The 144,179-nt window shown below is 44.7% G+C and overlaps 3 protein-coding genes across 8 annotated transcripts; 1 reads left to right on the top strand and 2 right to left on the bottom strand.

Moving 5' to 3' along the window:
* Window positions 1–5,873: 5,873 nt before the first annotated feature.
* LOC138742766 (PHD finger protein 13-like) lies at window positions 5,874–23,443 on the bottom strand. Of its 5 annotated transcripts, none has more exons than XM_069897636.1 (6): window positions 23,419–23,443; window positions 22,361–22,392; window positions 15,389–15,481; window positions 11,373–12,057; window positions 9,957–9,998; window positions 5,874–8,268 (listed from the first exon to the last, which is right to left on the bottom strand). In XM_069897636.1, exons 2-6 carry the CDS (start codon window positions 22,367–22,369, stop codon window positions 8,042–8,044), a joined length of 1,056 nt encoding a protein of 351 aa, XP_069753737.1. In that variant the 5' UTR covers window positions 22,370–22,392; window positions 23,419–23,443; the 3' UTR covers window positions 5,874–8,041. The 5 variants fall into 5 exon arrangements, with proteins under 5 accessions (XP_069753737.1, XP_069753736.1, XP_069753734.1 ...); XM_069897635.1 differs by lacking the exon at window positions 23,419–23,443 and adding an exon at window positions 23,206–23,251; XM_069897633.1 differs by lacking the exon at window positions 23,419–23,443 and adding an exon at window positions 23,015–23,189 and having other exon boundaries at window positions 5,874–8,265.
* A 4,361-nt stretch (window positions 23,444–27,804) lies between these two features.
* Window positions 27,805–100,001, bottom strand: abcf3 (ATP-binding cassette, sub-family F (GCN20), member 3). Its single transcript, XM_069897631.1, has 21 exons — window positions 99,401–100,001; window positions 87,763–87,907; window positions 84,429–84,505; window positions 74,976–75,031; window positions 70,577–70,674; window positions 66,017–66,139; window positions 60,486–60,752; window positions 56,617–56,697; window positions 55,324–55,383; window positions 54,589–54,645; window positions 47,396–47,418; window positions 46,134–46,189; window positions 45,409–45,609; window positions 44,092–44,168; window positions 41,263–41,307; window positions 36,653–36,785; window positions 33,511–33,599; window positions 32,135–32,226; window positions 30,746–30,878; window positions 29,901–29,988; window positions 27,805–28,617 (listed from the first exon to the last, which is right to left on the bottom strand). Exons 1-21 carry the CDS (start codon window positions 99,471–99,473, stop codon window positions 28,459–28,461), a joined length of 2,133 nt encoding a protein of 710 aa, XP_069753732.1. The 5' UTR covers window positions 99,474–100,001; the 3' UTR covers window positions 27,805–28,458.
* A 30,551-nt stretch (window positions 100,002–130,552) lies between these two features.
* LOC138742767 (uncharacterized) lies at window positions 130,553–137,673 on the top strand. 2 transcript variants are annotated; one of them, XR_011344389.1, is made up of 6 exons: window positions 130,553–130,817; window positions 131,341–131,427; window positions 131,906–132,111; window positions 134,038–134,148; window positions 134,794–134,943; window positions 137,492–137,673. XR_011344389.1 is itself a non-coding variant. In XM_069897637.1 (5 exons), exons 1-4 carry the CDS (start codon window positions 130,557–130,559, stop codon window positions 134,120–134,122), a joined length of 639 nt encoding a protein of 212 aa, XP_069753738.1. In that variant the 5' UTR covers window positions 130,553–130,556; the 3' UTR covers window positions 134,123–134,148; window positions 137,492–137,673. The 2 variants fall into 2 exon arrangements, 1 of the variants encoding a protein (XP_069753738.1); XM_069897637.1 differs by lacking the exon at window positions 134,794–134,943.
* The last annotated feature ends 6,506 nt before the right edge of the window (window positions 137,674–144,179 follow it).

The raw sequence follows: 144,179 nt of genomic DNA on the forward strand, positions 1-144,179 counted from the left end.
TACCAGAGGTGGGGAGACAGTCACCTCACTAGTACTGATTGAACCTTGTTCAAAGAACACAGTCACAGGGTACAATTTTTAAGGCATTTTCTGCATAACTAGATATTCTTTTGCTAATATTCCACAGGTTTCAACTTCCAGAGACTGCAGAGTTGTGACTCTCCAGGGAAGCTGTGGAGTCTATGGAGAGGGTACAGAAGAGGTTCACCAGGATGTTGCCTGAATTCGAGAGTTTTGGTGAAGTTGGATTGTTTTCTTTGATTGCAGCATCAAATCCCAGGGACATGTCTGTTTGGCAATTGCCAAGACTGAATATAGAATCAGAATTTATTGCCATGTATCACCAGATTGGTATCCATGAAGGTATTTCCCCATCAACCATTTTGATATTTTGTGGCAGCAAATTGCTATAGATTACATTTCCTACAATAGATCAGTGTAGCGGTTAGTGAAACGCCTTTATAGGGACAGTGATCTGGACTGGGGTTCCAATCCGCCCAGTCTGCAAGAAGTTTGTTCGTTCTCATGATGTCTGTGTGGGTTTCCTTGGGGAAATCCAGTTTCCTCCCACCCTTCAAAACATACCGGGGGTTGTAGGTTAATGGGGTGTAAATTGGGCGGCACGGACTCGTTGGGCTGAAGTGGCCTGTTACCGTGCTGTATGTGTACATTTAAGACTATTTAAAAAATAATTAGTGCAGAAATAGAGCAAAACAAAAGTGAGGCTGCGTCTGTGGTTCATTGTTCATTCGGGAATCTGATGGGGGAAGGGAAGAAGCCATCCTTGCGCCGCTGAGTGTTCATTTTCAGGCTCTTCCTCTCCTTCCCGCTGCTAGCAGTGAGAAGAGGGCACGGCCTGGGTGGTGGGGGGCCTTGATGATAGAGGCTGCTTCTTTGAGACACCTCCTCTTGTAGTAGGAGTGAAGACAGATGCCCGTGATGGCGCTGGCTGAGTTCACAACCCTCTGTGGCCTTTTCCCGTCCCGTGAATTGGCACCTCCACGCCAGGCAGTGATGCGAGCAGTCACAATGCTCCACACAGTTTGCAAGTCTAGCTGCTGGTGAGCCTTCTTCATGATTGCATGGACACGAAGGCCCAGGATAGATCTTCAGAGGTGTTGACATCCAGGAATTTGAATGCAAGGTGTTTTTCCTCCAATTTATGCGTGGCCTCAACCTGGCAATGCAAGGCCATGGACAGACATGTTAGTGGCGCAGTGAGGTTTAGAATTAAAGCAGCTGATAGAAGCTGATAAAATTATCAGGGGATAGACAAAGTCCTGTCATCCAAGATAGGAAGCAATTACTGCTTTTACGTTTAGGAGTTTAAACCTTCTGTCCGTTAACCCCTCTCCTGCCATATGGAGAAGAGCTTGAAGGTTAGCGGGGTAAGTTTAAAGGAGATTTGAAAGGCAGGGGTGATAGGTGCCTGGAACCAGGCTCCCGGTGATAGTGTAGAAGCAGAAATGCCAGCAACATTGAAGAGGCACCTGATCAGGCAGGGAATGGAGGGAGAGCCACCACAGAGGACAAGTTTAATTTGGCATAGTGGTTAGCAGAGACCTGATGGGAAGAAGAGCCTTCTACTGTGCTGTCTTTTATCAGGGGTTGCCAAAGGGGAGACCAAAGGGGGATCCTGTGCATGGAGCCAGAATTTCCTTTCATATTCAGAGAGTATTATAGCTGGAGAACTCAAGGTGATCATAACATTCTAGGTTATTTTTCCCCACACCCTCCAGCAGCACATTCCAAAAACCAGCCACACTAAAAACAACTTACCGGTCAGATCCCCTTTAACTTCTGCCACAAACCAGTACCCCCTTGTTTCAACACCCTACAATAGGAAAACATCCTGGGGAATCTCTCCAGCACAATTATATTCCCATTGCAGAGTGGTGACCAGAACGACACACAATACTTCTCCAGGCTCAGTCTCACCTCCCATCTCTTACATCCTATGTAACTCGGATGGAGTCCCCAAGCACGAGTTGTTCCAGAGATGTGCAGAGACATTATCTAACCACCAATCTCACCCTTGAAGAATCTCCATTAGGGCCTCACCAACCTTGTTCCTTGCTGCCTAATCCCAGAGGAGGATTTGCTCAAGCCCTTCAGGTAGATCCACCTGATTGTGTAGCACCCACCCTAGCACTGGTCCTGACCTTACACACATGTTCCAGACACATCAGCAAACCGCTCACCAACTCTCTCTCCATCCTTCGCCCTAAAAACCCATCCCTCCAGGACACCACATAACCCGGAGACCAAAAAAAATCTTCCCTTGTGGTCCCTGAGGGACCACAGTCTCCCTCGATTCCCTCTTCTTCTAATATATTTACAAAAGGTTTTGTAATTCCCCTTATTCTGTTAACAAGGACCACTTTTTTTGCCCTTTTAACTCCTTTCAGATCCCTCCTGTATCAACCTTAAGGCCTCACTTCCACAGTTCTTATACATGACGTACATTTCCTTAGTTTTCTCTGATCAGATCTGCTCTAAATTCCTCATTAACCAGTGTTCCCTAAACATGCAACATTACAGTACAAGCCCTTTGGCCCACGATAATGTGCTGACTTGTATCTCCCCAACCTCACCTACCTCATAACCCTCTATTTTTCTTCCATCCATGTGTCAGTCTCAGAGTCTCTTAAATCCCCCTAATGTTCCAACCTTCCACCACCACCCCGTCAATGCATCCACCCACAGTTCTGTGTAAAAAAAATGTGCTCCTGATGTCTCCCCTAAACTTTCCTCCCTTCACTTTCACGTGTCTTCTTGTGTTTGCTACTCCTGCCCCGGGAAAAGGTGTTGATTATCTACACCTCTCACCCAACCACCTTTGCTTCTTCCCGTGACAGAACCCTACTGATTCTGAACGCCCACATCTCCTGTTGAAACCTCTTCCTTATATCAGATGTTCTCTTCAGCTCCTAATCCACTGCACCAGTTTCTTTCTTCATGCTCTTGATGTCAGCTGCCCAACATCTAAAGAATACCTCAACTCTGTAACCACCCTATCCTCTTTCATGAGGACCTTAAAGCTTACTAAATTGTTGTCATTGAGCACAAAGGATTCCTCCAGAGGATGTTGCCAGGACTTGGCGGCCTGAGCTGCAGGGAAAGGTTGAGCAGGCTCGAGTTTTATTCCTTGGAGCACAGGAGGATGAGGGGTGACCTCACAGAGGTGGACAACATCAGGAGAGGATTAGATCAGGTGAATGCAGAGTCTTTTACCCAGAGTAGGGGAATTGGTAACCAGAGGTTTAAGGTGCGGCGGGAGATTTAACAGGAACCTGAGGAGTAAATTTTCTTTTACAGAGGGTGGTGAGTGTGTGGAACAGGCTGCTGCAGGAGATGTTGAGTCAGGGACTACTGCAATGTTTCAGAAACAATTGGACAGATATATGGCTAGGATGGGTTAGAGGGATATGGGCCAAACACAGGCAGGAGGGATATTCTGGACTGCATACACAAGTTGGGCCGATTTATATGTGGCTTCATCCTGGCGGTGTGAGGACATATTAGTGGGGCGATAGGGTGTGGAATTAAAGCAGCTGTTCCTTCCAGCCCATGAGCCCAGTTAACCTACAAGCCCTTTACGTCTCCACACTGTATGGCTCAATATACTCCTCCAATAGGAGTAGTTTTCAACTGCTTTCAAACCCCTCACTGGATGTGTGAACATCAACTTCATCTTAGCCCTTTACTCTCAGTCAATTTTAATTGTCAACATTTGTTCTTTCAAATGACCCCAACTGTTGGAGGCTTATATAATATCAAAGTACCAGCTTATTTCAAAGTTCTATCTCTAAGCCAGTAGTATATTTATACTATTTTTAATTTTTTTTAAAATTTAGACATACAGCACGGTAACAGGCCCACAAGCATGTGTCGCCCAATTCACCTTCAACCCCTGTGCGTTCTGAAGGGTGGGAGGAAACCCATGCAGACGTGGGGAGAACAGACAAACTTCTTACAGCTGGTGCTGTAACAGCCTTGTGCCAACCGCTAGGTTAACTGTGCCATCCAGTATTGCAGGGATCTATCTCATGTACCTGTGTGGCTGCAGCAGTTAAGAATCTCCATGCATGTGTACAATGTACTTGTGTATGTGATGTGCTCTTGTACTCTTTTCTCAGGCTGTGGTGGACATATCCTTTCTCTTCATGGCCTTGAAAGATCAAACTGACAGTGGGGAGTTGGAGGAGTGTCCCCTTCTGATTCCAGGCCTGCACAGCAGGCTTCCAAACTTCCCTTCCCAGCAGTGAACGGCAGTCAGAAGCTTCTCTCTTCTGAGCTTCAACGTGGAGCACCAGGGTTCCAGCGTTCACAGTCCCTCTGTCTCCATCTCAGTTTCCGAACTTTACTGTGGACTTTGGAGAGGTTGAGGACCACATTCCTGTCTTCATTGACACCACAGTGACAGAGAGGGTTTGTACCTTCAAGTTCCTATGTGTCCACGTACTGGAGTCAGCATAGACAACAATGAAGAACCAACACCTCTACTCTCCAAGACAAAAGATTCTGCATTTCATCACATACTCTCAATGGTGCACCGACCGACCGGCTTGTCACAGTATTGTATGCAAACTCAAGTGGTCAGAAATGAAGGTGGCCAACTTGGCCAAGTGCATGACTTCCCTTCCACAGCAGACATCTGGGTGACACTCTGCCAACCTCCTCTCACTTCAGCCTTTAGGCCGCAAGACCAGCAAACTCTAGGATTGAGAACAGTTTCTTACCAACAGCTGTCAGGGTCTTCAACTTCCCCATTCCTACCCCGAACTACTCTGGAACCACAGGGCCTCCTGCACCTACTAAAACATCACCGTTTTCTGCACTAACCGCTATTGTGAATATTTATACATCTTTTATTTGGATCTATTTTACAATATGACATGCTGTGGTAATTTAGAACAGCACAGTACAGGCCCTTTAGCCCATGATGTGCCAACCTATTTAATCCTATCCCCTATCATTCAAACCCTTAATTCTTTAGTATTTTTACATCTGTGTGCCTGTCCAAGTCTCTGTACCAGCCTCCATCACTGCCCCCAGCAGTGCATTCCTGGCACCTACCACTCGGTTTAAAAAAAACAGCCCTGACATTACCCCTACACTTTACTCCCCTTACCTTAAACAGCTGTGCCGGATGTTGGCTAATGTCTCCCTGGGAAAAAGGTACTGGCTGTCCACCCTATCAATGCCCCTCAAGCTTATATACCTCTATTAAGTTGCCTCTCATCCTCCATTGCTCCAAAGAGAAAACCCCTAGTTTAATTGATACTTTTGAAGCTGGTGCATCTTACATACTTGTGTGGCTGCAGCAGGTACGAATTTCAGTCCATCTTCTGGAATGACAATGGACTTGTCTTTTCGCTGAGCAGAAAGATAGCAGACCTTGGCTCAGAGCTGCCTTCATGTGGTGGAATGGGGTCATTACATGCAAGGTGGCTGGAGCAAAATGAAACAGCTCTCCCTCCTCCCATAACCTTCCCTCTCCAAGGTAGGGAGGGTCAGACTGGAGACAGTGAGGCAGGAAATTTAAGACTGGCAAATCCAGAGGGCTAGACATCTATTGTTGATGCATCTTAAGTGTGATTGCAGCAACCATTTTGGTGCATCTTTACATTACTCTTCTGTATCCTCCCTGCCCAACGAGATGTGTGTCAGGCTGAGGCGGGGAGATCCAAAGCCTGCCCCACCAGTGAGTTGACCTTGTCAAGTGGGTGCTGAAAATGACAGAGAATGCCCCTGAATTCCACATCCCCACAACACACTGCACTTACATTCAATGACACCCAGTACCACCACAAGGGAATGCCCTGACTCCAACCTGTAAACACATCCTGTACACTGACAAACACCAGCAGTTAGATTCCATGTAGATTTATTTTGCCTCCCAAGAGTAGAAAAAAAAACAGTAACCAATGTGATCAAGGGAAGCGGGTAAGAGAATGGAGGATAGGGAGCAAGTCAGAGACCTTTGAATTTTTTTTTCTTCTTTTCATCTCCTTCATCCAAACCTTACAACAATACAAATCATTTCCACAGAAACAGGCCTTGCAGAATGAAACAGGAACATCTGAAGCAGCCTACACTTTACACCTGGAGGCTTCACCGATGTTACATCTGTACAACATAACCCAGTCTGAACAAAGTCCCGTCCGCGGATATCATGGTTAAAGATTTAGTGCAATTTAAGCCATGATCCCAAAACTTCACTGTCCACCCCGTAACTGCTTCTGGTCCTTTTCAGAACATTATTTACAAAAGAATTTCAAGGCTATTTACAAATGGACCGTAACACTGAACTAGACAAGACCCAGGTGCATCTTTATTGAGCAGGTACCTGAGGGAGAATTCCATCCCACTCCACTCTCTAGATTCATCATCACATCTTCCATCCCCCCACCCCCGCCACCCCCAGTCTCCTCTTGGGTGATCCTGGTCCCCATCGAGCCACTAGAGGAACCCTTGTACTCTTCTCCCAGGGATCATTGGTTGGCTGTTCATCCGCAGAGTGGAGGACTGATGTAGATTTATGGAGTTACCGGGAGCGCTCGGTGACGAGGAAACAGCCAATCTCAGAACAATTAACCCCCTGGAATGAATCACAACCTCTACACAATACCAATTTGCTCTGTGTTCGGGGTCAGTTCTTCAAACAACAGCTCTGCTCCAAACACAAGCTCCTCAAAACAGGAACTTTAAATAACAAAAATATCTACCCTCCTTTTTAAAAACCCTGTCAGTGCAGAATTCCTCATCTGATCTTCCCAAAAGTATCAGGAGTTCCCGTAACACTGCTGTGGAAAGTCCACGAGGATAAAGCTGGGTAGGTATAACCTTGATTGGGTGAACTTCCAGTTGTGCACTTGTGCTATGGAACTCACTACGAATTAAGCTGATACTCCAGAACAAAGCTTCAACTAAACAAAGTATCGCAAGTTAGAAGGCCCTGTGGAACAGTCCCAGTGGGTTAACATGCTTGAACTCACTGCTCAGTGACAGTTCAAACCCCTTGACAACTCTAGCAGGTGAAAGGGTGTGGCTGGAGCATTGGGTCAGACCTGCCCCCTCTGGGTTGCACTGGTTTCTCCCGGGCCAGTCCCCATTGTTAGCAACACCCCCAGAAAGGGCACAACTCACAAACAGGCAACATTTCCCCCCACCCTCCTCCCGTTACCCAGGAACAGAGCGAGTCAGTAGAGTGCCTTCAGCCAAGGGGCAGGGAGGAAGTCGTGGAGGGGTAGAGGAGCAACTTGGTGCGCAGGTTATTGACTGGTTGAAGGATTGATTAAGCACGCACCTGAAGGCCCCGACCACATGGTCACCATTTAACAATGGGCAACAGATCTCAAGCTTTAATTGCACTTTTCTTGCCAATATATTGACAGGCTAAGAACCAAAGTTTGGCTTGTGGACCAGTTTAGCTAAGCTCCAGTGTTGAATGTGGTGTAGGAAACCATGGCCTTGCTAAACTCAGGGTCTAGGGTGGGTCATATGACTGTGTGTGTTGGGTGGGCAGTGGGCCGTTACCGTGGCCCAGGAGAGGTTTCACGTTAGGCTCTGAACGAAATGTTCCAATGTCTCCCTCTCTCCCCCAACCCCACCAGTACAAAGCTCCCAAGCCCCTCCTCCTCAACCCCTCCCCAACACCCTATCATTTCGAAAATGTTCCACTGACAGAAGGCAGGGTCCACACATACAGTAACAAACAATCCATGGCATCGCTTAACACAGAAGTCCTGCTTCGTCAGTGAAACCACAGAACTGAGTTAAATAGGGCAGAGCGGAAGAGATCGCCAGCATGGACCAGTCTTCACGTCCTTGATTTAATGGGAACTCCATTACTGAGACAAGGTGTTATGGAACAGTGGATCTGACTGCAGCACCGAGTCCCTGGCCTGTGATTATATACACATTCAACTCATGGTGAATCCTGCACCATTGTGTCCTGTCAGAAAGGCATGTCTTCTGGGAGTGTTCTTCTGCTTCCAGAGTTGCTGATTGTCTGTACCACCAGGCCTGTGCCTGCCTACTCGCTGAATCGTTTCTTGGGTCCAGTCCGGGCCCGGTTTGACCTCCTGATGTCATGCTTGGAGTCTTTACACTTCTGGCAGATGAAGACCTCGGGAACGTTCGACTTCCTGATTTTGGCACAGGAGAGGTGGATCCACGTCCCACACTCATTGCACTCGATCATCGGTCTCCCTGCAAATGGCTTCATGCAGAAACACGTGATCAGATCCCAGGAATCATCTTCTGAAAGGAAAGAGACAGTGAATACCCTCGTGTCCAAGTTCAACCTCTCTCCCCCCCTCCCACTAACCCAGAACATCGCCAAGGACAAGAAGAGGTGAACTCCACTGATTGAACCACCCATGCCTCACAGATGGGACTGATGAAGGGCTCATGCCCTAGACATTAGTTCTGTATCTTTATCTTTGCTAATATATAGGACATTGTTTGACCTGCTTTGCTTCTTCAGCATTTTGTGTTTTTACTTCAACCACGGAGTCTGCAAACTTTCGTGTTTTACTTTTGGCCTTGAGGGAAGGTCATTTGTGATCCTTTCCCAGTCTGCCACCCCAATCCCACACCAACTCACTAACTACTCCCTGGTGGTTCACAGGTGGTTCAAAAGGAAGGTCAACAACAAGTTCTCAGGGAAACAAGTGCCAACAAAAGTGAAGATTACAGCAGGAACAGGCGGGACAGAAAAAAGCCTTTGGCTCACAGGCCAATCACTGGCCCAATATCCCACAGCATCTGATGCCAGCAGAGCAGTAAAGCTCACGTTCAAGGCCGCTGGACAACACGGAGGAAATGGGCAGAAAGAGAACAGGTGCTATCTTACAACTGGGACGCTGAGTGCAAGGGCCTGGGGATAACCCAGGACAGAGTGTTGACCACCGGCCTCCAGATGAACAGTAGGATAGATCGGAGTTCCTTCAGGAGCTTGGCTGTTCCTCAATGGACTAGGGGCAAGACAGCACCCGTCCTGATGGTCACTACTTGTATCAATGATGAAAACTTCTGGTTTCCAGCAACTCCATGAAAACCAATCCCATTAGAGGATGTGCTTCCACCCAGAGGGAACAAGGGGGAGAGGAGTTCCCCTTTTGGGTAGGGGGGGGGGGGGAGAGAGAAGAATGGAGGAACATCCCACTGGGGGGGAATGGAGGGGGGAACAGAGGGGAGGAGCGCCCCACTTTGGTGGGCAGGGGAGTCCAGATGGAGAGTGATCATGAGCTGATTTGAACACAGGGACAAGCAGTTTTAAGTGGTAGCTTTGCTCCAAGGATCCGTGTAGTCAGTGAACACCAGGGAGAACAGTGGATGAGTCAAAGGTCAGATATGGGGCAGGGGAATATCGAACAAGAATCTGTTAAAGGTGAAAGCTGCGACTCACCACTGGGATTATGTAGGGAACACAGAATGAGACAGATGTTGGACCAGTGACTTCCCCCAGGAAACACCAGCCACAATGAACTGGATGTGGAGGAGATGGCTATCAGTCTGACAAACAGGCTTCCCTGCACCTTAACCTGGCCTGGGGTGCAATCCTTACACTCTTGGCCATGCACACCCAGTTATCAATCACTGTGTCAGTGGGTTGCAGAATGCATGAGCTGTTCCCTCCTCCTTGTTGAATTAGCCAGGAGATCAAAGGAAACAAAGATGACAAACTGCAACCTTGAGGAAGGCCTCAGACTGGAAACATCAGTAATACATCTTTCCCTCCTATGGACGCTGCGAGACCGGCTGAGCTCCTCCAGCATTTCCATGTTTTTATTATGATGGACTGTCAAGCTCAGCTCCCAAAAGCAAAGGTCTGAGGGCAGTGTTGACCGGAGGCGGCAGGCAGGAACGTACTGACAGTGCTCTCACAGCTCAGACAGAATGGGAGGAATGGACAACAGGAACGAGGCAGTTCACCAGAAACTTGCCTTCAATCTTGAGGTTTTCTGTTGGAGCAGCATCAGGGGAGTCTGCAAGATAACGAGCACATGTTAGCCATCCCTCTCCCCTGAAAAGAGAATGGTGTTTAAAGGAGGCCATTCACCACCCCAAGCATTTTCATACAAATTGACCTCTCTTTAGAGAAAGGACCTTGTCTTCAAACTGCTTGAAATGAACCTGGTGTAACACCAGGCTCCGAATTTTTAGTTTGTTCTGTAGTCATTGCCCTGATTAACCTGAATAGCACAGACATTCGTCATTGCATCTGGAATCTTGCCCAATCTGGCCTTCAATCCTCAACACTTCTCTGTGTCACCTTCAGACTAGCATCAGGTCCACAATGTAAACAGGCAGAGTCTGGTCTGAAGATCGTGCTTTCCTGCTTCAGGCAGACACCAAACTCAGTTATCCCTCTACTTCCTCTGTCAATTTACATCCAATACACAGCAGTTTTCCCCTTTACCCAATCCTATTCTGAAAACGACCATTGAAATTTCTTCACCTGCTTTTCAGCTACAGATCACAGAACAATCCCATGAACAAATGCTCAACTTTCCACATCATTCCCCATTCTCCTGCCAGAATCCCTACTCCCTTGTCGACATGTCTGTCCATGGTCTCATGGACTGTCAGACTGAGACCACCCATATATTGGAGGAACAACAGCTCATCTTCCATCTGGGAACCCTCTGGCCAGATGGAGTTATCCACGACCTCCAATTCCCATTAACCCCTTCAATTAATCCCTATGTCTCCTTGTCTCAAGCTCTGTCCCTCCCTTTCCTTTTCTGTTTCCTTTCCCCCAGCTCTGCATTAACAGAGCCAAACCTCCTCTCCACCAATCAATTCTCTCTGTCCTCCCATCCTTATCCAATTAACACCTCTTGCCTGGTGGTCTGGGCTCCTCCCCCTGGCCTTTCTTTTCATCTCCCCAGCCTTTTAATTCAGACACCTGATTTTTAACTCATTACTTGAAGAAGGGGTCAGGCCCGAAACGCAAGTAATATCTTTCCCTCCTACGATTGCTGCGAGACTGGCCGAGTTCCTCCAGCATCTCTGTTTTTACTACAATCACAGTGTCTGCAGACTTTGGTGTTTCACAGAATAAAAATTTCTAATCCAACATTACAATGTGTAATCTCATCCCTGAGTGACTCTTTTGCCCAGAAACCCAGTTTCAAGTTTACGAAGGGTATTGAGATCCTTCCTCCCTGTTGCTCAGAATACCTCAAACACATCATCCTTGAAGTTGCATCAATAATTCACGGTACTACTTCAGATGTCTAAACTCAATAGACTAATGTGCCCTCGTATGACTGGTGATGCCAGGTCCCACTGTTGTACACCGCAGCCCATCAGTGCTCGGTATTCAGCAGATATTTTGGTTTGGACAAGGTCCTCACCTGAATTGACTGTAGTCCCATCCACCACTCCAGCCTCCAGATCTCTGTATTTTTCCTTCTCCTCCATTTCCTTCTGATCCTCCACCTCCTTCTCGGCTTCCAGTTCGCTCGGTTTCTCCTCATCTCCATGGACCTCGTTCACTTGCACGCTCCCCGAGCTTCTCCCAGGGTCTGCCACCTCCTCCAGCATTGGGATAGGCTTGAAGATTTCCTCAGACTCCTGCGCGATCTTCAGCGTCTCCTCCTCAGACTCCGTTTCGCACTGGGCTGCCTTCTCGACAGCCTGGAGGATCTCCGCTGGGCTGGGGAGATCAGCCGGAGGTTGGGACACTTCCATCACCTTCCTGACATTTTCCAGGGTGATCCTCTTCCCGCCTTCGGGAGCCTTCCTCCTCCTGGCTCCATCCAGGCTCACCTTCTTCAAGGAGACCTTCTTCTTCTTCACCTTCTCAGACTTCAGTTTCTCAGAGCCGTCGAAGAGAGAACTTGCAAAACTTGGCCGCTCCAGCAACAAGCCATCCGACCTGCCTCGCTTCACCCCCTCTTTAGCTCCAGCACTCTTTAACCTTTTGCCACAGTGCAGAATGTGGGAGTCAGAGGATCTTGAGGACTCCCAGCTATCACTGTCCAGCGTGCTGCCTGTGCTGTTTCGAGGACTCAGGCTGGCATGAGCCCAAGGGTCGTGCTGGGAATGGAGAAAGAAAGGAAGTCAAGATTCAGAAGGGAAAGAAAGCTAAACAGAAAACTTTTCAATTCAATGCATTTCCAGCTCTCTACCAGTGTGATCAGAGCACCTAATTACAGGAGGTCAAAAGACATTAATCAATCTTTGTATCGAGATACACCAGGATGTTGCCTGGACTGGGGCACTTCTCTAATGGGAGAGGTTGGAAAGGATGAACTTGTTTACCCTGGCCAAGGGGTGACTGGATATTGTCCAAGAGGCTACAGATATGGCAAATGTCCAGAATCTCTTTCCCCCATGTAAGAAGTCTCAAAAAGAAGAGTGCAGAGGGTTAAGGTAAGAGGAAGGAAGGAATTCGAACAAGGATCTGAGGGAAAGATTCTTTTAAAAAAGACACGGTTGGTATCTGGGACAGACTGTCAAGGAGATGGTGGAGCCAGATAAAAAGGTTTTTCTAAAGATATTTCCCGGGATCTTGTAACAGGAAGGATGTAGCTGCTTTAGAGAGGGTCTAAAGGAGATTTGCCAGGATGTTACCCAGATCGGGAAACATGTTTGATGAAGCAAGGTTGAGCAAACTAGTTAAACAGGAAGGGGTAAAACACAGGGTTCTATTGACACCAGTGGTTAAGTGAAAAAACACAAACGCTGGAGAAACTCAGCAGGTCAAACAGTGCCTTTATGTAGCAAATGTGAAGATACATCACCAACGTTTTGGGCTTGAGCCCTTCATCAAGGTGTGGGGGAACACAGATGTCCGAACAAAAAGGGGAGAAGGGTGGTGAAGGTGGGAGATGATAAGTGGAGGGGGGGGGGGGGGGGGGGCAGGTGGAAAACTGCAGGAAGGGGGAGGAGTCTAGGCTTGGTGGAGAGAGAAAGGAAGCAAGAACTGGAATTAATTAAGTGAGTGGGGGGGAGGGAAAGGGAAGCTGATTAGTGAAATTCAGTGAACTCAATGTTCATGCCCTGGGGTTGGAGGGTACCCAGACAAAAAATGAGGTGTTGTTCCTCCAATCTGTGGGTGGTCAGAGTGGGGTCGTGTGAAAGGCCAAGGAGACGTACGAGCCGGAGAGTGTGACTCAGAATTGAAATGGTTGGCTACGAGGAGGTCGCTTTTGTTGTGGACGGAGAGGAGGTGCTGGGCGAAGCAATCTCCTAAACTGCAACTGGTCTCTCCGATGTAGAGAAGACCACAGAGGGTGCACCGGATGCAGTAAATGAGTTCTTTGGAGGTACAGGTGAAGGGTAACTTCACCTGAATAGTCTGTTTGGGACCTCAGACTGTGGTGAGGGAGGAGGTGCGGGTGCAGGTATTACAACTCCTATGACCACAGTGGAAGGTGCCGGGGGGGGCAATGGGTGGGGAGGGAAGAGTGCACAAGGGAGTCACGGAAGGAGTGGTCCCTATGGAAGGCTGAGAGGGGAGGAGAAGGAAAAATGTGTCTGGTGGTAGAGTCCTGTAGTAAGTGCCGGAAATTCTGTCGGATGATGTGTTGGATGTAGAGGCTGCGGGGTGGTAGGTGAGGACGAGGAGGATTCTGTGTTTATTGTTTCTGGGGGCTGGGGGGTGGCTAGGGCAGATGAGCGGTGAATGGAGGAGATGCGGGTGAGGACCGAGTTAATAGTGGTGGAGGGGAAGCCACGTTTGTGGAAGAAGGCAGACATTTCAGAGGCGCATCTTGGGAGCAGATCCGGCGGAGATGTTGAAATTGAGAGAAGGGGATGGAGTCCTTGCAGGGGACGGGGTGTGAGGACATGTAGTCAAAGTAGCTGTGGGAGTTAGAAGGTTTGTAATGAATGTCAGTGGAGAGTCCGTCTCCTGAGATGTAGACAGAGAGATCCAGTAAAGGGAGAGTGGTATCAGAGATGGACTAGGAAAGTCTGCAGACATTGTGATTGCTCCTCTTGCACCCACCTCCTCCTTCACCATTATTTGGGGCTCCAAACAGTCCACCCAAGTGAATCCGCAGGGGTTATCTACTGCATCCGATGCTTCCCGCTCTGGTCTCCTCATCATTGGAGCTTGGTTGAGTACCTGTGCACTGTCTGCTGCCACATCAGGGACCTCCCAGTGGCCAACTGTTTCAATTCCACACTGACATACCTGTCCGTGCCCTCAGGCACTGCCACAAATTAGAGGAACTACACCTAATTTTCCGCCTGGGCACTCTCCAACCAGATGGTATTAACATTGACGATCACTCTCTCTCTCTTTCCCCATCTCTTTTCCACCAGCTCCCCTGCCTCATCCCTCTCCATTCAGAGAGCTCTCCCCCATCACCTCAGCTTCTCTCTCTTCTGCCCTCCCATCCATATCCACACAGGTGGTGGGAATCTGGCTCATGGGAACCAGGATTCGAGAGGGTGCTGAGAGCCAGAAGGGCTCCAGGTGCTAAAGATTTCCTGATCGTGTCAGAGGTTTGGATCTAGAGCTCGGGTTGCCGATGGATCGAACAGGAATCTGAATCCACACTCTGAAGGGACTCTTGTTTGCTTACTGAAAGGGGTGCCGGGCATTACTAATGACAACTGTTAGTCAGAAGGCAATTTCATGTAATATTACATTTTCTGTTTTATTACACGACGATAAAAGAACCTTAAATCTTCAATCAGCACCATCCCCATTCAAACGTTTAAGTATTTATTTCGCTCCTGGTCTATGTGGAAACACCCCCTAATTGGAGAAAGGTGATGCCCTGCAGTATACCTCTGGAACACAACACCTGCCCTCTGTGACTTACAGTGACATTGTATCCTGAACTACAGACTACACTGAAGTAAGTTCATTGCCCTTTCACTGTATCTTGGTAGGAGGCTAAACAACAAGTTCAACTTTTGGAAGCAGCTCAACAATTCACTGCGTAAAACGATTCTTCATCAGCCTCTGCTTCTCCTTGGATGCTTCCTTCAATCTGTATCTATTGGCTCTGATCGTCCTGCTACTGAGACACTTCCCCTATTGAAGCTCCTCAGTTCTGAACCATCTGAAACCCTAAACTCCTCTGCTCTAGTGAGAGCCATCCTCCTTCTCTAGTCTCCAACTGTGAGATCTTTCATTCCCAGGACACTCGGCTAAATCTCCTCTGCATCCTCAATGTTTTAAGAACCTTCCAAACATGGAGCCTAATCCTTCAGCTGGGGTCTAACCAGTGATATATAAAAGTTTAGCATGTTGGGTTTCCCTTGGATAGACTGTCCCATCGAACCCCCTGTTGCTATTCACCTTATTGAGGAACCACCAGTGTGCTATTTGAGACCATGCAGAAACAGACTGGCTACAAACAGGAGAACCGAGAGTTAAGCCGAGCTGAAACAGAGGGAACAATCTTACCTCCTTGGGATAGGGGATGTATCCAGCGTAAGCCAACACAAATGTACAGAACTGGTTGAAGTCCTCCACGGTTCTTTGCCTCTTCTTTGGTGGCTAAAAATAAGAGTGATGTTTCAGAGGCGAGACAAACCCATTTGGTCAACTGACCCAACTGTAAAGGTCGATCTCAATGATCGCAGAGTCCTGCTTATGCCCCCATCTCTATGTTAGTGTGCCCACATGTTCAACAAGCTCCTGTCACCCTCCATTTTCTAACTTCCCCATTTTCTCCAGCCCTGTCTGTTAAGTTCCTAAGACATAAGAGCAGAAATGGGCCATTCAGCCCATCAAGTCTGACCCACCATTTAATCATGAGCCGATCCATTTCCCCACTTAGCCCCAATGCCCAGCCTTCCCTTAACCTTTGATGCCCTGGTTAATCAAGAACCATCAATCTTTGCCTTAAACACCCCCAATGACCCGGCCTCCACAAGCACCTATGGCAACAAATTCCACAGATTCACCCCCCTCTGGCTGAAGAAGTTCCTCCACATCTCTGTTCTAATTGGTGCCCTTCAATCCTGAAGTTGTGTCCTCTTGTCCTAGATTCTCCCACCAAGGGAAACAACCTTTTTACATCTACTCCACCCACGTCTTTTAACATTCAAAATGTTTCAACGAGATCCCCCCATATTCTCATAAATTCCAGGACAAGAGCTCTCAAAAACTCCTCATATGATAATCCTTTCATTCCCAGTATCATCCAAATGAACCTCCTCTGAAACCTCTCCAATGTCAGCTCATCACTTCTTAAATAAAGAGCCCAAAACTGCTCACAACTCTCCAAGGTTTCACCAGTGTATAAAGCTTCAACATCACATCTGACCGTGCACAGGGATCCTGGTTTAGATGCCATCTATGCACAGAAAGTAAAGATTATCGAGGGGAATACATGGGGTGAGAGAAGAGAGAATCCAAAGCCAGATGCTCAACATGGAGATGGTCGCTGTGAATCTTCGGAATGCTCTATCAAGAAAACCATAGCTGGGTGTGTTCAAGATGGCGATCAACAGATCAGTGGGTGTGAGGGCTGCAGTAATAGAATAGGGAGAGGAGTGATGGACCATCACATCCACTGACGATTGAAGACCCCAGGACACTCACAGCCAACTTCTGCTATCCTCAGCCACCCTGCATTTCAACAACCAGCTACAAGGGGAATGGGGAGGGACCAAAGACCAATGACATTTGTAGAACAGGTCTGGGGAGTCCATTCAGCCACTCAAAACCATAATAGAGGCCCTGCACAATTCAGCTTTACCTTTAATAGCACAGTAACAGGCCCTTCTAGCCTACGAGCTCGTGCCACCCAAATACACCCATGGAACCAATTAACCTACTGACCGCCTTACATCTTTGAAATGTGGAAGGAAACCCATGCAGACATGGGGAAGAACGTACTGAATATCAGCCTTACAGACAGTAGCAGCTAACTGCTACACTAACCATGCCATCCCAAATATCTTTAACCTCTCACTGCCAGGGCTAAGGAACGCAGCCCTGGCACCTCCTTGTCACCGTTTTTGGTGAGGTCCTGCACGTGAAAAATTAGCTTAGTACCCCTGCTCGCTTCAACGGATTGCAGTGTCCACTGGGGCTGTACAAACATTAGAGTGGATGAGCCCTCTCACTGCACCAAGAATAACATGACACAGAACTTGAAATCCCACAACTGAACTGTACTTCAACTTAATTTTCCCCCTGCTCAAGGTAAGAAGAGGGATATAGTAACAGAAAGCAATGTTGGATGGGCAGGTTTCCTCAGACACTGCACACTTTATTCAGTTAACTTCCCCAATTCCAGGAAGTGGCACCTTGTTTTGGGCAATCACACCTAAGGTCAACATACCGATGTGGCAAATCTGCCCAAAGCCATCTCCAAATGCCAATGCCATGAGATCCCACATCAACCCACAATACATCAGATGTGGACTGACTAGACCTTATGGAGTCTTATTCAGGGAAACATCAGCCATGATGAGGGGACTCCATCTAAAATGCCCACCACCACCTCTTCCCTTCCACAGACTGAGTTCCTCCAATCCCAGATTCCAGCATCTGCAGTCTCATGCTTCTCCAATCCTATGATAACAATTTGCTGACATGAAGCAGAACTGAGATCACATAACATCCACAAGCAGGAACTCATCCAAGATCAATGCACGTGGGATAAAACTGAGGGTAGAGTAGGGTGGTAGATATCATAGCCATCTGGTCCCATTGAAAGCGGTGCCAAGGAGTCAAATAGCCTTGTGATCCCATGTCACAACCTTGCCTGTACCCCCCAAACATCATCTCTGGATGTTTGCTTAACATTTAGCTAAGTCAGTTATACAACACAAGAACAGGTCCTTCAGCCCATCTACATATTAATCCCATATACTGTCTGCCTCCATCACCACCCGCTACACCCATGTGACAAGATTATCCCTCAAAAATTATGCCTTCTGGTTTTGAGATCGCTACCCCTCGAATCACACCACCATCTTTCAGCCCTCTTTGATCCTCCTAAAAACTCAAGCCTCCATTCCAAACATTGTGGTCAGTGAACCATGCACAATACTCCCAGGGTTGAGGACAACTGCAGTGGATTGTTACAGGCCTCTAAGAAACCCATGGAGTCTCAGTGACAAAACGTTGAGATGGTCTTCCTGGAAGATGATGGAGACTGGCCAGTATAGTTCCTTTGTTTCAGAAGACAAAGCACTCAATCTGATGTGAGCTGAAGGGAAATTATGGAAGAACATTTTTCGGGGCATGGGATGATAAGCAGGTTTGCAGACAAGGCAAACATCGGTGGAGTTGTGGACAGCAGGGAAGGTTATCAAAGAAAACAAGAAATGTCTATCGTTGGAAATTTGGGGGAAGAATCAGGAGAAGGAGCTCAACCTGGATAAGTTTGAGGTTTTTCCTTTTTTGAAGGTCATATACATAGGTGCTCTGTGATTAGCAATGGATTACTTAAGGTGGTATGTGAATGGGAGAGCGGGGGAAGGTTGAGAACTACTGCAGTAGATGGGAGGATCTATAGGAGTATTCAGGTACAGAGAGAACTTGGCAATCAAGTACATAGTTCCCTAAAAGTAGACAGATTGATGAAGATGATGGATAGCATGTCTGCGATCAAGGCATCAGGTAATCACATTGCAGCTGTGTTAGGGCCACATTTGGAATATTGTGTTCAGCTCTGGTTGCCTCACAGACAAAATGTGGATGCTTAGGAGAGGGAGAAGAATGTGGCCTGGATTGGAGGGAATCAGGATGAAGGATAGGATGGACAAATATAGGCTGTTTTCTTTGGAAAATCAGAGGTGAGGAACTGAAACAAGTTTATAAAGTTATGAGAGGTATCACAAGGTGGAAATGATAAACTTTAAGTGCATAGGTTTAGAAGAGGTGAGGTAGGTTTAAAGAAGATCTGGTTTGTTGACACAAAATGTGGTATGTACTTGGTACAGGAGAACAGGTAGAAGCAGACACAACAGCTCAAGTGTTGCAGATATGGCTCAACAAATTGCCCCTGTCCAATGTGGAATTATTGATTTGAGGACTTTAGAAACAAACCCATCATCCAGTCACTGCAACAAATCACTAGCCATCAATATACAATTAAACCCTCCATTCTGAGAATGGTCAGAGCATCTGCTGGAAGTTAATTATTGGTGTTATACAGGCATTGTACAATCTTAATTAACCATGAGAGAATTGAAATGTCAGGCATTCAGACAAATAGAAATACTGGGCCAAGTACAGAAGACTTTGGTGGGATGTTGGATAAACAGACAAGATGCCAGTTCGCTATTCCACTCAACCTGATGTTCACAACCTTTCTCTTTACATTCAGTAAGGATCCCTCATTAATCACAGGGCATCTCTGGCATCGATGCTCTGTGGTTCATCAGAGATTAGTTAAGGTAGTATGAGAGTGAAAAAAAGGTTGAGAACCACCATTCAAAACCCACCAATGAATCTACTGCAATATTATCCTGAAGCCATTGGGTAGGGAACGCACAAGGTGCAGAGGAAAATAAAGATCTTTGATCACATTTCTACAGCCTGAAAGGAGAAAACTGACGAGCAGTGGTGTAGGCAGATGGAGGGCACATGTCCTTGTGGGATGACAGCACAGTTTTGGTCACCACATGAATTCGAAGTGCAGTAACTCTTGGTTAGGAATTTACTGGCATGATGGCAGAGCGGGAGACCTCAGTTCTGAGAAGAGGATCACGAGTAAAACAGAAAACTACAAACAGGAGAATAAGACACCCAGTCATGGCTGCCGTGGGCACATGGGACTGAAGCCATTGTTTTACAGATGTCTGAACGTCCGATGCCAATCACACTGCTCCTTCCATAATATCTCAGGCCAAAACAATCCTCAGTTTAATTTGTTCTTCACAAAGTAGGAACACGCCCTTAATTTATCCACCTGAATTAACACAGATCCAATTCCATCACTGTACCTCAGCATAATAGTGACAGACCCGTCCCCACCAGTACTGTACCCCAGCATTATACAGTGACAGACCCATCCCCACCAGTACTGTACCCCGGCATTATACAGTGACAGACGTGTCCCCACCAGTACTGTACCCCAGTGTTACACAGTGACAGACCCATTTCCACCAGTAATGTACCCCAGTGTTACACAGTGACAGACCCGTTTCCACCAGTAATGTACCCCAGTGTTACACAGTGACAGACCCGTTTCCACCAATAATGTACCCCAGTGTTACACAGTGACAGACCCGTCCCCACCAGCAGTGTACCCCGGTATTACACAGTACCGGACATGTCCCCACCAGTACTGTACCCCAGTGTTACACAGTGACAAGACACATCCCCACCAATAGAGTGACAGACCCGTCCCCACCAGTTCTCTACCTCAGTGTTATACAGCGATAGACCCGTCCCCACCAGCATTTGGACATTGAGAAGATGTTTCTTCAATAGCTGAGTCTTTAGGAATAAATTACTAATTTTATTTAATCTTCCATATATGTAGTTTGATCATCTGTGGATTTCAAGTTTGCACTGGGTTCAACTCTGAGACTCATCACTGGTTTTTATGGATTTGGGGAATGCTTGAGGTGAATTAAGTATCTTCCCAGTTTCTGGTGAACGAGGGAATGCCACGATGCTGGAAGGACTGAGTGGACTTAGAACAGGTCTGTGACACATTGATTAATATGATCTTATCACTGTGGAATCTGGCTGGCAATGTCTGCATTTTTTAAACAGATGATGATGAAACCCAGATAGGCCAAGATTATGAATGAACCAAGCTTTTCAATTCTGTTCTGAACTAGCCACTGTGTGGAAAAGCACAAACTGCAAATGCTGGAACCCTGAGTGACAAAGGGTCATGGATAAAGAAGGGTCCCAACCCGAAACCTTGACGGACCCTCCCTCTCCGTGGATGCTGTCTGACAAATGTGCATCCACCCCACACTGTCCCCAACAATATTGGAAACAATGACAACTTGTTCCTAGGTGGTACTTTCTACAGTAGGACGCCCCAAAGTATTTCCCGACCCCACTGTGGCCCCCAGGAGACATGGTGACAGTTGGAAGCCATATGGGCTCAGCAGCAGATGAAGCCAAGGGTGCAGACCCGGGCTGGGCCAGCGAGCGATCGCAACCCAACACATTGCAGCCAAACGCTGGAACCACCGACCAATGCGGGGCATGGAAAATGCAGAACGTCCGTCCCAAATCACTGGCAGTGCCCGCCTCACCCACCGCCTCAGGGGGACCCTCCGCACCCAGCAGCCGCTGGACCACCCCCGCAAGACCATGGCGAGCCTGTCCCAATTGCAACACGGTCGTTGCTGTACCTACAGCCCTGCAACCGGCGGGGGGGGGGGCGAATTCTTCGCAACAAGCGAGGCGGCGGCGGGGAGGGAGGCTGAGGAAACCGGGAGTCCCAGGCACAGGGAGGCGGGGAAACAAAAGAGGGAGACGGCAGCGAGCAATGGCGAAGCGAGCCCGCTCTCGCTATCCGCCGACAGGGGAGGGGAGGGGAAAGCGACGTCCGCGGGCGCCGACGGCTTGGAGCCAGCGCCCGCTCCCCAGCGACCCGCTGCAGACTGGCAGCAGCGACGCAGCTCCCCGGGCGCCGGGCCGGCCACATGAACCCGTCTCCCCCGGCGGTGCACCCTCTGCATTGGCCGCCTTCCGGGAGTTTCCGCACCCCCGATTTACTGAGAGATCAGCCCCAAAACACCGTTCCAACTTCGGACTTTAGCCCGAGCTGTGAGAGCGAACGCTCAAGGGGAGGATTTGCAGCATCAGGGCCGGAATGACAGAGTGGCCGCCCAGCCCGGGACAGACAAGCACACGGACCCTGCCGTAGGTCGGGGGAAGGTTCCATCCCAGGCCTGGGGCAGGGCAATCCGGAGACACAATGGGATCATGCGGGCGAGCGATGCCGGAATGCAGGGCAGAGGGGTCCTGCTTCCTCCGGGGAGGTGGGTACGGGACACCCAACGGGCCCTCCCCCCTCCACCCCGCTCAGGGCAAGGGCGGGCTGACCAAGCCTCGCCGCCGGACTTCGGCCACTCTTTTGTCTGAATTCCCACTCACTTTTTTTTTCTTGACACCCACCAGCAAGATGGCGACGCCAGAGCTTGTACTCGCCCCCCCCCCCTCACCCACCCCACCCAGTCCTTCAGCAGCCCGCTCCCGCAACAGGACAAGACGAGGGGCTCTGCTGAAGAGCAGGGCGTAGGACCACGGACCAGCCCCCACCCGACCTGTCACCCATTTGCCCACCTGCACTCACCCCCCCCCCCTTCTCCAGGAAACATCCCTAGTCTGGAGAACCCGTGCGGCCACCCCACCGGGCTGCTTCTCTCGAACTCAAGGGCTACCGCAAGACAGCAGTATCACAGCAAGGGAGAGGTGAACGATCCTGCAGTTCCAGCAACTCACCTCCGACATCACCGCTGCTCCCGAGGCTGGCTCTGTAAGAGAGGAATTGGAGCAGATGAATTCAATCGAAGGGCACACACCGTCTCCCCCCATGCGAGTTGCGGAAGGACAGCGTCGAAGAGTAGTAAAAACAACACAACGTTGGAGAAAGTCGGGTCAAACAGTGACCGAGATAAAGAGACACGAGCAACGTTTTGGGGAGACCTTTTTCCATCCCTTGAAGCCCGAAACGTTGGTTCGGTGTCTTTGATCTATCAAGTGCCCGAGTTTCTGCAGCATTTTGTTTGGACTTCAGCCACGGTGTCTGCAGACTTGGTCCGAGAGGTGCAGACTGGGCTTTACCACCTCGAAGTAGAAACACAATACTGGGGAAACTCAGCAAGTCCAACAGCCTCTTTGTCGGAGCAAAGATACTTTAACCCACAATCCAGAACTTGAGAGCCTCAAAAGTCCTGCTGGAGTCTCAAAGTCAGCCTGGCCCCGCTCACCACGCGTTCCTGCCATGAAACGGTGCCAGCAGCGGGGCGGGGGGGGAGAGAGGGGAGGGGGGAAGAGAGGAGGGGGGGGGGGGGAGAGAGAGGGGGGCGGCCGGGACGCGCCCAGTCCCGCACTCGCTCCATTCCCCTGCGACCAAGAGTCAGCGCCGCCGCTCACCTGCACTGACGCGGCGGCCGATCGGAGATGTCATGCCTGCGCGGCCGGGCCGAGAGTGACGGTGACCAAGGGCGGGCGAGGGGTGGGGGGTGGGGAGAGGGTGGGAGGGGGGGTGGGGGTGGGGAGGGGGAACAGCCCTGCACGCTCCGGACCAGCAGCAACACCCGGATCCGAGCCTCCGCCAAACTCACCAGCCAGTTCCGCCCCTCAACGACGTCACCCGCCCCATGACGTCATCCGGCCCCGCCACCGCCCACGAAGGAGGGTGGTCAATGACCAATAGAGGGGGAAACAGCCCTAGAAATAGCTCCAAACCACAACATTTCACTAAAAAGTAATTGTCAACAATTAATATTTAGGTTTGGAGGGAAAGAGAATGTTAGAACTGATTTAAAATGAAATACATTTTCTGAGTCTTCGAGGCTCCCCCTGTCGGTGGTGGATGGGTCAGTGGGAGTTGGTACAATCCATGCTGACGTACGCAGCCTCGTTTCCAGCTGCCACCTATAAGTAGTCGGTGCCACAGCGCACCCCTCAGTCCGAACCGGGCCCTCGGCAGCTGAGCGACGTCGCTGGCTGTGTTCCATTGGATCTCTGCGGAGTCGGAAGAGCGGGGGCTTCTGCGACGAGTCGGGAGGAGGCGCGAGCCCGGCCTCGGTCTGACGGAGTGAGGGACGTGCGATGGCGGGAAATGGGCGCGGGCGGCCCCGGCAGAAGCGGCGGCGTAGTTCTGGCCTCCGCACCGTGATTGGGCAGTGGGATCCTCCTGTGCCCCGGGCCCGCGCCGAAGGGCGTTGATGGCTCTGTTGCCACCTTCCGGGAAGGCCGTTCTGCCCTTCCACCCTGTGCTCGCTCCTCGCAAAGCGCCGAGCGGGCCGTTCTGCCCTTCCACCCTGTGCTCGCTCCTCGCAAAGCTCCAAGTAGGCCGTTCTGCCCTTCCACCCTGTGCTCGCTCCTCGCAAAGCGCCGAGCGGGCCGTTCTGCCCTTCCACCCCGTGCTCGCTCCTCGCAAAGCGCCGAGCGGGCCGTTCTGCCCTTCCGCCCTGTGCTTGCTCTTTGCAACGCCACCCAAATGTCCATTGGCCAGCGCTATCCAGATGTTCCAAGAATATGTGAAGTTGAAAGGACAGTCCCCGGTTTTAATCAAGAACAAAATAACCATTGTAGGAACTCAGCGTTTCGAGAAGCATATGAGGATGGACAGCATTTCTGCTCGAGACCGGATTTAAATGGTTCTCCTATTGACCTTTTTCAGTCTTTTAATTGAATTCATCAGCATGCTTTTAGTTGCTTCTGGTGTGAGCTGTATTATTTAGCAGCTGTAGCCACTTCCTTGTTCCCCTGCAAAGCTGCTTCTGGAACTCATTGTGTTTTTGCTGCTCCCAGGTGATCCTTGCTGGAAATGACCTTCTCTCCCAATGGAACACTTGAATTTTTGTACTATATGCTGCTTTTATCCATTTTTTTAAGCTATAGGGTGTAGCCATAACAAAATGGGACCTGAAGTCTGCTATCCAGCCTGCTCTGCCATACTTCCATGAGATAGATGGTGGCTGATCTGGCCTCTACTCTGCTCCACTTCCCCTTCCATTAACTTGCAAGAAGTTAACTTGTACAAAACTCGTGCTGTCGATTCATTCAAGACCTAGCACACAGGGTTTCTTTTAGTGAGATAAATAAGAGCAGGTGTCGGCCAGTCTCCGTCCTGCTCTGCCATTTGTTTATCCAAAGACGTGCATTCCCTCGGTCCAGAAATCCTTGGATATAGAATTCCAAAGTGTGTGCTTTACCAGATGCAAGTACTATCCCTTAAGAATCCCCTCCAATAGGTTCCCTGCTACTGATACAAGTCACTGGCATGTAATTTGCTGGGTTACCCCTTGTGCTCTTTTTAAATGGAGCAACAATAACTTTTCTGGGTTTTTTGTCACCTCTGGTTAGAGAGGATACAAAGATCCTGTGATCTTAATGAACTACCTGCCTTAGCCTCATCTTGAAATGCTTGTTGGAAACCGAGAATGGCATGTTCAACCCATTACAAATGTCTCCTCTGACCCACTCCCCCTTTGTTCTTGTGGATTGGTTCTGTGTCCCTAGGGAGCAGAATTTGTGTGACCAGTGTATCAGTAAGGGTTGCAACGACCCATTAATACAATTGGAGTTAGTTTTTCTGTGGACTTGTTTGAAGGATAAATTGCCAGGCCACACAGACTGGACTGTCTGTTTTAATCACTAGATTTTATTTTGCCTGCTCCCGTTTCCTTTGGCAGTGGCTTTACAAATGGTAACATGATGACTTTCCAACGCAAAATGAAGTACTGGTGGTTTACATTTATCATGATGGGTCACAGTTTCTAGCTTGCCTTTTAAATGAACACAGATTTATAATACTAGGAGGGTGCACAAATGGCTATGGATCTGTTTGAGTCATGAGAACAGAATGGTGTGGATTGAAATGCTATTTGCCATTTACAAAGGTTTCTTATGAGCTGTGGTGAAACACTATTAAATATCAAAGGACTTCAATGTATTTAAGTCCTAAACACGACGTAATTTGGGGTATAGAATCACAACACAGTACACCACTTGAATGATTGTCTGCTGATCATTTAAAAATGATTTCCCAGCTCAATTACAGGTTCCACCTCCACTGTTCTACAGTTCACTGGTTTTCAAACTGAAGATCTAAGTACTTTTTAAATGTGAGTAGGGTTTCTGCTTCCCTTGTACATTCATGTTGCAAGTTCTTGGCCCTGCCACTCTGAGTAATTTTACTTTTTTAAAAATTTAGACATGCACCACAGTAGCCAGCCATTTCGGCCCCTGGGCCTGTGACGCCTAATAAACCTTCGACCCCGGTACGTTTTGAACTGTGGGGGCAGAGACGCGTGTAGAATGTACAAACTCCTACAGTCAGCGTAGGATTTGAACCTCGGTCTCCAGTGCTGGCACTGTTTTTAAAGACTTTGTTAATTTCCCTACTCTATGCCCCCCTCCCCACCCCACCCCATGTTATTCTGCACTTTAATCCAGTTTTAGCCATACCAGCATTGAGGACTCTGAGGTGGACATCAGCAGTATGATGTAATGCTCCACCATCTAAAGAACATTGTCCCTCACTCACTTGTGCACGGTGGCTATGGATGTCAAGCATCAGAGTAGCACTTTCTTGTGACCTCAGTTTTGCTTTTCTGAAATTCGTCGAGTTACTGTACGGTTGAACAGTGGTTTAAGGCGTAGAACATTCCTTCAGCCCCTGATGTTCTGTTGACCTAGGAATACGACTCTGCAACAACCTAATTTTTCAGCCTTGTGTACAATAGCTGAAGTGTGGTCTCACTGAAGCCTTGTTTTCACACATGCAATAAAAGTCAATGTGCTTCTTGGCTGTTGCTTTCAGTGATTTGTACAAGGCACTCATCAACATTTCAGAATCTTCGACCGTTTAAAATAAATCCTGCCTGTTTTTCTGATTGTCAACTTTGTTCTCCGCTCACCTGAAATTCCAAATGTTAGTCCATTTTCTTTCATTGCTCTTCATTTTTGTTGTCTTCACCTGTGACACCTTCACCTCTTCCCCCTCTCTGCCTTCCATAGGGATGGCCCCTTGTGCACTCATTCCTTCCCCACTGATGCCCACCCCCCGGCACCTTCCCTTCTGACTGCAAGAAGTTTCAACGCCACCCGCCTCGCCACCATTTGGGGCTCCAAACAGTCCTTCCAAATGAAGCAACGTTTAACTTGTGAATCTGCAGGAGATATCAACTGCATCCAGTGTTCCCGTTGTGGTCTCAATAATCGGAGAGACTGGGAAATCACTTTGCTGAGTACCTTCACTTCCTGCATCAATGACAGAGATCTCCCAATGGCCAACCACTTCAATTCTGCACCCCACCCCAATGTCTGTCCATGACCTTGTGCACTGCCAAACCAGGGCCACCATGGAGGAGAAACACCGACCTTATCCATCAGTCTCCACCCCTTCCCTCTCCATTCACACAGCCATTCCCCATCTGAAGACTTTCATGTTCATTATTTTTGTTATGTACGTTACTGGAGAGCATTCAATTACTTGGATGGACAAGACCTGATTTGGGATAGTTTGCATAGTTTTGTCTCACAAATCTGATTGAGGTTTTTTTTCTGACCAAGAAGGTTGAGAAAGCCAGAGCTGCAGACGTACCTATGGATTTCAGCAAGCCATTTGATACGTAAGGTTAGATTGCATGGGATTCAAGGAGAGAGAGCTGAATGGATAGAAAACTAGCTTTGTGGTAGAAAGCACAGGGTGATGATTTGCAGAGATTTCTGAGACAATGAGAGATAAAAGACTGAAAGGGATATTAACAGGAAGCTGTTTCAAAGGAAAAGCAATGGTGTTTATCTCCACGGTCCTGGAGCGGGGGGGAACAGCTCAACCATCCCTTTACTCCTCTCTCTTCCCTCCCACCCCCCAAACACTACTGAAGGAAACCACCATACCAACACCAAATCTAGTCACTCAGGTACTGCCACTCCTGGCAGCAAGCTCCACAGACCATTCCATTGCCCTGCCAGGCCCACAATTCCTCAGTTAACCATCTCGTCTACCTTGTACTTTGAAGGAACATGTGCCTTGATCCGTTTTTTCATTAAGATTGTGCAGGAGGCAATAAAGAGCTGAGCACAGCACCCAATTGCAGAGAGGAAGCAGTACTTTCCAGAGATGGGAAGGGTTTTTATTTTGGGTGAGGACAATGTCAATTGTACATGATAAATAAAATTCCACTGAAGTGCATTTTTGAAAATAGTTTGAGTTGTCAAATGATTTATTCATGTTATTGAGATTTGTGCAATGTAGCTTGCCAGATTGAGCAGTCCACAGCCAAACCCACAGGGCTCCTGGACCCTCAGTCCTACTCTCTGGAAGCTGACTCGATGTGGCCTCAGCTGCAGGTTCCAAAGACGCTACTGGAACAACCAACCTGCACCGAGCAATGGGGAAATAGCAGCAAACGAAGATGGACTTGTCCCTCCTCCCTCGCCCATAAACAAGGGCAGGAGCTGCCATTAACACTTATTCACACCATGTCGCTGCGGAGGGTCTTTTCCCGAATTATCATAGATATCGACAAACTTCACTGGTGAGAAGCATGATGAGAACTGGGGACAATTAGTAATTGGGTTAACAATTGATTATTGTATTGAACTCCCACCGATGCAGAAGTTGTTCACTGATAGTTTCAGCTTTGCACTGAATAGATGGGGATGATATTTGCTTTAATTTACTGATGAATTCACACACAGTCCAGGGCTCAAACATTGGGGGAATGTGGGTAAGGTCCAATTACAAAAAGGAATAAATGGGAAGGGGCTAAAGTGGTCCATCATCACACTCTCACCCACTCAAAGCAGCAAGTCTTCGGCGTCTGGATTGCAGAGGGGTCACATCGGAGACCAGGGACTCATAGAAATCCCTCCCTTCGGAACTGTTCCTGGAGAATGTCCTTGTACTCGTCGAAGCCTCCGTCCACTCGCTTCACTGTGCCGCAGCCACACACCCACAGCTCCTTGCACACCATACGGATCAGTCGCTCGTCGTGAGACACCAGTATCACTCCGCCCTGCAAGAGCACAGTGTTGATACAGCTACAACTATGAACGTGGTTTTCCAAAGAACCTACACACTACCTGGTGAAGGAGACGATTTCACAACTTCAGCATTGAACATTACAGCACAGAAACAGGCCCTTGTAATCCGCGCCAAACTATTATTCTCCCTTAGTCTTCGTGACCTGAACCCTGGCCATACCCCTCCCATCCATGTACCTGTCCAAATTCTTTAAAAATCAACCCTGCATTCACTTCTGTTGGCAGCTCGTTCCACACTTCCATTACTCTGTGTGGTTCACCCTCAAGTTTGCCCTAAACCTTTCCCCTTTCACTCTTAACCCATGTCCTCTGGTTTGTATCTCACCCACTCTTGGTGGAAAAAGCCAACCTACATTTACTCTGTCTACCCCCTCATAATTTTAAATACCTCCATCAAATCTCCCCTCATTCTTCTATCTTATCGTCATCTTTCCTGTAGTTCAGTGACCAAACTGCACACAATCCTCCAAATTTGGCCTCACCAATGTCTTATACAACTTTAACACTCTCCCAACTCCTGGACTCAATGCTTTGATTTATGAAGGCCAATTCGCCATTATTAGCAAGATGCTTTGAGAAGTACCTGCAGAGTGGGAGTCAAAACCAATTTGTGCATGGTCAATGGGGCTTCGTCAGCAATGCATCCGGCCCAGGAGGGATTCCAACTCGCTGCTTTATCTGATCTGCATTAAGATCTGTATAAGGCATCCTTTCTTTTGCAAATGAATCCAGTATAAATAAATCTTAACTATATTTTCAAAATGAGCAGAAACCGTGATCTCACTAGTTGCAGTTGAACTTTAACCTTTGTTGCAACTGTCACTCAAGTGGTCAGAGGTGAAGCCGTCTTCAACTTCGGGCCTAAAAAGGGAACCTTGCTATTTCTAACACCGATGGGCCAGGTCAGCAACACCACATTCCCCTCCAAGTAACACCGCGTGCTGACATTGCTGTTCCTCTGCCATTACCGAGTTCAAGATCTGGAAGCTGTTTGAGCACTGAGGAGGAAGTGGCTCACCACCATCTTTTCAGAGGAGATTTTGATCGATCATAATCAAAGTCAGAACAGAGTGTGCATGTGGTGGTGGTGTTGTGTTGATCTGTTGCTGAGAAAGGGTCGGAATGACCCCAGCCACAGTCGATCAGATTGAGAAAGGAAAATAAGCGCACAAAAGGACTTCCTGCCTCCAGCTCCAGCACGGGCTTGTACAGTGGTCAGTGTTTATGGTAATTCCACCTCCCCAAAACATTTTACCTTGAACTTCTGCAATGCATTTCCCAGTGCCTCAATTGTCTCCATGTCCAGATGGTTGGTCGGTTCATCCAGTATATAAAAATTGGGGCTGTAGGTTAAAACATAATACACAGAAAATTAAGGGGCTGAGAAATGAATATTGTGGTAAACAAGAAGCTAACATCAGACACAGGAAAAATGCAGTGAGAGACCAAGTCACCAGTTCAACTCATGGTCACTCAAAGCTGCTTGAAACGATCCCAGCCGCATCCATCACATATGGCCCAAATGTGGGGCTCAGATTCCCCACCAGTCAGCAGCTGACATGGACAAGTAAGTGTTAAAATGGATGCCTTCCTTCCAGCTGGAGAAATGAGCCCAGGGTTGAATAGCTGTGCTCGCTGTTGTACACTTTACAGATGCTCTCATTTCCTCTCAAATCCTGCAAGGTTATTTGGTAATGGTAAATTACCCCAAGAGTCACGGTGGCAGGAATCATAGGAATTGATCTGAGAAAGAATACGTTGAGTCACAAGAAAATAAGCAGAGGATTTTCCACAATGAAATATGGATGAAAATCATGGGGCAACAGCATCAAAGAAACCTAATCTTATCTATAGACGATCCTGAACATAAAAGAAATAAGGACTTAGAAGACATTTTGTTGGGTGTAGGCTACTGTTGAGGTGGCTGGTTGAAAGAGGGGATCAAGGCAGAGAACTAGAAACCAAATATGTGGTACTTGTGAGACCACAGGATGTTCCTGTTGAACCTGATGAAAGAAGCGGCACTTGTGGGACAGAGGAAGCAACAAACAGAACTGCCCAAGGCTGAAGTCACGTTTAGTTGGAAGTCACGGTCATTACTGAGGCATCGTCATCTGTGCAAACGCCACCCTGCTCTTCTGTCCGCCTGAGAGACTGGCAACTGGTCTCACAGCAAGGTCTCCCGATATCCCGTAGCCACCAAGCTGATGCCGGTACTCCTCTTCCGTCCTCCCTGCAAATGGGTCAAAACAAAACTTTTAAAAGCAGCAGAGGATTCCTGTTCTTACTTCCTATGTTCCAAAGCCCACAATAATGGTCTCAGCATGTGCTGGTGCAACCCAATACCTGCACCATTCCTTGGAGAATGATTCCAAAATCAGTGTTCCCAAACCCAGGCCGATAATTGATCAAGAACTGCAAACTGCAACATTAGCGGGACAAACTCAGAGCAGCCAAATGGCTTTCCTCATTTTGTCCTTGTAATGCCCGTTTGAACTAACCTAGCTCCATGGAGTGCAGAAGTTAAAGGTTCATGTCCCCAGTAAATTTCTCATCTTACTCAAAATGCCCAACCCCATGTCTTGTAATTGTCCCAACTTTAGGCTCTGGCATCAACCTGGAATTCCCTCAGAATCTCAGTAATGTCACTGGATCTCCACTGAGTACATTTAGGATAACAACCAAGGCAAAAGTATCCTTCCAAAATAAGTCTTTGGGTACAGAGATCCAAACTGTAGCAGTGTCCCAAATGTGATTAGCCTCAGCATTAGGGAAACTAAAGGCTGATTGAATTGCTACTTTGCAAACCACCACCAGTCCATAGGGATGATCTCGAGCTCCCACTCTAATTCTGCATCCCTCTCTCACTCTGATCCCATGTCTTTGGCCCAGTGCAAGGTCCAGAATAGCTCTCATCTTCCAACTCGGGTCAGAATAGTCATCAAGATAGCATTAAATTTGACAACTTCAGATAGTCAGCCTTTCCAGTTTGTATCAGGATCGGTAATTCTGACACAAGTCAATAATCTGTAATGACGACTCAGTTCTTCTATCTCCATTGATGTTGGGGATTTCCAACAACTGTATTTTTGTAAATCACAGTCTAACCACCTCACCCCGCTCCGTACACATCCACATTTCCTTCAGATAGGTTAACAAATCTTCAGGACCTCTGTGTTATCTGCCCTGTCACTGACGTTCCTTTTCTCTCCTCCCTCCCCCTTACTGCAATTTAATGAAGTTCAGTTTCTGACCTTGGCAAATCTGAAAACATTAACTGTTTCCCCCTCCACAGTTGCTGCTGTGAATCTGAGTCTTTCTAGCAGTTTGTCCATACCCCTTTTGGAAACCCACCAAAACCTCCACTGTTGCTGCAAAGCTTCCTTTTCCACTCCAGTCTCTGCAATAATATGGAAACCAAATGGCAAAGTTGATCGCCTGTACCACAACGACTGACTGCCTCAGTGCCCTGACCGTGCTGCAAGTTACCTGGGAACTTGGTTGCCAGAAGTTCAACTGAGTTGATGTTCATCTCGAGCTGGTCCACGTGGTGTTGACTGAAGGAGCCAATTTTTAAATTCCTGTTCAGAGTAAAACAGCGGGAGAAAAAAGGTCAGAAAAAGTCATCATTCCCCTTCCTCACATTGATCAGGATTCCATTATCCCATGGCACCAAGGGACAAGCCCCCTGCAAACATTGCCAACACAAACTGAAACACACATCCATCAGTGAGGAACACATTTGAATGGAAGGATCCAGCAAATGTGGAAATCTAGATCGAGAAAGCAAACTGATGAGCACCACACTGCTATGACATCTGTTGGTACATTACCTAACTAAAACCTTGGCCAGCAACTTCTGATCCGCTGACTCACTTGTCAGAAATGAGTGAACATGATCCAGAAGAAAAGGGTGCGGAGCACACGTGGGATGTCAGCCAGTGTGGGAGGGGAGGAAAAGATCAGTTTAGGAGGAGCCAAGGGCAACAGGATGGGGTGGCTGACAGAGGAGTAAAGGAAGGCAGGAGACTGGCGGTGGGTAAAACAGGGCTCAACAAGCATTAGCCAGAGAAATGGCAAGTTTCATGGAGAACCCACAGGCAGGTAGCTCAATAAGGACTTATTGTACTGAGATAATGTGGAAAGACTTTGCTTCATGTGTTACCCAGGCAAGTCAACGTGTACATAGTACAGCAGGTAATATAATAAAGTGTTAAACAGTTACAGTAACTGTGGGAGGCTTAGTTAGCTTATTGGTTAGCACAACGCTATCACAGTACCAGTGATCCAGGTTTGAAATCGGCAGTCTTTAAAGAGTTTGTACGTTCTCTCATGTCTGTGTGGGTTTCCTCCCACTGTTCAAAACATACGGGGTTCTAGATTAATTGGGGCTTGTGGGCCGGAAGGGCCTGATAGCGTGCTGTATGTCTACATTTAAAAGAAAACAAATTGCAGAGTACAGTAATCTACACTGATGACTGGTCCATCAAGAGTCTGATAACAAAAAAAATAAACTGTGGTTCCATTCTTCCATCTTGTGCAGGGTGGAGTACACTCCAGACATATCAGAACTTGATGCTCAGGATATCCCTGGTGTATCCTGTCCACTGCAGAGAGTTGCTTTAGTGTAAATATGCTGTCCAAACAGGCATAAGGCTCAGTATTAACTAGGAAAGGAAGGGAAACTTTTCTGGAAAAACTGAGTGGAGAAGATAGCACAATTGGATAGCAGATTAATGATCTCAGTGCACGCCACTTTCCTTGCCATCAAATTGGCACAGATGCAAAGAGTGTATTTTCCAAGGGGATTACTTTAAACTCTTGCACAAGTGTATAAAGATATTTACAGTGTTACGGGATTCTACCTATGTGCGTGTCTAATCCCATCAACTGGTGTCAAGTCTCCGAGCAGCAACTTCAGCAGTGTTGTTTTACCAGCACCGTTCTCTCCAACCTACAGACACAACACAAATCATTGATTAACTGTAGCAAAAGAGCTTTACACCAAATGATGCATGATATTTTGAGACAGTGCATAGGAAGGACCAATTTCCCTCAGCAAAGATTTCAAATGATTGGTAGAAGAAGAGGAACAAGATTCTCCCTAAAGATTGAGAAGCTCCAGATGCCCGTCTCCACCACCAGGAGCTGCAGGAACCCCTCCACATCTAACCAGGACCTGGATGCATTACTTGACACAGATATCTTAGCAAAATGTCCTTTGGTGTCAATGTTCTCTCACCACAACTGAAGCACTTGTAGCACACTCCCACAGACCTTTACTATGCCCATTGTAACAGCATCTGCAATGGTGACAACCACATGGGAGATGGATGCCAGGGTCCTTGTCACTGTTTATTCCCAGTAGCAGCATTACAGAGAATTTGGATTTACAGACCGTTCCCAGGGACAGACATCCAGAGCTGCAGGAAGTCACCATCTCTGCGCACACACGATCGAGCCTGCATTCACTACATCAGATAGCATCTCATTTCACACTCCCACCACACTGAGTGAAAAACTTACACCTTCAGCTTAAAACTATATCCTCTCATATTGATCTCTCCCAATCTAGATCACAAGACAAAGGAACAGAAGAAGGCCACTAGGCCCATCGAGTCTGTTCCATAAATTTACACTAGTTCCAATTTCTGGCCTTTTCCCGATATCCCTTGATGCCCTCACTAATGAAATAGTTGTCTATGTCTTGTTTAAATAATCCCAGTGATCTGGCCTCCACTGCTGTATGCGGCAGCGAGTTCCACAGATCCACGACCCTCTGACTAAAGAAGTTCTTGCTAATCTCTGTTTTATATGGATAACCTCTAATTTTCAGACTATGATCCCTTGTCCTTTATTCACCCACCAAGGGAAACATCCACCCTATCTAAACCTTTCAAAATGCAAAATGCCTCAATGAGATCTCCTCTCATTCTCCTCTACTCCAATGAATACAACCCAGAGCTGCTAAATGCTCCTCGCACGTCAGCCCTTGCATTCCAGGAATCATCCAAGTAAATCTCCTCTGCACCCTCTCCAACAACATCACATCCTTTCTAAGATAGGGGGCCTATTCGCATCCACTCTGTCTACACCTCTTATAATTTTGTAAACCTCTATCAAATCTCCCCTCATTCTTCCTCGATCTAAGGAATAAAGTCCTAACCTGTTTAATCTTTCCCTGTAACTCAACTCCTGAAGACCCGGCAACATCCTAGTAAATCTTCTCTGAACTCTTTCAATCTTATTGACATCTTTCCGATAGTTAGGTGCCCAGAACTGACACAATATTCCAAATTTGGCCTCACCAATGTCTTAAACAACTTCAACATAGCATCCCAATTCCTATACTCAATACTTTGATTTATAAAGGCTAAGATACCAAATGCTTTCTTTACAACCCTGTCTACATGTGACACCACCTTCAGGGAATAATGTATCTGTATTCCCAGATCTCTCTGCTCCTCCACACTCCTCAGGCCCTACCATTTACTGTTTATCTCCTCCCTTGGTTTCCAAAATGCATCACCCCACACTTGTCTGCATTAAACTCCATCTGTCATTTTTTGTCCCATTTTCCAAGCTGGTCCAGATCCCTCTGCAAGCTTTGAAAATCTTCCTCACTGTCCACAGCGCCTCCTATCTTTGTGTCATCAACAAACAAGTTGATCCAATTCACCATGTTATCATCCAGATCACTGATACACACCCAAAAACAAACGTTAGTCCCAACATAGATCGTTGAGGCACACCACTCATCACAGACCTAGAATCTGAGAAGCCACCATCCACTACCTCCCTCTGCCTTCTCCCACACAGCCAATTTCATATCCAGTTTACAACTTTTTTCTTGAATACCTAGTGTCACTACCTTCTGAACTAACCTCCCATGTGGTACCTTGTCAAAGGTCTTCCTGAAGCTCTTTGGTCTTCCAGCACACTAAGATGTTAGTGAGGGAATACTGCCGACTGGCATATTCCAGGCTGCAGGAGAATGTGTTGAGGCTTGGCAGAGCCAGCGTGAGAGCATTGTGGAGAAGGATACTGAAGGGCTGAGAATGGTGAGAAAGCCACTCAAACAAAGGAGAGAGTAAATACAAGGGGCCACAGGAGTGGAAAAAGTGCTACATGCAAATTAGAGAAGGAATAATAACAATGTAATTCTATGTAATGTATGAAGACGGCACCAAGGATGTGAAAGCCTGTACTCTTTTTTCTTTCTTTTGCACATAATTTTACTGTGAATAAAGTTTATTTTTGGAAAAATACAGGGGCACACAAACCCCCTCATAACTTTTTTCCTATACAGATTGCAGTCCCATCCCATTTATACCCTTCCTTGCAGATCACCTTCGTGCTCTCCTCTTCCTACTGAAATCGCCGTTATTGACGGGTTACACTCAGATGGATGCCTCTGTACTTTACAAATAAGCAATCATGAGACCAGTTCTGTTTAACCACGGGAAGAATGATATCTTGATCCTAGAGTCACCACAACTCCCACATTCTGCTTTACATGCAGAGACAAAAGAGACTGCAAATGCTGGATCCTGCAGAAAAACAAACTGCTGGAGATACTCAGTGGGCCAGGCAGCATCTATGAAGAGAAAGCCATGGTCAATGTCTCAGATCAAGACTCTGCACCAGACTGGTGATGCAGATTCTCAACTCAAAATACACTGTCCCAATCCCTCCCCAGATGTGGCCTGGCTTTCTGAGCTCCTCCAGCAGCTTTTATTTTTGATGCTTCACCGAGAACACACAAACTCCAACCATCCCAGGGTGACAATCACGAGCAAGAACCTGGGTCACTATTTCCTTCCTGGGCTCAAAGAACCTGAGACCTGTTATGGCCCAGCTGAAACTACATGGTAGCTACCCTCTGTCTAATGTGGTGAGGAGAAAGGAGAATGGACTTTCAAACACTCTGATCATGTTTATTCTGGTTCAGAAACAAACATTATAAAGCTGAAGGCAGCTATGAAGTAACAGAATAAATGTACATACAATGCAAATCCGTGATTCCAGATCGGCAGACACTGAAAGATGTTTGAAGATAGGACTGTCAGGACTGTAACAAAAGTCTACATCAGTCATCTGTAAAATTGGAGGGGACAGCTTCTCAAAATTGTCAGGGAACCTGAGGAGGAAGACAAATCCTGTCATTATACAAATACTCAGGGAATACAGATGCAGTGTTAGGTCACCAAAACACATGGCTCTCCAGTCAAACCACAAACACATGCAAGGCATTAACATCCATTGGAAAGAAGAGCCAGTCAACATAATATACATCCTAATCCTTCACCAGTCGCTTAATATTCTTTGTAAAGTTTGACAATACAGTCCCTGCTCCACTTGGACAGATGGCATCATTCAATACCCACCAATACCCTTGGTTTCCGAACACCAATCCAATTTGGGATCCAATTAGCTGGCTTGTCTTGGATCCCATGAGCCTAACATTCAACCAGCCTTCCACGTGGGACCTTGTCAATGCCTTAATAAAGCCAATTTTGAGCATAATCTACCTTTCTGTCTTCATCAGTCTTCTGAGTTCTCTCAAAAAATTCAAGTTAATGAGATGGGATTTCTCCTCACAAAGCCACGCTGACTCTCTCCAATGTCCCTGCCTTTCCACATCCTCCAATACTTTCCCTACTACTGGCATTATGCTCACTGGCCTGTAGTTAGTTACCCTGCTGCCCTTTTTAAGGACCAGTATGAGCTCTCCTCACCTGTGGAAAACGGAGATGGAAAAATCCCCAACCCAGGTCATGCAACTCCACAAAGAGTACCCCTTCCCCCCCGCCCACCCTCAGTCCCACTCTTTCCTTGGCGACCTTTTTGCTCCTGTTATACTCATAGAATATCTTCAGATTTCCTTAATCTTATTCTTCCAAGGACATTTCATAGCCCATTTCTGGTTCTGCAGTTCTCTCCTACACTCTCCCTTATTCTTTGAACAACACACTCAATGCCAGTTGTCTATACCTGCCATATACTTCCTGTTGGTCCCAAGTGTTCCCTCACAGAACTTCCAACACCTGCCAAGTTTCGTTCCCCAAGGTGTCGAAATCTACATCTCAAATAACTCTTGGACACACTTAGAAAATTCTGCCCCATCTAAACCCCCTGCACCAAGGTCATCCCAGTCGTGGATGGTAGTTAAAATCCCCGCAAGTAGAACCTTCTCTCAGACCTTTCTGCAACTCTCATTCATGCTGACTACTGAGAGGACTATAGTATAAACCCACAAAGTGATTGCCCCTCTCTTACTGCCAGGTTTTACCCTTATAAACATGCGTACCCTCATGAGCAGCATCGTGGACATCGTACTCAGCACAGACATGGGTTGAAGGGCCTGTTCCTATGCTGGACTTTTCTACAGCCTCATCGTACAATCCCTCCAGGAATATTGTTACGAGTCTAGAGGACCCCAAAACCCAGCAGCAACAGATATGCACCACGACAAAGGGTTACTTAAACAAACGTTGCTTTTAATTATCTTTGATGATAAAAACAGAATCAAACTTTAACATCTCTATTGACTCACTTAAACTACTTAACCCCCCCCCTCTAATTCTAAGCGCAGGTGTGTGTAATGTGTATATAAGTTTAGAAAAGTTCTTTGGTTCACTGTTCAATCTCACTGGTTGCAGGCAATTCTTGTACCATGCACAGAAGTTAACATTAATAAAGTTCACCAGGCTTTGGTGCTTAACAGGTAAATAAAGGGTTCTTGCTGGTTGTCAGAGGGAGAGAGTTTTCCTTGTTCAAGGATATCCACAACCGATTCCTTTTTAATCAGCCACTCCAAGGTCTTGCTGACGAAACTTTCCCCCTTTGACCAGGCCGTTTTCCGAGCTTGCCAGGTTGTCCCTCTGGAACTGAAGTCTCTGTCTCTCCTCTCTATCACTCCTTCCCACTCAGAGAGTAAAGCTGTTCTGCTTCTGCCTGCAAAGATCACCTGCTCTTCCAAACAGCAAACTGTTTTTCAGACAAAGCTGCCCTGCATGTTGCTACATTGTTGCCTCTTGCAAATAACAGTCTATCATGAGTCTGTGAGCTCTCTGCAAAAATTGTGTTTTGAAGTGTCTGTGTGTGACCTGCTCTAACAAACCTTTCACAATTTATCTCCCAAACACACCTGTACAATTTCCTAAACTTTGCTGTGACATTCTCCCTAATCAACAGCGTGACTTCCCTTCCATGTTTGCAACCCTCGTTTATTTCAGATTTCCAGCCTCTGCAGCATTTTATATCTCAAAGCTCCACTAGTCACATCTCCTTCAGGTAGATGATTTGATGAACAACCCTGCCTCATCCTCTCAGCTGGCACTACCAAAGGATCTTGGTCCCCACTCCACTGCCCATCTCTGACACACTTTCCATTTCTAACATTTCTTCAACCTGACTAAAGTCATTGGCCTGAAATGTTAATTCTGCTTTTCCACAACTAGTTGAGAATTTCCAGCACCTTCTTTCACTGTAGTCCTCCGTAATGCCAAGCCTCAAGAATATTTTTGGACGTGCATTCATCTCCAGAAGAATATGCACCTTATAGTTGGTGGAAGATCCTGGGCAATTATTCACTAAATGTGTGAATATTTCAGCATTTTTGTGTTGGTGCTGGGTCTAAATGCTGGAACCCTCCCCAACAACTTTGTTGGAACCCTAAAGCCTGCAGCAGTTCAAAAAGGTCAATTTTCAAAGGGAATTAAGGATGGGGATAAATATGTCCCTTGCCAGTGATGCCATCCTACAAGAACACAAGAAATTGGAGCACAAATTGGCCATCAAGCCTTCCCTGTCATTCAACCAGAATCTGGCCATCGGCTCAGCTCCACTTGCCTGCTGTTCTCCACAATACTCCTGTAATGAATTTGCATTATCCTTCAACTTAATGCTAAACCATATTTCTTTTATAAAAATGTCTTGGTAAAGTCAACTACAGAGTTAAAATATTATATCTGTATTCTTAGTAAGTTAGCTGTGGGTTAGTATAGGGTCACACAGGTCACAGCACATTTATAGAGAACCACTGTTTTCTGAGAAGTGTTTATTTTCAGAGTTGACGTGTCTTGGACAGACAGAAGAACTGCTGAGGAAGCCATCTGTTTTTAACCAGAACCACTTAAGCCTCTTGAATAGGGATGAAGTCAAAGGGTATGGAATGGTTTTGAAAAAGGAACAGGATTTTGGAAGAAATAAAACTGATGGTCTTGTGCTTTCCAAGAATTGGGACTCACCTCAGTGATGACGTAACAGTTACATGATTTGGAGAAATATATTAACAAATTCAGACATTTTGTTTTCAGTTTTGGAACAGTTCAACTTGGACTTCACAGAAGTCAAAACCCTGTGATATACAGGGGTTGAAACCTTGTGAAAGACAGGGTTAAATTACAGCAACTAGAATTGGTGCTGTTTGTTGTGAGTTACTCTGAGAAGAAGGGGAACACAGAATCTGTGGATTTTGAATTAATGAAGACCACTTTGCGGTCTCTTTGGAAGAGGACAGAATTCTACTGGGTCTATTTTTGTATGAACACTTCGTTTAACCCTTGTCTGGTTTGTGACTTCAACGTGGAAGAAGATAACCACAGTTGTTTAACCCTTGTCTAGGTTTGTGAATTCATTGTGGAAGGAAATAGCCACATTTGCTGTCTTTGAGAAGAGGGCAGATTCTTGATGTGGAAAACATCAAGTAAAAGAGGCTTGAAGATATGATGTTTAAAAGCACTTTATAATTATTTCTGAACTGAGAATTTGACCTTCAAACAAGACTAAAATGATGCTGAAATTTTAAAGACTGACTTTTCAAAGTGGGACTTTGAATTATACACACACACACACTTACATTTGCGCATAGTGGGGTTAAGTTTAGAGTTAAGTAAGAAATCTTACGTTATTAATAGTTTAATAAAAACTATTATTTTGGAATTTACAATTGTCTGGTGAATTTTCCATTGCCGTTCCTGTGTTAGTGCTAACAAAGACCCTTTAGCCCCAAACATAATTAAAAGGGTTGTTAGTGCGTAACATCCCAACTATGCAAAATTCTGTGTCTCAAATACATTTAATCAGATAGTCTCTACTCCTTCTTTGGGTAAATTAAAAATAGCTATAGGCCCCTTTTAAATCTTTTATCTCACCTTAAAACTATGTCCTCTAGTTTGAATCCCCTACCCTGGGGGAAAAACTAGTCACCTTATCTATGCCCTCATGATTTTGTAAACCTCTCCAAGATCACAAGAGGAAGGTCCCAGAAAATCCAACCTCTCCTAATTCAAGCCTACCAGTCCTGGAAACATGAATTTTATTCTGCATCCTTTCCAGTCTAATGCTATTTTCCCTCTGGTTGGATGACTACAACTGTGCACAACTATTTCATAAATATCCTCAATAATGAAAGCTTCATCCAGCAGTCCTCTTCCAAAGGAACAAACAACACATTCCCTAACCACTTGGGATCACTTCCTTCCAACTTTCTCAGAGACAACAGTATTCTGACCAAGTTTGTGACTAGACAGTTCATTGAAATGACTCTGAACATATGAACTGTGCCCTGGCTCAGTGTTGTGCCATTTTCGAGCACCAGGCACTCCACTAACCTTATAGTCACTTCTGGCTCCTTCTCAAGAGGCTTCAGCTCGGGCCTGGGAAATTGAAACAAATTCAAAATGTATTAGAAATGAAGCAACCCAAGTTTAAATGATAAGGAATGGAAAATACCCCACAGTCCTAGTTGTATTTCAGAGAAAAGATCCTTGATTCCAATTATTAGTGGTTCAAACTAAACCAGACAACCTTCTCTATGTCTGCTGCCAACTCCAGAATTTGCAGATTGAAATCTTAATCCATGTGCAACATCACATTGCAAAAATTCTATAAAATAGATAATATATAGATAAAATATAGAATTGACGTTGTATTGACATAAATCAGCATTTTATTCCCTTGAAGTCATCAAACAATATCAAAAAACACCCAAAAGTAAAACACAAAGGTCTGCAGACACTGTGGTTGAAGTGAAAACACGACGATGGAGAAACTCAGCAGGTCAAATAGTGTCCTTTGTATAGCAAAAATAAAGATACAGAACTAACATTTCAGGTTTGAGCCCTATATGAAGGTAAACACAGCCGTGTTTAAGTGCTGACAAGTTGGACTGTAAATGGAGGGGGTAGATCCAATCACCACTGCAGCAGTAAGCTCCCAGTTCTTTCTTATCTCACTCTACTTATGTGCATTCAAGTGGAGCATCTTTCAATCATTTTTAGGACATTCCCAGGCCCGGTACAGTCAAAGTAAATGAAATTCATATAATGGAGGAATAGGAGCTAAGTTAGCGCAATGCTATTAGAGTGCCAGCAACCTGGGTTTGAATCCAGCGACATCTTCAAGAAGTTTGTACATTCTCCCCAGATGCTCCAGTTTCCTCCCACCATTTAAAATGTACAGGGTTTGTAGTTTAATTTGGGTGAAAATGGACGGCATGGGTTACATAGAAACATTCGACCCTTTGAGCCTGCTCCGCCATTCAACGAGATCATGGCTGATCTTAAAGTTCAGTACCCCGTCCCCGTCTTCTCCCCGTAACCTTTAATACCCTTATACTGAAGAAATAGATCTAATTCCCTCTTAAATACATTTAATGAACCTGCCTCTACTGCCCTCTGTGGCAATGAATTCCACAGATTCACCACCCTCTGGGTCAAGAAATTCCTCCTCATCTCGGTCCTAAATGGTTTGCCTATTATCCTCGAACTATGGCCCTAGGTTCTGGACTCCCCCACTATTGGAAACATCTCTTCCGCATCCATTCTGTCCAGTCCTGCCAGAATTTTATAGGTCTCTATGAGATCCCCTCTCAATCTTCTAAACTCCAGCAAACACAATCCCAATTTGTGCAATCTTTCCTCATAAGTCATTCCTGCCATTCCAGGTATCAGCCTGGTGAATCGCCTCTGCACTCCCTCCATTGCAAGAACATCCTTCCTTAGATAAGGTGACCAAAACTGCACACAATACTCCAGGTGGGGTCTCTCCAAGGCCCTGTACAGCTGCAGTAAGGTATCCTTGTTCCTATACTCAAACCCTCTTGATATGAAGGCCAACATACCATTTGCCTTTTTAACCGCCTGCTGTACCTGCATGCTCGCCTTCAGAGACTGATGTACAAGTACCCCTAGGTCTCTCTGCACTTCCCCATCTCTTAATCTATTGCCATTCAAATAGTAATCTGCCCTCCGGTTTGTATTACCAAAGTGGATAACCTCACATTTATCCACATTGTAGTGCATTTGCCATGGATCTGCCCAGTCCCTCAATTTATCCAAATCACACTGGAGCTTCCTGACCCCCCCTCTTCCATGCACACAACCCCTCCTAGCTTAGTGTCATCTGCAAATTTGGAGATATTCCATCCAATCCCCTCATCCAGATCATTAATGTAAATTGTGAACAGCTGGGGTCCCAGTACAGATCCCTGTGGCACCCCACTGGTCACCGCCTGCCACTCAGAAAATGAGCCATTTATCCCAACTCTGTCTTCTACCTGCCAGCCAGTTCTCAATCCACATCAATACTTTGCCCCCAATCCCATGAGCCTTGATTTTGGAAGCCAGTCGTTTATGCGGGACCTTATCGAAGACCTTTTGGAAGTCCAGGTACACCACATCCACTGGCTCTCCCCCATCTATTTTACCTGTCACCATCTCAAAGAATTCCAATAGATTTGTCAAGCACGATTTACCTTTTGTAAATCCTTGTTGACTCTGTCCGATCCCTACTCTGCTAGTTATATGCTCCGCTATTACATCCTTAATAATGGATTCCATCATTTTGCCCACTACTGATGTAAGGCTCACAGGCCGATAATTCCCCTCTTTTTCTCTACCCCCCCCTTTTTAAATAGTGGGGTAAATGGCTGGAATTGGCTTCTACCGTGCTGCAAGTCAATAAATAAATCGATTTTTGCATTCCACCGGGAGAATGGATTCACAGCGCACTAGCCAGAACTCTGGGTGAAATAACATTCAGCTCTGGGTTCACCAAATGGCAGTCAGAAGCCAAAGGCAAAGTTGCTCTCACCAACCACAACACACTGCAGTATTGCAAGTAACAGAAAATGTCATTCTACCCCTACCTGGTAAAAGGAAAATTAAAACACTGAGGTATTTATTGATTTATTTTGATGTTGGATAAAGAGCTGGTTACAGCACAAAAAATAATAATTAAATAGTGCTAAGCTATTCAGCTTAACTGTTGGCCCACAGGCAGTATTCTGTCTCAAATGCTCCTCAGTGTTTAAAAAAACTAGACCTTGGGAATAGACTGCTAAACTCCTCCACATTTCTGTTTCAACAAACAGCAAGGCCAAGTAGTCAAATGTTTTGACTTTTTTTAAACCAGTCATTGTTGTGCATTCCAATACTTACAGTTTCTCCAGAAGTTTCAGCTTGCTCTGCACTTGAGAAGCTCTGTTGGCATTGTATCGGAATCTGTCTATGAACACCTAACCGGGTTAAAAAGATGGTTCATTTTAATGAAAAAGATCTACACGAGTTCATCCATTTTCCATTATCAGGTGGGTTGGCCAGATCCAGGGAGTCTGAGACTGCTTCCACATTCCATAGATCAAGGTTGGTTTATACATTAACTACTTTTCCCTTTGCCTCAGGTTCAAAATTAGCCAGTATGTTTGTGGTCTAAAGCAGGGGTCCTATGCACCCCACCCCACCCCAACCAGGGGACACAGCATATCTACATATTTAAGCAATAGCCTTGTTTTCATTTCACCTCACTTAAAGAATTTTAAAATGTTTTTATGCAGTCAGTGCAAGTACAGAAGAAGGGAAGGGGGCCCATAAACTTTGAGCAAAGTCCTAAGGGGGCCCATAAACTTTGAGCAAAGTCCTAAGGGGGCCCATAAACTTTGAGCAAAGTCCTAAGGGGGCCCATAAACTTTGAGCAAAGTCCTAAGGGGGCCCATAAACTTTGAGCAAAGTCCTAAGGGGGCCCATAAACTTTGAGCAAAGTCCTAAGGGGGCCCATAAACTTTGAGCAAAGTCCTAAGGGGGCCCATAAACTTTGAGCAAAGTCCTAAGGGGGCCCATAAACTTTGAGCAAAGTCCTAAGGGGGCCCATAAACTTTGAGCAAAGTCCTAAGGGGGCCCATAAACTTTGAGCAAAGTCCTAAGGGGGCCCATAAACTTTGAGCAAAGTCCTAAGGGGGCCCATAAACTTTGAGCAAAGTCCTAAGGGGGCCCATAAACTTTGAGCAAAGTCCTAAGGGGGCCCATAAACTTTGAGCAAAGTCCTAAGGGGGCCCATAAACTTTGAGCAAAGTCCTAAGGGGGCCCATAAACTTTGAGCAAAGTCCTAAGGGGGCCCATAAACTTTGAGCAAAGTCCTAAGGGGGCCCATAAACTTTGAGCAAAGTCCTAAGGGGGCCCATAAACTTTGAGCAAAGTCCTAAGGGGGCCCATAAACTTTGAGCAAAGTCCTAAGGGGGCCCATAAACTTTGAGCAAAGTCCTAAGGGGGCCCATAAACTTTGAGCAAAGTCCTAAGGGGGCCCATAAACTTTGAGCAAAGTCCTAAGGGGGCCCATAAACTTTGAGCAAAGTCCTAAGGGGGCCCATAAACTTTGAGCAAAGTCCTAAGGGGGCCAAAGCCAAAGAAGGTTGAGAATGGTTGGTCTCAAGTCATCCCACTGAGAGACAGCACACTCCTTGTGCTTCGCTGAACAGTTACCTGGATGTGTTCCCTGTACTGACGCTGAGCCTCATGCTCTCGTTGCTGATTTTTCAGCCTTTCCTCTTTGGTCTTGACAAAGTTTTCGTAGTTGCCCCGGTAAGTCTCCAAGCGCTGCGAATGTAGGTGAACAATGTCGGTGGCCACAGCATTCAGGAAATTGCGATCGTGCGAAACAACCAGAATTGTGGACTGCCAGGTCTGCAAAGCAGAGAGCACGTACCTGTTTTAGCACACGACAGTTCTTTAGCAAGAAGCATCAACCCATTGCATTTTAGTTCCAATTAACAGTACGCTGGGATATAACTGCATTTCATAAAGCATAAACAAAATTCCTCAGCATTCGAAAGCAGGTGTGGTGAGTTGAACACATCAAATTAATGACCTGTTATCAGAACAATGAAGTAATGAGTTGAGGAGATGAACAAATCCACATGCATTGCTCCTGCCTTTTAAATTTCAAACTCTCCAGGAAGAAGCAGGACTCCTTTTTTGAAAACTGCTGAGATTTGGCGCTGCTTCTAATTTTATTAATTCATGTTCACAAAGTTCATTCTTGGGACTGCCATTTTGTAGTCTTTGGTAGAAAAATTGGATCAAAATTAAAATGGTGGACAGTTTGAAAGGTTGAATTGAGCTTCCTTTCAGATCAGTATTACTCTACGGAAGATAATGCAATGTTCCAGCAGAGAAGGCATCAGTGCTGGCACGGAACACAGACTCACCTGCAAGTAGTTTTCTAGCCAGAGGATGGCTCGCACATCCAGCATGTTTGTAGGCTCTGTGAAAATCACAAGTTATTTCTATGAAGTTTATTCGTATCAGGTAACCAAGAACATGGGCTGCATGGTAGGGTAGCAGTTAGCCCAACGCTGTAACAGCACCAGCAACTTGGGTTCAAATCCATCGCTATCTGCAAGAAGTTTCTATGTTCTCCCAGTGTTAGTTTCCTCTGGGGGCACATACTGAGGGTTGTAGGACAATTGGGTGCAATTGGGCAGCACAGACTTGAAAGGGCCTGTTACTGCGCTGTATGTTTAAATTTAAATCTAAATGGGAGTATCCTAGGTTGATGACCATCTTCCATCTATATTCTCTCCAAATACAAAGTCAGTTATTTCATTGTTTTCGGCCTCAAATCACAGGGAAACTTTACACCGATTTTATGAAAGATAGATACTTCAAGTGCAAGTCACTTGCAAGATTGTGTCAATCCCATTCCTGAACACCATGATGGTGACATGAGGCAACCACTCACAGCAGAAGCAGGACACAACACTAGGCTTCTAACCTGAACGAGTAGACCTGGGGCCTATGTTTGCCTCCAGTCCTATTCCAATGTGGCCAACTCCCAAATATTCTCTGGACTAGCCGAGGAAAAAAAACAAGCATTCTGTGGATAAGCAATAATGTGGAGGGCAATAAAGCTGTGGGAGTTTGTCGGCCAGCACAGCAGTTTGGAAATTGCCCGATTTGCATCTTCACTGCTCAAGAGCTGCAGTTATCCAAACAAGGTCACAATGAGCAGAAATACTCATCTCTGAGCCTGGCCTCACCATCTCTCCTGTGATCCTGTCATGCATTCAGTTCTATTTGTCTCTATTTGTCTCACTTCCTCCATTTAGCTGCTTCGACAATGGATTTGGATGTCATCACTGTGGGAAAATAAAGCACTCCTGCACTAGTACTACTTCCTCCTGAGAAAAGCAATTGATGGGGAACAGAATAATGAGTTAGGTGTGGGGTATCAACAAGTGCAAGCAACTATTCATTGGCTTGGTTTCACATCAATAAAACCTCAGATGGATTGCACTATGTTGAAAAACAACATCACAACACCAAAACAAATTGCAAAAGAGAACTTTTGTTCAGTCCAGGTACAAAGATATTGCAACTCAACACTAGTTAAACTGAGTTCTGGCTATTGCCAATCGCTTTGGAACACTGCTGAGGTAAGGCACAATTGCTTTTCTTGGAATCAACTTACCATCGAGTAATAAGAGGTCGGGCCTGTGATAGAAGAAAGAGACATTGATGAAAACAACTGTCAAATATATTAAGATTACATAGCTTACTCCAATGCAGGCTTGATCCAGATTGAAGCCCCACGACCAGTGTAGGAACAATTCGGTCTCATATCTCAGGTGACAAAAATCCCAAGATTTGACACTTCCAACTAGCAAAGGACAATAGTGAGCAGGCATACAAAACAAAGATGGATGAATGAAGCAACTCACGATGAAAGTGTATTACTTTTCAACTCTCCAATAGTTTGCCCACCATTGGCACAAGTCTCACAATGCTCTGGATTCCCCATTACTTAAAAAAAAACAAGGGGAAAGCCTAAATTCCAGCAATCTCCTCTTTGCTTCCTGAAGTAACCTGGGGTACATCTCGAATGGTCCCAGGACTATTCTATCCTAATGTTTTTAAGAAGATCCAGCATTTCTTCTTTCTTAATTTGCTCCAGCACACATGTTGCTCTATACTGACCTCAGATTGACCAAGGTCCCCCTCTCCAGTGACACTGAAACAAAGTATTCATTTAGGTCCTCCCCTACCTCTTCTGCCTTCAAGCATGTGTTGTCTCCTTTATTCTTAAGTGGCCTTACCTTCACTTGCCATCTTTCTGCTCTTCATGTATGCATAGAAGGCCTTTGGTTTTTCTTAATCCTACTTGCCAAGGCCTTCTCGTGCCCCCTTTCAGCTCTCCTGTCCTTAAGTTCCTTCCTAGCTAACATATAATTCTTATGAGCCCTTCCTGACTTTGGCTTCCTAAACTTTCTGTCTGCTTCCTTCTTCCTCTTAACCAGCTGTCTCACCTTTTTGTCAACCATGGTTCCCTTGTCTTACCATCTTTACCCTGTCTCAGTCAGATATACCTATCCAGAACTCCACACAAGTGATCCACAATCATCTTCCACATTGCTTCAATGCTCTTCCCCCCCCCCCAAAAAAAAACCCCAAGAACATACGTTCCCATTTACTTTCCCCAGTTCCAGAAATGCAAGGCACAACATTGCTTTACCTTAGTAATGGAGGCTAATATTATGGTGCAGGTTGGGAGAAGCTAACTGGAGTCAGCTCGAGGACTGCACTGGGCAATGCAGTATTTTTTTTCCTCCTCAAAAAACATTAATGAATCTAGACCATAAAACATAGGAGCTGAAATAGGCTACTCAGCCCATTGAATCTGCCCCACCATTTAATCATGAGGTGATCCATTTTCCACTCATTGCCCTGCCTTTTCTCCATAACCTTTGATGCCCTGGCTAATCAAGAACCAATTTCTGCCTTAAATACACCCAATAACGCAGCCTCCACAGATTTGCCACCCTCTGCTGAAGAAATTCCTACGTATCTCTGTTCTAAGCGGACTCCCTTCAATCCTGAAGATGTGCCCTCTTCTAGCCTCTCTCAAACATGAGAAATAACTTTTCTACATCGATTCTGTCCATGCCTTTCAACATTTGAAGCATTTCAATGAGATCCCCCCTCATTCTCCTAAATTCCAACAAGTATAGGCTCCTCATATGATTAAATCTTTCACTCTTGGAATCATCCTTGTGTCCCTCTCTTAAACCTTCACCATCAAGGGTGGCACAGTTGGCGTAGAGGTTAGCGCAACGCCTTCATTAGAGCGCCAACGATCGGGACTGAACTGCGGTTCAAATCCCGCACTATCTATAAAGAGTTTGTACCTTCTACCCATGTCTGTGGGGGCTCCGGTTTCCTCCCACTGTTCAAAATGTCCCAGAGGTCTAGATTAATCAGGGGTAAATTGGTCAGCACAGCACCGTAGGCCGAAATAGCCTGTTACCCTTCTGTATGTCAAAAAAATAAATAAATAAAGTGGCACATCATTTAACCATTTACAGAGCGGAAACAGGCCATGTCGGCCTTTCGAGTCCGCTCCGGTTCACTAGAACAACTCCACTAGCTCAATCCTCCCGCTCTCCGCCAATATCCTCCAACCCCCTCACTTCCATGTACACATCCAACCTTCTCTTAAATGACAGAAGGGATCCTGCCACAACTATCTCATTTGGAAGATCATTCCATTCTGCCACCACTCTCTGAGTGATCTTCCAAAGGCACGAACAACACAACTGACCCCCACCTAAGCTGCATCTCTTAAACGAGGAGCCCAAAACTGCTCACAACGCTCCGTGAGGTCACACCAGTGTCTTATAAAGGCTCAACATCACATCCCTTGCCATTATATCTATTCCTCTTGAAATGAAATTAATGTATTGCATTTTTTACAACAATTTTAGAGTTTCATTGAGATGTCAACTAAACTACTTTATTTTCTTTTCAATTTCTTTAGTTTTTTAATCAAAATCCGCTGAAGTTCAAGTGGCCATAATTGAATTGAAGCATCCAGATAACAGTAACACAAGGACTAATACCCTTTTACATGTGCAAGTGCAAAGTTCCACTAGAATTTTAAGCACAGAACATTAAGGGGAGGAAATAGAGAGGGCAGGGCAGGGTGTTTCCTGGAATGAGACGGCTTTAACCATGCAAGATTAGTATGGTCAAGGTGAAGATGTCAGTTGGCTTTCTCCTAACCTTAATGTGACCCAGTGTTCACTTATAGTAAGCAGTGCAAGGAGATGGGCTCTGTTTCAGTCACTTTGTCCAATGTTTTTATTTCAACATTTTTGGAGAAAAAATAGAAAAGTGGAAACTATCTTCTCTCTACACATGAGCACAGAGCCCACATAATTACTGTACCATAAGCAAAGACTACAGAGGAGGCAAAGCTGCAAAGTTTAACTGTCCTCAACAAAACTGCATCCAAGCACCAACAAAGATTAGATTACAACATAAAATAGCAGTCTCCTTTAGCAGAGCTCAGGGATTAGCACCAGGTCAGCTCAATAGAAGAGTCCAGTGGATAGGAACAGGCTGCCAAAATACATCCTACTCTGACATCGGACAGTACTTTAACAGGGGATGGAATGTAGGGACCAGGACTATTTTTTTAGGGTCTTGATATTGCTGACAATTGCAGGAATCATTGTTCATCCGTAATTACAGTGCCAAATGCTGTGACACTGTCTTGTTAAACTCCTGCAGAACTTCAGGTGAAGCGATTCAAGAGTCTCCCAAAATTAGACCCAGTAACAATGAAGGCTATACACTTTTAGGCCAGATAACACAGAAATTGGAGGATCCCGGCATGCAGAGAGGTGGTCCCAGTCTCCATTTGATTTTCAGTGTGGAAAAATAAGGGGACATTGGGGATCAAAATCCATACATCTTTCAAGGTCACCGCACAGGTTGATAGGACAGCTAAGAAGGCCTATGGTATGCTGGGCTTCATTAGTTGGGGGATTGAGTTTAGGAGTCGAGGCAATGTTGAAGCTCTACAAATTAGTTCAGTTCTGAACACCTCATTGCAGAAAATATGTGGAAGCTATGGAGAGAGCGCAGAGGAGATTTACCTGGATGTTGCCTATGGAGAGAGTGCAGAAGAGATTTACCTGGATGTTGCCTATGGAGAGAGTGCAGAGGAGATTTACCTGGATGTTGCCTATGGAGAGAGTGCAGAAGAGATTTACCTGGATGTTGCCTATGGAGAGAGTGCAGAGGAGATTTACCTGGATGTTGCCTGGATTTGAAAATGTATCTTATGATGCAAGGTAGCAGAGCTGGGACTTTTCTCTTTGATGCAAAGGACAAGATGTGACTTAATAGAAGTCTACAAGATTTTGAGAGGCATTGATAAGGTGGGCAGTCAGCACTTTTTTCCCCCAAGGTGTGAGTAGCAAACACCAGAGTGAAGGGTGGAAAGTTTAGGGGCAACATCAGGGATACAGAGAGAGCTGTGGGTGCCTGGAATGTATTGCCAGGGATGGTGGTGGAGGCTGGAACAATAGAGCATTTAAAAGACTCCTAGACAGACACACAGTTGAAAGAAAAATATAGGGTTATGAGGTAGAGAAGGTTTCATTTTTTCTGGTAACTATATATTGGTCTGTTCTGTGCTGTAATGTTCTACATTTTCCTTGGTTCTAGGAACTGCAGATTTAGGTGGTGTTGGCCGAAGACCCTTAGTGAGCAACTAAAATAGATTTTAAAAAATGAAACAACCTATATGTAGCACTGGTGGAGGGAGTGAATATTTAGAGTGGTACGTAGTGTACTGATTGAAGAAAACATTTGAAGCTGAACACACTATTCCTGGCTCATCCCCTGTAGTTGGTGGACAATGTTTTTGGGAGCAAGACACTACAGGATGCCAAGCCTCCAATCTGTTCTCATACCCTGATATTTTTGTGGCTGGTGCAGGTGGATTTCTGCCCTATGCTGACCTCAAGATGTTGATGGTGGTGACTTGGTGATGTCAAACATCAAAGGTGGGTGGGTAGACTTTCTGTTGGAGGAGACGGTTATTGTCTGACACCAGCACTACCTTCCCACACCTGAATGTTATCTCAAACTTGCTTCATCCAGACATGGATTTGTCAAGAAGATTAGAATGAACATGACAGTCTTCAGATTAATTCAAAAAAAATGTAAACAGAATCTGGGAATCTGACCTGACGTATTAACTTCTTCAACAGTTGCAACAAGTCACACTGTAACAGTTGAAGGGGAAAGAGTTAAAACTTCAGGTCATTGAGTCTTCACAATGAAAGGTCACTGACCAAAAAGGTTCACCATCTTTCCTTCCACAAAAGCAGTGTGCCTTGAGTACGTTTGTGCTTTATTTGCATGTCACTTATTACTGGTAGAAGACCATCATTGTATTAAATAAAAATATACTTGGATGAATCTTGAAGTATTTTAACTAACAAATAAACCATAGTGTTGTTAAAGTGATAGCTATGACCCCCAACTGCGAGGGCTGATAGCTGCTGTATATTCCCAAAACCATTGCAACAAAAACAGTACATCAGACTCTGATCTATTCTCATCTCTGTTTTTGAAATATCAGACTGTTTGTTTCTTTCTTCCTCAAAAGAATAAAAACAAAGCATTTTCTTTATTGTGTGCTTTTCTGGTCAGCTCATTATAGCAATTATATCATTCACCTTGAACAGGTTCTCAAGAACGTTACCTTGACTGATGGGCTTGATTTACAAGGAGAGGTTGGACAGGCTGGGAATTTTCTCGCTGGAGTGTAGGAGGGTGAAGGTTTATAAATAGCCCAGATAAATAGAGTCTTATTCCCATGCTGGGGGAATCTAAAACTGGACACCCCAACCATGTATACCTAGATTTAAGGTGAGAGGGGAAATATTGAACAGGGTCCTGAGGAACACCTTTTTCCATATAGTGTGCAGAGAGTTCATGAGTTCACGGGTACATGGATACAAAAGGTTTAGACGGATACAGGCCAAGTGCAACAAAATGGGTATAGCTTGGGTGGAAAACCTGCTCAGCATGTAGGAGTGGGGCTGAAGGGCCTGTTTCCATGTGTAAAGCTTAATAACTTTCAAACATCTTTCAATTAATCTGCTTTATAAACTTTACATGATAATATACAGTACTAAAATAACTGAATAATTTCCATCTCTGCACTCAGAATATGGCTGACGACTATAAGCTACAATGAGAGCTTAATTATGTCGCAAAAACCCTTGGTTCTTTCTTTGCACCCCACCAACCTCCACGTGCAACATGTCATACTTCCACCAATTTCATCGAGATTCCACCACCAGCCTCATCCTCCCTTCCCCACCCCTTTCTGTCAGGATTATTCTTTCCATGTCTCCCTGGTCCACTATTCCCTCTCTATAATTATAATAAACTAGGTACAAGTACAGATTATTTCAGATTTCAACTCTGCTTTGATTCATTCCTGGCTTTAAACTTTTGCTGATTTTACAAAACAAAGTTGCACAGGAAAAAAAATGCCATTGAAGATAGCCTGACGACAACAGGTTCAGGAAGAGACTTTCAACCATAAGAGCCTGTTCCACTCTTCAATGAAAACTATGGTTTGTGAAAACAAAATGCATTGCTCCTGGATTCAAAGCCACTAAGCTCCTCAGCTTGAAAGGGAGCACAGATTGTGACATGGCAGAACTGTAAAGAATTATGGCAAGGAGGCTTCTGCTGTGGTAAGTAGGCCAATAAGGAGTTAATGGCTTAGTAGATTAAGCAGTCCACAGCTGCAGAGTATAGTATGACTGGAATGGATGGGAGTGTTAAGTAAAGAGATATGGCATATCAAGAAAATACTGGGAAAGCTGCTAGGTTATAAATCACAGAAACTGTTTAGAAATGAAGAAGCAAAAAAGATTAGATTGCTTAAAGTAAAAACATTTAAAATTGCATGCAGACATCTGTTTAAAGCACTATATACAATGGTCAGCACAGACTAGAAAGGCCAAAATGGCCTGTTTTCTATGCTATAGCATTTCTATGATTTATTATAGCATACAAGTCAAGTCTTGAAACCCCCCCCCCAAAAAAAAAATCAGGAGTTGACTTATACACTAGATACAAAAATAAGACCTTAAATTCAACTAAAAAAACTGCTCGACGTAGATTCGGTGTATAAGACAACCCTGGAAGCACATCCTTACCGCCAGTGCTGCCATAACCCACCCAGACATTTTTCAACTGTAGAGCCTGAGGTCCCCGCTCCTGCCTGGGAGCCGATGCGTAGCCATGAGCAGCAAAGCGACTTCTTCAATATGGACAGAACTGCACCCAGTGTTGAGAATGGAGTAGTCATCACTGACTCCAGCTGTAGACGATACTAAAAACTTGAACCCAGCTCCGTTTGTCATCTTCCCGGTCAGAAGCATAGGTTTTTTAAAATTGTTTTTATACTTGCTTGCTTAATTTACAGATTTGTAACTTGGCAATTGGGGTGTTGTAACAAAGTATGGTTGTTGCTAGGAAGCCCAGCTTGTTCCTTGCAGAAAATTGGGGGTCGACTTATATACCCGCTATATGATAAAACCATTAAAATGAGGCTGAAAATGGGGACCTGACATCTGAAGATCGAGTTATATGCCAAAATATACAGTAAGTTGCATGAGCATGCTGTGTACTTTGAATGGGGCAAAGTGCAAAGAACGAGTTACATAGTTTACTCTTTCTTTGTACTCCTCACTCCCACTAACGCAATACAATAAAGAAGTATATGCTCTTTGGTACTGCTGTTGTTTGTTTATTACAGCGCGGGTGAACTTTAACAGAACAATCACTTACTTGGCAAACAATGCCCTGGCTAAAGCCAGCCTCATTCTCCAGCCTCCAGAGAATTCCCTAAAACAAGATAAAAATCACCATCAAAGTTCCAAAACAAAAACATTTTGTCAATTTCAGATCAATGGAGCACAGGAAGCATTAGCTGAACACTGGAAGAGATTTAGAACGCAAGAAATAATGGGAGTAAACATGGCTGAGCCTTCCCAACAAATCCCCTGTTAATGTTACAGGCAATGTACAGGGGGCCTCAACACGTTCCTGTTCAAAGCCTATAATCCCAATTTCCATACAGATCAAAAATATATCATTCTCAAAATTGTGTGCAGAATGATTCAGCCATTCTCCGGGGCACGGAATGCAAAATATTTGTAACCTAGCAAATAACATCTGATCTCAGATAATAATTTCCCTCTGATCTTGAGTCTATCCGCTCAAGATCCAAGATTTTCCCACAGGCAATTATCCTGACAACTTGAACCTAGGCAGGCTCTTGCAGAATATCTGAATTAAAATCACCACATGGATTCAAATGTAATTGTAGAATTGCAGCAAAAGACAGAGGTGAGAAAGCTAACTGCATCAGGAGGCAACAAAAGGAAATAGATAACCTGTAAATGGACCAACATTGTTCTTGATGTCATATAATTTTCTATAATCAATTTATTGACCTTAGAAATAAATTAATAAGGGGAATACCAGTAAATTAACAGAATGATTTTTTTTTCAGCTTCTTACCTAGTCACTTGTTTCTGCATTTTGGAGCTGAATCCCAAACCAGCCAGAATAACTGAAGCCCTAGAAACAGAAAAGTGGATATCAAAACAGATATAGTTGCAGGTTTAAGGGCAGAACCATTCACATAGAGAGAGGAGGCAAGAGACCACGCATCAGAAAGTGGGAGTAATGTGCACACACACATACACAAGAGAAAGGAAGGCTCAGTGTCACAGCCCGAGGGATAGGTGAACAAGGACAGACAGCACAGCGGAAGTCTCCATGTAATTCCTTGTATTGAGTGGACATTTTAAGATTGATTGGCACAGCAACTCTCTTGTGCGTTAGTTAATAGTTATCCTTCAGTCAATGTTATTACGATTTTTTGTGGGAACTTGCTCTCCACAAACTGAGTGCTGTTATGGCTTCATTACAACAGATGTCACTTCAAACATTGACTACTTAAGGGCACTGGGGCAAAAGACAGTGGTTCATCAATGCAAAACTTTCAACATAACACATCAGAAGGAATTTGGACACAATTCCATGTTTCTTTCCTCAGAGAGGCTTTTAATATTATTACAAATTAGGAGTCACCAATCAGCACCGGCTTGAATATTGTCCAAGTCTTGCTGCATCGAGGAGCGGTGAATGACGCTGAACATTGTGCAATCATCAAACAACCCACTTCTGATTTTACGATTCAAGGAAGGTCACTGATGAAGCAGCTGAAGGTGGTTGGGTCCAGGACACTAATCTGAGGAACTGTTGCAGCGATGTGCTGGGGCTGAGACAATTGACCACCAACCACCACAACCTTTTTGTGTTGTTAATATAATCATAGTACCTACAGACCCCTTCCCCCCCATTTACTCTGTTGGAGGTGGATTCCAAACCGTGGTGGGTTTTCCCCGATTCCCATTAACCCCAGCTAAGCTGAGACTCCTCGATGCGAAATTTCCATCAAATGATGTCAGGGTGAGGTATAACTCACTGCCTCTGAAGTTCAGCTCATTCGTCCATGTTTGGATCGATGCTGTTATGAGGTGCAGTGCACAACTGGAGAAACCGACACTGAGCTGGTTACTGCTCAGCAAGGAATGATCCCTTCCATCACTTTGCTGATTACCTAGAGCAGATCGATGGGGCAGTAATTTATAGGTCTGCAAAATATTGTGGGCCAAAGGGCCTGGACTGTACAGTAATATTCCAATTGAACCTAATGAGGTTGGATTTGATATGGGATAAAATGGTTTAATTACACCAAATGATTGCGCAAAGGTGGCTGAGGTGACCCACTTGTTGAAAACATACCTGGCTGGAGCCTTGTCCGCCTCGATCTCCTCCAACTTGGCATAAATTTCTGTCAGCCTACTGCTCTCTGTCCCATCACCTCTAAAAAAGAAATTCACAAAACAGATTTTTTTTGCAGCTACGAGCTGGGCTCCATCGGGATGAAATAGTTGCTGAACAGCCAGCTCCAACAAAGCCCAATTCATCCTCATTTACCATCATAGTCACATTTCCCAGCAGGGGATCACTTTACAATGAACCAAGCCAATTTCTTCGCAATTCAAGCAGACACCACAGCCAAATCAAATTTGGATATTTCAACTGTCTCTATGAGTTAAATAACCTAATAGTATTACCCCAGTTCCAAATGCTCCTTTCAGTTCATACTCTTCTGGGCAGAGGTGACCTGTTCAAGTGGGATACGATGAACTTGACCAGAGAGGGTCCAACAAACTGGGAGGCAGATTCATTAGTGCCACATGAAAGGATTTAAAGTAGATTGGCAAAGGGTGGAATCTTATGTGGGACAGAGGCAGGTGAGGGATGAGAGGTTTAGGGTGGCACAGATACAGCACCAGTGACCCAGGTTCAAATCCACTGCTGGCTGTAAGGAGCTTGTATGTTCTTCTATTGTCTGCATGGGTTTCCTTCAGGTGCTCTTGTTTCCTCTCACCCTTCAAAAATTAACGGGTTGTAGGTTAATTTGTGTATAATTGGGCAGCATGGGTTTAAATGGCCATAATCAGGTTCTACTGTGCTGTGAATAAAATTTAAAGTAAATTTAGGAGGGCAGAAGAAAGGCAGGGAGCGAGGATGGACTATTGGTTTGAACTGCATTTATTTTAATGCTAGAGGTTTGCCAGGCAAGGCAGATGCATTTGGGTTATGGATAAACATGCGACTGGGATAAGGTCATCATTATGGAAGCCTGGTTAAAAGAGGGGTACCAGTGGCAGCTCAACATTCCAGGGTACAAAAGGGGCAGTGATGGGGGTAAACGTGGTATGCACAATTTGTTTTCGGTTAAGGGTATCTCAACTAAGGCATGCCATAGTTGGGTTGCCTCGGAGACTCTTTGGGCGAAGCTGAAAAACGAAAAACATGATAATCTTGTTGGGCAATAAACAAAAGTGCTGGAGAAACTCTGCATCTATAGGAAGGGGCCAAACTCTTTGTCAAGGTATGAGCCAAAAGTACAGGCAGAGTGTATGGATTGAATAGAAGATAGGAGGAGCAGGCTGGTGGGGGGGGGGGGGGGGGTGGTGATAGGAAGGAGTAGGGGGAGGAGCACGGAGCACAAGATAACAGGCAAGAGGTCTGTTAACTACTGAGAGTAGGTGAGATACAAACCAGAGGATATAGGTTAAGATTAAAAGCTTAGGGGGAACTTCTAGAGTGGAGGGAGTGTAGAAGTAAGTGCCATCTGAAGTGGTAAATGCAGGCTCCATTTTATCATTTAAGAAGAATTTGGAATGGTAAATAGATAGGAAGGGTATAGAGGGCTATATACTAGGTGCAGATCAGTGGGATTAGGCAGAAAATAGTTAACCACAGATTTGAAGGGCTGAAGGGCCTTTTTCAGAGCTGCAATGTTCTATGGTTCTAGGTCTCAGAAGAGAAAAAAGCTGAGAAGGGTGCAGCTCTCTGATAGGAGAGAGAAGGGAAGAGGTTGGAGAGCCAGACGAGATAGCGAGAGTGTATGCATGCGCGTGTGCAGGAGTTAAACAGAGACTGGAAAAGTTGATATTAATACTGTCTGGTTGGAGGGTGGCCAGATAATATATTAGGTGTTCCTCAGATTTGATGGTAGCCTCATTTTGGGAAGTTTAACGTGGGTTGGACCTAAAGAGTGAATGGTTGGTATCTGGAGTATCTTGTTGGAGCAGAGGAATCTAGGAGCACAGGGACACAACCTTGAAAATGGAGTCACAAATAGATTGGGTGGTCAAAAAGGCTTTCAGCTCATTGGTCTGCATCAATCAGAGTAAATAAATGTAGAAGTTGGGAGTTGCGTTGTACGTGGGTGAGGCCCCATTTGGAGTTCTGGTCACTGTGCGACAGGAAAGATGTGGTCAAGCTGGAGAGGGTGCAGAGAGGATGAGGCCAGGACCTGAGCAGCAGGGAGGTTGTGCAGGCTGAGGCTTTATTCCTTGGAGCACAGGAGGATGAGGGGTGATCTCATAGAGGTGTTCAAAAATCAGAGGAATACATTGGGTGAACGCAGAATCTTTTTGCCCAGAGTAGGGGAAATCAGTAACTGGAGAGCATAGGTTTAAGGTGACTGGGGATATATTGAAAAGGAACCTTTGGGTTTACTTTTTTTTTGCACAGAGGGTGATGGGTGCATGGAATGGGCTGCCAGAGATGGTCAAGGCAGGTACTATTGCAATGTTCAAGAAAAAAAATGCATACATGGACAGGATAAGTTTAGAGGGATGTGGGCCAGTGCTGGGAGGTGGAACATTTTGATTGGTGTTGAGCCTCTTTCCACACGGTCTGACTCTATGACTATAACCTGGACAGACTCAGCGAGACAAGCAACATCCATAGAGTGAAATGATCAGTTGACGTTTTGGGCTGGAACCCTTTTCCAAGACGAGATAGGAAGGAGAGATATCAAACATGAAAGGTGGAAAGGTGGGGGTGGGTTGTGGAGTACAAAAAGGATACTGGACAAATAGTGGGATAGGTGGACAGGCAAAAAGGGGAAGAGATGACTCCAGAGTCAGGGTGGGGTGTGAGAGAAAAGTACAGGAGCAGATGAAGGACAAAGGGAACGTGAAAGTGGATGCACGTGAGATTACCTGAAATTAGAACATTAATGTTCATGGGCTTGAGTTTTAGGTTACCCAGGTAGAATACGAATTCTAAAACCTGCCCATGAAATGAAATGGAATTAATCAACGACATAATGGTATAAAATCTGGTCTTGGGGCAGTCAAAGAATATTGGGTCCAAACCACATTTCTTGAGTATTATCCACACTGGGTCAGTGCATAACCATTCTGTGCCCAACTGTTCTGTGCATAAATAGTTACAACATAAGAAATAATGCATCCTCTTTATCTGAGGCTTAATTTTGCATGGACAGTGACTGGATTAAGCTCGCTGCATAAAGAACAACTGTGTCATTATTATTTGCTTGTTCTTCACAGCCCTGCAAATTATTCACTTTCAGGAGTTTATCCAATCCAAAAAACTCTCAATACAGTGCCTACTTCCCTAGTCCTACAGAACGCCACAGCATAGATGAAAGCTAGGGCTTTTTGGAGCGAAGAAGGATGAGGGGTGACTTAATAGAGGTATACAAGATTATAAGAGGAATAGATAGGGTGGACGGCCAGCATCTTTTTTTCCCAGGGCAAGAGAAGCACGCACTAGAGAACATCTGTACAAGGTGAGGGGAGGAAAGTTTAGGGGAGAAGTCAGGGGTACATTTTTTTTTAAATAGAGTAGTGTGTGCCTGGAATGCATTTCCGGGGTGGTGGTGAAATGAGGGAATTAAAAGTCTTAGATCGGTGCATGAATGCAAGAAAAATAGGTTATGGTGTGAGGTAGGGAGGCTCAGATTGTTGAGTAGATTTATATAGGTTAGCACGACTTCATGGGCAAAAGGTCCTGTAATGTTCTATGTTCCAAATTCTATAACTACACTATCCCAGACTTTCCCGCTATCCCGCAGACTCACTCACTTTATGATCTTTGCCGCAAAATGTAAACCTTGCCTCCTTGGCCTTGAACCATCCTCTCGTAGCAATAGATTCTTATTACGATAATAATGATGAGTTTATTGTCATAAACATACTGTACAATATACACATGCACCAAAATTGTTACATGACCAAACAAGTTCTTTATATAAACTGCAAAAACAACTCCATTTTACTTACATGCTGGCATTCATTTTTGCCGTCAGCTCCTTCTCCTCCTGCACCAAGCTCTCCCGCACTGTGTCAGACTCCAGCACGCTCTGTAGAGCCTGTGTTTCATCACCCACTACCTCCTGCTCCACATGCAAGATGCTGATGTGTGAGGGAATGCGAAGACTCCGTGCTGACATCATCTTTAGCAGTGTTGTTTTCCCCAAGCCGTTCCGACCAACTAAACCATATCGCCTTCCATAAGCAAGCTGCAAATCTGCACCAGAGAGCAGGGCCCTGAAAGACAGAATGGTCAGGTGATGAAATACATCCCTTTTCCCCAATATTTTAAGGATCCATAGACATAGATTTCATGGAATCATGACACAGAAGGCTGCAATGGAAGGTTATCCCTCTCCTCTGGACAAACAGGCGGACTTAGAACAAACAAATATTAAAAGCAATGTTTCGGTAAAGAAATAGGCATAGTATATAGCTGGGGCCCAAACACTGATCCCACTAATCGCAGCATGCATACCCCCTTATGGTGTACAAAATCGTTGAGGAACCCTTCCACCCAGCATCCTTCTGCTGCTCCCGTCAGGGAAGAGATACAGGAGGATCAGAGCCGGTACCACCAGGCTGAGGAACAACTTGTTCCCACAGACAGTGAGAATACTGAATGACCAAAGCAACTCCTCACACTAACCATCCGAGACTCTCGTATTCATGAAACAATATTTATTTGTATAGATGAAATACTTGTCCTGCATATATATTGATTGTCTGTTTGTGTGTTATGTCTTTGTCTTTTGCACTGAGGATCAGAAAATGCTGTTTCATTGGATTGTATCCATATAATCAGATGACAATAAACTTGACTATTGTTTAATATTCAATTCTCAATCCATGTCAGTCTATTCCGCATGATCCAAAATGCTCCACCCCTAATGACCATCCTCCTGCCTGGAGCCTTATTGAAAGTCTGCCGAAAATCCAAATAGATTGTACTCACCAGATCCCCACTATCTATTCTACTGGTCGCTCTTCAAAAGACTCCAATGACAGTGACACGTGAATTATTTATGTACAAGCCCATGCTGAGAGCTACTACTCATTTCAAACTGATCTGCTATTGCTTCCTTTACTTTAGACCCAAACGCCTTCCCCTCTGACTACAGCTATCAGACAAGTTTTTGCTCCCCTCCAATACACGGGAACAATGACTGAATCTGTAGAATTTTGGAAGATGATGACAAGATCTTTCAGCACCTCTACAAAGTTTGTAATTTTTAGAATATTGGCAGATAAATGATCAGGCCGTGAGCTTTCAGACACACCAACTCCTTATTTATTTATACTGATTATTATTTCCTTCAAGTAGTCACATTTATTTTTCATTTATACCATGCATTGCACGGTAAAGACGAGGTAGTGTTTCTTCAGGACCACGGAGCAGATTTACATAAATAGTTAAAATATGAAGACTTATACAGTAAAAGTCCATGGTACATTATCCACACATGTCCTGGGAATTCAGGATCCTGATGGATTGGGGGAAAAAAAACTGTTTCCCAATCTGGATGTAATGGCCCGAGTGCTACGGTACCTCCTACCAGCTGGCAGAAGGGAAAACAGTTTACGTGAGGGGTGTGTGGAGTCCTTCACAATGTTTATTTGCTTTCCGCGTGCATCGAGTGTGGTGGATATCTGTCATGGTAGAAAGAAAGCCCCCAGCGATCTTTTCCACTGACTTCACTATCCTCTGCAGGGTCTTATGGTCCAAGGTGGTTCAGCTTCCAAACCAGGCGGTGATGCAGTTGCACAGGATGCTCTCAATACATCTTCTGTAAAATGTAGAGAGGAATGAGGGTGGGAGATGGACTTTCCTCAGCCTTTGCAGGAAGTCGAGGTGGTGCTGGACTTTCTTGGCTATGGAGCTGGTGTTAAGGGATTCTCTGCCAAGTGCACACCAAGGACCTTGATACTCTTGACGACCTTAACAGTAGAGCCATCAATGGTCAGTGGAGAGTGAAATTCCCCCGGGGCCCTCCTGAAGTCGACAACTGTCTCTTTTGTTTTAATAATGTTCAGATACAGGTTGTTGGTTAGCGACTGCCCCTCATCTGTGTCCGCTCACTCCTCATTCTCACTAATAAGGCCCATCATGATCCAGTCATCAGTGAACTTGATGATGTGGTCACAAGTCAGCAGAGTGAACAGCCATGGATTAAGCACGGAGCCCTGCAGGACTCCGTGCTCAGTGTGGTCTTTGAAGTATAATATCCGATCCAGACCGCTTGAGGTCTCGCTGACAGGAAGTCAAGAAATCCAATTGCAGGAGGTGTTGAGACCCAGGGAGTAGGTAACTAGACATGCAGACTTGGGGGTGCCCTTGTTGATGGTTAGAGAGGAGGAAGTGATATTACTGATGAAGAAGTCAAAGATCCAACTACAGAGTCCAGGATCTTTCAGCTTGGTCATGAATCTGTGGTAAACAATGAGCTGTAATCAATGAACATTAGGCTGATGTAGGTGGTTGTGTCGTCCAGGAGATCTAATGCAGAGAAGAGGGCCAGTGAGACGATGCGTGAACTGAAGTTGGTCCAGAGATTGGAGTCAATTTGCTTCATAACCTACCTCTCTAACCAGTTCTTCACGGTTGACATCAATTCCACTAGCCAACAGTCATTGAGTACATCACCTTGCTCTTCATGGCTGCAGGAATGATGGATGACCTTTTGAACCAGTAAATAGCAGGGTCCTAGGGAGTTTTGAAGAATAGTGGGACCTAGTGATATAGGTACATAATTCCTTGAAACAGGTGACAGCAGTGGACTCTGTGGTGAAGGTGGCATTTAGCATACCTTCTTTCATCAGTTGACATCCAGGGGACTTTGATTATAATCTAAGAAAAATCTCTGGATTTTGGATCGATTTTAGAAATTTTAAAGACTAAATAAAATAGAAGTTACACAAGATATTCAAGAAAAGAGAGAAAGCAGCAAACTGCAGGCTAATTTAGCCTAACATCAGTCAATAAGAGAATGCTCATATCCCTTACAGACGGTGGTAGCAGGTCATGTTTGATAAATTTGCTAGAGATTTTAAGGAGGTTACAAATGGGTGCGTAAAGGGGACTCAGTGGATGCATTATATTCAAATTTCCAGAAATAAGGTGCTATATAAAAGGGTTACTACACAAAATGGGAATGCACAAGGTTGGATGTTGCTCCTGTTCAAGTTCAAGCATTTTCTCCTGAATCACTGGATTTTCCTGCAGATACACTCCTGGCATTGCTAATAGATTCCATTTGCTCAGTTATGTTCAGATTCAAGCACTTGAAACCAAAGTATCCCCTCACAACCAATTTATAAAATGACAATGAAAGAAGTATTTATTCGGTTAATTGACATTTTTAAGGTGAAGTAGTTACCTTTGCTGTGCTTTACAAATGCAAGATATAAAGAACACTCCAGGATATTTTAAACAAATCCACTACTATCACGCTAGTTTTTCAAAAACTAATTAAACACTTGCTGAGATTTCACTAAATACAAATTCCCTATCGGTCTCAAATTGGCACAGTAGGCTTGATGTGATTCCACCCTCACGACAACAAAGCGCTGTTATTCAGTGGGAAAACTAGGTTTCTGACCACAAGCTTGCTGACGTTTGTCTATTGCCCTCAGGTGAGCTACATCCATATAATATAAACACTGGTACACATGATGCATGTGCTCACAAATATGAAGTGACAGGCAGAGTTTGACAGCACAGAAACATATCTCTCCAAACCTTTCCTATCCATTTACATCGACATCTCTTTTAAATGTTACAATGGGACTCACCTCTAGCACTTCCTCTGGCAGCTTGTTCCATAGACTGACCGTTCTCTGAAAAATTGGATCCCTTTTAAATGCTTAAGACACGACGACCTGCCCCACACAAAACCTTGACTGCCTAATAAGCCCATGCTTTTGTAAATCCTATTTCTCAAAGAATTGTCCAATTTCTTCCTCTCCCACAGATGTATGAGGGCTCACTGGCATATTGTTGGATTATCCCTACTGTTTTCTTAAATAAAGGAATAATTTTGGCGACACACTCCAGGCTGCGGCTAGAAAAGGTACAAAGACCCATCAAAATCCCTTTCTTACCAGAGTCAAAATCCTGGGATAGATCCCAATGTCCTAGTGACATATATCTGGAAATCAACGTCCGAAATCAGCTATTTTCAACAGGGGTCTGGGGGCCACAGAACATTTATGGTGGATCATTGGCGGAAATCAAAATATTTCATGTTTTTTTTAAAATATAGTCGGTAAAAGTATGAAAGAAACCAACTAAACTTGACTGCTTCACAGGGAAGGGGGCCCATAAACTGAGCAGAATCCTCAGTGGACCATAGCCAAAAAAAGTTGAGAATGGCTGTCCTAGAATGCTCGCTTATTTCCCACTGATTTCATGATCCTCCATGTCCTCTTGCTTGGTGAATGCCAATTCTAAGTACCCTTGCCTTGGAAAAGGACCATCATATTTCCATTATGCCCCTTATTATTTTATAAAGCTCCATTACACCCCCCTCAGCCTCCCATGTTCTAAGGAGAAAAGTTCTAGCCTATCCAGTCTTTCCTGCCAGTGCTGGTAAAATTCTTTAAATCTTTCCTGCATCCTTTCCAGCTTAATGATATCTTTCCTATAGCTGGATCCAGCCTATGCAATGTATGGGAGATATGGAGAAGAGTCACTTTCCCCATCCTTAAGGCTTATGGTACACTGACCTTCATTAGTTGGGATTGAGTTCAAAAGCCATGAGGTAATGTTGCAGCTCTACAAATCTACAGTTAGACCACACTTCGAATATTATGTTCAGTTCTGGTTGCCTCACTGCAGGAAGGATGTGGAAGCTATGGAGAGGGTGCAGAGGAGATTTACCAAGATGTTACCTGGATTGGAGAATGAGTCTCTTAAGCCAAGGTTAGCAGAGCTGGAGTTTTTCTCTTTGGAGCAAAGGAGGATAAGAGCTAACACAATAAGAGGTCCACGTGATTATGAGAGATGCAGATAGGGTAAACAGCCAGCATCTTCTTCCCGGGCCGTGAGAAGCAAACATCAGGGGACGTCCGTACAAAGTGAGGGGAGGAAAGTTCAGGGGTAAGTTGTTTTTTTTGCACTCACAAGTAATGGGTGCCTGGAATGCACGCCTAGGCATGCTGGCAGACGCTGGTAAAATAGGGAGATTTCAAAGGCTCATAGATGAAAGAAAAAGAGGGGTATGAGGCAAGGAAGGTTTAGTTTGATGAGTAGATTTATATAGGTCAGCACAACACCATGGGCTGAAGGGCCTGGAGGGTGCTGTAAGGTTCTATATTCCATATCCTGAATGTGTTTCTGCAAGGCATCATGGGAAGTAGTGAACAAAAGACATGCTCCATGCATTTAGGCCTCTGGCAGCTGGTGGTTGCATGACAACAATATGGAGTACTGTCTCATTATGGTCATTGATCAAGGCGTTTACAAGAGACCTTCCAATGTCAATGTTCACAGTGGTACTCACCTGTCTCCATAGGAGACATCAAAATTTTCAATTTTAATGTCATATGACTTGTTCTTTCCAGAAGCTTCCAAGCGACTTTCCTTCTTGTTGGAAGCTTGGCTGGCTGAGGCTTCCTCGAGAACCCTGGTAATAAATAACAGATAATTATAAAGCAATTGCCAACACATTGAAAACCATGGTGGCAAAGCAATATTTCAATTCAGGTGACAAACCACAAACAGCTAGTACTGCAGCTCTCATTTTTTTATTATTATAAACACATACAGTAACAGGTCCTTTCAATTCACAGCCCCATGCCACCCAATTGACTTAAAACCCCAGTACATTTTGAAGGGTGAGAGGAAACTGCAGCCCCCGGGGAGAACCCACGCAAACATGGGGAGAACATACAAACTCCTTAGACAGTGTGAGAGTCAATCCCCGGTTCCAAATTGCTGACGCTAGAACAGCGCTCCGCTAACCGCTACGCTAATCGTGCCACCCTAACATAGAGTATGAGTGCATAACATTTGAAATATGATTTATTGGATCTGTGCCCATACGACAGTAGTCATTACGGGCGAGGCTTTTCTGCTGCCTGATACAAATAATAGTTTTGACATCAGAGCAAGCCATTTGTTCTGATGCCCTGCAATGATCCAGGTCCCTGTACGCAGCCCCATTTTCCCCCCATAGTTTTCCTAATTACATTATTCAACATCGGTTCAAACGCACAAGTTAATTTATCATTGACCCACATGAAAGTGTTCCACAAGCCAGCAACTCTTTCGATGATTCAATCCTATTTCTCCTGTAATCCAGTGCTAATCTTGAGCTTATGTCTCATCTTTATCCCCATTCCAATTAGAAATAATTTCTTTTATCAGACAATGATTGTTGTCATTAACTTTTTGGAGTTTGCTATTCTCTTTGCCAAATTTACAATTTGATCGTTGAGTACTTTTATGAATTGCAACCACCCCGTTCTCTTTGAAATCCATTTTTCAAGTTCTTTAAAAATGTAGCATATGCTGCTCTTGGCTTTAGTTATCACTTTGATACCTTGGTTTTCTTTGCCATTACCTTTAGCATTTTTAAACTAATAACTAACACAAAGCCTCATGGTTCAAACATCATTTTGTTTCAGTCTCCAGAAGGAACTGAACCATTTCCTCCCTGTACCTTTCTTTCAATTTTCAGCTCCATCCAACTTTCCTTGTTTGGTACCCCTTCCCTTTTACTAATCTCAAGTGATTTTTTTCACCTCTTTCCATTCCTACAAATGTCCATTCTTTGCTCTGCTTTTTTTGTACCCAACAAGGAGAAGTGGGAGAAAACAAAGAACGGTATGTTAAAACTGTGAACAGCATTTCCGAGATGTTGCTGAAGCTTATGTTAAACTCCTGAAATGCAAACAGAAAATGCTATAAAAACCTAGGAGAGGTAGCATCAATAGGAAGAGAACAAGAGTTAATGTTTCAGGTGTAAGACTTCCTCAAAACACGTTGAAGGCTTCTCAGCTGAAACCCTGACTATTTATCTTATTTCTCTGACCTCTTCAGTGTTTCCAGCACTTTTTTTATTTTGATATCAGATTTCCAGCATCTGCAGTTTTTTGATCTTGAAGGAAAACATGACAGCAAAGTTTCAATTCTTGTCCCTGAAATAACCTGAAAGTTTGGCTCTGCGTAACCTGTATCACTCTTAAAATATTTTTAAAACACCAGAATATGAAAAGAAAACAAACTTCTTCCAATAACTTCTGCGAGAGAGAACTTTCAAAGTGTCCAAGCAAAACCCACATCAAAGGGCAACAGCTCCAAAGGAGTCTTTGAAGGACACACATCAACTTGTACAATTCCACATCTTTTCGGGCAGAAGCTTAATTTAAGAATCCATCCAAGAAGAAAAACCAATATCTGACCAATATCTTTGAGGAACTTCACATTCGTTGCTTGAAAATAGTGCCATTTTCAGGTTGTTTCAAGCAACTGCATTCCAAGACCATATATTTATTCAGTTTCAATAACAATCCAAGTGCAATTTCAACAACCCTGACCTTTCATGTATGAAAGTGAATACAATCCTCCTACAAGTTCAAAAGATTAAGGATCTTCATCCATGCCCAATGACACAGAAAGTGCTCCAAACCAAACTTCTTCCCTGTGTCTTTCTGTCAGGAACAGTGGGGATGGGAAGATACCATGAAATCCTGGGACCTCTGGGTTAACTTCAAAGGGCACTGAGGAGAGTGGTAATACAGAGGGATCTGGGAGTACAAATACACATTTCTCTGGAACTGATGTCACACATAGATAGGGCCGTAAAGAGAGCTCTAGACACACTGGCCTACTTAATCAAGGTATTGAGTACCAGAGTTGGGCTGTTCGGGTCATGTTGTACAGGACATTGGTGAGGCGAAATTCAAGGTCACCTAAGTACAGGAAAGACATCCATGCAACTTTCCTTGTTTGGTACCCCTTCCGTTTTACTAATCTCAAGTGATTTTTTCACCTCTTTCCATTCCTACAAATGGAAGAGAATAGAGGAGATTTCCAAGGATTTTGCCTAGACTTGAGCAACTGAGCTACAGGGAAAGGTTAATAAACAAGTTAGGATTTTATTCCCTGGAGTGGAGAAGAATGAGGGAAGATTTTAAAGAGGTATGCAAAATTATGAGGGTTAGAGTAAGCTTTTTCCATTGAGGCTAGGAGAGATACAAACCAGACGACATGGGTTAGGGTGAAGAGAGTGGTGGGAGTATGGAAAAGCTGCCAGCTGAAGTGGTGAATGAGGGCTCAAGTTTAAGATTGAAGAAAAATTTGAATAGGTATATGGATGGGGCGGGTATGGAAAGCTACGGACTGGGTGCAGGTCAGTGGGACTCGGCGGAATAATAGTTTGGCACAGCCTGGAAGGGGCAGTTGTCTGGGCTGTAATGTTTTTTTTAAATGGAAGAATCTGTGCTCTGTATCCGTGCTCATAAAATTACACCAGTATCATCCCCACAGGCAAATAAACTAGTTCAAGTCAACTTTCTATTGGTCTTCTGCTGTCTGATAGTGGGGCTGGGTTGTGGCAGGATCTGTTACACGCTGGCTAGAAAGGGCAAGGATGGCAATGAGGAACGGGAAAGGTGTGACCACACTGACTGGGTTGTATTGTAGACACCCAATAGTCAGAGAGAATTGGAGGAGCAAATCTGTCGAGAGAAAGCAGACAGACTTAACAAAAAGTTGTGATCACTGGAGATTTTAACTTTCCACATATTGACTGGGACTCCCAGACTGTAAAAGGACTGGATGGCTTGGAGTTTGACAAATGTGTTCAGGAAAGTTTTCTCAATCAATATATAGAGGTACCAATGAGAGATGATGCAATACCATCTCCTATTAGGGAACCAGACAGGTCAGGTGACAGAAGTCTGTGTAGGTGAACATTTTGGGTCCAGTGATCATAATGTCACAAGTTTCAAGTTGATTATGGATAAGAATAGGTCTGGGCCTCGAGCTGAGATTCTAAATCGGAGAAAGGCCAATTTTGTGGAAATGAGAAAGGATCTAGGAGCGTGGATTAGGATAAGATGTTGTCTGGCAAAGATGTGTTCAGTAAGTGGGTAGCCTTCAAAGGCAAAATTTTGAGAATGGAGAGTATACATGTTCCTGTCAGGGATATTGGCAATCAAGTCAAGAGGAAGAGAGAGGTCTGGAGCAGGTAATAGGCAACAAGGAGCAAGTGATATAACGTCCTCTAATCAGCCACATTCCAAAGAATCTTTTTTGACTCCTCTCTAACTGACTCACATCTTTCCTGCAACATTGTGTACAGACTGCAAACAGTACTCAGTGCAGCCTAACCAATACCAAGTGCAACTGCATCTGGACATCCCAACTCTGGTACCTTAACCGATGAAGCATGCAGATGCTTTCTTTACTACCGTCTACCTGAGTGATAATTTTCAGGAAACTGTACTTGTACCCCAAGTTTCTGTTCATCAGAACTATCCAGTTCCATGAAATTTATTATGTGTGTCCTGGCCTGGATTAACTTTCCAAAGTGAATGATTTCACACTAAACCAAAGCCTTTTCATTGAATTAGAGGTTTGGATCTGGGAGCTTGGGTTTATCAGAGGACAGTGAGCTGCAGGATCACAGGAGGATAATCTGCAGATACTCAGTGTCTCTGAAGGAACTCTTCTTGTTTTCCATTCTCTTATTGTTGGAACACCAGGCAATACTAGTGGCACCAAGCACATCTGCTTGCTTTAACCTCTACATTTGCTTGAATTTTCATATTTACTACAATGCTACTTTGGGACATCCCCCAGCAGACTAGATCAAATTCTCCCAAAAGCACAAGCAAACCCCTCCTCAAGAATTACAGCCCTCCCCCATCCAATTCAGAAACAATTCGTCCCTTTATACTTCTCGCATGTCCCTCAGAAGAGGACCCAATGGTCCCCATTACCTGTCACCGGCTCATTTTGGAATTAAAATGGGGTGCAATTCTGGCCACACCGAAGGCAACAGTGCTTACAAATGAACATCCAGTTCCTGCAGATAGACCTGCTCAATACTTACAAGGGACTTGCTGACTTCTGGAAGCTCTTCTCAGTCCTCTTTTCTTGCTTTGCTTTCAGCCTGGCTTCAGCTTTCTCCAGCTTCTTCACATCTACTGTCTAAAATCACAATGAGCAAAATTGTTCATTGATTTTTAATTTTGGACATACAGCACAGCAACAGGCACTTCATGCCATCCAAATACAACAATTGACCTACAAACCCCATACGTTTTGTTTGAATGGTAGGAGGAAACCAGAGCACTGAGAGGAAATCCATGCAGGTCACAGGGAAAACATGCAAACTACTTGCAGACAGTGCCGGATTCAAACCCAAATCACTGTTGCGCTAACCGTGCCACAGACGTGGCAAACACATTTATCTCCCATGTTTAACCTCAGAACTTGTTACATAAAACTGACCAATTAAACCAGGGTAACCCAAAAGCTGCATGTGTTACTCATATTGCTCACCTCATTTAAGGGCAAACTTGTTTCACCTTACCCCAGGGGACAGTCCTTCCCCAAGAGTAGGACGAAGGGAATGCAAGGAGGCCCATCTTTTAACAATTTGTTGGAGCAAGAGTGCATATGCCTTCCTGGGTGGATGTGAAACAGAAGGCTGCTAGTGGAGCTCCCAGCATGCTAATCTACTGCCACATTTTCTCATTGACAGAAAATCAGACAGGATTTCAGATTGATTGTCAGAGTACATATCTTTTCTTTGGCTTGGCTTCGCGGACGAAGATTTATGGAGGGGGTAAAAGTCCACGTCAGCTGCAGGCTCGTTTGTGGCTGACAAGTCCACGCTGCTGAAGATCCAGCTGCGCTGGGTGGGTCACGTCTCCAGAATGGAGGACCATCGCCTTCCCAAGATTGTGTTATATGGCGAGCTCTCCACTGGCCACCGTGACAGAGGTGCACCAAAGAAAAGGTACAAGGACTGCCTAAAGAAATCTCTTGGTGCCTGCCACATTGACCACCGCCAGTGGGCTGATCTCGCCTCAAACCGTGCATCTTGGCGCCTCACAGTTCGGCGGGCAGCAACCTCCTTTGAAGAAGACCGCAGAGCCCACCTCACTGACAAAAGGCAAAGGAGGAAAAACCCAACACCCAACCCCAACCCACCAATTTTCCCCTGCAGCCGCTGCCACCGTGTCTGCCTGTCCCGCATCGGACTTGTCAGCCACAAACGAGCCTGCAGCTGACGTGGACTTTTACCCCCTCCATCATATACAACCCTGAGATTCTTTTTCCTGCAGCTGAGGCAAAATTACCACTTATTGGCAGTGCAAAAAAAACTGTACTCAACATACACATATAAACAAGCTGCCAGCGAAATACAGAAAGAAAAAAATGAAGTGTACAAGTGAGAGTCCTTAAATGAGTCCCTGAATGAGTTTGTTGTTGAGGAGTCTGATGGTGGACGGGGAGCAGCTGTTCCTGAACCTGGGGGTGAGAGTCTTGTGTCACCTATACCTCTTTCCTGATGACAGCAGTGAGAACAGAGTGTGTGCTGATTGGTGTGGATCCTTGATGATGGCAGCATTCTCCGTAGATGTACTTGACAGTCGGGAGAATTTTGCTTGTGAAGTCCTGGGCTGTGTCCACTACGTTTTGCATGACTTTCCACTGACGGATATTGGAATCCCCATACCAAACTGTGATGCGGCCAGTCAGTACACTTTCCACCACTCATCTGTAGAAATTTGCCAGTGTTTCCGATCTCATACCTAACTTCCACATACTCCTGAGGAAGTAGAGGCTCTGATGTGTTTTCTTCACGATGCCATTAGTGTGGTTGGGTCAGGAAAGACCCTCTGAGATTGTGACGAAGAACTTAAATTTGCTCACTTTCTCCTCCTCTGATCTCCCAATGATCAATTTTCCCACCCTGAAGTCATTGGTTTTGGTAACATGGTTTTGGTAACATTGAGTCCGAGGTTTTTGTTGCACCATTCAGCCAAGATTTCAATCTCTCTCCTATATGCTGACATTGCCCATTTTAATATTACCCTCTACCACGGGATCGGAAGCGAATTTGTAAATGTTGTTGTTGTCATATCGACCCAGTCATAGATGCATAACGAATAGAGCGGGAGCTAAAAACGCAGCCCTGTCAAGGAACACCAATCTCCGTCCAGTTTACTGTGATGCATGGACTGAGCATGTGAATATTGTTGTGTTTACTTCAGAACTTTGACTTTCAATTGATCAGATCTGAAGTCAAAGGCAGCAGATCAAAGATCAAGTCGAGCAAGTCCAGAAGCATCTCCATCGTTAAGGGGAAGCTGGTAGATCAACACTTCTACATGGGTGATCAGAGATTCCAAAAGTCTTCAAGAAACCAGTAAAAAGCTTAGGTTGATGGTATAAAACATCCCTCAAAGATATAGAACAGGTACATCAGCCCAAGAAGGATACCCTCAGTGGCCTTGAGAGCATCAACAGAACCACACTACCTGGAAAGTTGAAACTTTGGTGTATGCAATTTGGGTTCTTTCCACATCTCATGTGGCCACTAACCCTGTATGAAGTTCCAGTCTCGAGCATGGAAAAGCTGGATAGACTGATCAACTTGTTTGCAAGGAAGTGGCTTGTCTTCCCAGATGCCTCAGCAGCATTGAACTCTACGGCAAAGGAGTTCTAGAGCTACCCATTTCCAGTCTTTCAGAGGAGTATAAGTTTGCCAAAGTAAGACCGGAGATGATGTTAACAAAGGTGAGTGATCCATTTGTAGCTAAAGCTGCTGTCATCCTGGATACTGGGAGGAAATGGATTCCATCAAAAGCAACTAAGCATGCAAAGGCAACATTCAAGTATAGGGACATCGTGGGCCAAGTGCAACAAGAGAGGAATAGTCTTAGGCCAGTACACCAGCCTGGTACAAGGCTACTCCATCTCAGAGATATAGGCTTGTGACAAAGGAGATACGTCAGCAGGTGGAGGCGGCAAGGTACACAATGGCCATCACTCAGGCAAACCAAGATGGGAGGGAGTGGAGAAAAGGAAGATCTCCTGGAAAGAGTTGTGGGAGATGGAGTCATAGCGAGCTTCTCCATCAGGGCCGCATAAGATGTCTTGCTGGTCTACCATGAATCTCAGCCAGTGGTATGGAGAGGATCCCACATGCTCCCTCTGCCCAACTTCAGCTACACTAAAACATATTTTGGTGCGTTGCAGGACCAGCCTCATTCAAAGGCCATACACCTGGCATCATAACCAGGTGCTACATTGTCTTGCAGCAATGCTGGAAAATCGGCAGACAATTCAAGAGTAGGGAGGTTATGATGAAATTGTACAAGGCATTGGTGAGACCAAATTTGGAGTACTGTGTACAGTTTTGGTCACCAAATTATAGGAAAGATATAAACAAAATAGAGAGAGTGCAGAGAAGGTTCACAAGAATGTTGACTGGATTTCAAGGTTTGAGTTACAGGGAAAGGTTGTGCAGACTAGGGCTTTTTTCTCTGGAGCGTAGAAAATTGAGGGGGGACTTGATAGAGGTGTTTAAGATTTTAAAAGGGACAGACAGAGTAAATGTGGATAGGCTTTTTCAATTAAGAGTGGGGGAGATTCAAACTAGAGGGCATGGTTTAAGATTGAAGGGGGAAAATTATAAAGGGAACATGAGGGGAAATTTCTTTACGCAAAGGGTGGTGGGGATGTGGAATGAGCTTCCGGCAGACGTGGTCGAGGCAGGATCATTGGTTACATTTAAGGAAAGACTAGATCGTTACATGGAGAGGAGAGGACTGGAGGGTTATGGACCGGGTGCTGGTCAGTGGGACTAGGAGGGTGGGGATTTGTTACGGCATGGACTAGTAGGGCCGAACTGGCCTGTTCTGTGCTGTAAGTGGTTATATGGTTATAAGTGTTAACACTCTACCTCCCCATTCATCCCGCTGGCCGTTAACAGCATTTGTCCAGGAAGGTGAGGGTCAAGCCGGAATCGCCACAGATTTTGGGCAGCTAGGCAGGACATGTGATTGGAAGATGGTAGCAGAGTTAGGGGTGCAAGGAAAGACACACCGACAGGCAGTCAAGGATCTCTCCAAAGCTGCTGAAAATGATAGTCAGTGACTCTGGGTGAGGAGAAAGGATTCCACTTGGGCCCCTGAGTGAATAGCATCAAGGGGGGTGAGCCAGGGATGCCAGGATTCACTGCAGAACACTCTGAAGGGATCTTGGGTCCATCAGTGAAACACTGAGGAAGGAGGGTGCCCATTTGATAATCCAGAAGATGCCACCACTCACTTAGCTACCCCACTCACTTGGCTACCCCACAGAGTCTAGGCAGCAAGTCTCAGGAATGCAATAAGGGATATTAACATCTAGTCCTGCATAATATACCCAGAACTTTGACTTTCACTTGATCAGATCTGAAATTAAAGACAGCAGAAGTTAAAGAACTCACTCACCGTGCCCAAATCCCTTCTCATCATCCAGATTCCTTTGACATCTTCAGTCTTGTAGTCTGCATCCAGTGTATAATAAAAATAAATCAATTCATCGTTATCCACAACCAGAGCACGCATTATCTCTACAGCAATTTAAAATTCCAGAATGCAAACTATCAGGCCCAGTAGAGTCACCAACTCCCCAGCCCTCACCGAATTCATTCTCATGGATAACATTTCTAATATAACTGACTCAAACTACATGAAGATTAAAATCAATGCACCATTCTTCTTACATGCTCCAAATATTTTATTTATTCCATATCCCAATGAGTGACAACTATTTTCTTGTGCTGTTTATACAGTACACTCACATTTCCTTTCCTTTCTTCCTTTTGCCTAAATAGTCTTCAGATTGTCTCACACAACTCTAGTTATTCCACCTCTTATGAAGAGAATACCCCACATCATCTTTCCCAAGAGTCCTTAAAAGTCAAATATTCCCAGCTTTGTTCCTTGTGCCATCTTTAGAAAGACCCTTTTAAATGCTCATCTCAATTTCCTGGTCTTCTAATCAAATCATTAAAGAATTATTAACATCCAGCCCCTCGTAAATATACTTCCTGAGTATTTTCCAGAATTCTGAGATAGCATAATGTAGAATATAAGTAAACAAATATAAAATATATTATATATACATTTGTGTGTGTGTGTGTGTGTGTGTGTGTGTGTGTGTGTACATCTACGTGCTCTGTGCTGGTCCATGAGAGACTTCAACCTGACAACATGATGGACAGAGTGGTATACATCTTACCAATGGAAATTGCAGGTTTGGCCAACACTGCCAAAAAAAACCCATCTACTGTAATGCTGTTGTATAGGACGACTCAGAATTCTAAAATGTTGGTTTTGAGCCTTTGTGTAAGGCAACACTCCCCCACCCAAAAAATCTGCCACTTAACGCTGACCAGTGGATGTTATTAAAAGCAAATCAAAATATTTGAATAATAAATAATAATTTGAAGGTTTAAATGTTGTTTTGATATTTTAAAATAATCCACTGTCGGCTCCTGTAACAGGCTGTTACAATGGACCCCATGGAGAAACGCTGAGACTTTACAAATAACTAACAGGGCATGCGCAAGATTGCATTGGAGCCACAGGAAGATGGCGATGTTGTGACTTCATCGTCAAGATAAGAATTTTATACTCTGCAGGATTATCCTGATTTTAAGGAGAAAATGTAAGTTTCGCAGATTGTCATATACAATGGTATTTACGGTACTTGTTCCAGACACAACACTTTGCAGCCTTGATGCATTAGGTGGATGGATGACCTGGTGAATGGGACCTTGTTTAAGATCATTCATTTATCCTGAATGGCTTTGTGATGTACCCCCTTGAAGCATTCTGCGCCCCAATCTCATACAAGACTGTGGAAGGGGCAAAAATAACATTTTCAGATGCCAAACATTAGAAATAAAAAGAGAAGACACTGGAAACACATTTACGTCAGGCAGGATCTGTGGGAAGAGAAAGAAGAGTCCCTAGGTCAAAACAGGATGAGATGCCTATAGGGAGGTTGATTTTGAGTTCCCTGGGGATCCTGCTCTTGATTCCTCCCTATGTGCGCTGAAAATATTACAAAATATAGTATGCTCAAAATGTCTGGGACAAAGGGTTTTTTGTTTATTTGTCCCTGTACTACACAGCTTTAGATTTGTAATAAAGCAATTCACACATGATTAAAGTGCACATTCCAGATTTTATTTCAGGAATTTGTATACATTTTGGTTTGACCATGGAGAAATTACAGCACTCTTTACACATTGTCCCCTCATTTCAGGGCACCAGAATGTTTGGGACAAAGCAATGTATATATATTAAAGTAGTCATGTTTAGTACTTTGTTGCATATCCTTTGTATCCAATGACTGAAGTCTGTGAATTATAGACCTCGCCAGGTGCTGAGTATCTTCTCTAGTGATGCTCTGACAGGCCTCTACTGCAGCCATCTTCAGTTCCTGCTTGTTTTGGGGGCCTTGTCCCCTTAAGTTTTCTCTTCAGCATAGGGAAGGCATGCTCAATTGAATTCAGGTGACTGACTTGAACATTCAAGACTTTTTTCAGTATCTAGCTTTGAAAAACTCCTTTCTTGGTTTAGCAGTATGGTTGGTACCATTGTCTTGCTGTAGGATGAAGCTGCATCTATTGAGTTTGGAGGCATTTGCTCAAACTTGAGCAAATGTTTCTATACACCTCAGAATTCAATTTGCTACTGCCATCATCAATGAAGATAGGTGCGCCAGTACCTGTGGCAGCCCAGAACATAACACCACCTCATTTCACAGATGCAGTGGGATGCTTTGGACCTTGGGCAGTTCCTTTACACTTCCACACTTTGCTCTTGCCATCACTCTGATACAGGTTAATCTTGTTCTCATCTGTCCACAAGACTTTTTTCCAGAATTCTGCAGGTTCATTTAAATACTTCTTGGCAAACTGTAATCTAGCCATCCTGTTTCTGTGGTGAACTCATGGTGTGCATCTTGCAGTGTAGCCTCTGTATTTCTGTTCATGAAGTCTTCTGCAGACAGTCGTCATTGGCACATTCACACCTCCCTCCTAAAGAGTGTTTCTGATCTATTGGACATGCATTTGGGGATTTTTTTTTCATTATAATGAGAATTCTTCTTTCATCAACAGTGGAGATCTTCCTTGGTTTTTGTGATTACTGAGCTCACTGTAGACGCTCTTCTTAACGATGCTTCAAACAGTTAATTTTCACAATCCTCAGATTTGGGCAATGTCTCATTGCTTTATTCTTGTTTTTCAGTTTTGTAATGGCTTCTTTGACTTTCATTGGCACAACTCTAGTCCGCACGTTGAAAAATGGCGAGCCTAGCTCTTATACCTGCACCATTATTGGTTGTCCTTTGGTTCAAAGAAGACACACAAAGAAAACCTGTGTGTGATGGAGTTTTAAGTGGAACAGCTGTTGCACAGGGTGATCCTACTCTCTTGGCAGAAGAGTCCTTGATCCAATGGCACAGACAACCATTATGCTTGGAGTCCTCTCTTACTGCATTGGATGACCAGGATGTCTAAGTGTCTTGTCGTGTACTTAGTGCTTCACAATGCCTGCTGGGACTGCCTTCTTGACCATTAATGGGTCTCTTCCGCTCAATCACACGCTGGGATAGACAGATCCCCTACCTCACTGAGGGTTGAAGACCTGTTGGCTACTCTCACTTGGTTCAGCCCATCTGTTGAGAAGGCTTACTTTAGTTCTGTTTTCACAAGAGAGGATACAAATAACCTCCCAAGAATGTTGGGAAACATAGAGACTAATGCAAGGGAGAAACTGAAAGAAATCAGTATCTCTAAGGACATGGTCTTGGGGAAATTGAAGGCCGATAAATCCCAAGGGTCTGATAAGGTACCACATGGAAGGTTAGTTAGGAAGGTGCAGTCTTTAGGTATAAATTTTAAGATAGTCAAATGGACTGAACATTGGCTGAAAGAGAGAGGCCAGAGAGTGGTAGTGGATAATTGTCTGTCAGGTTGGAGGCCGGTGACCAGTGGTGTGCCTCAAGGATCTGTATTGGGCCCATTGTTGTTCGTTATATACATTAATGATCTAGATGATGGGGTGGTGAATTGGATTAGTAAATATGCAGACGATACTAAGATAGGTGGAATAGTGGATAATGAAGAAGGTTTTCAAGGATTGCAGAGGGATTTGGGCTGCTTAGAAAAGTGGGCTGAAAAATGGCAGATGGAATTTAATGCTGATAAGTGTGAGGTGCTTCATTTTGGTAAGAAGAATCAGAATAGGACATACGTGGTAAATGGGAGAGCATTGAGGAATACAGAAGAGCAGAAAGATTTAGGAGTGACGGTACATCGTTCCCTGAAGGTAGAAACTCACGTGAATAGGGTGGTGAAGAAGGCTTTTAGTATGCTGGCCTTTATCAATCATTGCATGGAATATAGGAGTTGGGAGGTGATGTTGAGATTGTATAAGACGTTGGTGCGGCCTAATTTGGAGTTCTGTGTGCAGTTCTGGTCGCCTAATTATAAGAAGGATATAAACAGAGTGGAGAGAGTGCAGAGAAGGTTTACCAGAATGTTACCTGGGTTTAAGCATCTAGAGTATAGGGAGAGATTGGACAGATTAGGTCTTTATTCTTTGGAGCGTAGAAGGTTGAGAGGGGATTTGATAGAAGTATTTAAGATTATGAAAGGGATAGACAGAATGGATATGGATAGACTATTTCCGTTAAGAGGAGGAAAGATTAAAACAAGAGGACATGAGTTAAGAATTAAGGGGCAGAGGTTTAGAGGTAACATGAGGGGGAACTTCTTTACTCAGAGAGTGGTAGCCGTGTGGAATGATCTTCCGGGAGAAATAGTGGCGGCGGAGTCAATTGTATTATTTAAGAAAAGGTTGGACAGGTATATTGATGAGAAGAAGATGGAGGGTTATGGGCATTGTGCAGGGAGGTGCGACTAGAAAGGGGTGTTTGGTTCGGTGCGGACTAGAAGGGCCTAATGGCCTGTTTCCGTGCTGTAATTGTTATGTTATTATGTTATGTTATAATCTACATCCTAGGGTACTTAAGGAAGTGGACATTCAGATAGCAGATGCTTTAAGAATTATTTTCCAGAACTCGATAGACTCAGGATCAGTACCCATGGATTGGAGGGTAGCTAATGTTACCCCACTATTTAAAAGGGGGGGTAGAGAAAAAGAGGGGAATTATAGGCCGGTGAGCCTTACATCAGTAGTGGGCAAAATGATGGAATCCATTATTAAGGATGTAATAGCGGAGCATATGACTAGCAGAGTAGGGATCAGACAGAGTCAACATGGATTTACAAAAGGTAAATCGTGCTTGACAAATCTATTGGAATTCTTTGAGATGGTGACAGGTAAAATAGATGGGGGAGAGCCAGTGGATGTGGTGTACCTGGACTTCCAAAAGGCCTTCGATAAGGTCCCACATAAACGACTGGCATGCAAAATCAAGGCTCATGGGATTGGGAGCAAGGTATTGATGTGGATTGAGAACTGGCTGGCATAGAAGACAGAGAGTTGGGATAAACGGCTCATTTTCTGAGTGGCAGGCGGTAACCAATGGGGTGCCACAGGGATCTGTACTGGGACCCCAGCTGTTCACAATTTACATTAATGATCTAGATGAGGGGATTGGATGTAATATCTCCAAATTTGCAGACAACACTAAGCTAGGAGGGGTTGTGTGCACTGAAGAGGGGGTCAGGAAGCACCAGTGTGATTTGGATAAATTGGGGCAGATACATGGTAAATACACTACAATGTGGATAAATGTGAGGTTATCCACTTTGGTAATACAAACCGGAGGGCAGATTACTATTTGAATGGCAATAGATTGGGAGATGGGGATGTGCAGAGAGACCTAGGGGTTCTTGTGCACCAGTCACTGAAGGCGAGCATGCAAGTACAGCAGGCCGTTAAAAAGGCAAATGGTATGTTGGTCTTCATATCAAGAGGGTTTGAGTATAGGAATAGGGATACCTTGCTGCAGCTGTACAGAGCCTTGGTGAAACCCCACCTGGAGTATTGTGTGCAGTTTTGGTCGCCTTATCTAAGGAAGGATGTTCTTGCGATGGAGGGAGTGCAGAGGCAATTCACCAGGCTGATACCTGGAATGGCAGGAATGACTTATGAGGAAAGATTGCGCAAATTGGGATTGTACTCGCTGGAGTTTAGAAGATTGAGAGGGGATCTCATAGAGACCTATAAAATTCTGGCAGGACTGGACAGAATGGATGCGGAAGAGATGTTTCCAATAGTGGGGGAGTCCAGAACCCGGGGCCATAGTTCGAGGATAATAGGCAAACCATTTAGGACCGAGATGAGGAGGAATTTCTTGACCCAGAGGGAGGTGAATCTGTGGAATTCATTGCCACAGAGGGCAGTAGAGGCAGGTTCATTGAATATATTTAAGAGGGAATTAGATATATTTCTTCAGTATAAGGGAATTAGGGATTACGGAGAGAAGGCGGGGACGGGGTACTGAACTTTAAGATCAGCCATGATCTCATTGAATGGTGGAGCAGGCTCGAAGGGCCAAATGACCTACTCCTGCTCCTATCTTCTATGTTTCTATGTTTACCGGGGTGAGGCCACTGCACGTGCTACAGCTACTTGGAGCCACAGGTGGGGATCAAAGGTGACCCTAACATTATGGAGTGCACTGTAAATAGCCCCCTATTAGTGTGGAAGGCCTGTGTCAAAATCCACAGATATCACTTCATGCAATACATTTTTTTGAGTTGTTTTATTCTCATGTACAAGACGTTTGGGTTGTCATGCAGGGAATCGAACGGATACAGCAGGTAGTGCAATAATAACAAATGCACAAATAAATAGACAATTAATGGTGCATAAAGAGTTGTGATGCAACAGTCAAGTTAAGCTAGGTATAAAGTACCAAAACAGGGAATAGGGAAAAGTATAGGTTCAAGGGCATCATCTTTTGCCAGTGTGAGATTCATTCAAATGTTTGATAACAGTCAAATAGAAACTGCCATTGAATCAAGAGGTTAGAGTTCCCAAGCATTGGTACTGCGACTGAACGAGTGCAAGTCCTTGCTTGGAAACCTCCAGGGGTAGGAATGGGGCAATTTAAGGCCAATGGGAACAAGTAATTCTGAATTGAAATGCTGGAAACACCCAGTAGGCCAAGAAGCATCTGTGAAAAGAAAAACAGCCAACATTTCATAGAGAAGAACCTTCGTAAGAAATGGAAATGAGAGAAACAAATACTATATTTTTCAAACCAGGCGCCCCCCCCCCCCCCCCCCCACATTATATGCGTGTGCACACTAAACAAGTATATTTTTACATGTTTACAATTTATAGCGGGTGTGAGAATATAACTGCAAGCTAAAAGGACGCACACAATTTATAGCAGCTGTGGAAAAGATGCGCCGGCAATTTATTGCGAGCATGGGACTGTTATAGCGAACATGAGAATGCAATTTCTTCTTTGGCTTGGCTTCGCGGACGAAGATTTATGGAGGGGTAATGTCCACGTCAGCTGCAGGCTCGTTTGTGGCTGACAAGTCCGATGCAGGACAGGCAGACACGGTTGCAGCGGTTGCAAGGGAAAATTGGTTGATTGGGGTTGGGTGTTGGGTTTTTCCTCCTTTGTCTTTTGTCAGTGAGGTGGGCTCTGCGGTCTTCTTCAAAGGAGGTTGCTGCCCGCTGAACTGTGAGGCGCCAAGATGCACAGTTTGAGGCGATATCAGCCCACTGGCGGTGGTCACTGTGGCAGGCACCAAGAGATTTCTTTAGGCAGTCCTCGTACCTCTTCTTTGGTGCACCTCTGTCACGGTGGCCAGTGGAGAGCTCGCCATATAACACAATCTTGGGAAGGCGATGGTCCTCCATTCTGGAGACGCACAATTTATAGCGGGTGCAGTAAATTTTTGATCTTGGGAATATCTCTTTGTACGGAATATAAACAGGATATTGTGGCTGGAGCACAGCACCTTATCAGTGTTAATTGCCCAGACCAGTCCCTGAGGGTGGAGATTAACATATCAAGTGCCTCTAATTTGAGACAACATTAGAATTAAAATCCTGCTCAACTCTGAAGCCTGTTTTCGATCTATTAAATTGATTCCTCTCCAAAACTTGTTAATGCATTGAACAGGATACCAATATGATGGACAACTGATGCCTCTGGGAGAAGTTGATTGGGTGTTAATTGCGGGAGATTAACTGTGGCAGCTACTGGTATATGCTTTGTCTCATGTCCATTTAATGCAAATTGCTTTTGTCAGTCAGAATTTAGAATACTACACCCACACGGTATATGTGTGTGCGCATTATAGGAAAATATTTTACACAATTTATGATTTTCTGCATGTTTAGTACAAAGAAGATAGAACATTGGATGAGTCACTGTGCACAATTCTGGCTTCCAATAGTTTCATGTGGATATCATGTACAACACAGTCTATGTTCTAATGCAGCAAGGAAGAAAGAAAGAGAATATCTTCTCAAAGGCCATGGTCAGCATTGGCCTGCAAATAATCCATAAATGATATCATCAGATCTACCGTAAGAAGGGAAATCATAGTTCATTTATTCACAAAAGCTATAAAATTAGATGTTAACGAGTAAAAACAAAGATAAATGAGATTAAAGTGGGATTGAGGATTAAATTATCACTAAATCTGTCCAAACAGGTCCCAAATTCGTGTACAGTGTTCTTTCTCAATCTTTTTATTGGTTTTAACATAGGTACATATGGTAATAAAGTAAATTAATATTGAGTTACAAGTATCAAACAACAATAAACAAGCTACAAATGAACCCATGTTATTAAATGAAAAAAAGGGAAAGAGAAAAAAAAAGTCTTAACTAAGAATTAAACCCCTCCCTGTGAGGGAAGCTGGCCAAGTTAAGGAGTCCACTCCTAATAATAACTATGGAGTCATGAAAAAAAATACCAAAAATAATTGATCTACAAGTTTTGAAAATAATTGAGAAAAGGACCTCAGAGAAAGAAAGTTAAGATCCATTGCAGCAATAAAACACCTATTTTTTTTCTAGAGATGAACATGCCATCACATCCGACAACCATTGAGATGAATGGGAGGGACAGTATCTTTCCATCTCAGCAAAATGGCCCTTCTAGCACGAGGGAAGCAAAAGTTGCTACATGGGATTGTGAAGCAGTCAATATTAAATCCATTGGCCCATTCCCTCCAAAAATAGCAAGGAAAGGGCTAGGGGTCAAGATAATATTAAGAACTAATGATAAGCTGCGAAATACCCCTTGCCAGAAATTAAAGAGAGAAGGACATAACCAAAATACATCATACAAAGTACCTTCCTCATTTCTGCATTGATCACATTTAGAGGAGATATTAGGATAAAATTTAGCTAATTGAACCTTGGAAAAATGAGCCCTATGGATTACTTTAAATTGAATGAATGAATGTCTAGCACAAAGAGAAGATGAGCGGGTATGTTTCAAAATAGAATCACATGCAAGTCTTGTTCCCATATTTTCTTAATATCACCCAAGGAACTATCCCTAGATCTTAAAAGCAATTCATAAAGGATAGGGAGTGTTAATAATTTCTCCAACAAATGGATTCAACAGTTGCTTTCAGTCTCTTGGATAGAAATGGTAAACATCAGCTATGGACAATGCTCCCAATTCAGAAAAGAATACATAAAATTTATGCATGGAACTGGAGTGAAGCAGAGATCAGATCATCATCCATTGATGAAGACATATCAGAGTGGTTTCCTCATCTTCAGTAGGTAGGATTATACAGAAGGAATAATAACCTGTGACCTTTTTAGGCAAACATCAAAATGCTGCTTTCAAAATAAAAAAGCCAAGATGGATAAATAGAATTAGTGAAAAAGGAGCCACAAAATTCAAGAAATAAATGCGTTACTTACCCGCGTTGCCAGTTACTTTCGAGAGTTGTATCGGCGCTTTCAGTAATACATTTGATTTTGAGGAGTTTGATGTATTGCTGGCAAGAAAACCAAAACAATTTTACACTAGCCTTCAGCCTCACTAGCCACTGGAGGCAATTTGTCATAAACTTAACTTCATACACACAATGAATGATTTTATAAACTATGAAGAATTTCGTGTGGATTACAATTTCCAATTCAGAACAAGAGGCTACTGATAAATTTAAGTAAATTTTCAGTAATATTATGTGGCATAAAAGAGATAAAAGAAGCCAAAACTCAAAACGTATATCAAATTTTTGAGAAGCCAAAAGGTTTTATGAATTTCCCACTAGTTTTTAGATGGACCAACATCCAAATTGTCATAGGTTCAACACTGGTACACAATAATTTTGATCAACAAGTGGAAGTCCCTGCAACATGCTGCCAAAGGAGCTAATAAAAGTAAATATGATGGCAACATTTAAGAAAGGCAGACATTAAGACCACATGCAAGAAGGTATTAGCTTAGATTGAGATCATGATTGGCAGACATGGAGAGCTGCCCAAATTGGTCCTCAAACTCACTATTCCAAGCCATTGTTTATGCTCCAAATGAGACCTGTTCACCCATACTGCCTCTTTCCTTCTTATCTATTCCATTACTCCTCATTTGTACCCTTCATCAAGGTATAGACAAAAGGTGGGCAGGCGTGTGGGCCTTGGTTTTATCTTCATCTTCACGACATAAAGGACACTGTTTGACCTGCGGAGTTTCTCCAGCATCGTGTTTTTATTTCAACCACAGTGTCTACAGATTTTCATGTTTTACCTCTCACATGTAGATCAATGTTCCTCTGTGCATGAATACTACCAAGAACCCTCTAATTTACTGTCCACGTTGTCAGCGCTTCCAGTCCTAAATGTATTACCTGGCACAATTAAATTCCATCTCCCACTTTTCCAAGTGATCGACATCTTTCTGAATCCTTTCACCATCAACTACAATAGCAATATTTGTGCCATCTGAAAGCTTTTTGATCAGTCCTCATCCAAGTCATTTATAGACATTACACACAATGGTCCCAGGGTCGATCCCTGCAGCACACCACTGTTAACATACCTCCATTCAGACAAACTTCCCTCTACCTCAATCCATCTTCCACATCTTACTCGCTGGTGAACAATATTCTTTTAGGATCCCAATCATATTTCCTAGCTCCGCACAGACTTCCCATATGGCCTCTAAGGGCACTTGCTCTTTGCCCGCCTAATCTCTTCCTTCGAATATATTTATACATGTTTTTGCAATTCACCCCATCACTGCTTGCCAAGGACATTTCACATCCTCTTACAGCCTTAATTTCATGTTCAGTCCTACATTTCCAATAAAGAAAGGATTCACTCAAACCCAAATGCTTATAACCAACATGTGCATCCTTCTAATCAAACTTTCAATATTCTTGTTCCAGAATGGTTTGCATAGGTGCTGACATTTCACTCGGCTTCCTTTCAAACCCAACCCCCACCCTATTTTGTTTCTCTCCTCACCCTGATACTAGTAGTTCCTATTCTTGCACCATTCAATGGTTAGAAATCCAGCAACAGTGCAGTTGTACCATTGAGTTTAATCCACAGAGAAGTGTAAGGTTATGCATTAGGTGGTCACATGTATGGGGAAAGCATATGTTAATAGTAGGATTATTATAAGCATCGATATGTAGAGAAATCTGGGGTCTCATGACCATACATCCTTGAAATGGGCCACAAAATTAGATAGAATGGTAACGAAGGTGTATGGTATCCTTCCTTCATTGGGTGAGGCATGAAATATACAAGTAAATAAATCATGTTGCAGCTATATAAAATTATAGAGTGGTAACGAAGGTGTATGGTATCCTTCCTTCATTGGGTGAGGCATGAAATATACAAGTAAATAAATCATGTTGCAGCTATATAAAATTTTAGTTGGGCTACACTTGGAATACAGGGATCATATTCTGGTTAGTTACTAGCTGCTAGTGGTATTCAACAGGGTTCAGTGATATGATTGCTTCTTCTTATGTTGATAGAATTATTGGCTTTGTGGCCAAGTTTGCAGATGGTACGAAGATCGGTGGAGAAGCAGGTAGTGTTCAGGAAATAAAGAGGCTACAGAAGGTCTCAGACAGATTAGGAGAATGGGTGGAGAAATGGCAAATTAAATACAATGTTGGAAAGTGTACAGTCATGCACTTTGGTAGAAGAAAACCAGTTCACAAGGATAATTCCACGAAAGAAGGGATTATTATACGAGAAACATTTAACAGCTCCTGGCCTGTACTCATTGGAATTTAGGAGAATGGTGGGGGGCACAAGAGGGCACAACTTCAAGATTGAAGGGCATCCACATCAAAAAGAAGTGCAGAAAATATCTTTAATAGCCAGAAGGTGATGACTTGTTCCCACAGGCAGCTGTGGGGGCTGGGTCATTGGGTGTATTAAAGGGAGAAATTGATAGGTTCTTGATTAGGCAGGCAATCACAGGTTATGGGGAGAAGATCAGGCAGTGGGGCTGAGTGGAAAAATGGAGCAGCTCATGATGGAATGGCAGGGCAGACACGATGGCTGAATAGCCCATTTCTGCTCCAATGTCTCAAAATATTGTGCACAATTGTGGTCACACCTTGATAGGGAGAATTAGAGATTTTGGAACAAAATGTACACATGTACATGCTTAGAACAGAGGGATGCTTCATCTGCAAGCAAGGCTTTGCACAGACACGTGAGCCGCAGGCCCTGTTCCTGTGGTGTATTGTTCTAACTAATGATGGCAATAAATGCAGGTTTTGCTAGAACACGAACATTCCTTGAGAATTAAAAAACAGCTGTTTAAACACACACCCCATACTTCATCCAGCTATATTTCCCACTTCCTTTTGTGTAATGTAGCTATAATGCATCTCCTTTCATGTGGTATCTGGAAGGCCTTACAAAACCTAACTAATTCATTGAACCTACGTCAAAGGATTTTCTACAGGGATGGTTGTAGACTTTGGCAGTTTCTTAATTCTGCACTGTTCAAACTAGAGGTAAATTCACAAGACAGAAGGCATGTTCTATTGTGCGTGGTGTACTGTAATGCTTGAGGAAGCCATCAGTACGACAAGTTTGATATGTGCACAGCAATAACATTGTGCACCAAGATAATGAAGTTAGCTTGTGTCAAAAAAACTGTGTTCCTGACTCAGAACTTGATAATAACACAGGATGAGATTAATTTTCAATGGTTAGTATCTTACAACTTAGTGAAAAGATCCAAAATCAATAGAAGAGAATGAAAACATTTACTCACAGTTTAAGAGTATTAAACATTTTTTGACAAATCTCACGTATGTCATCTTCATTTTTTGAGGCTGACACTTCCTGAAGAACATCGCCGATTGCCTCAAAAATCTCGTCAACAGATTCCAAGTCAGTAGCAGCAGTGTCCAGAACACCTGAGGAAAACAAGAGTCGACGGGAGTTTTACCCACGCAAGTAAGGACGGTACAAAGATCGGTGGAGAAGCAGGTAGTGTTCAGGAAATAAAGAGGCTTACCAACTGAGCACAAAAGAGGATAAATTAGTGATATTGCCTACTGGATTTCAGAGGTGTGAAAAAGACATGCACTTTTCCCAAACTGGAGAAAGAACTCAGCAGCTCCAACCAGATTCTACTCTTCCAAACTCTCAGTGGGGCCACTAGAGACAAATTGAGCCATGTGGATTCAGGACCAGACGGTATTTTGGCTCTGTCACAGTGGAATTCAGCAGCCAAAAGAGAGGGCACATGATGTTGATAAAATTAGCAGGTAGCCAGAAGAGTGGATAGTTTATTAAAACCAACATAAGTCAACAAAGATGCCAAGAGAAAAAGGATAAACTACGAAAGTAAGCTAGCAGTTAGCACCAGCGCCCCAGGTTCAAATCCAGCATTATCGTCAGTAAGGTGTTTGTACGTTCTCCCCATGTGTGTGAGTTTCCTCTGGGTGCTCCAGTTTACTCCCACCATTCAAAATGCACATAGGTTTTAGGTTAAATTGGGGTATTTTGGAAGCATGGGCTCGTAGGCTGGAAGGGTCCGTTACCATGCTTTAGATCTACATTTTTTTAAAAATAGATTTGTGTGTGTGTGTATAAAATATAAAAATATTTTAAAAACACACATGTACACAAATAAATATTGTTTCATGAATGCAAGAGTCTCAGATGGTTAATGTGAGCAGTTCCTTTGGTTGTTCTTCAGTCATTTTGTATTATTTTTATTGATTTTTTATCATACAACCATACATAACAAGTCCATATAAATTAAATATATACATTTGGATTGGTAGCATATCCTATAGTAATAATAATAATAATACATGGACTGATATTCTAATCTAAGCATATAGTAAATAGCAAAAAAAAATGAAAAGGGAAAAAGAAAGGAGAAAAAGGGTTGATTATAAAGTCTAACCTCATCCAGCAACCAAGGTTCAAATTGGTATTCAAGCAGACTTGAAATCAAGCAACAGCCTCCAGAGATCTGACAAAACATGCCCATTGACTACATCCCTGAACCTTGATCATTCCAATTATGAAAGTAAGCTAATAAATGGACCATAAGTCTTATCAAAAGAGGTCGTAATCTTAACATTATGTCTGATTTTTTTCCCCCAAACTTAGAAAGGACATAATATCCAGTAACCATTGTCTACGGGTGGATGGAAAGACCTCTTTCCATTTAAGCAATATTCCTTTTCAAGCCAGTAATGTTAAAAAATGCTAAGACCTGTTTTTGGTTAAATATTAAATATATGTTTACACCATTGGAGAACCCCGACATTGCAATAAATGGGCATGGTTCTAGATCAATCCCAAAAATGACCGAAAATGTTCTGAAAATAGCTGTCCAAAATTCTGCTAAATTGGGACAAAACCAAAATATATGAATCAAAGAGACTTGAAATCTTTTACATTTGTCACACAATGAGTTGATATCTGGGTAGATTCAAGCAAGCTTAACTTTAGATAAATGTACTCTGTGTACCACTTTAAATTGAATCAAACTGTGCCTCACACATTGAGATGAATCATGGTTAAGAGCCAAAACTGAAATCCAATCTTCTTCTGAAATAGATATATTGAGATCATTCTCCGATTCAGTTTTGATCCTAATTAAAGAGACTGTTTTTAAATTCAATATTTTATAATAAGGTGAATATTATACCTTTATGTATAAATTATAATTCAAAATGTTCATCTATGAAATTTGGATCCAGAAGATATGGAAATATTGAAAGTTTAGAACAAATAAAATGTCTAATTTGATCATATCTAAAAAAAGTGTTTATTTGGCAGATTAAATGTAATTGTGCAGTTGGTTTTCGTGCAGTTGGATAATCATGTTGAGGAACTTTGGGGGACATCCGATGCGCTCTAGTATTTGCCAAAGCCCTTTCCTGCTCACGGTGTCGAAGGCTTTGGTGAGGTCAACAAAGGTGATGTAGAGTCCTTTGTTTTGTTCTCTGCACTTTTCTTGGAGCTGTCTGAGGGCAAAGACCATGTCAGTGGTTCCTCTGTTTGCGCGAAAGCCGCACTGTGATTCTGGGAGAATATTCTCGGCGACACTAGGTATTATTCTATTTAGTAGAATCCTAGCGAAGATTTTGCCTGCAATGGAGAGCAACGTGATTCCCCTGTAGTTTGAGCAGTCTGATTTCTCGCCTTTGTTTTTGTACAGGGTGATGATGGTGGCATCACGAAGATCCTGAGGCAGTTTACCTTGGTCCCAACAAAGCTTGAAAAACTCATGCAGTTTGGCATGCAGAGTTTTGCCGCCAGCCTTCCAGACTTCTGGGGGGATTCCATCCATACCTGCTGCTTTGCCACTTTTCAGTTGTTCGATTGCCTTATATGTCTCATCCAGGGTGGGAACCTCATCCAGCTCTAGCCTTAGGGGCTGTTGAGGGAGCTGGAGCAGGGCGGAATCTTGGACTGAGCGGTTGGTACTGAAAAGAGATTGGAAGTGTATCCAACTGCACGAAAACCAACAAGGTCGGGTCAGATACAGCAATGAGCTCTCTGAACCCTTCTCCATTAACAATGGCGTGAAGCAAGGCTGTGTTCTCGCACCAACCCTCTTTTCAATCTTCTTCAGCATGATGCTGAACCAAGCCATGAAAGACCCCAACAATGAAGACGCTGTTTACATCCGGTACCGCACGGATGGCAGTCTCTTCAATCTGAGGCGCCTGCAAGCTCACACCAAGACACAAGAGAAACTTGTCCGTGAACTACTCTTTGCAGATGATGCCGCTTTAGTTGCCCATTCAGAGCCAGATCTTCAGCGCTTGACGTCCTGCTTTGCGGAAACTGCCAAAATGTTTGGCCAGGAAGTCAGCCTGAAGAAAACTGAGGTCCTCCATCAGCCAGCTCCCCACCATGACTACCAGCCCCCCCACATCTCCATCGGGCACACAAAACTCAAAACGGTCAACCAGTTTACCTATCTCGGCTGCACCATTTCATCAGATGCAAGGATCGACAATGAGATAGACAACAGACTCGCCAAGGCAAATAGCGCCTTTGGAAGACTACACAAAAGAGTCTGGAAAAACAACCAACTGAAAAACCTCACAAAGATAAGCGTATACAGAGCCGTTGTCATACCCACACTCCTGTTCGGCTCCGAATCATGGGTCCTCTACCGGCACCACCTACGGCTCCTAGAACGCTTCCACCAGCGTTGTCTCCGCTCCATCCTCAACATCCATTGGAGCGCTCACACCCCTAACGTCGAGGTACTCGAGATGGCAGAGGTCGACAGCATCGAGTCCACGCTGCTGAAGATCCAGCTGCGCTGGATGGGTCACATCTCCAGAATGGAGGACCATCGCCTTCCCAAGATCGTATTATATGGCGAGCTCTCCACTGGCCACCGTGACAGAGGTGCACCAAAGAAAAGGTACAAGGACTGCCTAAAGAAATCTCTTGGTGCCTGCCACATTGACCACCGCCAGTGGGCTGATAACGCCTCAAACCGTGCATCTTGGCGCCTCACAGTTTGGCGGGCAGCAGCCTCCTTTGAAGAAGACCGCAGAGCCCACCTCACTGACAAAAGGCAAAGGAGGAAAAACCCAACACCCAACCCCAACCAACCAATTTTCCCTTGCAACCGCTGCAATCGTGTCTGCCTGTCCCGCATCGGACTGGTCAGCCACAAACGAGCCTGCAGCTGACGTGGACTTTTTACCCCCTCCATAAATCTTCGTCCGCGAAGCCAAGCCAAAGAAAGAAAAATGTAATTGTCAATTGTAAAGATGCAAAATTTTGTTGGATAAAAAAATTGTTAAAAGTTTTAATTCCTAGACAATTCCATTCTTCATAGTTTGCATCTAAAATGTCGAATTGGAATAAATGATTGAGTAGAATAGGACTAGTAAATATAAATCAAAATGTCGAATTGGAATAAATGATTGAGTAGAATAGGACTAGTAAATATAAATCAAAATGTCGAATTGGAATAAATGATTGAGTAGGATAGGACTAGTAAATATAAATTTCATAATTCCAAAAAATTTCCTAAATTGACTCCAAATCTTCAATCTAAATCTCATTATTAAATTCTTTGTTAGTTTGGAATAGAGAGAGGTAAAGGTGAACCCAATACTGCCTGTAAGGAAGCCTTCTTAAGGGATTTCAATTGTTTCCATCCAATTGGGGCAGTCATCTCTATTATCAAACTCTAAGAACAATAACATATTCCTTATGTTCATTACTCAATAATAAAATCTAAAATTAGGTAACGACGGTCCTCCATCACTTCTTATCTTCTGAAGATAACTTTTATTATTCTTGGTTTCTTTCCTTTCCATATATATGACATAATAGATGATTCCAATGTGTCAAAGAAAGACTTAGAAATAAAAATTGGTGTTGAATGAAATAAATATAAAAATTTTGGTAAAATATTCATTTTAATCAAATTAATATGGCCTATCACAGTTATAGAAAGTGGTGACCATTGTAAGGTAAAACATCATGAGATGGGAATGTGTAGGGAGTTACCCTGTACAGGGCAGTAACAAGAAGGGGAGGTGTCCTTGTACTCCTGTTAGGTAAAACATCATGAGATGGGACCGGAGAAGGAGTCACCCAGTACTAAGGAGTAACAGAATGCATCCTTGTACTTACAAGATAAGAGAGACATTGATGGATTGAGAGGCAGGAAGCTAGCAGGGAAAGGATAGCAACAGTTTTAGTCATTGGACAAGTAATGATATGATGATGTTCTAAGCATGTATCCAAGGGTATAAAAAATCACCATTTTGCTGATAACGGCAGAATGCATTCTCCGACTAACTTTGTTAGTCGCAAGTGTTACAATCCGGTAATAAAGAACAAAGAACCCTGATTTCGACTCAGTCTGGTGTTTGTCTCACTCATTCATGAACAATGCAGACCTAACACCATTCAAAGTATTGTTTTAGACTGATTAAATAAAGCTACAAACTTTTATTTAAAGAGGTTTTTTAAATTCTTGGTTATAATACCTAGATACTTAAATTGATCTTTCACTATTTTAAAAGGATAATTAGAATATCAAGCAAGTAGCCTTTTAGTGGTAGTAATTCACTCCTTTGCAGATTAAGTTTATATCCTGCTAACTTACTAAAGCATGTAAGTAACGACAATACCTCTGGAGTGGACACAAAAAAGGTCATCTGCATATAACCTATGTTCAATTGGTCCTCTAAACAAGCCTCTAAAATTTTCACTTGCTCACATTGCAACAGCTAGCAGCTCAACTATTAAATCAAAAAGCAGAGGGCTTAGGGGGTAATTCTATTTTCTGATCTTCTGTAGCATCTTTCTGAAATTCCTTTTCTAACTCATCGATCTGTTTCTCTAATTCAAGACTCTGATTTAATCGATTCTTTTTTATTTTAGAAGTATAACTAATTATTTGTCCTCTCAAATAGGCTTTCATAGCATCTCATAATATAAACTTACTTTGAACAGAATTAGAATTTTCTTCCAAAAAAATTAATTTGTTTTTTTCAAAAAATCAATAAATTCCATATTTTTAACATTGTATTAAATCTCCAACGATAAGCTATTTGAATTTTCTCAGAAGTCTCATATGTAAAATTTAACAGAGAATGATCTGAAATCACCCTACTTTTATATTCCGCTTGTTGTACTTTCCCTTGTAAATGTGCCGATACTAAAAAGAAGTCAATCCTTGAAAACGATTCATGTCTAGATGAATAAAAGGAGAAATCTTTCTCTGTTGGATTAAGACATCTCCAAATATCTACTAAATTAAGATCTTTCATCAATGCTTGGACCTGAATTGCCATCTTGGATTTTTTAAACTTTCTTCAGAGATTTATCTAATAAAGGTTCCAAAACACAATTAAAATCACCACCAACTAAAATATTATCATTAGCCTGACCCAAACATAAAAATGCATCCGAAATAAATACCTCATCATCTGCATTTGGGGGATAAATATTAAGTAAAGTTCAAAATTCACTAAAAATCTTACAATTCAATTTAAGAATACATCCTGCCTTTTCCTCCATTGATTGTAGTTCAAAAGATAAATTTTTAGGTATCAAAATTGCTACACCTTTAGCTCTAGAATTAAATGAAGAAGAATATACATGCCCAACCCAGTCCCTTTTTAATTTCACGCTTTCCTTCACATTCAAATGTGTTTCTTGTAAAAAGGCAATATCAATTTTCATTTTCTTAATATACGCCAAGACTCACTTATGCTTAATCGGACTATTTAATCCTCGAACATTAAAAGTAGCAAACCTCAACTTTGATATATCTGCTATTATTACTAAATACTAATAATATCTTTATATAAAACCTCAAATCAATGTGTATAGGCCCTCCAATAAAAAAAATCACAAATTAAAAACTAAAATAAATAAAGAAAAAAAAAGAAAATCCCCCCCCCCAAAAAAAAACTACCAAAAGGTAGTAATCCCCTAAACAAAAATTGGGTGTGGGTCACCCACCAGTGGCTGGTGACTAGTAATGAACTTAGTGCAAATCTCTCCCTCCCCAGCCAAACAGTCAGTAACATCAAAATATCATAACAAAATTAAAAATAGAATAAGAAAATTCTTCGTTTCATCCAAAAGATTCCAATCTCGAAGATCCCATTTCAGAAGGAGGTAGACTCTTTCCATTCCCGTTTTTCCCATTTATTCCGTTTCCAGAACAACCAGATTTTTCTTTAGGAGATAATGGTGGTCTACGTCTTTGTCCTCTTATATCTGGCAATGAGTCAGCAAAAATCATTGCTTCATGATCAGTTTCAAAAAACCGAAATTGATTGTCTCCATAAAACACCTTCAACACTGCAGGGGAAAGTAGACTTATAACCTTTACGCCACAAAACTTCTTTAACTGGATTGAATCGACGTCAACGTTGAATGACCTCTTGACTCAGATCAGGATAAAAAAAGACTCTGCTATCCTGAATCAATAATGGGGTTTGTCGTTGTCTCGCATTTTGTACTGCAAGTCGAAGTATTGCTTCTCTGTCCAAATAACTCAAACATCGAATTATTACCGGTCTCGGTAGTTGACCAGCTGAGGGTGTTCTTCTTAAAGCTCTATGGGCTCTTTCCAGTGCCAATCCACCAGAGAAAAATTCTTGCCCTAATATTTGCGGAATCCAGTCTTTAAAGAAACGAAGAGGATCTTGTCCTTCTATACCTTCTGGCAAACCAACAATTTTCACATTATTCCTTCTGCTTTGACTCTCCAAATAATCTATTTTTCTTTCTTGCTCCTTCTCATGTTCTCCTAGTTCTATGACTGATTTTTCCACCTTCAACACTTTTTCTGTGTTAGAAGTCACTTGTTGTTTACAATCCAAAAAAGCAGTCTGAAATTTTTTAAATTCTTCATAAGATGCATCCACACGTGTCTTAACCATATTTAATTCTGAACTTATATCAGCATTCATATGAACCATTTCATTCATTTGAGATGTCAACAAAGGTTTTATAACAGCTTGAATAACTACATTTAATTGCATACACTGTGAATTGGTAAATCTCAGCTCTGCTCTCCCTGACATAGTGGCAGAACAAGGTAACTGCAGCTCCTGCTGCAACTCAACAGAAGGCATTTTAAAAGTTTTACTGTGGGTCTGGACTCCCTGCGATGGCACCCTGACTTCCTCAGGGGGTCGCCGCTGGTCTCCCCCCACATCTCGTTGTTTTTTCATCAATTCACGATGAAAAACAATTTCTTCAGATTGAAATGATACCTGATGCATTTCCAACAATGGAGTCGTCTTCCTGCGTGCTCCCTCTGTTGAAATCGAAAGGCTTTCCAAATCGGGGTCCACTTCTTGGGAACATGCACCTTCTTCCGGAGAACGGGTAATTCCAGCGCCATCCTTCAATTGGTGAGTAATAGATTTTTTTTTCAGCCCCCACAGGCGATCTTTGGAGTTTAGACAATGAAGAGATTGAGCCTGGGGCAGTATCAAGTCGTCTAGGCCCCAAATCTTCAGCACTTTGAAAATGTAACTTCTTATGAACTTGAGGTTTAGTCTTTTTACCATTAGTGGCCATAATAATTCCTTAATACTTTAAACTAAAATTTAAAAAATTAAAATTGAAAACAAAGAGTTAAAAAATTGATATTTAAAAGTCTGGCCAGAGAGGTCAAGATTGCACGTCTAGACTCTACGCCATTCTTGCCACACCCCCGGCAAGAGCATTTACGAGAGAGATGCCATGAATGGATCGAAACATCTCTATTGGTCAACAAGTTGCTCCTCCCCTAGCTTTCCAGAACTACAAGTCTCCAATCAAGCCTTCTGCACTTGGCAGGGCATACCCAGCTGCCTGAACCCAAATCCCTGGAATTTCCTCCTTAAGCCTCTCCCTCCAAGATCAAATTTTTCAGCAAGCTTACAATCATGGAAACAGAGGGTACAGAAACAGGACCTCTTGGCACACCTCATCCAATCCATTTACCCACAGTATACCTGTGCATGTTCTTTCTATCTTTTCCACTGAAGTTCCTGACCAAATTCCTTTTTAACATTATAATAGTTATGGCATCCCTTCTACTTAAACCACCACCCTTAACTGAAAAACAACCCTCAGATATTCTTTAAATTTCTACCCCCTCTCTCTAAACAGTGCCCTCCAGACTCCCTCAGTTCACACCTCAGGCTATATACTCAATATTTCAAAACTCTGCTCATCACTACAGCACTCCATTCCAAGCAATCATCTGGTGAATCTATTCTACACTTTATCCATTACAATATCCTTTAGTGTGGTAATGGGAATTGAATGCAATACTCCAAGTGCACTAACTAATCTCTAATGTTATACATGGCTGCAGCATACAATTCAACTCGATGATGGCCATCATGTAAAATTACTTCATGACCCTATCCACCAGAGCTGACTCCAGTCCATGATATGGTTAAGATTCAAATTATTTGGTAGAAGAATTTGGGAAGGGCAATAAAATGTATTAACACCACTAGATATAGCAGCAGAAGTAGGCCATGTAGTCCATTGATCTGCCCCATCATGATCTGATCCATTTTCCCACTCAGCCCCTTGCCTTTTCCCCACAACCTTTAATACCCTGACTATTCAGATACATATCAATCTTTACCTTAAAAACACCCAATGACCTGGCCTCTATAGCTGCCCATGGTAGCAAATTCCTGGGTCCACCACTCCCTGGCTAAAGAAATTCTTCCGCATCTCTATTTTAAATGGGCATCCTTCTATCCTGACGTTGTGCCCTCTTGTCTTCAACTCCTCCATCATGAGAAACAACTTTGCTACATTTACTCTGTCTAGGTATTTCAACATTCAAAATGCTTATATGAGGGTTCCCCCCCCCCTACCCATTCTTCTGAACTCCAAGGAGTACAGTCCAAGAGCTGTCAAATATTCCTCATATGCTAATCCCTTCATTCCAGGAATCATTCTTGTAAATCTTCTCTGAAACCAGCACATCCTTTCTTAAATAAGGAGCCCATACTCCTGTGACGTGTACTCCTAAATGAGGTCTCACCAGTACCTGATTAAAGACTCAACATCACATCCCTGCTTTTGTATCCTTATTCCTTTAGATATAAATATCAACACTGCATTCACTTTCTTCACCACTAACTCCACCTTCTTCACCATCCTGCACAAGGACCCCCAAGACCCTTTGCACCTCTGAATTTTGAATTTTCTCCCCATCTAAATAATAGTCTGTCCTTTTACTCCTTCTACCAAAGTACCTGACTGTACACTTCCCAACATTGTTTTTCATTTGCCCATACTCCTATCTAATGCAGCAAATGGAAATTAAAAATCTACATTATCAAAATTTAGTCATTAGAATTCTTGCAGGAAACACCGTTGGAACTACGTGTCCCGGGGATTCCTGGCATCAGCCAACAGAGTTATGAAGGAATGAGAAATTCCACTTTATACTTAATGGAGGTTATCATTGGGGAAAATGGGATTAAATTAGAAATTTAAATCCCATATGAATATTTTACTGAAAAACTACTCAATAGCCAACATTACAGCATCAAACACGTGATAATTCTAGGTAAAAGTGAAGGTAAAGTAAAACAAAAGTCTGTAGACACCTCGGTTGAAGTAAAAACACAATGCTGGAGAAACTCAGCAGGTCAAACAACGTACTGTACTTTATGTAGCAAAGATACAAAACTAATGTGTTGGGCTTAAACATTTCATCAAGGTATGGACAAAATATGGTCCATACCAGAGCTGACTCCAGTCCATGAATATTTTCTTCACCACTAACTCCACCTTCTTCACGTCCAATTACGTGTCTTTATCTTTGCTATATAAAGTACGCTGCTTGTCCAGTTTTTGCAGTATTTTTACCACTGAAGGCAAATAATATCAGAAGTAGTTAAGATGTTGTAATGCGCATTTGGATATTTGTATAGGTCAAGGTCAGATGTTGTAGATTTATGAAGAGTAGTTGCGGATCTCAGGCATCCAAAGTGGTTTACTGAGCAAAACAATTGGACATGACAAGGTGCTGAATTTGAAAATGACCAGAATACAACACTCTCATCACCAGCTAGCCAACAGCCTAACATAGCACCCACTCAATCGCTCAACCCTCCACCAGTGCCACAAACGACAGTTGAATTGGGCTGGAATCACTGTAAGCAAGTTTAGGTCCCAGCAGCTTTCTCCCCAGCCAGTGGAGGGGAGAGGGGGAGGAAACCAGAGGGGCAGCTCCCACCTGACAACTCCCTCAGCCCCAGCACCAGTAGGTTTCCTCTACAGCGGAGAGGCCGGGAAATCGCTGCCAAGCACCTCGGCTCGGTCGCCGCTCTGTCCCAGTGGCACCCTGTTTCAATTGCCCACCCCCTTCCCTTGCTGACACGTCTGTCCACGGTCTCGTGCACTGCCAGACTGAGACCACCCGCAAATTGGAGAGACCACAGCTCATCTTCCATCTGGGCACCACCCCCCCCCCCCCCCAACCAGATGGCATCAACATTGACTTCTCCAGTATGGTTAATCACCCCTCCCCTCACTTCTTCCCCCAACTCCGTCTCCTTTCACAGAGACAAGATCAATTCTCCCCATCGCCAATTACCACCTTGTGCCGGTCTGAACGTCTCCCCCCCAGCCAACACTGCCTCTATTCTGAGGGTTCTCCTTCCTGGAGGAAGAGGAAGGGGAAGAAGGGGAGGGGGAAGAGGAAGGGGAAGAGGAAGAGGAAGGGAAAGGGGGAGGGCCCGGGCCCGGAACGGCGCTGGTATCCCGTCACCTCCCACGGATGCTGCGAGGCCGGCCGGCTTCCTCCAGCATTTACCCTGGCTCTTGAGCAGGCGGGCGGGCCGGCCGCGTCCGCGTCGCGGCTGCCCCAGCTCGGCCAGAGCCCAGGCCACAGCCGGCCCGCCGCGGCGCCTCACCTGTCACATATTGGAAGAGCTCCGAGTCGATGTCGGGGAACTCGTGCCGGATGATTTCCACATAGGTCGCCATGTTCCTCCGCGTCCAGCCCCGGCCAGCCGGCCCTGCCGCCACGGCGCGTGCGCGAAGCTGCCGCCCTCGCGCGGCTCCCCGGGACTTGTAGTTCTAACGGCGGTAAGGGGGCTGGACGATCGGCAGCAATTCCCTACACTTCCCAGGGTGCGCAGCGGCCCGGCTTCCGGACCACACAGGAGTTGGCGGGAGGCGGGTCACGTCCATGATTGACGGTGATGGCTACCAATCGGAAAAGCGGTTCTGGTGCCAGTCTTCTGACAGTGCGGGGATTGGCCAGCCGTTCAACAATCCGACCGAAGGATAGGATGGCCGGTATATAGGACGGCCCGCAGGTTCCACCTGAACATGACCAGAATGCAACACGCGTATCACCAGCAGTACCCTTTGTATAAGACGACCCGACTCTGGCACTTCCCGCTGACCAGTGCATGCTGTTAAAAGCTCATCACAATATTTTAATACCACACTATCACTTTTCAATTTTTTTAGGATGCTTTAAAATAAACGACTGTCGGCTCCTGTAACAAGCTTGTCCAGCAGAGGTGGATTACCCATTAGGCTGAATAGGCTGAAGGCGAGGGGACCGGAAGGTCAGGGGGAGGTCAATCCATTATTTGATTGATGCCCGACCAGCCAATGAAGCGCTGGCCTCCGTGCAGAGAGCATGACGTAGAGCCAATGAAAGTGGACATTGGGTGTGTGGGGCGGTAACATCGAGAGTCTTGGTCGCCGTGGAGACAGTTCGGGCCCCGAGCAAAGTGGCTCCCTCGGTGCTCTCAGAATTGGGCCGCAGCCACATCCCGGACTGGCTGGGGAGGGTGGAGGAGGAGGAGGAGGAGGAGGAGGGAGGGGAGGGTGGAGGAGGAGGAGGAGGGAGGGGAGGGTGGAGGAGGGAGGGAGGAGGAGGGAGGGGAGGGTGGAGGAGGGAGGGAGGAGTAGGGAGAGGAGGGAGGGAGGAGGAGGAGGAAGGGTGGAGGAGGAGGAGGGAGGGGAGGGAGGGAGGAGGAGGAGGGAGGGGAGGGAGGGAGGAGGAGGAGGGAGGGGAGGGAGGGAGGGAGGGAGGAGGAGGTGGGGGAGGAGTAGGGAGGGTGGAGAAGGAGGGAGGGAAGGTGGAGGAGGAGGAAGGGAGGGTGTAGGAGGAGGAGGGCCCTCGGGATCCAGGTAACTCCCCTGCTGTAAAATGGCTGGCACTCATCGGCCCACTTGGAGGCTACGGATCAGAGCGCAGGGGTGGTGTGAAACCACGGGGGAGAGGGGGTGGGAGCCGTTGTATCAGAATCCTCCTCCATACTATATTGGAGGAAGGAAGGAGGAGGAGGAGGAAGGGAGGGAGGAAGAGAGGAGGAGGAGGGAGGGTGGAAACAAGGTCAGGAAGGGCCTGAACTAAAGCTTAACCTCGGGCCCAGGTGGGAGTTAATCGGCTTCTGCTCTAGAGCTGTCTGCAGTCGAATGACTCAAATTTGACTGAAACTTGAATGAATATGCAACACGTGTCACCGACTTCATCAGACCGACTTGGACGAGAGTGTGCCTATGCACACATGCAGGTGTTTCCCAACCAGAAGGCTGGGGTGAATCCAAGGATTTGCAACCTGCTGAGGGCAAGATCAAGGACGTTTAAGGCCAGGGATCCAGATCTTTACAGAAGTCCAAGTACGACGTGCAAGGTGGCAATTTCAGAGGAAGTTAGCGACTGAGACAGTTACATGCCAACTATGGCAGAGAGTGCAGGTCATTGCAGCCTACAGAGTGAGGGCAAACACCATAAATGGCTGTGATGTTTCATTATCCGATGAGCTGAACACCTTCTATGCCCAACAGTGCCTACTAGAATCCTACTAGAAAAGGCTGAGGACCCTGTGGTATGTCTCTGAGGCTGATGCCAGAACATCATTCAAGAGGGTGAACCCTCAAGGCATCACTTCAACAAGTGCACCATGGGAAGGACTTTTCTTATGAAGGTACCAGAGAAGGGGTATATTTCATCTATGTATCAAATATTACAGGATGGTATGGATAAAAAGGGTTGGGATAGATCTAAAATTAAATGGGAAGCGGCTATTGGTTTTACTTTTTCTGAAGAGGATTGGTTAGATACCTGATAGTGTAACTAGATTGATAAATGCATGTTATGCAATGATTAATTACAATTTTTTACATCAATTATATTTGACACCTGAAAAATTTAAAAAATATGGTTTTAATGAATCAGATTTGTGTTTTAGATGTGGTGATACGGTTGGAACTTTTTTCATGCTATTTGGTCATGTATTTCTATACAATCTTTTTGGAAGAAAATTCAATTGTTTTTAGAATATCTGTATAAGATTAAAATAGTTTTAGATCCAACAGTATTTTTATTGGGTAGTTTGCAACCTCTGAAAGGTTTGGGATTAGATAAGTTCCAGCTTGCTTTTGTGTATTTAGCTTTATCCGTAGCAAAAAAATGTATTGCTAGTATGTGGAAAGATACAAATATGATTGATATTAATAGATGGCATCATGAGATGAAATATTGTTTAATAATGGAAAAAATACATATGTTTTGCGTGATAATTATAATTTTTTATTAATAAGTGGTCGTTATATTTAGAATATTTACATTTCATTTTACATTGATTAGATCTTAATATGTATATTTAATTTTTCTTTAATATTTTTTTCTTTTTTCTTTCTTTATGGCTCTCCTTAGAGTTGGCTGAAGGTGGGGGGTTCTTTTCTTTTCTTTTTTTTTATATATATAAAAAATAACGTTCATGTTTATGGTTAATTGTTGTATATGTCATATTATTTGTTTTTTGAATGAATAAATAAAGTTTTTTTTTAAACGTGCACCATGGGAAGGATTCTGGCTGGTTGGTCGCATCACTGTCTGGTCGCATCACTGTCTGGTACAGAGATGCCAACTCTCAAGACAAGAATAAACTCCAGAGAGTTGTTCTTGCAGTCTGGGTTGGGTTTTGGGATGGGACCTTTTTTTTTGAGACTCTCAAGAGTTCTTAGTCCTCACATTTCACCTCTCTAGCCTCTTTCTTCAACATCTCATCCTTTGCTACTTCATCCAGAGCACAAGGAGGCCATCATCAGACTCATCTTGGCATCTCATCTCCATTCTATATCCCTCAGGGACCAATCTGTCCATGATCCCCGGTATGCTCAACCCACGACTCGCTTCTCCTCATCTCCTGCCACTTTCCCCTGCAGAGGAAGTGTAACACCCGTGCCTTCCCCTCCTCCCTCACCACCATCCTGGGACATCCAGGCGAGGAAGAGATTTCACGTGCACCTCCTACAATCTGGCCTCGTGTACTTGGTGCTCATGATGTGGTCTCCTCTACATCAGTGAAACCAAGCAACCATTTGCAGAGCACTTGCACTCTGTCAGTCACAGTAATCCTGACCTCCTGGTTGCAAACCATTTCATTTCCCCTATTCTTTCCCACATTGATGCCCACCCTTGGTCTTCTCACAGACCGGTGAGGCCAAATGCAAACTAAAAGAACAGCACCTCATAATATGCTTGGGTGGTCAGGACCCATTCTCAATGGGGATCCTGTGGCCTCCTTAGGGGCCTCACACTTTGAAGTAAAAGCCTTGTTTTCACCTCACATAACCAGTATTATTTATGGGTTTTTTAATGCAATCAGTACGGGAGAATTACAGAAGAATCCAAAACTTAACTGCTTCACAGGGAAGGGGTCTATAAATTTTGAGCAGAGTTCTGGGGGAGGGGGTAGAGGATGAAGCAGAGAATGGCTGGCCAACAGCCCAATGGAATAAAAACTGATTTTTTTTTCCATTACAGGCACAGTTCCCCCTAAACTGTATCTGTGTGCATGCACACACACATTTTGCAATCGGTGCACAAAGGAAATTAATGTGTGCACCAAGTTACTTAAAATAATGTAGTAATTAATCATTATACTTATTGAAAATAATCTCTTAGCTGATTCAGTTAACTAGTGAATTGATGGGTGTTATTAATTTATTTTGACATTGTATCGTATAAAAATAACAAATACTCATTGATACTTTATTTAATGGAACAACAAACTGAACAAAGTCGTTCAAAGTGTAGAATAAAATCTTAACTAAGTCTGTTACTTAGTGGAATGCAATCATACTTGTACTGTGCCAAAATTATCTTAAACCAATTTCAAATTTACATTTGTATAAGCTTTGGTCACAGGAAAAAGATTTGCATAACCTAAGATGTTTGCACTCATGACTACTAAACATTAGAGGGAATATTGCTCACCGGTAACCCACTCCCACAAGTCCCACAAGATTCTCTCTGCCATTATTCATCTTTTCCATTCCCCATTACCCACTCCCACCTGATTCCATCTGGCCAGTACCCACATACCTCTGGCTTCACCTCTCCCATCGCCTCCCCCAGCCGGTTACATCTACTCATCGTCCCTCCTGATCTGTTTCCTCCTATCACCTCCCAGCCTCTGTCTCCACCCTCCTTTATACTGATCAGTTCCCTCTACGCTCCGAACCTGATGCAGAGGCGGTAGCTAAAACATCAACAGTCCGTTTGCCTCTACAGATGTTGCTTGACCCTCTTCTGGCAGTGCTTTTTGCTCCAGTTTCCAGTTCTCCAGTCTCTTGTGTCTTTTACACACTACCTGCTGAGAGATTCCAATGGATATCATTACCTTTGTTTATCACAATGTCCACAAACTGTTGTCAAGCACCTTCCTGAATCAGTGACAATGGTCCAAGTGCTGCTTCACACAACCCTCCTGTGAGGCTCTGCAGCTGAGCACTAGAGGGCATCAGTATTCTTCCCCCCCCCCCCCCCCACCCGCCAACCCCCTGCCCCATTAAAGGAACATTGCGGATGGGCTGAAGGAAGAGAATAGCTGGCCAAAATAAACTGGTTTAAACAGTTCACCAAAGCCATTTTTGACACTTTCTTTTCACATTTCTCAGAATCAGATTTACTGTCATGAACAAGTCACGAAATTCATTGTTTTGTGGCAGCGTCACAGGGCAAACATTTATATAAACCACCTTTCAACAATAAACAAAAATAGTGCATGAAAAGTCAAAAGTAAGGCAGCGTCTTTGGTTAATTGATTATTCGGGAATCTGATGGCAGTGGGGAAGAAGCTGTCCTTGTGCCGCTGAGTGCTTGTCTTTAAGTTCTTGTACAATTTTCCTGATGGTAACAGAGTGAAGATGGTGTGGCCTGGGTGGTGGGGTCCTTGAGGATAGGGGCTGCTTTCTTAATTCACCTCCTCTTGTAGATGTCCTCAGTGGAGTGAAGTCTGGTGCCCGTGATGTCGCAGGCCGAGTTAACAACCCTTGAGTTTTTTCTTGTCCTGAACGTTGGCACCTCCATACCAGACAGTGATGCAACCAGCCAGAATGCTCTCCATGGTACACCTGTAGAAGTTTTGAGAGTCTTTGGTGCCATTCCAAATCTTCTCAAACACCTCACAAAGTGTAGCCACTGGCTATACAATACTGTACTGTATGTGATGCTGTATGAAGTATAGCTACTGGCTGTTCTCATCTCTGGGGAGCTTTGGATCTAATTCCCAAATCAGTAGATCAAGAACACTCCAAGAGCATGTTTCAGGTCACCCTGTCAGTTTGCTACATTATCAGTGTCACTGGCGATCAGATAGTATAAAACCATTCTGATTGTCCCCAATCTTCATGCTTTTCCATATGGGAGTTGATTCTACCCCTAAGAATCTTCAATGATTTTCTAACATAAGGGTCACTGTTCAAGGTTCCTTTATTATCATGTATAATAATACAAAAGTACACAATATACTCAACTTCTGTCTATCGTAAGGCAAACAAAGATTCACCATCTGTATTCCCCGGCACCCATAACAATAAGAGAAAGAGAAGCAAAGGAAGTCACTGAGTGTCCGTGGATTCGCCTCCCCGCTCCCGCAGCCTCTGCAGCTGCACGGACTCCTGCTCGATCTATCGGCCGTCCGAGCTTCAGATCCAAACCTCTGATCAGGACCCAAGGCCCTTTGGGAACCTTTCTTGCCCTCAGCACCCTGTTGAATCCCGTTATGGAACCATTATATATATAAAAGTGAGGATGTGATGTTGAGGCTTTATAAGGCCTCATTTGGTGCAGTTTTGGGCTCTTCAATACGCTCACTAATTTCTTCCAAGGAGTGATTGACTTTGTCAACCATTGTACATGAACATCAAGGTTGGTCTATTGCAGAGTGAGCTACAATTCTGAGCTCAGGAGATGTAAATAATCCCAGCAAACTTGCATGAGACAACTCGTATACAGTAAAACTGGTATTCAGCACCTATGGGGGACTGTATGTTGCGTGATTGGCAAACTAACAGTGAGGCAGACCAATTTTGAACTTCCATATTTTTTACCTATTTCTGCAATTTTTTTGCCATTTGCTTGATTACAGATAAAAGGGGTTTTACTATACAAGGACCTTACACTCAGAAGGCCAATTGTGGGCAAAATGTTCACCTCTGGAACCTGAACTAAAAGAAAGGAGAGAATCTATGAAATGTCAGTCCTACGTAGAATTTCCTAAAACACTACATAGCCAATATTTTCATTATGAGCAATCGTTTGCAATGTAAGAGACAAAATTATACACAGCAAGGTCCCTCAAACACACATTGGATAATCTCTTCTGTGATGTTCGATGAGGAATTATGCTCAGGCAGGATACCAGAGGTTTCTCCCCTGCTGTTGACCCAGAGACAGCAAAAGGAGATCTTGGTTTCACATCTAAAAATGCATCTCCATCCATGCAAAATGTCTTCAGATCTGCACTCAGTCAACAGAGGGATTTGAAACTATCTGACACTGATTACTAGATGAAGGAATAATGTGGATCCGGATATCAGTTATAGGACATTTAGCAACATAATAGATTATAAAATAAGTCATATGGGGCAAGGTTAGCAGAGCTGGGACTTTTCTCTTTGGAGCATTGTAGAGGGATGAGAGGAGACTTAATAGAGGCATAGACAGGGTGGACAGCCAGCATCTGTTACCCAGGGCAGGAGTAGCAAACACCAGAGGATGTGTACAAAGTGAAGGGGGAAAAGTTTAGGGGAGTCGTCAGGGGTAGGTTTTTTTTTTTACACAGAGTTGTGGGTGCCTGGAATGTCTTGGATGGTGGTGGAGGCTGGAACATTGGGGGTATTTAAGAGGCTCTTACACAGACACATGGGTGAAAGAAAAATAGAGGGTTACAGGGTAGGAAGGGTTTAAATACTTTTTAAGGTAGATATATATAGGTTGACACAACATCTTGGGCCAAAGGGCCTGCACTGTGCTGTTATTTTCTAATAAGGCAGAGTTAATGGGATTCTATAAAAGGGTAATTAAACAATGTTCTGTTTTATGGAAGTCTGTAGATGTAATACATTTGGATTTCCAGAAAGAATTTTATAAGGTGCCACATAAAAGGTTGCTGTACATTTAGGTCCAATGGAGGTGAAGATCAGACAGCAGGCTGCGGTTAATACAGTGCCAGAGGATTAAGAGCTGGCATTCACCTATACCAGGAAGCCAGTTGTGTGGTTATCTGTGAGGAGGGAGCAAAAGAGATGTACATGGATCAAGTGAAAGACAAGAAAATGGTATTTGGAGCAAGTCGTGCAGGAATACGGACCTTGTTCAGATGGGGAGCAATGGGGAGAAGGAAAAAACATCCCCTCCCCTCCTTCAAAACCTCTCCCCTCCTCCAAAACTCCCCTCCAAAACTTTCTACCCCTCCTCTAAAACTTCCCTCCTCTAAAACTTCCCTCCTCTAAAACTTCCCTCCTCTAAAACTTCCCTCCTCTAAAACTTCCCTCCTCTAAAACTTCCCTCCTCTAAAACTTCCCTCCTCTAAAACTTCCCTCCTCTAAAACTTCCCTCCTCTAAAACTTCCCTCCTCTAAAACTTCCCTCCTCTAAAACTTCCCTCCTCTAAAACTTCCCTCCTCTAAAACTTCCCTCCTCTAAAACTTCCCTCCTCTAAAACTTCCCTCCTCTAAAACTTCCCTCCTCTAAAACTTCCCTCCTCTAAAACTTCCCTCCTCTAAAACTTCCCTCCTCTAAAACTTCCCTCCTCTAAAACTTCCCTCCTCTAAAACTTCCCTCCTCTAAAACTTCCCTCCTCTAAAACCTCCCTCCTCTAAAACCTCCCTCCTCTAAAACCTCCCTCCTCTAAAACCTCCCTCCTCTAAAACCTCCCTCCTCTAAAACCTCCCTCCTCTAAAACCTCCCTCCTCTAAAACCTCCCTCCTCTAAAACCTCCCTCCTCTAAAACCTCCCTCCTCTAAAACCTCCCTCCTCTAAAACCTCCCTCCTCTAAAACCTCCCTCCTCTAAAACCTCCCTCCTCTAAAACCTCCCTCCTCTAAAACCTCCCTCCTCTAAAACCTCCCTCCTCTAAAACCTCCCTCCTCTAAAACCTCCCTCCTCTAAAACCTCCCTCCTCTAAAACCTCCCTCCTCTAAAACCTCCCTCCTCTAAAACCTCCCTCCTCTAAAACCTCCCTCCTCTAAAACCTCATTCTCCAAAATCCCCTCACCTCCTCCAAACCTTCCTCTCCCTCCTCCAAAACGATGCTCTTCCTGCTCCCCATTCCGGCCCCGCACATGAGCATTAGTATTTTCCAATCGTCACCACTGATGTGTCACAGTGGCAACCAGCCTCATGCAAGGCATGTGTAAGCATGCAGCCGCAAAAGTCCCCCCACCAGCCTCCAAATCCTGAGAGGTGGTAACTGTTCGGGTCTGTCCCATCCCGCCACAAGGAGAGGTGGATTTCATTTGCCAATGAAATATGGAAAAAGAACATAAGAAATAGGTGCAAGAGTCGGCCATCCGGCCCGTCAAGCCTGCTCCACCATTCAATGAAATCACGGTTGATCTGGCCACGGACTCCACCTCCAACCTCTTCCCCATAACGCTTAATTCCCCCATTCTTCAAAACTCTATCTGTGTCTTAAATACATTCAATGAGGCAGCTTCTACTGTTTCCCAGGGAAGAGAACTCCAAAAATGTACTTCTCTTGAACAAGCAGTTCCTCCTCTTCTGTCTTGAATCTAGGTCCAGAATCCTAAGGCAGTGTCCTCTGGTTCTATTCTCAGCTACAATGAAAACAACCTCCCTGGTTCAAATCTATTCCTTTCATAATGTTCTGGGATTCCATAAGATCACCCTTCATCCTTCTGAACTCTAATAAATATATTTCTAGGCCACTCACTCTCTCCTCTAACTCTCTCATTTCTAGAAGGCTCAGTATGTCATCAGAAACTTGGCAAACCTCCACAGATGTGTGGTGAAAAGTGTGCTGACCAGCTGCAGTATAGCCTGATATGGAGGCACCAATAACTCTGAACGAAAATTCCTGCAAAAGATGGTGGACACAGCCCAGGACATCACAGGCAAAACCCTCCCCACCATCGAGAACATCTACAGGGAACGCTGGTGTCAGAGAGCAGCAGCAATAATCATCAACGATTCACACCACTCAGCGCATGCTCTGTTCTCCATGCTACCATCAGGAAAGAAGTATAGGTGCCACAAGATTCACACCCCCAGGTTCAGGAATAGTTTCTACCCCTCAACCATCAGACTCGTGAATAAACAGCCTCATTCAGAGACACAGTCAAGGACTTGTGCTTTGCTCATTAGTTATGACTGGATATTTATACACCGGTCAGTTTGTTTTCAGTCTTTCTTTGAGTACAGCGGTAATTATAAATTCTGCCTGGCCTGCAGGAAAAAGAACCTTAGGGTTGTATGTGATGTATATGCTCACAATAATTTGAACTTTGGATAGTGGGCTGGAAGGTAGGAGGTAGTTCCATGGATGAGCATGAGCCAGCTGGAGTGGACAATGTGCTGGTGGTCGGTTGTGCACTCTCCTTACCCTTGCCCAGTGCAGCCCTCACCGATGAGCTCAGGGCAAATGATAGGTTGCTTGGCTGAGCAGCCAGAAACATTTCATTTAAAAAGTACATTTTTATTATTGGATCTTGGAGGGTGAGGAGCGAAGTCTCAGCACTCCTCCACGGGGTCCAGCTCTGTACCGCTTTAAACGGCCTGTTAAAGGGACCAACGGTGGTTTATTTTAAAATCCCATGACCACAGGGCCTGGGCCCAAGATGGCAGCGCATGTGATTGGTAGCGGCCATGTGGGGTTGCAGACTCCAGGAAAACAGGAGCAAAAAACAGGGAGACCACCTCCTCGTTTGAGTTGGAGAAGCAGAGGAGAGGGCCCTACAAGATGGTGAGTACAGTGGTGGATCAGTGAGGGGCTCTGAGGCCGAAGAACACTCAGGCAGTGCGACTTGAAGTGAGGAACCCACGCAGGCTGCGGACTGCTGGTCACAGCTCAAGACTGGCTGAAGGGATACCAGATATCGGATCTGGGTGCTGGAGGTTTCCTGATTGTGTATACCTGAAGCTCGGGTAGCTGATGGTTTGGAATGAAGGCTGTGCAGCTCTGGGCTCGCTGGAAGGAAATCCACGGGTATTCAATGACTCTGGGAGGACTCTCTTTTGCTTCTCTTCCTCTGACTGTAGGGGTGCTGGGCAATTTTTGCTGATAGCAAATCTTTGTCTGCCTTACAGTCAACTAAAAGAAATTTCATGTAATATCACATTTTCTCTTTTATTACATAACAATAAAAGAATCTTGAAATACCTGGCTTCTCATGCTGGAGCTTAGATAGGGTTCGATGTTTATTTTTTGTATCACATGAATTTCTGTTTTTAATTAACCTTCGTTTCATATGTTTTTACTTTCTGTACTTGTTCAACTGTTTTCAAACGACCCTGAACATCAGAGAAGAGGGAAGGCCATGATCAGGACATGGCCATCGCTTGCCGTGCCCCCCTCGCCATTCCCCCTCCCCCGCTTCGCAGAATGGTCACAGTGAGGTGGGACTGAGGGCTTTGGCAAAACCCAAGCAGGGTTTTAGATGAGATGGGAAGGTGCATGTGGTAATGTCTGCAGGCTCTTTGGTATAATAACAAAGGTAAAACGAGCAAAACTCTCTTCATTTACTAGGACGTTGCCCGGATTTCCGGAACTGAGCTACAGGGAAAGGTTAAACAGGTTAAATAAGGTTAAACCTTATTCCCTGGAGCATAGAAGAATGAGAGGAGATTTGATAGAGGTATTTAAAATTATGAGGGGGTTAGGCAGAGTGAGACAGGGAGAAAATGAGTTAAGGGTGAAAGGTGAAATGTTTAAAAGGAACATGAGGGGTACTTCTTCACACAGAGAGGGGTGGGAGTGTGGAACGCACCGGCAGCTGAAGCGATGAATGTGGCCTCAATTTTAACATTTGTGAAAAATTGGATGAGAAGGATATGAGGGGTTATGGTCTGGGTGCAGGTTATTGGGATGAGGCAGAATAATAGGTTGGCACAGACTGGATGGGCCGAAGAGCCTGTTTCTGTGCTGCAGTGTTCTATGGTTTCATTGAGTGCATTAAATCCCGGCTATAGCTGGTACAACAAATCCATGTTGTCGCTGCCCGGAGATGTATGACAGGATAAGGTAGAGGTTGCTCTCTGGTGCATCTAAGTTGTGCTGACCCTCAGCTGGGATTAATTAGGTGACAATATGGTGTAGAGGGAGTTTAACACTAGTTTCTCACATGCTCTCCTTGTCCTGGATGGTGTGGTGATTTGTTCTGTCTAACCTTTTGACAAGTTGCCCTAGAATATTTGCTGAGATCTAAACCCCTTCATTGAAAGTCCAACTCTAATATTCCTGAAATAATACAAAAGCTCATGTGAAGGTTCTGCTGAGGCTCCAGCACGTCACTGGGTGGTTGCACGTCACTGAGTCAAGCTGACCCAGAGAAGCAGTAACGTGTTTCAGATGTTAAAGGACCTGCTATGTGCTTCTTCCTTTTGTGGTTTTCCTTTCTGCCCAGTACAAAGTCCAAAAGAAACATGAAAACTTGGTGAAAATGAAGTAAACTCGACAAACGTGGTTATTGTGCAGGTCACCATAAAATAAAACTTCACGTGAGCATAGAACAGGGCAGCCTGGGAACAGGTCCTCCAAGGCCTGTGCTGGACAGGATGCCCAAATTAAAATGACATGGGCCAAAAGGCCTATCAACAACAAAAAAAATTGAATTAGAACAGAGAGAAACTAGAGATTCTCAACAAGTCTGGTCTGGTATAGGAACACCACTATCCCCAAGCAAAAAGTAGTGGACACAGCACAGGGCGTCACAGGCAAACCTCCCCCAACTAAGGGGAACGCTGGTGTCAGAGAGCAGCAGCAATCATCAAGGATCCACACCATTCAGGGCGCGCTCTGTTCTCGCTGCTGTCATCACGAAAGAGGCACCAGTGCCACAAGACTCGCACCCCCAGGTTCAGGAACAGCTGCTCCCCCTCCACCATCAGACTCCTCAACGCAAACTCAATCAGGGACTCATTTAAAGACTCTGACTTGTCCACTTTATTGCTTCTTTTTCTCCTTCTCTGATTTGCACAATCAGTTTTTCTTCATTTGCTCACATGTGAAAATTGTGTCCAGTTTTCTTTTGCACAATCAATAAGTGATTATTCTCCCTTACCTGCAAGGAAAGGAATCTCAGGATTTTATGTGATGTCATGTGTGTCCTCTGGCAATAAATCTGGAATCTGAGGCAGCATTGATGGTGAGAGATGGTGAATCAAGGTTTCACATCAGGGCCCTTCATCTACTGACATCTACCTTCATCCATGGTGAGAGATGGTGAATCAAGGTTTCACATCAGGGCCCTTCATCTACTGACATCTACCTTCATCCATGGTGAGAGATGGTGAATCAAGGTTTCACATCAGGGCCCTTCATCTACTGACATCTACCTTCATCCATGGTGAGAGATGGTGAATCAAGGTTTCACATCAGGGCCCTTCATCTACTGACATCTACCTTCATCCATGGTGAGAGATGGTGAATCAAGGTTTCACATCAGGGCCCTTCATCTACTGACATCTACCTTCATCCATGGTGAGAGATGGTGAATCAAGGTTTCACATCAGGGCCCTTCATCTACTGACACTGCCTGACCTGCTGAGGCCCTGCAGCTTCTTTCTGTTCACTCAACGTTCCAGCATCTGCAGTTTTTGTGCTTTTTTAATTGTATTTAAACAGCCTTCATATTATAGCCATATAACCATCTACAGCACCAAAACAGGCCAGTTTGGCCCTACTAGTCTGTGCCGAACATCTTTTTCCACCTTGTCCCACTGACCTAATTGGTTAAATAAGATGTGGTAACAAAAGTGCTGGATGTCATGCACAAAAAAGACAGTTGATGTTTCGGGCCTGAGCCCTTCACGAGGGCTGAAAATCAGGCAGACGTCTGTATGAATAGATGGAAGGGGGAGCCTCTTGCTCCCTTTCACCTTCCAGCTGATCGAGGTGGTGGGTTAGTCAGTTTGCTGTTTGAGGAGATTTGAGGAGTTGCTGCAGTGCATCCTGTACGTGGAACTGACTGTGCGACTGTGGGTTGGTGATGGAGTGAGTGATTGGTTGTGAAAGGGAATGACCTTTCACACCCCATCCAGTTTGCCTGGGCTGGGTCAGGTTCCTCGTGGCATTCCTGCTTGTAATGTACTGCAAGTGATTGGGCTTCTGAGGGTGTTTGTCATGTCAGCAGAGCCTGGGGAGATGAAGGATTGAACCCAGAGACGTGCCTGGAATTAAGGAGGGTGGAGATGCTTGTTTTGGAAAAGGTATAAACTTCTGACCTTTCATGGACATTAGATAAATGATGGCAGAAATGTGAGTAGCGGATGCGGTGTTCCCAACCCTCAGAGATGTGCGTGAAATAGCTGGAATGGCAGGGTTAACACAAACCATGAGCAGAGAAATCTGGGACACTGAACAAATTTAACATGCTTGCAGAGAGATATAGATAGGTTAAGTGAGTGGGCAAGGGAGGCGATGGTGCAACTGTACAAGGTACTGGTGAGGCTGCATCTGGAGTACTGCGTGCAGTTCTGGTCTCCTTACTTGAGGAAGGATGTACTGGCTTTGGAGGTGGTGCAGAGGAGGTTCACCAGGATGAATACAGGGATGAAGGGGTTGGCCAATGAGGAGAGATTGAGTCGTCTGGGACTGTACTTGCTAGAATTTAGAAGAATGAGAGGGAATCTTATAGAAATGCATAAAATTATGAAAGGCATAGATAAGATTGAGGTAAGAGAAGTTGTTTCAATTGGTAGGGGAGACTAGAACTAGGGGATATAGCCTCAAGATTCAGGGTAGTAGATTTAGGACAGAGATGAGGAGTACAAGACATTGATGAGGCCAAATTTGGAGCATTTTGTGCAGGTTTGGTCACCAATCTACAGCAAGATTGAAAGAGTGCAGAGAAGATTTACAAGGGTGTTGCCTGGTCTTCTGGAGTTGAGTTACAAGGAAAGATTAAACAGGTTAGGAATTTATTCCTTGGAATGTAGAAGTATAAGGGTAGATTTGATAGTGGTTTACAAAATTATGAGAGGTATAGACAGAGTGGATGTGAATAGGCTCTTTCCACTTAGATTGGGGGAGAAAAATACGAGAGGAGATGGCTTTAGGATGAAAGGGGAAAGGTTTGGGGAGGAACATTGGGGGAACATCTTCACTCAGAGAGTGGTGGGAGTGAAATGAGCTGCCATCTCACGTGGTAAATATGGGGCTCACTCATGTTTTAAGAATAAATAGGATAGATACATGGATGGGAGAGGTCCGGAGGGTTATGGGATGGGTGCAGATCAGTGGGACTAGAGGAATGATGTTTCGGCACAGACGAGAAGGGCCAAATGGCCTGTTTTTTGTGCTGTAGAGTTCTATCAAACTGCTTTTTAAAGAGGATGGTGAATCTGGAATTCACCACTCATTGAGGCAGTGGAGGCAATGTCAGTAAATATAATTATGACAAGGTTGGATTGATTTCTATATAGTAGGGGAATTAAGGGATGTGGGAAACAAGCAGGAAGGTAGGGACGAGGCTATCATCAGATCAGCCATGATCACATTGAATGGTGGAGCAGGCCGGACAGCTGACTCCTGCTCCTGTTTCCGATATTTCTTAAAGTTTGCTGCAAAAACTTTGACTCCAAGGCCAGGAGGAACAAGCTCCAACAGGACAATTCAATCCCAATTTAATAATTCCCTTCAATAAATATAATCAAAGCAAAGCAGGACTCTTTCACAGGCTCTGATTACATTTCAGTTTTGAATTGGTAAAGGAAGTTCATGGATAGATGGGAGATATCATGGATAGGAAATTGGATGGGAAATGAGGTTGAATCATGAGGAATCTTGAAAGTTTGGGAGTTTAGCTATCTTCCTTTGGGAGTTGAGGCGGCAGTGAGAATAAACTTCCCATGTCCAACCAGTGTCAATGAAATTTTCGAGGAGGTTACCAAGAAAGTTGATGTATGTTGAACTTTAGTAAGGTATTTGACAAGGCCTCACATGGGAGGTTGGTCAAGATGGCTCAGTCGCTCGGTATCCAGGATGAGGAAATATATTGGATAAGATACCAGCTTTGCAGAGAAGCAAGAGAGTGGTGATAAAGAATTAATTGCCTGTGTGATTAGAAGCCTGTGACTGGTGGTGTGCCTCAGGGATCGGAGTTGGGTCCACTGTTGTTTGTCATCTATATCAATGATCTGGATGATAATGTGGTAAATTGGATCAGCAAGTTAGCAGATGCCACAATCATTGGGAATCTAGTTGTCAGCGAAGAAAGTTTTCAAAGCTTCCAGTGGGATCTGGACCAGCTAGGAAATGGCAGGTGGAATTTAATACAGACAAAGTGTGAGGCATTGCATTTTGGCAGGACAAATCAGGGTAGGCCTTACACGGTAAACAGCAGGGCACTGTGCTGTGTGATAGATCAAAGGGATCTGGGAATACAGATATATTGGTCTTCACAAATCAAAATATTGAATATGGGGGGTTGGGATGCTCTGGTGAAGTTTATAAGACATTGGTGAGGCCAAAGTTGGAGTATTGTGTGCAGTTTTGGTCACCTAACTACAGGAAAGATATAAATATTTCTTTTAAATTTTTAATAAAAATTTAAATTTAGACATGGTAACAGGTCCTTTCGGCCCATGAGCCCGTGCCACCCAGTTTATATCCAATTCACCTGCATCCCCGGTACGTTTTGAACGGTGGGAGGAAACCAGAGCCTTTGGGGAAATCCCATGCAGATACGGGGAGAATGTACAAACTCCTTACAGAAGGCATGGGATTCGAACCCTGGTCCTGATCGCTGGCGCTGTAACAACATTGCACTAACCGCTACGCCAACCGTGCTGCCCTAAGTGTGCAGAGATTCTGCCTAGTCCCATTGATCTGTACCTGAACCATAGCCCTCCAAAGCCCTCCCATCCATGTAGGTATCCAATCTTAAACATTGAAATTGAGCCCACATCCACCACCCCTACTGGAAACTCATTCCATACTATCCCACAGAATGAAGAAGTTCTCCTCATGCTCCCTTTAAATGTTTTGCCATTCTCCCTTAATCCATGGACGTTACCAGGTCTTGAGGAGCTGAATTGTATGGAAAAGTTGAATAGGTTAGAACTTTATTTCCTGGAGCGTCAGAGAATGAGAGGAGATTTTATAAGACGTTACAAAATTAGGAGAGCTGTAGATAGACTAAATGCAAGTAGGGCTTTTCCACTGAGGTTCAATGAGACATGAATGATAGGACATGGGTTAAGGGTAAAAGGGGAACAGTTTAAAGGGAATATTAGGGTAATTTCTTCACATAGAGAGTGGTGGGGCTGTTGAACGAGCTGCCAGCTGAAATAGTGAAAGTGGACTCAATTTTGACATTTAAGAAACATTTGCACAGGGTCATGGATGGGAGGTGTTTGGAATGGGTGGTGAGAGTTTGAAACAAGCTGCCAGTGGGGGTGATGATTGTGGGTTTGTTTCTGACATTTAAGAGAAGATTAAATAGGACTATGGAGAACTATGGTCCAGGTACAGATCGATGGGACTAGTCAGAATAGTTTGACACAATCTGGGAAAAAAGAGCCTATTTATGTTCTCTTAGAAAGTGAAAGGATTAAGGTCCATAAACCTGCATCTCCCTCCCCAGCACCAGTGTGGGAGCAACCTCAGCAAAGGCTGAAGAAGGCAGCTTGCCCTACACCTTCTCAAGCGAAATTAGGGATGGACGATAAATGATGACCTCTCCAACAATATCCAGATGTTTTAACAATCGAATAAAGAACTTACAGCCTGGAGTTCTTCAAAGCAGCCACGCAGACGTACCAAACAGACCAACCCATTTACCCCAGGATTCGGACACAGGTCCGACCAGAGAGGTAACATCTCTCCGTGGTTTCTGCAGTCTGGATGAACAATTCAGTTGTGAGGGATAATGGGAGGTACTTTGAGGGTTGTTCCACAATTTTATTTAAAGAGAAGTCTGACTGACTCCAACATCCTGATACTTTTCCACTATGAGGAGACCTGGACCAACTCTGTGCTTATATTCTTTCCAGATGTTGATACTTCCTACACCTCTATGGAGCCATTACAAAAATATTGCATATTGTATAAATATGGGTAAAAATCTGGCTCGATGCTTCATCCAAAAAAATGTATTCACAATTCTCTGCCAGATCCACAGACTTCACAACTGTTCTTTCCCCCTTCCCTCTGCGTTGAGCTGTGCGAAAGGTGTCAACTCACAGTAGCTGCCATTCCACTCACACAGGTGCTGGGAGATGATGTCTTTAACCCTTATCCACATCTAGCATCCACATGTAAGCCTGTTCCTGCACATATAGTAACAGAACAATCAGATATGGGGACCGTGGATGATATTGACCTAACCCTAACCCCCCCCACACACACACACACACACACACACACACACACACACACACCAGAGCTCAAACAGTGTCTGCATGGAGACCTGTGTGACAGGAAAGCAGACAACATATTATGTTGGCCTGGGAGAGGACACTGACAACACTTTGTTATCGTGTCAGTGGGTTGGGAAGATTGTAAGGAGACGAATGATAGTGGTGTCTCTCCAGTGCTTTGAGGTGTGATCTGTAGGTAGTCTAAGTCTCAGAAACCTACTGGAGGGCAGGAATACCAGGTGTTGCTCCTGAATTTGGTCTCCATGGGCTTTCCAGAAGTCCCATAGCTTAGCTCCATAGGAAGCTCATTGAAATTATGTGATGATAATGACAGAATGTACAGATGCATCAAATTTGACTCAAGCTGCACAAGTATGTAAAATGCATCAACTATAACAGTATACATAAAATTATCACAATATGCCAAGACAGAAAAAGAAATAATGAATATAAAAGTGGAGGCAGATAACTATTCACAGTTGCAATTAATGCAAAAGAGAAAATGATGTTTCAATAGTGGAGACAAATCTTTTGGTGGTTCCCCAAGTAGTATATTGATAGGGTTAAGGTAATAAGGGGAAGTTCAAGAGCCTGATATCTGTTCGAAAAAAATAACTTTTCTTGAACCTAGAGGTGCTGGTCTTTGGGCTTCTGTACCTTCTGCCTGAAGTGAACAATGAGAAGAGGTTATGACGAGGGTGATGGGGGTCCTTTACGATGTTGGTTGCCTTCTTGAGCAGCATTTTATAGAGATGTTTTCAATGGACGAGAGGTCAGAGTCTGTGATGAATTTGGCTGAGTTTGCCACTTTCATCAGCCTGCTGTGTTCAAGGGCAGTCAAACTACACCATGATGCAACCATTTGTTATACTTTCCACAGTGCATCTGTAGAAGTTTGATAGAGTATTCAATGACATGCCCAATCTCCTCAGACTTCTCAGAAAATAGAAATATTGGTGTGCATTCTTCATGCTTGTCTCAATGTGCTGGCTTCAGGAGAGGACCTCTGATATGTGGAACCCCAGGAACCTGAAGATACTAACACTTTCCACATCCATTGCGTCAATGTGGATGGTGCATGATTCTTTGGCCTCTCCTTCCTAAAGTCCACAATAATCTCCTTGGTCTTAGTGACATTGAGAGCAAGATCGTTGTTCTGGCACCACCTAACCAGGTTCTCGATTGCCATCCTATATTCTGACTCATCGTTTTTTGTTATTTGCCCAACAACAGTGGTGTCGTCAGTGACCTTATAAATCATGTTGCAGATGAACTTGTATAAGCAACCATGAATGTGAAGGGAGTAGAGCAACGCACTCAGCACACAGCCTTGGGGAGCCCCTGTGCTGATGGTCAGCAAGGAGGAGCTGATGTTAGAGGGCAGAGAGGAGATTTACCAGGATGTTGCCTGGATTGGAAGATAAGTCTTATGAGCCAAGATGAGCGGAGCTGGAGCTTTTCTCTGTGGAATGAAGAAGGATGAGCGGTGACTTAATAGAGGTCTACAAGATTATGAAAGGCATAGAGAGAGTGGACAGCCAGTGTCTGTTTCCCAGGACAGGAGTAGCAAACATCAGATGGCATTTGCACAAAGTGAAGGGAGAAAAGTTTAGGGGAGACATCAATTTTTTACACAGAGTTGAGAGTGCCTGGAATGCCTTGCCAGGGATGGTGTTGGAGGCTGAAATATTAGAGGCATTAAAAGACTCTTCAACAGGCACATGGATGGAAGAAAAATAGAGGTTATGGGGCAGGAAGGGCTTAGTTTTGTTTGGTAGAAATATATAGGTCAGCACAATATCGAGAGCTGAAGGGCCTGTACTGTGCTGTAGTGTTCTACATTGCTGATCTGCCCTGATTGAGGCCTGCCGTTGAGGAAGTTGAGGATCTACTCACAAAGGGACAGATGGAGTCCTAGATCCCTGACTGAATGATGATGGTAAATTCCAAGTTGTAGGTAATGCACAATAGCCTGATGTAGGTATTCATGTGGCTTCTGTGATAGAAAGCAAAATATTGGGGCAATTGTGCAGACCTGTCGAATTCCATGCTTGACACCATTCTTCATTGTGATTGGTTCTGGGCACAGCTGTTGGTTGGAGTCAAGGCGTGTATGCTAATTGTATGCTAATCTCCATTCTTCAGGTGGAGATCAATGTTCAAATTATTGATGGTCAGTCTTGGGGTGAACTGGACATAAATTAGACTTCCAGCTACATTTCTATACTTTGCACATAACATGTCTGTGAGGAAACAACAGGCAGAATGTTTCAGCAATTGAACCAAAACTTGGCGCACAGTCTTTCAGCTTGGGAGGGTAAATGGGGCACTTTGGTTTCCTTTTCAAAGAGTAACACCATTGCACCGTGATAAAATGTTCCATGATTGGTGTTCAATGTAATGTACTGCGGAAAGAATTACACATTTTTGAATTTTACAACGTAATTAATGTTGGGAGTGTCTTTTTTTTGGCTGCATGTATTGACAACCTAAGGTGATCTAGCTCATTGTTCCAAGACCTGGCTGTGAGATAGGAGGCAGAGGGCCGTGGTGGAAGGATGTTTATCTGATGGAAAGCCTGTCACCTGTGGTGCATCACACAGATCAGTGCTAGGGCCATTGCTGTATCCTGGATGTGAATGTTATAATTGCCTCTTCCTCGCTGACCATCAACACGGGGCATCCATGGCTGCGAGTTTAGTCTCCTGCTCTATTCCTTGTTAACTCATCACTACATAGCCAAGTTTGGCTCCAACACAGTCTTATTTTGTTGACAACACCATTATTGTTTGCCAAATAACTGGAAATCTGAATTGGAATACAGGATGGAGATTGAGAACCTGGTTTGGTGAGGCCAGAACAATAATCTTGCTCTCAATGTCACCAAGACCAAGAAGATGATTGCGGATTTAGAAAGGAAAGGCCGAGGGACCTCACACCTCTCTGCATCGATGTGGTGGTGATGGTGAGGTCAGGACCTTCACGTTCCTGGGAGTCCACACATCGAAGGATCTCTCCTGGAGCCAGCACATTGTGGCTGAGATGCACCAATGCTTCGACTTTCCAAGATTTGACTTACCTTCGAATATTCTTATCAACCTTGTGGAAAGAATACTGAATGTTTGCATCATGATCTGGTTTGGAAATTCAAGTGCCCAGGAACTGAGAAGGCTGTAGAACATAGCAAACATGGCCAAGTCCATGACAGGCTCTGACCTCCCATCCATCAAAGACATCTCTGTGAGGCACTTTCACAAGAAGGCAGCCAGCATCAAGGACGTCCGTGACCCTGGTCACAGCCTCTTCTCAATGCTAGTTTCAGGCAGAAGGTACAGAAGCCTGAAGACCAGCACCCCTGGGTTCAAGAACAGTTTTCTTCCAACAGCTCTTGAACTTTCCCTTCCCACACCAATCATAAACTACTCTGTGACCACAAATACTATTGAAACATCACCTTTTCTATTGCATTAACTATAACTGAATATTTATTATCTCGCTATCTTTCATAGGATGATCACTTTCTGTAGGTTAATTTAAGGTGCACTGTTGGAGTTGAGGTTTGCAGCAATAGGAACTTTACTGCATATGTATTTTATTGTATTTTTTACATGACAAGAAACTCATTGAGATGCTTGATCATTGAGCTTGTGGATGCTACAGAAATTGAAAGCTACAGCAGGATATAAAAAAACAATCTTCTGAAGGAACAGTAGGTCGAGCAGCACCAGTAGGAGAAAAATAATGGTGTATGTTTTGGGTCAGAGCCCTTCTCTTGTGTGTCTTTAGCAAGATCGAGATCAGTTGGAAAGATGGGCAGTTCAATGGGAGATGGAAGTGAATTCCACACATGTAAGGTGGGATATTTTGGGAAGTCAAAATGAAGTAGGACATATACAGTAAACTGGATAGTTCTAAGGAATGTAGATAATCAAAATTTGCAACACTGCTGAAAAGATCATAAGGTATAGGAGCAGAAGTAGGCCATTCAGCCCATCGAGTCCTTTCTGCCATTCCATCATCAACTGATCCATTCTCCCACTCAGTCCCACTCCCCTGCCTTCTCCCCATAACCTTTATAACCTGGCTATTCAGATACTTATCGATCTCTGTCTTAAAATATACCCAATGACCTGGCCTCCACAGTCATCAGTGTTAACAAATTCCAGAGGTTCACCACTCTCTGAGGTGAAGAAGGTGGTGAAGAAGTCTAATGGCCTGCTTGCCTTCATAGGTCAGTGCACACCAAGGAATGGTAGATAGAATTCAACTCGGACCTCTGCAAGATGTTGCAATTTGGTAGGTGAAATCAAGGAGCTCATACACAGTAAACTGGAGAGAGTGGTAGGAAAGAGAGACCTTGTACAGGTACCTAGTTCCATGAAAGTAACATCAGTAGACAGATTAGAACATTGCAGCACACACAGTACAGACCTTTCAGCCCATGATTTTGTGCTGACCTACACAGGGATATACTTAAAAAAACAAAACCCTCCCTACCTCATAATCCTCTACTTTCTTTCATCCATGGGCCTTAAATTGCTTAAATGCCCCTTTCGTTCCAGATTGGTGAAGACATGCTCACCTTCGTTGATCAGGGTGTTAGATATTAAAGTGTCAACAGACATTTGTGTTTTACTTTAAGTGTATGTTCAGGGAGATGTTACAACGGTTCAGTACGGTGGTGAGACCACACGGAGCACTGTGCTTATTGCTGATGTCCAGCAGTAAGAGGGATGTAATCAAGCTAGAAAAGGTGCAGAAAAGATTCATGTGAATGTTATCAGGACTGGCGGGCAACTTCTTACATCTAATAAACCTTTGGTAGAGAGTTTCACAAATTCAGAATTCGCAGAGTAATGTTCTCCTCATCTCAATCCTAAATGATTTCTCCCTTACATTTAGACTGCGACCCCTTGTTGTGAGGCTTCCCCTACAACAGGAACATTCTAACCTGTCGAGTCCTGTCAAGGCTTTATTTGTCACAATGAGACTTTTTTTAGGCAAACAACACAGAAACAGGCCATTCTGGCCCACAAGTCCATGCCGCCCAATTACATCCAATTAACCTACACCCTTGGTACATTTTGAACGGTGGGAGAAAACCGGAGCCCCCAGGGAAAACCCATGCAGACGGAGGGAACGTACAAACACCTTACAGACAGCATGGGATTCAAACCCAAGTCCTGATCACTGGTGCTGTAATAGTGTTGTGTTAACTGCTACATTTACTGTGCCGTCCTCTCATTCTTCTAAATCACCTGAGTATAACCTGGTCTGTCTTGGTCTTGGTGGTCTCTCTCTGGCTGGGAGGTGCCGGGGCAGGTTGGGATATGAATCTACCAGCTCTCTCTCTGGCTGGGAGCTGCTGGGGCAGGTTGGGATATGAATCTACCAGCTCTCTCTCTCTGGTTGGGAGGTGCTGGGCCAGGTTGGGATATGAATCTACCAGCTCTCTCTCTGGCTGAGAGGTGCTGGGGCAGGTTGGGATATGAATCTACCAGCTCTCTCTCTCTGGCTGGGAGGTGCTGGGGCAGGTTGGGATATGAATTTACCAGCTCTCTCTCTCTGGCTGGGAGGTGCCGGGCCAGGTTGGGATATGAATCTACCAGCTCTCTCTCTCTGGCTGAGAGGTGCTGGGGCAGGTTGGGATATGAATCTACCAGCTCTCTGTACTTCCAGGTATTCATTAGCCCTGCCATCCCAGTGATTAGGCTTCAATAGCAAGAGAGCAAGGCTTTCCTACTAATTCTTCCTTTATTCCAGGAATCAACCTTTCACGTGGAAGCAAGAGCTGCAGATGTCTTAGTTCGAGAAAAAAGCAGCAGTTGTTGGAAACACTCAGCAGGTCAGGCAGCGTCTGTGAGAAAGAAGTCTGTCAATTATGACTTTTAGACTGTCGGCATATAACGGCGCAATCAGGAATGTTGCTGTTACACGGGTAGCCTAAAAAGGAACGTGCAGGAATTCTGAGTCAATTCCTGCCCCACTACTTATCCTGCAGGACCCCTGCAACTTTTTGGAGGAAGCTTGTGATGTAAATCATACTGGAAAAATTCGTTGACGCTCATCCACTCGACTGCACGTCCAACCACCGAGAATCTTGCACTCAGGTACTTGCAATCTAAAAAGGTGACCACACGGGCAAGAATTATGTTAATTTTTTCCAGCATTGCAGTCCAAAAAGCACTAAAGTTTCAGGTCAAAGACCTTTCACCACAACACTTCCCATGTCCCCTTCGTCTCCATCTCCCGTCTGTGTTCAGGAACTGGGTGTGCAATCATCAGCCCAATGGGTGGAGGCACGGCTGGCCCTGGAATCCACTTATGAAGACTCTCCATTCAAGCAAAATACATTGAGCTCGTCTGAGCCCAAGGTGTGTGTGGTTGTTTTACCAACAAGGTTCTTTTACTGTCATGTAATCTTCTTTGGCTTGGCTTCGCAGACGAAGATTTATGGAAGGGTATGTCCACGCCTGCTGCAGGCTCGTTGGTGACTGACAAGTCCGATGCGGGACAGGCAGACACGGTTGCAGCGGTTGCAAGGGAAAATTGGTGGGTTGGGGTTGGGTGTTGGGTTTTTCCTCCTTTGTCTTTTGACAGTGAGGTGGGCTCTGCGGTCTTCTTCAAAGGAGGTTGCTGTCCGCCGAACTGTGAGGCGCCAAGATGCACGGTTGGAGGTGAGATCAGCCCACTGGCGGTAGTCAATGTGCCAGGCACCAAGAGATTTCTTTAAGCAGTCTTTGTACTTCTTCTTTGGTGCACCTCTGTCTCGGTGGCCAGTGGAGAGCTCGCCATATAACACGATCTTGGGAAGGCGATGGTCCTCCATTCTGGAGACATGACCCACACAGCGCAGTTGGGTCTTCAGCAGCGTGGATTCGATGCTTGCGGATTCTGTCATGTAATAAAACAGATGTAATATTACATGTAATCACATTGAGTCTACCGAAAGGCAGACAAATATTTGCCATTAATATTGCTTGGCGCCCCTTACAGTCGGAGAAGGAGAAGCGAGAGAGAGTCCCTTCAGAGTCCCTGAGTGTCCGTGGATTCGCCTCCAGCGCCCCCGCAGCCTTGACAGCTGATCCATCGAGCTCCAGATCCAAGCCTCCATCACGATGAGGAATCCTTCAGTACCCAAGGCTCTTTGGGAGACCTTTCCTCCCTCGGCACCCCCTCGCATCCTGGTTGTGTTACCTGGTACCCCTTCAGTCAGCTCAAGCCAGTTTCCAACAGTCCACAGCCCAGTGGGAGTCCTTCGACCGCAAGTCACCAGCAGCCCTTCCTTCCTTCTCTAGAGTGAATTATTTTCTCTTTGTCCTGTTGAGCTCCTCTCTGCTGCATTGCACAATCTGAGATGATGGAGAAGTTTGGAAGTTTTCCCGGTGCCTCGAGAAGCAGAGGGAATGTGTGGGAAGTCCTTTGGTTTTGTTTTCATGGTTCTTCATTCTCTCTGACCTTTGAATTACAGACATCAAGATGGGTGTAAGAAAAGAAATGGTCTGTTTAACTGAGTAGAAAGGAAACACAGCAGCAGGAGGGAGCTGAGAGGTGTGTTTGAAGGTTGGGTTTGTTGAAGCCTCCTCGTGGCTTTCTCTCAATGATCACTTCCAATGTACACAAGTGACCTCCCATCCCCTCTGATTAGCCCAAGTTCTCCATCCAGTCATAACATCAAATGTTACACCGCTCTCCAAGTTCAACACTCCACCATGTGGTGCACAGTGCTCTCTGTCACAGCCAATGCGCCGACTGTTCTCCTCTTCTCTTGTTGTTGGCCCAAGCTCTTTTCTTGGCTTCTCCAGGAGGTGCTGGGACAGGTTGGGATATGAATCTACCAGCTCTCTCTCTGGCTGGGAGGTGTTGGGTTGGGATATGAATCTACCAGCTCTCTCTCTGGCTGACTGGTCTCGGAGTGTAAGCATGTGTTGCTGGGCCATCTGATCCTCATCACGTTAGTTAAAGAGACCACATACAAGTGCACAGAAACAGTGGAGAGCGGACGACACTCTTGCTGCAGAGCACGAAATTCTCTGCAGAGCATTCTTCAGGCAAGACTCAGAACCAAAGCACAAGCTTTCTCAGGAGGTGTTAAAGATCTTCAGGCACTTTGTGACCTGACCAATGTTTCCTCATTGAGGTGCAAGTAACTCTGTCACTAAAGGATCACAATCTAAAACATGGCCAACACAGGTAATATTGAAGGTCACATTGGTGTTTGCAGGAGCCCACTGTTCTCCATTTGGGAGCCTGTTTCCAATGTTCCAACCATGGCAAACACATGAAAAATGCTTCACTGGATGTGAAACTCGAAAGAAGAAATCCAGGTGATGCCAATCTGAATCCAACAGAAAATGCTGGAAACACTCAATAGATCAGTAACCAGCTGTAGAGACAAGAAAGATGTAAACACACAAGTCTGCAGACACCGCGATTGAGGTAAAAACACAATGCTGGAGGACTCAACAGGTCAAACAGTGTCTTTTATTTAGCAATCATAAAGGTACCCAGTAAGCAAAGGTAATCTGGTCAGACGCCTGCCCACATTTTGTCATACCTTGAGTAAGGGCTCAAGCCGAAACATTGGTTCTGTATCTTTATCTTTGCTATATAAAGGACACTGTTTGACCTGCTGAGTTTCTCCAACATGGTGTTTTTACTTCAGTCATGGTGTCTGCAGACTTTCCTGTTTTATTACTACTTTCAGAGGGTGGGATTATAATGAAAAAGATCAGTTAGCACCAAGCAAGGGCAGCGTGAGAGCACTGCTGTAGGGTTCATTCATGATTCTGATGGCTGCAGGGAAGGTCTGTCTTTAAAGACCTGTGTCTGGACACTATGACTGGGTCGTCAACGCCAGATCCAGGTTGTACCTCACACCACAAAAATTGCACAAAGCCTGAAATTTCAGAAATATGCTTTAGGTGTGGTGTGGAGGTTGGAATTTTTGTCCCCTTTACCTAGTGAGACCCTTCAGGGAAGACCTGGGGGGCATTAGAGGGTGGTAGAGGTGGATGTGCTCCAGGGGCTGATGCTTGGTGACATATGTTGTTGATATGTATTAATAAGCAGGATTAGTAAGTTTGCAAACTTAGTGGTACCGTGGAGAATAAAGAAGGTTCTCTATGCTTACAAAAGGGTCAAGATCCACTGGGAAATTAGCCAAAGGAATGGTAGATGGAAAGTGAGCTAAGTGCATAGTGGAAAGTTAAACGGGTTGGGAGCTAGGAGAGGGTGGTGAAGTGAAACATGCCCTAACTCCCATGACAGTAAATAGCACTGCGTATAAATAAGACAGAAACTTAGTGGTCAACTCTGCCCTTCCACTGATTTCACACAGTGAAATTTTAGATCTCTTTAATGTTCACAATATACCAAAAATGTGTTTTCATTTTATTGCCTGTAAAGACATACAGAGGTCCCACCCATCCAATGCCACTATCAAGACAATAAAGAGAACCAATAGAGACACTATAGATGCCCATAGCTCTCTCCACCGCCTCCAGTGCTGCTGTCTCCTACATCCTGTAACTTCTGTTAAAGGGATAGACAGAGTAAATTATCACTAATCTCCCCACTATCTGAGAACAACACATGTTTGGCTTGAGTAGCGAGAAACCCAATGACATGATCATTGGATTTTCCACCTCCATCTAGTCACACCATTCCCCGCTGTCCTTTTTTTCCCCCAACCACACTACCCATGGTTTCATCTCCTGGTGTTGATCCACCTCATCCATCTTCATTTGTCTAACATCCTGTTACATCTTGGACAACAACCCCACCCCATCCTTTTGTGCTTCCCACCAAAATCTCCACAAAGAGTCCTGAACGAAAATGTTTCCACCTGTGGATGCCACCTGGCCCATTGAGTCCCTCCAGTCTCTGTCTTGTTCATTGAATTCCAGCATTGACAGTTGCTGGGTTCTCTGAAGAGGTGTGACTGCACATATAGGAGGCTTAGGAAATTCAACAAGAACACAGGAGACTGCTGAAGCTGCAATATGTGTGAGGTGATTCATTTTGGAAGGACAAACCAGAAGGCTGATTGCAAGATTAATGGTTGGATACTTAACAGTGTGGAAGAACAGGGGGACCTTAGGATCCAAATCTATACATCTCCCAAGGCCACCGGGTGGGATAATAGGATAGTTAAAAAGGCCTATAGGATGCTGGGCTTCATTAATAGGGTGATTGAGTTCAGGAGTAGAGAGATAATGTTGCAACTCTACAAATCTCTGGTGAGACCACACTTGGAGTATTGTATTCAGTTCTGGTCACCTCATTATAGGAAGGATGTGGAAGCTATGGAGAGAGTGAAGAGGAGATTCACCAGGATGTTGCCTGGATTGGAGAATGTGTCTCATAAGGCAAGGTTAGAAGAGCTGGGACTTTTCTCTTTGGACCGCATAAGAGTGAGAGGAGACTTAATAGAGGACTACAAAATTATGAGAGGAATAGATAAGATGGACAGCCAGCGTCTTTTTCCCAAGGCAAGAATAGCAAACACCAGAGGACGTCTCTAATCTACATCACCTAATAGCCTGAATAAGCTTGGGATCGTCTGAGCTTGTAAGATAAACAGGCTCAGGCCTGCTCAGTAATTTGAGGGGAGACTCCTTAGGAACACCAGGTGCTGTAGGTTTTTGTGAGGTGTGCGAGACAAAATGGCGACTGTTTACCTTATGGTAGACAAAAGTTAAAGAATTTCATGTATGTTACATTTTAAATGTATTATTTGACAATAATGGAACCTTTTACAAAGGTGGGAGGAAGTTTAGGGGAGACATCAGGGGTACATTTTTACACAGAAAGTTGTGGGTGCCTGGAATGCCTTCCCAGGGTGGTGGCGGAGGCTGGAACATTATGGGTATTTAAGAGAATCTTAGACAGGCACATGGATGAAAGAAAAATAGAGGGTTAATAGGTCAGAGGGTTTAATAATATTTTTGGGATGGGATGGCACAACGTCAAGAACCAAAAGGCCTACACTGTGCTGTAATGTACTACGTTCTATCTATGTTCTAACATGCAATCAGCTGGAGGAATTCAGCAGGTGGAGTAGCTTCAATTGGAGAAAAAGGAATTGTGGTCATTCAGGACAGAACTCTTCATCAAGAGTGAGCATTGAGATGAGAGGGGTGAGTCAGGCACTGGTGAAGTGGGGAGTACCCTCAAGGCTGATACTCAGGTAGATGGTGTGGTGAAGAAGGCATTTGGAATGTTGGCCTTCATAAATCGGAGTATTGAATTCAAGAGTAGGGAGGTTATGATGAAATTGTACAAGGCATTGGTGAGGCCAAATTTGGAGTACTGTGTACAGTTTTGGTCACCAAATTATAGGAAAGATATAAACAAAATAGAGAGAGTGCAGAGAAGGTTCACGAGAATGTTGACAGGATTTCAGGGTCTGAGTTACAGGGAAAGGTTGTGCAGACTAGGGCTTTTTTCTCTGGAGCGTCGAAGATTGAGAGGGGACTTGATAGAGGTGTTTAAGATTTTAAAAGGGACAGACAGAGTAAATGTGGATAGGCTTTTTCAATTAAGAGTGGGGGAGATTCAAACTAGAGGACATGGTTTAAGATTGAAGGGGGAAAATTATAAGGGGAACATGAGGGGAAATTTCTTTACGCAGGTGGTGGGGATGTGGAATGTGCTTCCGGCAGACGTGGTCGAGGCGGAATCATTGGTTACATTTAAGGAAAGACTGGATCGTTACATGGATAGGAGGGGACTAGAGGGGTATGGACTGGGTGCTGGTCAGTGGGACTAGGAGGGTGGGGATTTGCAACGGCATGGACTAGTAGGGCTGAACTGGCCTGTTCTGTGCTGTAAGTGGTTATATGGTGAAGGATGGCTGACAGAAGGGCAGGAGGGGAAGTTGTATGGCAGTTTTTCAGAGAAAAGCAGGAGAAACAAGGGCAAGGAAAAGGAGGTCAGGTAGAGAAAGGTCAGGCAGGTGGAGTTGGAGAATAGGTGAGACAGGTGGAATTGGAGGTGGGTCAGGCAGGTGGAGATGGAGGTGGATCCAGCAGGAGGAGTTGGAGGCAGTTCAGACAGGTGGAGTTGGAGATAGATGAGACAGGTGGAGTTGGAGGTGGGTCAGGCTGGTGGAGTTGGAGGCAGGTCAGACATGGTGGAGTTGGAAGCAGGTTGGACAGGTGGAGTTGGAGATAGGTGAGACAGGTGGAGTTGGAGGCAGGTCAGCGGGTGGAGTTGGAAGCAGGTCAGACAGGTGGAGTTGGAGATAGGTGAGGCAGGTGGAGTTGGAGATAGGTGAGGCAGGTGGAGTTGGAGATAGGGGAGACAGGTGGAGTTGGAGGCAGGTCAGGCAGATGGAGATGGAGATAGGTGAGACAGGTGGAGTTGGAGGCAGGTCAGACATGGTGGAGTTGGAGATAGGTGAGACAAGTGGAGTTGGAAGCAGGTCGGACAGGTGGAGTTGGAGATAGGTGAGACAGGTGGAGTTGGAGGTGGGTCAGGCTGGTGGAGTTGGAGATAGGTGAGACAGGTGGAGTTGGAGGCAGGTCAGACAGGTGGAGTTGGAGATAGGTGAGACAGGTGGAGTTGGAGGTGGGTCAGGCTGGTGGAGTTGGAGATAGGTGAGACAGGTGGAGTTGGAGGTGGATCAGATAGGTGGAGTTGGAGATAGGTGAGACAGGTGGAGTTGGAGGCTGGTCAGGCAGATAGAGATGGAGATAGGTGAGACTGGTGGAGTTGCAGATAGGTGAGACAGGTGGAGTTGGAGGCAGATCAGGCAGATGGAGATGGAGATAGATGAGACTGGTGGAGTTGGAGATAGGTGAGACAGGTGGAGTTGGAAGCAGGTCGGACAGGTGGAGTTGGAGATAGGTGGAGTTGGAGGTAGGTCAGACAGGTGGAGTTGGAGATAGGTGAGACAGGTGGAGTTGGAGATAGGTGAGGCAGGTGGAGTTGGAAGCGGGTAGGAGTTGGAGGTGGGAGTGGAGGGGAGAGGATGGTAAGTATGGACAAAGCCTGATGAAGGTCCTGCCAGGACGAGAAGGTGGCCCTCTCTCCGCTGAGGGCTGCGCCGGGATGGCGAGTGCCGGTGGAATTGACTCTGGATGGCGGAACCTGGCGGAGTCAGCAACGAGCTCCGGCGCTGGGGTGGAGCTGGGTGAGGGGACAGTGCAGCTCGGGTGGGGGCAATTAGGGAACATCAGCAAGTGATTGATGCTGGGAATTGATGGACCAAATGACTTCGGGATTCGCTCCTTCCTCTCCCACTGAAACCGTCAGCTGGAAACAAACGGGGGGTCTGGCCTGGCGACGGAGGTGGAAGAGGCCGTGGGGGAGTGCCCGAGGGGGCGGCAGTGAGACACCGAGGGGCGGGCCGGAGAGGCACAAAGGGCCGCCGCCCCCGGGTCCGAGCCACGAGCGGAGTATAAATACAACCGCAGCCAGTGTGGGCGGACAGAGGGAGGGAAACGGGGTGGCGCAGCCGGCCAAGGAGAAGGTGAGAGCGGCGACACCACACTCTCTCCCAGAAGGGGGAGGGGTTCCCAACTCGGATCCAAACGGACCCTCTACCGCAGGACGCCCCTCGACGGGAAACCTCAACCCCCGGGTGCCCCCTGTACCCAGCTCCCGACCGCCCCTCTCCCCCCGACACCTCCCTGCGCCCCGGAATCCCCGCCACCCCGGACGCTGACGGCTCCAGGTTGTAGCATGTGCATTTCTCTCCGGCAATTCACCGATGTCCTTGTTTTAGTTGTGAGAGACCGGGCTGATAAATGTGTCCCCGCCGCGGTCTTTACTGCAGTAACTCCCGGCTGATGGTTTTCTTACTTGACTGTTCGTTTCCCCTAACCCATCTGCGCCTTCGTACCGTTCACCCTCGCGAATCTGCGGCTCGGGGGAAGGAGCGGGTTGAAACAGCCGCTCCCCTTGTGGAAGGTGACGATGAATTAGACCGCACCGGCCTGGCGATTGGAGCGGGACAGCTCACCGCGATGACAAACTCATCTCTCTCTCCCCAGATGCTCGGGTCCCGGCTAACCCTCCTTCACCTGCTGGCTCTGCTCGTCTCCATGCAGTGGGGAGATGGTACAACACCGGACACAGAGGTACAGGGTATGGGTGGGGGTCTGGGCGAGTGGGGGTCTGGGCATTTTAAGTTGCGAAACACGCCTCTATATATTGTATGTCTAATTAGTGTGTGTACATACTGTGTGTATGTACACTGAGAGAGAGCAAGATGAGAAATAGTGTGTGATTGAAAGACAGGAGCGCTAAAAATCGGAAATCCTGGAATGGAGAGCAGAGTGTATTGAACATCAAAAACAACTTTGTTCACATTCCGACAGGTACATGGACAGGAATATTTTAGACAGGGGTATAGGCCGAATGCAGGCAAATAGGACGAGCTCGGGTCGACAACTTGATCGGTAATGACAAGATGGGCTGAAGGGCCGGTCTCAGTGCTGCGTAACTCTAATGTAGTGGAGAGGCAGCGACAAACAGCCGCAGCCACTAGGATGAGACATTGCCGCTGCTCCACACTTTGACAGACTTTTTGACCTTCAAGATGTTAACCCTTTTCAGTCCTCAGACCTGTTTCCGTGGCCCAAGGCCGTTCAAACAGCAGCGTCCGTGGGAGGGACAGGCTTGGATACGTCGGGCCGCCTCCAGCACAACCACCTCGCCGGCCTCGATGCTGGAGAGCAGAGAAGGAAGAGGAGCAGCATTCGGTCGGCTCCTGGTTTCAACAGGCGCTTGCCTAAACCCAGGGGTTTCCAGCCCAAACCGCGGTGAGTCATCACCTTCCCTCTCCGCCCCGTTCAAGTGAGAGGTTGACGCTCTGCAATGCAGCAGAACGACCCTGGGCTCACGCACACCGAAGAGCAATTGGTTCTTGGGACAAGAACTGAGATGCTGTGGCTACCTTTACAAATGAATAGAAGTTTCCACTCCTGCCTTCGTTAGTCAGAGCATTGAGAGCAGGTGCTACAAGCGAGACCATCCGGAGCACACGATACTGCTCTGCCCTGGAAAATTCATGACTGTTTCAGATGCCCCTCTTCATTTTATAAAGCTCTCCCTTCGGCGTTCTAAGGGGAGGAGATCCCTGCCCATCCAGTGCCTCCCTGTCACTTAAGTGAAGGTTCACGTGGATGTTTCCAGGACTGGCAGGCTTAAGTGACAGGGAGGCACTGGATGGGCAGGGATCTCCTCCCCTTAGGACGCGGAAGGGAGAGCTTTATAAAATGAAGAGGGGCATCTGAAACAGTCATGAATTTTCCAGGGCAGAGCAGTCTAAATCTTGAAGGCATTGATTTTGTGAGGAGAGGGTGGAATTTAAAAGGTGCCTTCTTCACACAGATGAATGGAACTATGAAACAATATAGAACATTGCAAGGGGACGGGAGGTAGGGTGCAATGGGTTTGAAGAATTTCAAAAAATTGGGCAAACTGGACTTGTTCTCCACCAAATGGAGATTTAGAACATAGAACACTACAGCATAGCACAGTCCCTTCATCCCTCGATGTTGTGCTGACCTATATTCCTACCAAAAAACCTAAGCCCTTCCTCATGACCTTTTTATCTTTCATCCATGTATCTGTCTATAAGATTCTCTAAATGTCCTAATGTTCCAGCCTCCACCATCATCTCCAGCAAGGCATTCCAGGCCCCCACAACTCTCTGTGTTTTTTAAAAAAAACTTTGATGCCTCCTTTAAACTTCCCTTCCCTTCACTTTGTACACGTGTCCTCTGGGTGTTTGCTTCCCTGCCCTGGGGAAAAGGTGCTGTCTGCCTCTCATCATCTTGTAGACCTCTATCAGGTCACCTCTCATCCTTCTTCACTGCAAATAGAAAAGGCCCAGCTCTGCTAACCTTGCCTCATGTTTTCCAATCCAGGCAACATCCTGGTATATCTCCTCTGCACCCTCTCCACAGCTTCCACATCCACATGAGGAGAGCAGAACAGAACACAATACTCTAGGTGATTTGTAGAGTTACAAGTAAATCACCAAATTCTGCAGACACTGTGGTTGAAGTAAAAACAGAAAATGCTGGAGAAGCTCAGCAGGTCAAACCGGGTCCTTTATGTAGCAAAGGTAAAGATACAGAACCGATGTTTCAGGCCTGAGCCAGTTACAACATGACCTCTTGACTCCTGAACTGAATCTCCTCAAACTCTCAATTTAGTTTTTATCAACAACAAATATGGTGTTCACACTAAGGTCTGGAGAACCAGTGGTGACACAGCCAGGATCTCAGAGAAGTGTATTCACTGGGGGAGCAGGAGAGTCCAGAAGACTTCCGTCCTGAAAGATGTCATGAGATCTGGGAACATTTCCAGAGGGCACTGGCTGATCAACAGGGTAGACTATCACAAAGTGATAGTCTGCCTTGCAAAAGATGTCATGCTTTCTGTCAGAGAGTACAAGGATGAATGTCCAGAGTGTGACACAGAGAGTGACCCTGGTGTAGCGTGTGGTCTCTGTCCTGTGTATGAACCCACTCTGTTCTGAGTGTGACTCCATGGTGTGACCTCTGCCCCAAGGTGTCTGCCCTGGGAATGACCCCAGGGAGTGCTCCTGGTCTAGGGTGATTGTGGGATGGGAGAGGAGGGGATTGGAAGTGATGGATCAGATATTGGGACCTGGGTGTGATCTTTGTTCCTCTGTTTACTGTGATACTGCTCTGTGCTTTGATCTTTTTCTATGACAGGAAGATTCCAAAGGCTCAGAGGAGACAGCTCAATTTTCCAATAGATCGGATTGGCCGCAGCTACTTACCAAAGATCAGACACTGACAAGATCCAGGGAATGTTGGGCATGGGTATGATCTTTGCTCCTGTGGTTTACGGGGCTTCCGCCGATGTTGGCCAGCAGCCTGTCAGCCTCCCTGGTTAGAGGCAGTTGTTCACACACATACAGTGGATGTATAGAACCCTCTCCACAACAGATGGTCATTCCAGCCTGGAATTGTTGGTGAGAAATGAAGGGAAATTGGAGAGACTCCAAGAATAGTGTTCAGAGGGGCTGAATCATGAGTTCACAGGGCCATTCAGCTCTTTGAGTCTGCACCCACTATTCAACACCATCATGGCTGATCATGTGACCCCAGTCTCCTATTCCTGTTTTATCTACACCCCCTAGAGCCCTTAAACCTTAAAGGTCACATCCATCTCCCTCTGAATGTATCCAATGAACTGACCTCAACAACATTCTGTGGTAGGGAGTTCCACAATTCACAACTCTCTGAGTGAAGTTTCTCCTCACCTCAGTTCTCAATGACTCCCCCCCCCCCTTCTCTTTAGACTGTGACTTGTGACCCCTTGTTCTGGATATCCCCAACATCTGGATCATGCATCCAATCTGTCTGGTCCTGTCATAATTTTATGTCTCAATGAGATCCCCTCTCATTCTTCTCAACCCCAAATGAGTGTAACCCTTATCTATCCAATCTTTCTCCATCTGTCAGTCCTGCCATCCCAGGGATCAGTCTGGTGTATCTTCACTGCATCAACAAATACCAAGAATGTCCTTCCTCAGATCGGGAGACCAAATCTGCACAAATGGATGGTGTTCTCCATTGTCCCAAGCATGTCTTATCAATCCCATCAACCCCAGGGTAAGTTCCAGTTCCCAGTATAGACAATGGCATTTGACATTTGGGGAGGGAGTTATCAGAGGAAATTCACCAGGATGTGACCTGAACTGGAAGACTATTCATGGAGAGAGACCGGAATGGTGGTTGGGTTTGGTTTTCCTGAAACAAAGGAGACCGGGTGACCTGGCAGTTTGGACAATTATGAGGCTTCAATAGGGTAGATGAGTCTTCCTCCTGTAGGATTATCAAATACAAGCGGGCATTGGCTTAAGGTAAGAGAAGGGAGTTTGAAAGGGGATCAGACAAGCAAGTTTTCCTTTACAGAGAGTGGTCTGGAACTTGCCAGAGGAGAAGGTTTTGGAATGAGATAGATTAGGACAGACACTTGGACAGATGAGCAGGCACAGCAGAAAAAGATGTGACATAATTGAGACAGTAATTAGTGTAGCTGGGCATGAATGCTGACATGAAAGGCCTGTGTCTAGGCTGTACAGCTTGGACTCTGCCTGTAGAACAGCACCAAACCAGAATACCTGCCTCCATTGGTCAGGGCATTGAATACAAGTGTTTGGTCGTCATGTTAAAGTTGTACCACACATTGGAACATTATGTGTAGTTTTGATCACCTTGATATAGGAAGGATATTTCTTTCTTTGGCTTGGCTTCGCGGACGAAGATTTATGGAGGGGGTAAAAGTCCATGTCAGCTGCAGGCTCGTTTGTGGCTGACAAGTCCGATGCGGGACAGGCAGACACGGTTGCAGCGGCTGCAGGGGAAAATTGGTTGGTTGGGGTTGGGTGTTGGGTTTTTCCTCCTTTGCCTTTTGTCAGTGAGGTGGGCTCTGCGGTCTTCTTCAAAGGAGGTTGCTGCCCGCCAAACTGTGAGGCGCCAAGATGCACGGTTTGAGGCGTTATCAGCCCACTGGCGGTGGTCAATGTGGCAGGCACCAAGAGATTTCTTTAGGCAGTCCTTGTACCTTTTCTTTGGTGCACCTCTGTCACGGTGGCCAGTGGAGAGCTCACCATATAACACGATCTTGGGAAGGCGATGGTCCTCCATTCTGGAGACGTGACCCACCCAGCGCAGCTGGATCTTCAGCAGCGTGGACTCGATGCTGTCGACCTCTGCCATCTCGAGTACTTCGACGTTAGGGATGAAAGCGCTCCAATGGATGTTGAGGATGGAGCGGAGACAACGCTGGTGGAAGCGTTCTAGGAGCCGTAGGTGATGCCGGTAGAGGACCCATGATTCGGAGCCGAACAGGAGTGTGGGTATGACAACGGCTCTGTATACGCTTATCTTTGTGAGGTTTTTCAGTTGGTTGTTTTTCCAGACTCTTTTGTGTAGTCTTCCAAAGGCGCTATTTGCCTTGGCGAGTCTGTTGTCTATCTCATTGTCGATCCTTGCATCTGATGAAATGGTGCAGCCGAGGTAGGTAAACTGGTTGACCGTTTTGAGTTTTGTGTGCCCGATGGAGATGTGGGGGGGCTGGTAGTCATGGTGGGGAGCTGGCTGATGGAGGACCACAGTTTTCTTCAGGCTGACTTCCAGGCCAAACATTTTGGCAGTTTCCGCAAAGCAGGACATCAAGCGCTGAAGAGCTGGCTCTGAATGGGCAACTAAAGCGGCATCGTCTGCAAAGAGTAGTTCACGGACAAAGGACTCTACGTCACCTTTGTTGACCTCACCAAAGCCTTCGACACCGTGAGCAGGAAAGGGCTTTGGCAAATACTAGAGCGCATCGGATGTCCCCCAAAGTTCCTCAACATGATTATCCAACTGCACGAAAACCAACAAGGTCGGGTCAGATACAGCAATGAGCTCTCTGAACCCTTCTCCATTAACAATGGCGTAAAGCAAGGCTGTGTTCTCGCACCAACCCTCTTTTCAATCTTCTTCAGCATGATGCTGAACCAAGCCATGAAAGACCTCAACAGTGAAGACGCTGTTTACATCCGGTACCGCACGGATGGCAGTCTCTTCAATCTGAGGCGCCTGCAAGCTCACACCAAGACACAAGGAAGGATATTATAAATTTGGAAAGGGTATAAACAGGTTTATGAAGTTGTGGTCAGAATTTTGAGTTATCGAGAGAGACTGGGAAAACTAGGCCTCAGAGCGCTGGAGGTTGAGAGTGGATCTTACCGAGGTCTATAAAATCATAAGGGGCATGGATATGGTGAATAGTGACAGACCGTTTCCCAGAGTAGGAGAATCTAAGATAAAACAGAATAACTATAAGGTGGGAGGGGGGGGAATATAGAAGGGGTGTGAGGAGACAGATCTTCACTCAGAGGGTAGTGGATAGATGGAATGATCTGTCAGACAAAGTGGTGGAGGCTGGTACTTTAGCTTCTAAGGAACACTTGGATAACTCCATAGATGGTAGGGGATTGGACAGGTTTGAACTAAAGCAGGAGGGGGCATGTTGTTCAGCATGGACACGCTGGGCTTGTTTCTGGACTCTGGGGTCTATGCCAAGATTGGTAGCTTGGATGGGAGGAGGGTGGACGATGAGGCTCTGGATTATCTCCATGTTCTAAGATGCGTTCTTTGCTTCTTTTCACAGTTCAGCATCCAGGTCAGGATTGTAAAGCTCGAATCAGCCAGAATTCCCAGGAAATGATCCGTTTCCTTGAGATGCATGCGTTTCTGCTTCTGTTTAATGTGGAACTGCCATGTACATGACAAAAACTCAACCACTCCTATTGTACCCCTCTATTAAATTCAATGGATTTTAAACAAGAAAAATGGACAGCATATTTTTCCACATCCATAGGCCCTCTTAAAGCACTTTGGAGTTAGGCAAGCAGTTTGCAGTGAAGTCTCTGTTGTAATGTAAGAGACTCAGTCTGTCTGTACACAGATGATAAATACCCAAGTAAAACCATAGTCGTGGAGCCCCTTACACTTAACCTAAATGAATTCCACTTTTAAAATTCTCCCTGTCTCCACTGACACACTCAGAGGAGTTCACAGCAGCCAATTAATCTACTATGGGATGAGGAAGGAAACCCACGTGGGCTCAAGGAGAGCAGGTAGATCCAAACCATAAGACATAGGGAGCAGAAATAGGTCATTCAGCCTATTGAGTCTTCCCTGCCATTCATTCAGCCCCTATCCCACTCAGCCCCTATATCCTTTGATGCCCTGACTCAAGAACCTATCAATTTCTGCCTTAAATATACTCAAAGACCTGGCCTCCACAACCACCTTTATTACATAGATTTACCATCCTCTGGCTGAAGAAATTCCTCCACATCTCTGTTCTAAGTGGACATCCTTCAATCCTGAAGTTGTTCTCTCTTGGCCTAGACTCTCCCACCGTGGGGAACAACCTTTCTACATCTACTCCATCCACACCTTTCAACATTTGAAATGTTTCAATGAGATCCTCCTCTTTCTCCTAAATTCCAATGAGTCCAGACCAAGAGCTGTCAAATGCTCCTCGTATGATAACCCTTTCATTCCCAGAATCATCCTTGCGAACCTCCTCTAAACCCTCTCCAATGTCAGCACATCCTTTCTTAAATAGGAGCCCAAAACTGCTCACATCTCCACTTGAGGTCCCACCAGGGCCTGATAAACCTTTAACATCACATCCCTGCTCTTAGATTTAATTCCCCTTGAAATGAACGCCAGCATCGCATTTGGCTTCTTCACCACCGACTCAAGCTGTAAGTTACCTTCAGACGATCCTGCACAAGGACTCCCAAGTCCCTTTGCATCTGGGGATTTTCAATCTCCTCATTTTAAAAATAATCTGTCTGTTTGTTTTTCCTACCAAAGTGTATGTCCGCCCACCTTCCAATATTGTATTTCATTTGCCACTTCTCTGTCCATTCTCCTCATGTCAAAGTCCTTCAGCCTCTGTGTTCCGCAACACAACCTGCTCCTTCACCTACCTCATCATCTGCAAACTCCGCCACAAACCCATTTATTCCATAATCTAAATCTGAACTCGAGTGTTTTACTAGTTAGGCACATGATTATGCAGGGAACAAGGGGGTATGGATCATGTGCAGGTAGCAGGGACTTGGTTTAAATGGGGATCATGTTCAGACAGACATTGTGGGTCACAGGGCTTGCTCCTGTGCTGGACTGTCTTCCATACACTGCATCTGAGATCAGGATTGAGCGTGGGTCTCCAGTATGCCAGGAACTGCTGCACCATTGGAAATCCTGCAAATACTCAGCAGGTCAGAGAACATCTTCAAAGGAACATCAGAGTTAGAGGTTTGGGTTGAAAAGTGTGGTAATGGGACATTGCTACTCCGTTGAATATTTCCAACAGTTTCTGCTTATATTTCATTCTGCAGCACCTGAAGGTTTATTAAACAGTGAGCTGACCTGGTGTAAAATCTTCTACACTGTTAGTAACATTTTCATATTTTATTCAGACCATTATTGTTGACCAGGTTAATGTTCATGTTTACATAGAAGGTAGAATGGTACAGCACAGGAACAGGCCCTTTTGGCCCATCATTTCTGTGCTGACCACTATTCCGATCTAATCCCAATCTAAACTAGTTCCATCTGCATGTACCTTTAGTAAGTGCTAGGGGCACTGAGGAATGTCGCTGAATAGAGAGACCTTGCAATTCATGCCCATGGTTCCAGGTGGAGCAGGGAGTGAAGATGCATGCTGTCTTGCCTTTAGAATAGAAGAGTTGGGACACAGCATAACAGAATGATGATGAGTTTCCTCATGGATTCCTCATCAGATGAATGTGATGGTGCAGGAAAGATTGCTGAGGAGAATCCTCGGAAGGGCACCTGGATTGGAGGGCTTCAGTTACGGGGAGAGCTTGGATCACCTGGGGTTGTATTTCATGGAATGAAGGAGGTTGAGGGGTGACCAGATGGAGGTATTTAAAGTAATGAGCAGTAGAAATAGGGGAGATAGCCATGGTAGGGGATTAGAAACAACAGGGTCTGGGTCCATGTTGGGAGGAAGGGGGTTTAAAGGGGAATGGAGGGGGAAAGTTTATTTTAAATCACAGCAAGTGAGTGATGTCATGATATAAACAGAAAAGTCTGTAGATGCTGGACAATACACAAAGATGCTGGAGAACCTCAGCAGGTCATGTAGCATCTATAAGATAGAATTGCACTGATATCCAGAACTCTCTGCCAGAGGAGGTGGTGCAGTCAGATACAATGACTAGGTTTGGCACTCTTATCAGGGCAAAATATGGACCTAATGCAGGCAAATCGAATTGGTGTAGATGGGCAAGGAGGGCAGGAAGTGGGGGTTGGGCTGTATGAATCGGATTGGTGTAGATGGGCAAGGAGGGCAGGAAGTGGGGGTTGGGCTGTATGAATCGGATTGGTGTAGATGGGCAAGGAGGGCAGGAAGTGGGGGTTGGGCTGTATGATGACTTCTGATTCCATCTCCTCCCAACTCTCATCTTCGCCTCCCTCCTTGTGGAGGATCCAGCTGCCTCCAACGAATAGAAACCAGATCAGAAACTATTTCTTGCCATGTAATAAACAGAAATGTAATATTACACAAATTTGCCTTAAGGCAGATAAAGAGCCATTATTAACCCTTTACAGTGCAGAAAAAGAGAAGTAAAAGAGTCGCTGAGTGTCCGTGGATTTGTCTCCAGCCTCCCACACCCTCTGCAGCTGCACAGACTTCTGTTCAATCCATCGGCCACCCCGAGCCCCAGATCCAAACCTCCGAAATGATGAAGAAGTCTTCAGCGCCCAGGGCTCATCGGGAGCCTTCCTTTTCCTCAGCACCCTCTCAAAATCCCGATTATGATATCTGGTTCTTGTGAGCCAGTCGTCTGCAGCCTGCTGTGAGTCCTTTGACCTCAAGACACCAGCAGCTAGTGGCCTCCTTGTATCCTTCAGCTGCAGAGCCCCTCGCTGGTCCCCCACTGTGGTCCCCATTCTTAGGATCTTCTCCTCTGCTTTTCCTTCTCTTTTTTTTAATTTTTTTTTATTTTTCACACTATAAACCACATTGATCAAGATACATACATTTTTCTTTTCAAATATATACAGTGTCGTTTTCTCCCCCCCCCTTCCCATCTCACCCTCCCTACCTCCCCTCCCATTCATTTAAAGTTCAGAATCTAAGATACATTAAACCCGTCAAACAATGTTGTCACTCAATAAAAATAAACAAGAAATTCCACTGAGTCAATTCTTTTCATTTCCTTCTCCTTCTGTCATTTTAGGTGGTAGATGTCCCCGGTAGGTTTTCTCTATTGTGTTTCATGTATGGCTCCCATATTTGTTCAAATATTGTAATATTATTCCTTAAATTATATGTTATTTTTTCTAATGGAATACATTTATTCATTTCTATATACCATTGTTGTATTCTCAAATTATCTTCCAATTTCCAGGCTGACATAATACATTTTTTTGCTACAGCTAGGGCTATCTTAACAAATCTTTTTTGTGCACCATCCAAATCAAGTCCAAATTCTTTGTTTTTTATGTTACTTAGGAGGAAGATCTCTGGGTTTTTTGGTATATTGCTTTTTGTGATTTTATTTAATATCTGGTTTAGATCTTCCCAAAATATTTTCACTTTCTCACATGTCCAAATTGCATGAATTGTTGTTCCCATTTCCTTTTTACAGCGAAAACATCTGTCTGATACTGTTGGGTCCCATTTATTTAACTTTTGAGGTGTGATGTATAGTCTGTGTATCCAGTTATATCGTATCATACATAACCTCGTATTTATTGTATTTCTCATCGTTCCAGAACATAACTTCTCCCATGTTTCCTTTTTTATCTTTATATTTAGATCTTGTTCCCATTTTTGTTTAGTTTTACCATTTGTTTCCTCATTCTCCTTTTCTTGCAGTTTAATGTACATATTTGTTATAAATCTTTTGATTATCATTGTATCTGTAATCACATATTCAAAATTACTTCCCTCTGGTGACCTCAGACTGCTTCCCAATTTGTCCTTCAAGTAGGATCTCAGTTGGTAGTATGCCAACACTGTATCTTGAGTTATATTATATTTATCCTTCATTTGTTCAAAGGATAGTAATTTATTTCCTGAAAAGCAATTTTCTATTCTTTTGATCCCTTTTTTCTCCCATTCTCTAAAGGAAAGGTTATCTATTGTAAAAGGGATTAGCTGATTTTGCATCAGTATTAGTTTTGGTAATTGGTAATTTGTTTTATTCCTTTCTACATGAATCTTCTTCCAAATATTGAGGAGATGATGTAATACTGGAGAATTCCTACGTTGTACCAATTTTTCATCCCATTTATATAATATGTGTTCAGGTATCTTCTCCCCTATTTTATTTAGTTCTAATCTAGTCCAATCTGGCTTTTCCCTTGTTTGATAAAAATCTGATAGGTATCTTAATTGTGCGGCTCTATAATCATTTTTAAAGTTTGGCAGTTGTAAGCCTCCTTGTTTATACCATTCTGTTAATTTATCTAGTGCTATCCTCGGTTTCCCCCCTTTCCATAAAAATGTCCTTATTATTTTCTTTAACTCCTTGACTCTGCTTCTCCTTCTCAATGGGGTGTTCTCCCCATTACTGGTATCTTGCACTAGCTCACCCAGAGTTCGCAACCCCTCACAGCGGCTGCCAAACACGGGCACCGCTACCTATGGTCCAGACACCTTGGTCACAGGATTTTAATAAAGCACCATTGGCTCAAACAGGCCACTTAATGCCACAGAGCCATTAGCAGTGATTATGGGAGGTGGAACCCTGTAGAGAGCACTGAGTCTCTGCTCCCCATCCTCCCTGGGTCCACACCAGCGGCAGTCTGCTGTTACACCAGTTCTGGTAGTGCTGCCATCTTTTTACTTGATGCTTGATCTTCCGAGTTCCTTCAGCATCTCATTGTTCCCTCAAACCAGACCCCGGTATCAATCCTACGCCTTCCAGTGGGGCTGGGTTCCCCATTCTGTCTACTCCTTGGACAGAGGACTCCTGTCTTGCCAAGTGGGTTTATCAATGGCTTGTCTGATATGGTTTTGGATTCCCTCTGTGAAATATCTTGACATCTGCCATCTCAGAAATGTTCCACACTCCTGTTCCCTCATTTCCAATTGCAACCACCAAGTCCCACCACAGTCTCCCACATCTCGATATGGTCTAACATGGACATCCACACCATTTTCAATCCCATGTCTGAACGAACAAAGGTTCCGCGCGAAGTTAACCGTTTAATCCTAGCCAGCTGGCAGTTGGTTATATTGATCTTGATTTTTATCAGCCTTTGTGGGTCTAGACCTCTGTTTTTCACCCAAGATCTGATCTTCCCACAGATTTGTGCTGGAATTAATTTGTGGTTCCCAGTCTACTCTGTGAGACCAGGATGCCTCCTTGTACATCGATGCCTTGTCATCTGCACTCAGTGTCCTCCAGTCCCCACTGGATGTGTAAGATGGATCAGGCAGTGGCTGGGCTGAGGAGCTCTATGCAGAGTTTACATCATTGCTAGAATTTAAATGATATTTCAGATGACTAATTCAGTGAGAAGCTGCTGGGATCTGCATTCAGTGACTGATTCAGTGAGAAGTCGCTGGGATCTGGAGCCCAACACTCTCTGCTGAAGGAACTCAGTGGGACGAGCAGCATCAACGTAGGAAAAAGACTGGCCCATGTTTTGGGTGGAAATCATTGAGACATCCGATGAAGGCTTCAACCCTCAACGCTGACCATTGTCTTTTTTTCCTATAGATGCTGCTCGATCCCATGTTCTTCCTCTCCAATTCCTGCTGAGCTTGATTTAGGTGAAGAACCAATCCCAAGTCATACAGTCACACAGTATGGAAACAGGCCCTTCAGCCCAACTTGCCCATGCTGACCAAAACATCCCACTCACACTAGTCCTACCTGTCTGCATTTAGCCCATATTAAACTATCCAACTGTACAATTTCTTTTACTTTCAATAGTACCTGCCTCAACCACCTGTCTGGCAGACCGTTCCATACACGCACCACTCTCTATGTTACCCCTCAGGTTCCTGTCAAATCTCCTGCCTCACCTTGAACCTAGTTACTGATTCTCCTATTCTGGGCAAAAGACTTTCTGCGTTCACCCGATCTAGGCCTCTCATGATGTTGTCCACCTCTCTGAGATCATCTCTCATCCTCCTGCGCTCCAAAGAATAAAGCCCCAGCTCAGGCCCATGAATCCTGGCCACATCCTTGTATATCTCCTCTGCTCCCAATCCAGCCGGTAACACGGTGACCAAAACTGAACACAATACTCCAAATGGGACTTCACCAATGTCTTGTACAACTGCAGGG

This window comes from Narcine bancroftii, chromosome 9 (genome assembly GCF_036971445.1).
Source record: "Narcine bancroftii isolate sNarBan1 chromosome 9, sNarBan1.hap1, whole genome shotgun sequence".
NCBI lineage: Eukaryota > Metazoa > Chordata > Chondrichthyes > Torpediniformes > Narcinidae > Narcine > Narcine bancroftii.

Coding starts and splice junctions, on each gene's coding strand:
- LOC138742766 (XM_069897632.1), bottom strand. CDS start 23,048: ATGACATCTCCGATCGGCCGCCGCGTCAGTGCAG. Junction 22,393..23,014: donor CGGCCGCCGCGTCAGTGCAG/GTGAGCGGCGGC, acceptor CCTCTCTTACAG/AGCCAGCCTCGGGAGCAGCG. Junction 15,482..22,360: donor GAGCAGCGGTGATGTCGGAG/GTGAGTTGCTGG, acceptor TCTTATTTTTAG/CCACCAAAGAAGAGGCAAAG.
- abcf3 (XM_069897631.1), bottom strand. CDS start 99,473: ATGGCGACCTATGTGGAAATCATCCGGCACGAGTTCCCCGACATCGAC. Junction 41,308..44,091: donor CTGAAACTTCTGGAGAAACT/GTAAGTATTGGA, acceptor TCAATTTCCCAG/GCCCGAGCTGAAGCCTCTTG. Junction 33,600..36,652: donor TGGAATCACGGATTTGCATT/GTATGTACATTT, acceptor TTGTGTCTGTAG/GTTGGAGAGAACGGTGCTGG.
- LOC138742767 (XM_069897637.1), top strand. CDS start 130,557: ATGACTTCGGGATTCGCTCCTTCCTCTCCCACTGAAACCGTCAGCTGG. Junction 131,428..131,905: donor GTACAACACCGGACACAGAG/GTACAGGGTATG, acceptor AACCCTTTTCAG/TCCTCAGACCTGTTTCCGTG. Junction 132,112..134,037: donor GGTTTCCAGCCCAAACCGCG/GTGAGTCATCAC, acceptor TTTCTATGACAG/GAAGATTCCAAAGGCTCAGA.